Below are 143,249 nucleotides of genomic sequence, written 5' to 3'. Positions count from 1 at the left end.
AAACCCAAGCCCAAGTCAGCCCAAACCCAACTTAAGTTAACCTAGGTATATAAGAAAAGGTTGCAAGAGAATTACTGTTTTCTTTTCTAAGTCTTGTGGCCGCCGTGACCCTTTCCTCATTAAACCAAAGATTTCAGTTTTTGATCTTGAGTTTTCACTACCAGAAAACCGGAGAAAAGCAACGGAATTACCGACGGAATATTTCCGTCGGTAATTTATACCGACGGAAATAATTCCGTCTCAAAAACCGTCGGTATATACCGACGGCCATACTCCGTCGGTAACACCGTCGGTATATACCGACGGAATATGTCCGTCGGTATATACCGACGGTGTTACCGACGGAGTATGCAGTTCGTCTGGAAATACGCAACAACATGGTGACGTCAGGTGATTTTACCGACGGGCATTACCGAGGGATTCAAACTGAGATGACGTGGCTCTTTCACCGACGGCATCACCGACGGAATCACCGACGAAATACGTCCGTCGGAAAAAACCGTTATATACCCCCATCCGCCGACACTCTCTTCCTCTGTTTCTCCTTCTTCTTCTTTCTCATCCCACCTCTCCCCTCCCAAACTGCAGCCAAACACCCATCCCAAACTCTCCATTATTCTCAACACGAGCACTCAAGTTTCTTATATCTTGTACGTGGTCACAATATCCGTTTCTTGTAGATTTTATCATTTTTTTGTAAGTAAATCTATCCTTTTTAGTTTTAATATTTAATTGTGAATTTTATTGTTTTAGTATATGTATTTTGTTAACGTTTGTACTTGTTTAATTGTTATTTGTCAAAGAAACTTGTAGTATGAATGTATAATTTTGTAGTTGTTATAGTTTGTTTTAGATTTTGTCAAATTATATTTGTTTGTAAATTGTTGAAATTTTGTTTGAATTACACCGAATTAAATGTGTCGTTGTGATGAAATAAATAATTAATAGCTTATTTAAGTGTCTTGTTTAATTGTTATCAATTATATTTCGAAGTTGTGATTAATTCTGTAAATTTATATATGTATAAATTTGTATGTATGAACGTTGATAGTTGATAGTTGATAATTGATAATTGATAATTGATAATGAATATTTAACATAAGTGTTGTTTTAGTTTGTTGGATAATTAATGTCGGGGAAAACCAATATTTTTGTTATGTTTTATAGAGGTTCAATAGAAGTCATGGATGATCGTTCATGGATGTATCGGGACTCACCTCAAGGATTGCGGAGGATGGATTATTGTAACGGTGTCCAGGGTTTTATTAATTTCGCAACATCTATTCCGAGGAATTTTACTGATGGCGGTATTAGGTGTCCGTGCAGGAAGTGTAAAAATTTAAAGTTTCTGCATCAAGATGTTGTAACGATGCATCTTCTAACCAAAGGGTTCATGGAAGATTACATGTGTTGGTATGCTCACGGAGAACTATTTGTTCCTGATGAGAGCATGGAAGAACAGGTGGTTGGGTCAACTTCTAGTGCTAGTAACATGCATGAAGTTGAAAATGAGAACAGTAATCCTTACAGGAATATGGTTATGGATGCAATGAGAATGAGTGAAGCTAATGTCAGGGAATGTCCAATCGTAGAAGAAGAACCTAATGCAGATGCAGCAAGGTTTTTTAATCTGTTGAGAGATTCTGACGAACCATTATGGGATGGCTGTACGAACCACAGTAAATTATCAGCCGTAGCACAGGTGTTCACCATCAAGTCAGATCACGGGTTGAGTGAGGCCGGTTATGACAAGATTATTGAATGGGCGATAAGCATTTTACCTAAAGGGAACAGGCTGAAAGAGAACTTCTATGCCGCCAAGTCCATGATGAAACCCCTCGGTTTAGGATACCAGAAAATTGATATATGCCCTAACTTCTGCATGTTATACTACCTTGAAAATGCTGAGATGATCGAGTGCATGACATGCGGGCATTCCCGTTACAAACCTAGAACTGGTAGAGGGAAGACTCTCGTGGCATATAAAAAACTTAGATACTTCCCAATCACACCTAGACTGCAGAGGTTATTCATGTCACCAAGGACTGCTGAGCACATGACATGGCACCAATCACACCATGCGGTTGATGCAGTGATGGTTCATCCTTCTGACGGTGAAGCCTGGAAACACTTTAACAGTATGCATCCTCCCTTTTCAGCTGAATCAAGGAACGTGCGTCTTGGGTTGTGTACAGACGGATTCAACCCATTCGGGTCATTTGCTGCTCCTTATTCTTGTTGGCCGGACATACTGACGGTTTATAACTTGCCACCGGGGATGTGTATGAGGCCGGAGTTCATGTTTTTATCTATGGTCATACCAGGTCTGAGCAGTCCGGGGCGGAATATAGATGTTTGTCTTCGTCCGTTGATTGATGAGTTGACGCAGTTGTGGTCCTCTGGAGCTTTGACTTATGACATCTCGATGAAACAAAATTTTGTTATGAGAGCGGCTTTGATGTGGACTATCAATGATTTCCCAGCTTATGGAATGGTTTCTGGTTGGAGCACGCATGGAAAGCTAGCATGTCCATATTGTATGGAGAACAACAAGGCATTCACACTAACAAACGGGGGTAAAGCTTCTTTTTTTGACTGTCACCGTCGTTTCTTGCCACATAACCACAGGTACAGAAAGAACAGAAAGGATTTCTTTGTTGGCAGAGTTGAAAATGATGTTGCACCCCCGCGTCTTTCTGGTGAAGAATTGTTTGATGTTGTGTCAGAGTACGGTGAAATTGTGTTTGGTCTCCAATCAGGTAAGCAGAAGTTTCCTGGTTTTGGTTTGACCCATAATTGGGTGAAGCGAAGTATATTTTGGGAGCTTCCTTATTGGAAGACCAATCTTCTCCGCCATAACCTTGACGTCATGCATATTGAAAAGAACGTGTTTGAGAACATTTTCAACACCGTCATGGATGTGAAGGGGAAGACAAAGGACAACATCAAGGCTAGATTGGATGTAGCGTTGTTCTGTAACCGTAAAAATATGGAGTTGGTTTGTGATGGGTCACGGGTCGCAAAACCAAGAGCAAGCTTCGTGCTAGACAAAAACGCACAACTACTAGTCTATAAATGGCTTAAGAGTCTGCGTTTCCCCGATGGACATGCCTCGAACATATCAAGGTTGGTTAATACGGAGGAATGCAGATTATATGGAATGAAGAGTCATGACTGCCATGTGTTTATGCAAACACTCATCCCATTGGCTTTTCGTGATTTGTTGCCAAAGGGGATATGGGATGCACTAACGGAGATTAGTCATTTCTTCAGAGACATATGCTCCAGCAAGTTGAATGTTGATCACATTGAAAGGCTTGAAAAGAATATCGTCGAGACAATATGCAAACTTGAGATGATATTCCCTCCATCATTTTTTGACTCAATGGAGCATCTACCCGTACATTTACCGTTTGAGGTAAAAGTTGGAGGACCGGTCCAGTACAGATGGATGTATCCATTCGAGAGGTTAGATATTACAGTTGCTATGACATTTATAATTAAATGTTTTTATTTTTATTTTAATGTTTTTAATTGATAATTTTTTATTAATATATATATATATATATATATATATATATATATATGCAGGTACTTGTTCAATCTTAAAAAAAAGGTTAAGAACAAGGCGCATGTTGAGGCGTCAATATGTGAGGCGTATATTGTTGAGGAGATCTCAACATTTATCTCATACTATTTCGAACCTCATTTGAGAACGAGGATAAACCGTGTTCCACGGCATGATGATGGTGGTGAAGTGCATTCAAGTGGGAACTTGTCAATATTCTCCAATCCTGGACGACCCACACCTAAAAATGTCGTGAGGGGAAGATATTTGTCTGAAATAGAGTTCAGACAAGCACACAATTATGTCCTATTTAACTGTGATGAGCTGAGACCTTTTATTAAGTAAGTAGATGTTCGACTTAAACTTTGTCAAGAGTGTACTATTTATGTTTTGTGATACCATACACTCATGTACTTTGGAACAACCTTGCAGGCAACATCGACGATACTTACTGTCCAATAACTCACAGCTGACCGAATCCCAGATCTTTCAATTACAAGATGAACAATTTGCCACATGGTTTAGAACACATGTAAATCCTAGCACAAACTCATTATCTCTTGCAAAGTAATTAATTGTAGTCAATGTTACATAATATCCGTTTATTGATTATTGTTGTATTTAATTTACATGCTAGGTTTATCAAATGGGAGGTAGTGCTGCTATTTCACTGTCTTTACTATGTCTGGGCCCTGAAAGAAAAGTCAAGTGCTATAATGGATATTTTGTCAATGGATATGTCTTTCATACTGAAGAATACGGGCATGGAAGAAAGACATACAATAGCGGTGTTTGTATTAAGGGATCGACTTCTAGTGAGTTTGAAGTTGACTACTACGGTAGATTGGAAGAGGTCATCGAACTGCAATATCATAACGAGCAAAATAGAGTGTTTTTATTCAAATGCTATTGGTATGACACAACTGACAGAGGAATCAGAGTAGATCCTCACTATGGTCTCGTTGAAATCAATTCAAAAGCTAGACACCGCAACGTAAACGACGTCTTTGTTTTCGCAAAGCAATGCCAACAAGTTTATTACACATACACCCCTTCCTTTAGAAAGGACCGATCAAGAGTTGATTGGTTATCCGTTTTAAAAACAAAACCCAAGGGTCGTGTCGAGGTTGTTCAGGATGAGAACGAAGACACAAGTGTGACAGATGAAGTCTTTCAAGCTAGTGAGTTGGTTGAACCATACCGAGTTGCTCCGTCGATTGACTTAGAAGAAAATTTGAATTTTCGTGTTTTCAACAATAGTCTTGTTGATGTTGATGCAGAGGAATTGAATTATGTTCTGAGCTCTACTAGTGGAAAAAAGAATGTTGTTGAAGAAGATGATAACGAAATTGAAGAGTGCGATGAAGTTGATGATAACAATTCAATAGAGGACGAAGATGAAAATTCCGACTAACTAAACATGTTATAAAACCTTATTTTTATAATGTAATAATTTGAAACATGAAATATTTATTCTTCTTTAAGGGTCAGCCTTTGTTATTGTGTTGTGTGTGCTGTAAGATTGCAATATAAAACCTTAATTCAGGATTTTTTGAGAGGGTTACATAAAAAAATAAGAAAAATTTACCTTTTCACCGACGGATATAACGACGGAATATAACCCGTCGGTATTTCACAGAGAGTTGCAAAAAAATTACGGATTTTGCCACATTCACCGACGGATTACCGACGGCTTTTCCGACTCTAATACCGACGGCATATAACCCGTCGGTATTTCACAGAGAGTTGCAAAAAAATTACGGGATTTTGCCACACTCACCGACGGATTACCGACGGATTTTCCGACGCGACTACCGACGGAATTACCGACGGCATGTCGGACGCATGCCTGACACGTGTCCGTCTGCACGTATACCGACGGAATTACCGACGGTTAATACCGACGGCAATACCGACGGACCACGCATGCATGCCACCTGTCTGTCTGCACTAATTCCGACGGAATTACCGACGGTCAATACCGACGGCATTACTGACGGACCACGCATGCCTGACACGTGTCCGTCTGCACGAATACCGACGGCACGTACCGATGGAACGAAAAAGTTTGGCGGGATTTTCGATTTTTTTGGTGCGCATTTCAATTAATTTCCGACGGAATTACCGACGTAAATTAATTGCACCGACAGCAATTAATTTTCGTCGGTAATTCCGACGGAAATTAAGCTATATATACGCCCCCCCTCCCCGGGCACCTCACTTTCTCCTCTCCTCTCCTCCCTTTCTCCTCTTCTCCCTTGCTCTTCTCCTCTTCTCCCTTTCTCTTCTCATTTATATTAAGCTTTTAGAAGGATTTTATTGTTTTGGTGGTAGTTTTAAAAGGTATGTATTTATTTTTTCTTTATCTTTTTATTTTTTTTATTTTAATTATGATTATTTTTTTTGGTGTTCTTTGTTTTGTATATTGTTTGTAGATAAAATCTTAAATTCAACACATTATTAAGGTAAGCATTTTTTATTCCCAAATTTATTTTGAATTGATATAATGTTTTTTAGTTTTGTGTTTATGTTGTGTGTTGTGTAGTGTTTTTTAGTTTTTTAATTTTATTTGTTAATTTTAGTTTTTTAGTTTTGATATTATTGTTTGTATTGCTATAATTGTTATTGTTGAATTTATGTTAAAAATGTTAGTTTATAAATATAATTGTTATTGTTGGTTTATTTTAAAAATGTTAATTTATATATATAGAATTGCATTTAATTAGTTTATCTTAATTTAGGATATTATTGTTTGTATTGCTATAATTGTTATTGTTGAATTTATGTTAAAAATGTTAGTTTATAAATATAATTGTTATTGTTGGTTTATTTTAAAAATGTTAATTTATATATATAGAATTGCATTTAATTAGTTTATCTTAATTTAGGATATTATTGTTTGTATTGCTATAATTGTTGTCGCACGTGAGCGACGTCGCGGCGATCGTCCACCCACAAATATGTGATGGGGGGGGGATATATCTGGTCAATATGGTGAGACAAGGAGTTCTTTGTCTCTTATCAGTGAAAAATGGTGTGGGAGTCGCCACCTAGTATTTTGGTCACTAGGAACCCTAACTGGTCTCAGAGATTGGGTACGGGGACTGGTTGCGTAAAGGGAAGGTATTAGCACCTCAAATACGCCCTACCTAAGGTAAGCTGCATTGTTTATTTGTCTGATAAAATTCAAGGTCTCGTTGTGTTTCCTAGTTGTTGGTCCGTCTATGGTTCAAGAAAAGTTCTCCTCAATAAGGAGGTCCTTATCTTATCGGGTAAAACCTAACCGTTCTAATGTCTATGTAAAAAAAAACCCATATTTTTAATATCAGGAATACGTTTTACGTATAAATTCGTAATCCCAAATACTAAAAGAGGACAAAAAGATTTTTTAGAATTTTTGAAATATTGGCCTAGTTCTCATGGCTTGAATAAACTGGTTATTAAAGCCAAAATGCATGCTAATACATATATTGTTTTTGAAATTTTCTTTGTTGTGAAAATATGATGTCATAATATTTATATATATATATTGGAGAGACTAGGCCGTATTTTAAAACAAAACCTTTTTTAAATATGTATTTTTTTTTTGTATGTTTTGACGCAAATCGGGTATTTTAATACTGGGTTTGTATTCTTACAGTATAAAAATACAACCAAATATTAATCCACTTTGATAAAACAAATGCAGAAAAATCAACAATATTTTTAAAGATATTTTTAGAAAATTTTTGAAAGCAAAAGACATTTTTTATTTTGAAAATCTTTGATGTTTTGATGAAAACCGGGTATTTTAATATTGGATTTTGTATCTTTAGAGTATAAAAATACCAACCGATATTAATCAAAATACAGTAATAAAATTACAACAAAAACACATATTTTTTTTAAAAAATAATTTTTGCAGAATTTTTGTAATTTTTCACATATATATATAAGTAATACAAAATATAATATAAATAATATATAATATTAAATTCAGGCTGGGCCGGCCCAACCAACTGGGCCGGACTCAGCCCAAAATTGTTGGGCCGATTTCGGCCCAGACTGGGTTGGGCCGATCTCGGCCTGTTTCGGCCCAACAGGCCATCATGCTTCTTCTGTGACGGGATACTGTACACAACAGTGACTGAGATACTGTACACAAATAGTGACGGGGGTACTGTGCACAAATAGTAACCGGGTTACTGTACATAAGCACAGTGACCCGTTAATTAATTAGGTGGCTACTGTGCACCTGCACAGTAACATGTTAATTAATTAGACCTGCATAGTAACCGGGGGAATTAATTAGCCGGTTACTGTGCCCCTGCACAGTAACCAGCTAATTAATTTCTTGCTTGCAGAACGTGCACAGTGCACGTTCTGCATGCAAGAAGATGAACAGGGGAAGAGTTACCTGCGACGATGAGCTTGGGTAGAGGAGCTGACAGTGGTGCTGGTGGTGGTTTTGCTGGTGGTTGCTGACCGAAGGTTGGCTCTTCCTCTTCTCTACTGCTCCTGTGTTATTTCTCCTCTCCTCTCTCTCTCCTGCCTTCTTTCTCCAATTCTTCCTCCGGTTTTTTCTTCGGGTTCTCTCCTCCCTTCCCCTTTTTTTCTTCCTTTCTCTTTGTTTTCGGTTTTCTTTTCTTTGTTTTCGGTTTATTCCTTCCTCTTTTCCCTCTCTCTTGTTTGTTCTCTCTCCTCTCTTTCTCCTCTGTTCGCCCCTGTTTTGTCTTCTCCTTCTGTTGCTGATGGTGTTTTCTGCTGTCAACAATGTTCTTCCTTCTCTGCAACGTCTTCGTGGAGGTGCTGGTGGCAGGGCATGACTGCGGCTGCTCCTCCTCCTGGTGTTGTTGCTGCTGCTGGGATGGAGGAGAAAATGAGGTCGGTCTGGGGCTCCGTTGACAGAGAAGGCTGTTTCGGGTGCAGGGAAGAAATGGCCGAGAGAGGGGAATGGCCAGGAGGGGGACTGTTTTTGGGTGCTCTCTCTCTTTCTCGTTCCAAAAACACGCCTCCCCTTTTAGTTTTCCAGCCCCCTCCCGTTCAACAAAACTCTCCTCGTTTTAAACTTCTTCCTCTCTCCGTTTCAAAAAGTTTTTTCCCCCCCTCTCTCTGCTGTGTTGGGTGCTATTTATAGAGCAAGTGGGTGTGGCTTTTGCTGTTGCGCATGGGAGCGGGTCTCGCGGCGGCTGGTCGGCCATTGGGTGCTACTGTCGAGGTTCGGCTCCAACGGCATGGAGCGCGGCGGGTAGAGGAACAGTGTCAAAACGACACTGTTCAAATTCTTTTTTATTATTATTATTATTATTATTATTATATTTTTTTTTATTTGTGGGGACCCAAAAATGGGTTACAACAGATGCCCCCTCTTTATAATTCTTACGGAGCAGCATGGGTTTTGCGTAGTAAGTTTTATAAAGATAAACAAAACTGAACTTCCGAAACTGATATTGTCGAAGCTTGATCTATCTGGAACTGTCTTTACAGCAGCTCGCCTTCAACCCGAAAAAAATGATCAAAACTTAGTCCTCTTGAGATCCCAATCCGGCGATCCCCTGACCTCTAACTTGGATTAGATTAACCTGGCATTCCATCCGAGATCCATTCTGGCGATCTCTTTTAACTAAAAATCCATATTTGTAGTTGGGCCAAACTGAAATCCCATCTGACGATTTCCCTTAGCTAATATCGATGTTACGGTTGGGCTAACCTGAGATCCCTTCCGGCGATCCCCTTTAACCAGAACCATTATTCTGTGTGTGGTTGGGCTAACCTGAGATCCCATCTGGCGATCCCCTTTAACCAGAACCAAAATCCTGTGTGTGGTTGGGCTAACCTGAGATCCCATCTGGCCATCCCCTTTAACCAGAACCATTATTTTGTGTGTGGTTGGGCTAACCTGAGATCCCATCTGGCGATTCCTTTACCCAACCTAAATACAAAAACACGTATGTGGTCTCATTATGACGGGTGACCTGCCCAAATGGGAAAAGGAAAGAGTGGTCTCATTATTATGGGTGACCTACCCAGGGGGAAGAATGTGAAGTGCGGTCTCATTATAATGGGTGACCTACCCAGGTGGAAGATAGAAAAAATGTGAAGTGGTCGCGTTATAATGGGTGACCTACCCAGGTGGAAGATAGAAAAAATGTGAAGTGGTCTCATTGTTATGGGTGACCTACCCAGGAAAAATGATGGTCTCATTGTATGGGTGACCTACCCAAGGGGAAGAATTCTTAGTAAACTCCATGCTTTTCTAAGAAATAGTTTCAATACGAGGTCCCTTCCAGCGACCTTCCTTGATGAATGTCGAAGTACGAGATCCTTTCTGGTGATCTCAAATAACTTGGAATCCCATCGGGCAATTCCTTTTACCAAAGCTAAAACATGAAGTTCCTTCTGACGACCTTCATCGAAATACAAGATCCCTTCTGGCGATCTCCTTTATCCAAACAACTTGGAATCCCATCTGGCGATTCCTTTTATACAAAAGCTGAAATTTAAGGTCCCTTCTGGCGACCTTCATCGAAATACGAGATCCCTTCTGGCGATCTCAACAACTTGGAATCCCATTTGGCGATTCCTTTTTACCGAATGCTATCGATGTCGTCCTTCCTGCTGGCATGGTTTGAAAACCATTATCTTCTCTTCTTGTTGTTCTAGAATCAACTCAATGATTCTTTCTTCGTCCATAATCTTGTTGGAATGCGCTAAGATCTCCTTCTGTAACGATCCAAAAAAACATACATGCAATGATTTATGATTAGATGCAATGCATGCATTCGTACCTGGTTTTGAAACATAGGCCCCATCCTCTTCTTCTAGTTCATGAGACTCCCTCTTAACATGAACTTTACTTTTGAAGTCGTATGCTGGATTCATCTCTCGTGTTGCCTATCATATTCTTGGAGAAGAAGTCTTTGACTTTCTCCAAGTAGTCCTTTTTCTCAAAATGTATGACTTGTATCTGCCTCTTTGTCATGCTTTTGTCAAATGCTTTAGCTTGGTTTTCAAATCTATGGGCTTCCAACCAATTTTAAACACGTAAAACTTTTCAAAAAACAACTCGTTTTGCCCCCAGTGTAGGGGTGTGATCCTAGTCTGGGCTTTTATAGAGAAGAAATTCATTCCGGCTCAAATGGGACCACCAACGATATACTCTTTAGAGAGTGAAGGGATAATGAAGTTTTCTCATTTTAAAATGCACATTGTTAGGATGGATAATCTATGTTTTTATCTTGAAAGGAATTTATAGGTGATTTATCAATTCATTATGCTATCAGAGGTAAGGTCAATTTTAAAAAGAACTCCACGCTTTTTTTCTAAAAGTGGTCTCAATGTCGGGTGACCTGCCCGTTTTGAATCTCAAAAGAAATCATCTTACCTCAAGGAATGAAGCAGTGCTGGTTCACAACTCATCTTCGCAGTTCTTTTGACCTGAGATTCGGTATCTCAGCGGTTCCCAAAAACTTGGAACTATTTTGGCTTTCGCCACACCTTTCCTGTCAGGTTAATGTTTATGACAATATAATATGCATGTTTTTGTTGCCTATTTGGGAAACATAGGTCCCCTTTTTCGTTGTAGCCTTCTTGTGAACGAATAACAGCCACCACCTTATAAACATAGGCTCTCTTGTTACATTGCTAGGAGTACTGCCTTTCGAGTCGTTTGTTTGAATCATGTTCACCAAGAGACAGATTTTGCATAAGAAGATGGGTCAATGCCTAATGCTTGACAAGTTTGTTACCTTTCATCCACAAACTCTCTAGCCAAAGATAAACAGGCAAAGCCGCGATTCTCAATCTTCCCTAGAAAGGCATCGGTTTTAGCTAGGCTTCGGCGCTAGCGAATGCTGTCCCCTCCCACTTTTTATGCATGGATTCTAATAATCCGATCATGCGCAACAAATTTGTCCATTTGCTCATTCGTCTTGGTCATCTTTTCTATGAGCAACATATTGGTTTTGTTCAAAGCAGCATTGCTAGCGTCTATTTGATCCTTGTATTTTTCCATTGCTGCTAGCTTATTGTCCAAATACTTCATCTTTTCGCGCTCCTTGTCAAGTTTTATCCTCATAACTTTTATCTCATTCTTAACCGCTAACTTTGCTTCAATAGCCTTAAACCTTTCCTTTTACTCTCTTCCTTTACAATCTCCATCAAATGGTCTTCCTAATCCTATCCATCCGTTCGAATTGAACTTGTGCAGATTTTTCTTGGGTATATTTTATGCTACTTTGGCAATCTTTAAAGTCAATCTCCATTGCTTCAAGTTCAAAGCAACTTTGCATCCAATCCAAACTCATCCCTCCTAGCTCCTTCTCACTTCTTTCCTAGCAATCTTCTCTTCACCTAGCTTTAACTCAAGCTTTGTTATCCTCGCATCAATAGATTGTATTTGCTCATCCTTTCTGCTTTTGCTTAATTCTATCCGAAACTTTTCCACTAGTCTTCCTTATTGACCATTTTCCTCTTAATAGGCTCCTCTATAGTTTGGGGAGATTTGGCTTCTATTAGCTGAAGCAGCTAAGTCTCTCCATCTTGCATATCTTTCACTTGCACTTGGATCCTTTAAACCTCCTATCTAAACCAAAACCAGATGCTTCCAATCTTGTTTGATGATCTCCACAACTTCTTGTGCAATGGGATCTTCGAACAAACCAAAGAATTGAGCAATTCCTATAGTCCTTGGAACAAATTGCATGCCCCCAAGTTGCCTTACCATAAGGGTAGGAGCATAACTTACATAACTTGTGATCCTTACCAAAAGCACCCAGCGTCTTTGCCCACAACTCACCAAGACATCCACTATAGTGACCCACGGAGCTCTCCACTGAAATCACTATTAGGCAAAACTTTCTACTTTGTCAACCCAAACCTGGTTGCCTAGATCTTCCCATTCTTTTCTTCTACCAACTTCAGGGGTCTTTGGGTGAACCACGAAAAATTATTAAAGATAGGCCTTTTTGTTTCGATGTGGCTAACCATCTAGATATACAACAACTGCATGCAGCATCTCATTGCTCCTTTTCTGGTCTTCCTACAATGGTTAAGTGTCACGATAGTTTCAACTAAATTAAAAAACCACTGGATTGATTTGTGTATTCTCATACTCTACATAAGCAACAGCGGCCTCCAAACTCACTACATTCATCTGGCCTAGGAACAACACAAGGCCAAATATACTCTATTTCTGATCCTGACCTTTTTCTAGTTCAATTTCTAACATCCTCCACTTCAGACCGGTACCATTCTTTTTCCAAAAACTTTTCCAAGTTGGCAATTCTGAGCAATTTTGACAGTTCGGGGGTGATCTTGTCAAATCTCAAAGGAAAATAAATCCTATACAAATTGTTTGGAAACTCAGTCAACATCCTATATTGGGACATAGGTTTATGCTTCCAAAAGAAAAACACCGGTAGTCTGGATCCCAAAAATGAACTAAGGCTCGCACAGTTCTGCTTAAACTTCTACCCTTGCGATTTCTACCAAACGTCTATATTTCCTAAAAAACACATCCTCATCCACATTCTGAAAGTGAGTCATTAACTTGGTCACCTCATTCATAATGCAATTCAGGTTCTTGATTGGTGACAACTTCTTAGCATCGCTTCTAAGGCAGTCTCCTTCAGTCAATTGTGACATTTCAGAATTTTTTCGTATTCTATGATGGAAAATTTAGCAATGGTGGCCATTTCATTCACAAGTCCTGGGAAAAATACCTTTAGGTTTAGACTTGTTTTGATGCAAAAGAGATTATGGAGCATACAACCTAAATGTAGGTTCTAGTTCCTTTATGTGAGACATAGGATAGATTTACTACTTGGTCTCTAAAAGGGGTCTCTTGCTGTCCCAGTGATTGCCCTCGTGGAGGCAATATGGGGGCTTGTAGGTAATGAGATGGCACATGTACCAACTATTACCAGTCTAAGCACTCAGCGAAGAGTTGGGGTTTACACAAACTTAAACCTTGACTAACAGTCGTAAGGTAAGCTGCTAGTCCCCCACTTAACTTAAAGTTTGTGTGTGCTCTCAATAATCAAAGTATGTGATGCATGAGACAGTTCTATATAATGCATGAACAATGTGTAAAAATATTTAAAGCATATACGCATGAGACAGTTCTATATTTAACAATAAACACACGAAAACAAAAACAAATCAGACAAAAACAAAGCTTAGTCCACAAGGTCCCCAGTGGAGTCGCCATTCTGTCGCACGTGAGCGATGTCGCGGCGATCGTCCACCCACAAATGTGTGATGGGGGGGGATATATCTGGTCAATATGGTGAGACAAGGAGTTCTTTGTCTCTTATCAGTGAAAAATGGTGTGGGAGTCGCCACCTAGTATTTTGGTCACTAGGAACCCTAACTGGTCTCAGAGATTGGGTACGGGGACTGGTTGCGTAAAGGGAAGGTATTAGCACCCCAAATACGCCCTACCTAAGGTAAGCTGCATTGTTTATTTGTCTGATAAAATTCAAGGTCTCGTTGTGTTTCCTAGTTGTTGGTCCGTCTATGGTTCAAGAAAAGTTCTCCTTAATAAGGAGGTCCTTATCTTATCGGGTAAAACCTAACCGTTCTAATGTCTATGTAAAAAAAAACCCATATTTTTAATATCAGGAATACGTTTTACGTATAAATTCGTAATCCCAAATACTAAAAGAGGACAAAAAGATTTTTTAGAATTTTTGAAATATTGGCCTAGTTCTCATGGCTTGAATAAACTGGTTATTAAAGCCAAAATGCATGCTAATACATATATTGTTTTTGAAATTTTCTTTGTTGTGAAAATATGATGTCATAATATTTATATATATATATTGGAGAGACTAGGCCGTATTTTAAAACAAAACCTTTTTTAAATATGTATTTTTTTTTGTATGTTTTGACGCAAATCGGGTATTTTAATACTGGGTTTGTATTCTTACAGTATAAAAATACAACCAAATATTAATCCACTTTGATAAAACAAATGCAGAAAAATCAACAATATTTTTAAAGATATTTTTAGAAAATTTTTGAAAGCAAAAGACATTTTTTATTTTGAAAATCTTTGATGTTTTGATGAAAACCGGGTATTTTAATATTGGATTTTGTATCTTTAGAATATAAAAATACCAACCGATATTAATCAAAATACAGTAATAAAATTACAACAAAACACATATTTTTTTAAAAAAATAATTTTTGCAGAATTTTTGTAATTTTTCACATATATATATAAGTAATACAAAATATAATATAAATAATATATAATATTAAATTCAGGCTGGGCCGGCCCAACCAACTGGGCCGGACTCAGCCCAAAATTGTTGGGCCGATTTCGGCCCAACAGGCCATCATGCTTCTTACGGGATACTGTACACAACAGTGACTGAGATACTGTACACAAATAGTGACGGGGGTACTGTGCACAAATAGTAACCGGGTTACTGTACATAAGCACAGTGACCCGTTAATTAATTAGGTGGCTACTGTGCACCTGCACAGTAACATGTTAATTAATTAGACCTGCATAGTAACCGGGGGAATTAATTAGCCGGTTACTGTGCCCCTGCACAGTAACCAGCTAATTAATTTCTTGCTTGCAGAACGTGCACAGTGCACGTTCTGCATGCAAGAAGATGAACAGGGGAAGAGTTACCTGCGACGATGAGCTTGGGTAGAGGAGCTGACAGTGGTGCTGGTGGTGGTTTTGCTGGTGGTTGCTGACCGAAGGTTGGCTCTTCCTCTTCTCTACTGCTCCTGTGTTATTTCTCCTCTCCTCTCTCTCTCCTGCCTTCTTTCTCCAATTCTTCCTCCGGTTTTTTCTTCGGGTTCTCTCCTCCCTTCCCCCTTTTTTCTTCCTTTCTCTTTGTTTTCGGTTTTCTTTTCTTTGTTTTCGGTTTATTCCTTCCTCTTTTCCCTCTCTCTTGTTTGTTCTCTCTCCTCTCTTTCTCCTCTGTTCGCCCCTGTTTTGTCTTCTCCTTCTGTTGCTGATGGTGTTTTCTGCTGTCAACAATGTTCTTCCTTCTCTGCAACGTCTTCGTGGAGGTGCTGGTGGCAGGGCATGACTGCGGCTGCTCCTCCTCCTGGTGTTGTTGCTGCTGCTGGGATGGAGGAGAAAATGAGGTCGGTCTGGGGCTCCGTTGACAGAGAAGGCTGTTTCGGGTGCAGGGAAGAAATGGCCGAGAGAGGGGAATGGCCAGGAGGGGGACTGTTTTTGGGTGCTCTCTCTCTTTCTCGTTCCAAAAACACGCCTCCCCTTTTAGTTTTCCAGCCCCCTCCCGTTCAACAAAACTCTCCTCGTTTTAAACTTCTTCCTCTCTCCGTTTCAAAAAGTTTTTTTCCCCCCTCTCTCTGCTGTGTTGGGTGCTATTTATAGAGCAAGTGGGTGTGGCTTTTGCTGTTGCGCATGGGAGCGGGTCTCGCGGCGGCTGGTCGGCCATTGGGTGCTACTGTCGAGGTTCGGCTCCAACGGCATGGAGCGCGGCGGGTAGAGGAACAGTGTCAAAACGACACTGTTCAAATTCTTTTTTTTTTTAATTATTATTATTATTATTATTATTATATATTTTTTTTATTTGTGGGGACCCAAAAATGGGTTACAACAATTGTTATTGTTGAATTTATGTTAAAAATGTTAGTTTATAAATATAATTGTTATTGTTGGTTTATTTTAAAAATGTTAATTTATATATATAGAATTGCATTTAATTAGTTTATCTTAATTTAGGATATTATTGTTTGTATTGCTATAAATTTTATTGTTGAATTTATGTTAAAAATGTTAGTTTATAAATATAATTGTTATTGTTGGTTTATTTTAAAAATGTTAATTTATATATATAGAATTGCATTTAATTAGTTTATCTTAATTTAGGATATTATTGTTTGTATTGCTATAATTGTTATTGTTGAATTTATGTTAAAAATGTTAGTTTATATCCGTAAATTTGAATGGAAGACTTTAATCTAATGTTTGTCACTCTAAGTACCAATTTAACAATGAATGTTCATAGTTGTAATTATATATGATGTTATTGAATAAAATGTTGTGTTGATGATGATGAGTTGGGTTGAGATCCAGGATGATTGGATCGGGATGTGAAATAAAATTAGAAGTGTAATATGATTTTGTCGACAACTTGGGACCCCCCAGTACAGGGGAGGCTCTGTCGAATTTTTTTTTAAATAATCGAAGTTAATTATGTAATTATTCGTATACATTTGTGTAGATGCGTAGAATGAAATCGACAGCACGTCGTCAGAAGACGGTTGCAGCTAGTTCTTCTAGCAGCGAGGAGGACGTATCCTTAGGTGCTGATCACGGCGAGGAATCTACGCCAACTTGTGATGCTGCCTCTTCTAGCGCGGTTTCACAGCGCAGAAGCGGTGTGCCTTCACAGCGGGGTCAATTCACCCGCAAGTACCAAGCACAATGGAAGGATGACCTCTCAATGTAAGTTTGTTTAGGTTTTGGTTTTTTTTTTATATACTTATAACATAATTTATGAACAACTAATTAATATTAATTACTACTTTTATTTAATTTCAGGTTCACAAACATTGAGGCTGCAAGGACTATAACATTGGCGTTTAAATCGTCGATGGAGATTCCATTGTTTCAATGGAGCCAGGTTTCCAAACATCCTGAGTGGAAACCTAATATCGATGCATGGTTTAAGCGATTTCAGGTCGGTGTTAATTTTTAATTTACAGCTTATTTTTAATAAATGATTTTTATAATTTTATATCTTGTACTATTTTTATTTTATATGAATTATTTATATACACAGAACAAATTTGAGTGGGATAGGGCGGACAACAATGTTGTGAGGAGGGTATGGGAGAATCACGCGGCAACTAGGTAACATCGAAAATAATATTTATTTTTGTTTTATAATTTTATGTTTTAAATTCTAATTTGTTACTATGGAAGTAGGTTGCGTGATTTTTGGTATGACACCCAAAAAAAATCAAAAAGACATGCGAGGGATAACGGTCTTGAAGGATGGAATGAGGTGGCGGTTTGGCAGGAATTCAAACCGCCATTCATCTCGGGGGAAATATGGACGGCATATATTGAGCACGTGACCTCAGAGCGGTTCTCACGGCGCTCACATTCTGGCGCCGACAACCGGAACCGGCAAATTCATGGTTCGGTGACGATGCACACTGGCGGATCCGTCCCATTCAGCGCACATGCAAAGCGGATGGTAAGAGTAATTTTATTGAAATATATCGTTAATTAATTTGTCGTTCCTTATAATATATTTAACTTTCAACCTATTTTTTATATTACAGGCTGCGTCTCTTGGACGTGAACCGAGTCCAATGGAGCTGTTTCTAGAGACGCATGTGCGGAGTCAAGACCGCCAAAAGGGGGTGCAGCAGTTCGTGGACAACCGTGCTCAGCACTTCGTGGTATGTTTGTTCATTCATTTTATTTTGTAAGTTATTATTTTCTTGAATTGCATCTTGAATGAATTGCATTTGATGATTTTTTTACCGATGAAATTTTCAGGAGACCTATAATAGCCGGTTGAGGGAGAGATATGGGGACAATCCGTCGACCCATCCAGATTTCGATCCAGATTTGTGGATGGAGGCGGGATCGTCTGGTGGACCCGATAAAAACAGGGTCTACGGGCTCTCCAACACTACGGCTGACAACTTGCGTTCGACTCGTAGTGTCTCAACTGTTGGAAGCTCTCCATCAGTATCGAACACCCAGTCTGAGGAGTTCATTGCGTTGAAACAACAATATCAACAACTCTCGACGAATTATGATGAGCTCCGTCAAATAGTCATGGAGATGAGATCAAAGATGGGTGACGATACTTGTGCAGCATCTTTTTGGCCGTATGGTCCCGGGAACAACCAGCCTCCTCCTCCTCCTCCGCCTCCTCCTCCAGCTCCGCCGCTATTCTAGTTTAATTTTGTTTTTTAAACACATTAAAATTTGTAATGAATATTATTACTTTTACATTTTTAATGTTTAATGCATTTTTATTTGTTTATCAAGGTTTTTTTACAATTAATCAATTATTTTTTTTAATATTTTAAATACGTTCCGACGGATATATCGGCATTTAACAGAGAGTTGCAAAAAAATTACGTGATTTTGCCACATTCACCGACGGATTGCCGACGGATACTATCCGTCGGTGATTTTATACCGATGGCATTACCGACGGATAGTATCCGTCGGTAATTCACAGAGAGTTGCAACAAAAATTACAAGCCATGCCATCATTACCGACGGGTTTTCCGTCGGTAATGCCGTCGGTAATTATCCTTGACATTACCGATGGCTATAGTCCGTCGGTAATGTTCCCGCGGGAAACTTTTTTTGGCGCGCGCGTATCCGTCGGTGTTTCCGTCGGTGGGTGTTTTTTTTTATTTGCGACATAATTAGCGACGGAAATGGGATTTACCGACGACTGTTATACCGACGAACGTGATCCGTCGGTTACTCCGTCGGTATTATTTTTACCGACGGAGTGCATTGATGTCACCGACGGAATTAGTCCGTCGGCAAAACTGTATAATGTTGTAGTGTTTGGGTTTAAGAAAAGTGGAAGTAGCAAGTAAGTGATTCTCTCTCATGTTACTTTTAATTATGATTTGTTTATGGAAAGATTAGAGAGAGAGAGAGAGAGAGAGAGAGAGATTAGGGTTTATAAGGATTAGAAGTTTATGTTGTTAAGATTGATTTATGATTATTAAGGGTTTAATGTTAGGTGATTAATTAGTATGTTGTTAAAAATAAAGATTTGTGAGTTGATTTGTTTAAATTAATTTTTATGGGTTAAGAAATTCATTTTTACCTTGCTGTAAAATCTGGACAGAATGGTCTTGAGGTTGAAGATGACCAAATTTTATTTTGGTCCTTGATTTGTGAAAGTTTCAGTTTAGTCCCTAAACTTTGAAAAAATTACAATTTGACCCCTAAATGTATTTTGAGATTCTGGACAGTGTTATTATGAGGTTAAGGATGATGAATCTCATTTTGATAATGGATTTGGAATATTTTCAGTTTGGTCCCTAAATTTTGGGAATTTACATTTTAGTCCCTAAACTTTATAAAAATTACAGTTCGGTCCCTGGTTTGTTCTAGACAGAATTAAGGATGGTTTATGGGTGAAATTTCAGTATGGTTATGTATTTACAGTTTGGTCCAGTTTTGGTAAAATTACGTTTTGGTCCCTGTTTTGGATAATTGTCGTTTTAGTCCCTAAACCTAGGAGACTAAACCTAGTTTTCTTTTATGCATTGGAATCTTTTATTTGTGTTGCTTTGAGTTGCTTTTGAGTATATTTCATATATTTATTGTAGGTTCTCCTAACGATCCTTAATAGGTTTTTCGGGTCTTTCATCTGATATTCCTTTTAATCTATATTCTTTCGGGTGAGTGGGATAATCTTTAATATGCATATATTATAAATAAATATGTATGTTGATTATACAATGAGTACTAGTTAATTTCTTGAATACTTATATATGTTGCTTTATTTTCCGAGTACTCATTTATTCTTGAATTTGCACTCGCAATCTGTCAAACTAAATTCTATTTGATATGATATACGTTTCTTTGATGATTCTGTAATATCTATTATGCCTTGATATGGGACTTGTCAGTAACTCCATGCTAACGGAGAGTAGTTAGCCTATGTGCACATAGTATTCTGTATGCCTAGCTGGTGAGAGAGGCATCAGCCTGTGGCGACTGATCATCCCACAGTGGTCACCTTCGGGTGTCATCTGGTCACCTTCGGGTGTCATCTGATCTCTGACATGTATTCCACTACGTTATGATAATATGTTTAGTATGTATATGTATATGTATATCAAGATAAATCATCTTGCAAACTATTAATATTATAAATATCTAAAATGTATATTAAATATTATTCCCTCACTGAGTTGGTTGAACTCACCCTTCATTCTTAATATTATTTCAGGTTCTTAGTTTCTGATAGCAGTTGGACTTTGTAGAGTGTTCCTGCTTCTTCAATTTTGGTCGGTATGCCTTGCTTGTTTTGCGAGGCTTTCCTTTTAGTTTTGATTTGATGTCTTAGATGCTCCACTATTACCTTGTTTTAATTAAGTTTGGATTTTGACAATATAATAAGTATTATGGATTATTGTTTTTGTTTTAATTACTGATGAGGAGTTTTAAACTATCTTTTGGTTTCATCACTTTTGAATAATATAATATTTCTGAAGATTATGAAATGCTGTGTATTTTTGAATAAATTGTTCTTTTGATATGTTTGTTTTGAGGCTTAGCGTAGGTGGGGTGTCCTTTCGACACCGCTCTTGCATTGCCGGTCATGGACCCGGGATTCGGGTCGTGACAGAAAATAGGGAGGATGGTTATGCCAGCATGCCCGCCAACTACTGGCACATTAACCTCTGCAACAGGAAGACGCAATAGAAAACTCAGGCATACATTTCCTTAGAAGGTGTACAGAAACATGAAAGCAACCTAAAGCAAGAAAATAGATATACCAGCCACGGGAACTTTAACCTTCCCAGCATAGAAAGTTTTAGCTCTGACTACATCAAGCGTTGTCACACCAAACAGCTTCCTCTCGTCAAATGTCCCTGCGTTCTTGAAAACTTCAGCAGCTATCGGGACAGTAGAATTCACTGGATTGCTTATCATATTAACCAGAGCCTAATCCCATCAATGAAATCGAAATTATCAACAATCAACATATCCATCAAGGCAGAGGAAATAAGAGAACGAATTCTCATTTCTTGAACAAGTATATCCCAGAAAAAGAGCTCACATTAGGGCAGTATTTTGCGATGGCTGTGCATAAAGATTTGACAATTCCTGCATTGATTTTGAAGAGATCATCACGAGTCATTCCGGGTTTTCTTGGAACTCCTGCTGGAATAATCACAACATCTGATCCGTCCAATGCTTCCACTAGCTGTTCTTCCCCAGCATACCCCGCAACCTGACAAAACAACAACAAGCCACCCCGCAAGCCAAAAGCAAAAATGAAAGGAAGGCAAAAGAAAATAAACCATTGAGCAATGTAACTGAGTTGATTCACTTCACAGATGTTTTCTATGTTGCTCGGACTCGGGATACATATCCGACATAGGTGCGTGTCCGACATGCATACTTATGTTGGACTCGGCTATTCTCTTAAGAACCTCTTTCATTTTTCCATGTAATTTGATTGTTTTCCATTCCTATGTTCAAGTGTCTAGTGTGGGACCCGGCTACTGTAAGGCAAAATGAAGGGTCGAAGCAACATAGGATTTTTTAATTTCCAAAGAAACAAAAGAAATGACAAATAAAAATGGAAGGAAACCTTGAATCTAATACTTTGCATTTGTTTTCCCTCGTTGTGCAACATGAAGACTTGAAACAGGCCCATTAGTTGAATTTGGCCATTAAACTCGATGATACATAAGCAAATAGCTAGCAAGAGTTATGGACCTGAGCACGAGAATTGATGTGGCTAACATCAGCAGCAACTCCAGGAGTGTTGGCTATGTCATAGAGGGAGAGAGATGAGATTAGTGGGTTTAACTTCAAAAGCAAAGCCAACGGCTGCCCTATGCCACCTGCTGCACCAAGTATTGCCACTTTGCGTTCTGGCCTAGACTCTGTTGATGAGTATGATCGGCCAACAAGGTGCCTGGATGTGCATGGCCTTAACGCTGCCCGAGAAGATCTTAACACTGCAGCCTTCATTTTGCAAAAAGAGAAGGAATGGAACAGGAAGAGAGTGGTAGAAGAGAAGACTAGTTCACAGTGAGGAATCTCTAAAAGCAAAAGTTTTTAATTTTGTGGTTTTGGTTGGAGAGGTCGCTGCCACTCTGTATGCTTTAGAGCATGAGCTTGAGCACGTCAGCTAATGCAAGCATTTCCCCTCACGCCCGCGAATAAAGTTCGTGCCAGCTTTTGATATTATCTCCACGGGTGCAACCAATTTTCCAAATTTTGTTTAAATAAAAACAAGTTACCAAATCTTTGGAGTCTGCTTCCGGATGGGTAATAAGAAAATGGCCAAGAAACTAAAAAGAATAGCGGAATAGGGTGGCGAACTCAATTCAAATACCAAGCATCATGGTCCAAGGTCTTAACAAGCTGCACACGAATTGTCTGAAAGTCCATTAAATCCAAAGTGAAAAATACAATCACTACAGGATGGAGCACCATCGTGGGATGAATTGGCACTACAATAACCTCCTCCCCATAAACGGCAACACTGTTTCATCACCAAATATTATAATCTTCTTTGTAAAATGCAGTTGTATCCACCTCATTAATTCATTTGTATTTCCTCCCAATGGCTCTAGAAAAATCAAAACCTTTCTATATAGAACCAAACTAATAATGTTCTTAGCATTACGAGGCACAAAGAAGGCAGAAAAGGGGTGGAGGAGAGAGATCCTATGCCGAAGGATGCACGCTTCTGTCTCATCTCTTATTTTCTTGCTACAAGGCATGCATGTTCTTATTTCTAACAACGAAGTTATGATAAGCAATTGAGCTACCGAATTTTTATGTCAACGTACCTAAAAAGTGTCACTTGGAGCTCTCAAAACATCAGGGAGCTGAGTACATCAGCATATAATCCTTGTGTATCTATCTCCAATGTTGAGGGGGCTGTATCGGAACTTATGGTCTTGAGAAAGATGAGTTAGTAATTAATTGATGGAACAGAATCTGGAGAGGTTCTATGAGCTCTGTAAATAGACCAGAACATAAAAACTGAATTGCAGAAGTTAATCATAAACTGAGTTCAACTCTATATTGCACTTTGCCATACATATATAAACAACCTCATCGACAAGACAACTAAATTATTTCACATCACATATCCAACTCCTTTCTATAATTGATAGAGTGCTATAGAGTTTAAACTTCATTATGGATGGGTTAGAATTGGAAGCTGAAAGCAGTGACAGGACTAGTAACAATTTCACACAAAGAAAGGAATCCCATCTTTCCTCTTATTTCTAGTTATAATGTAGAAAGTGATGTCTAGGCTCGCAGAAATGCTATAGCATTAGCTCGATTACTGGGGGTTTGGAGGTCTGCCGGTTGCGGCTGAAACTCGAGGTGCCCACTCCAGCAGCTCTTTGCTAGTGTCATCCTTGTGCACGAAAATCTCAATGAAACAGAGAGAATCTTTTTGTTCTCCTGTTGCTGTCGCTATTGCTGCTGTCAATTCATCCTCCGTGCGCACCTGTATTTCACAGCATAATCCATCAGCTTATCTTGAAGAAATCAATCTCAGTCATTACTTGCGAATTCGCTTCATAAATTTGTCTTTTAGTTTGTTGAATGTATATATTGCCACCCTGTTCTATGAGGTTTGCAATTCAAAGAAGTTTATGGTATAGGATCACTTGTTCTTTCTTGTGGTTATAGAGCTATAACTCAAGGAGTCGATAGAAATTACTCAATGCTGCAGTTGAGAAACGATGGGACTATGGGAACAGCCGAAGGGAAAATTTTGCTAAAAGCACATTAAAAATAAGTGAAGGGGAACAGTCTGAATTTGGAGCAGAAGTAAAAATGATTTGAGGGGAAAAACGAATATCTCAAATCTATTTATGCTAACCTTTGCTGTCCAGCATTTGCCTTCACCATTGTGGATGGCATTAACAAGGCCAGTGTAGTCCCAGTTCTTGATCACATTGTAAGGACCATCATGAATCTGTGCTTCAATCGTATAACCTCCATTGTTGATGAGGAATATGATAGTCCTTTGCCCACATCGGATCATAGTTGAAATATCCTGAGCTGTTACCTGAGTAAGGAGAAAACTGTTAACCATATGGTACAACTTACAAATTTTGCATTCATCAAAATGAACCAGCAAATTAGCATAGAGAAGTTATAAACATGACTAGACCACGATCAGGATTTGAAACATTTTCTTTAGGTATTGCTATGGGTTGTAGCAATAAATAACAAACTGTAACCTATTTCAATTTCCCTGACGCTATCTTTATAACCGCAGTGACAACGTCTTCTATACCCATAATTGAATACTGGTTTACAAGAGACAGAAGTTTTGGCACTCAAACAGAGTAGAATTTTTTTCTTTTTCTTCCCTTTTGTACGTATATCCTTAACGCCACATGATGGTGAAGAGTTTCCAATCATTGCAGATGAGATACTGAAGTGTAATTCAAATGGCATCACTCACCTGGAAACTCCCATCACCTATACAGGCAATCACACGCTTATCTCTAGCTGCCTGAGCATAACCAAGAGATGCACCAACTGACCAGCCAATTGATCCATACTGCATCTGAAATTCATACCTGCACAAAATTGTTAATGAACAGTTACCAACCTGTTTAAACTTAAATCATATAGGAGCTTAAATTGCTCTTATTAAAGACTCCAACTTACCCACAGTTCTCAGGGAGGCAGAGTTTCTGACAATTAAACCATGAGTCTCCGGTTTCAGCAATTACAGCAGAATCCCCCCCTAACATGCTCTGTTGAATGTTCAATTTTGTTACAATAATTAAGTAGGAATAAACAAGAATGCCGATCCTAAGTATTTACTGTTCAGAATCTTCAATCAAAACTCATTTAAGAGACCTAGCAATCCATGTTATCATGGTGACTAACGCCATTCGATTACATTGATGGAGAAATGACAGTGGATGCGCAAATGACCTATACAAGTAATTTTTCCCCCCTCCTGAAATGAAAAGGGACATAAAGGAAAGAAGCCAGGACAAACATGCAAGATACACATTTAGACTTTTAATATTCACAAGAAGCATATCTGTTAATAAACAAAGGAATTGTTTAGGCCTCTGACATAATCCAGTTAGAAATATTGCATCACATCATTCTTTTTTAGCCTTACCTGAATGTGCTTGAACAGTACATTGACCCTAAGAGGCTCATCTTTCTCACGCATCAAAGGCATGCCAGGAGGGAAAAAGATGCGTCTGTAATTTTCCAAAGCTGTGCTGTTTTTCTTCAGTTTTTTGGCCAAAGCACCTAAGAAGTCAGCCATAAAAACCCATCCAAGCGAAGGGCCATTGCCAATAGTCACACGATTAGGCTGCACTATGATTGATTTCTCCTTCTTGATCAGCAAAGAATATCCAACAGAGCTAAAATCATTGAAGATGGGACCAACAAAAACATAGGCATCAGCAGACTCTACTATCTCCGCACAGAAGCAGGTGCTGGCAGCACCCCAATATGTCCCTATGAAGTGAGGGTGGTGCTCTGGCACTAGCCCTTTCCCAGAAGGCATGACAGCTAAGGGATATCCACTGGCATCTGCTAATTCTATAAAGGCCTTCTGCCCCTTTGCTACTCTAAGCTTGGGTCCGCCAATAATGACAGGCTTCACAGCTTTATTCAGAAATTCGGCAGTTGCTTCAACAGCTGCTTCTAATCCTAAATAGTTGCTAACCCTGCATGAAAAGCAAAGTATAGCTGCTTCAATATCTCTATAACAAGTATTTCATACAAGTAACGATTTTTAAACAAGTCTAAACACAATCTCTTGAGCTATAATTTGTCCTTTTCTATCAACAAAACTGGCCACCAAGCCTAATTACTACAACATACAAAATCTAATAATGTGTCAGTTCTTTCTTTCTTTTTTCCCTTTTCCTATTTTTCCACTTCGAGAGAAACGAACTTCACCGATCATATTTAACGCTATAATTAACAACTAACCAAAAACTTCTCCTCTAAAACACATTGTATCTGCTTAACTCTGCTTCAATTCTACCCCTAAACAAAATCCATTTGTTAACTTCATTTCACTTTCGTATGTCAGCATATTATAGCAGCCCAGGGTGTTGTTCATGTTCTTGTACAACCTTATTCCTTTCCTTTTTTTTCTAAGAGGAAAAAAAAAAAACTTTGTTTACTTTTTTCTGCAAGCATTTTATGGACAATTTCTTCTATCTGCTCATGATCGTCAGAGCTATCTATATATTAGTTCATTCCAATCACCATTATTCACATTGCTTTTAATGTATCATTATCTTACTTACAAATTGACAAAGTATCAAAAAGTCATAAATATTAAACCTATGATTGAGCTCCCCTTTCAATTAAACTAATCAAATTGCATAATGGTCATGAAAAACAAACAAATTATATACTCCCTATTCTAAACAAGGAGACTAGAAAAATGAGAGAAAAGACTTACTTAGGTGCCAGAAAGAATGGCACAGGTTCCCTAGAGAAAGTTGGATGAGGGATTCCGGACAAATTACAGCTTATACTAATATAAGCTGGTTTACTTTCCTTCAGAGCAGTAGAAATTGCCGTGTCAATCTGCTCATGTGCATCGTCCAAGTTGTTCACCACTGCCTGTCACACGTTACCACCATCATTACCCCATTATGACATAACACACACAACATATACTGAAGTTCCTTGTGCATCAAAATCATTACATGAAACCATAGTTATCAGACTCGATCCGGAGTTGACCCGGCTAAGTAGATAGATCCTGGGTTACATGGGTTAACTCGGAAAAATTTAAAAAAAAGTATTTAAAATTTTAAAATTTGATATGAAAAAAATTAAGAAATAATTAATGTGAATATAGGCTATACATGTTATAAATAATAAAGTTTAAAAGATTATTTCAAAAGGTTTTGTATTTCACATTGAAAAAAATACTATTTTAGTATGTTATTTTTTTAAGTTGAAGTATTTAAACCAAAAAAGTTTTTTATTCCATATTGAAAAAATAATTTTTTTCTTGTGAATATAAAATATATATACTAAAGGGCTTCAAATCACATATTTAAAAAATAAAATATTCTTCTAGTATTTATATAGGAAACTTTAAAAATGATTAATAACCAACTAAAAAATATAAAAAAAAAGAAGCCTCTAGCTAAGAGAGAAAACACATTTGAAAAAAAAAATCGAGTCTCAACCAAGTTTTGTTAGGTCATCCAGATCATGGGTCAACCCAGAAGGTCAACCGGGTTTCGCTGGGTTTTTACTTATCCCGGTCTTTTGCCTTACCCGGAGCGGTTTGGGTTGACCCGCCGAGCCGGTTCGGGTTTAATAACTTAAAACATAAAAATGATCCATGATTTTCCTCAAATACATTTTTCTAACACAAATCAATGAGTAATATTATGGACGAACAGAATTGCTTCACGTGAAAATAACTTTGCATAAATAGCATTGATTTATTATTAACTTACTTGAACGCAAGTGACCGTCTGAAAGCACCTGAGCTCCTGTGTAAAATCAGGCAACCCAATAGTGTGATGCAGAATCCTGCTCGTTCCATAATCATTGGAATTGGGCCCACCAACAATACAGATAATAGGCAAATTCTCACTATAAGCACCAGCAATCGCATTAAGCACACTAAGCCCACCTACAGTAAAAGTCACCACACATGCCCCGACACCTTTGGCACGTGCATACCCATCAGCAGCATAGCCAGCGTTCAGCTCGTTACAGCAGCCGATCAAGTTCAGCTCTGGTTCATCTATCAAATGGTCTAAAAGTGTCAAGTTGAAGTCTCCAGGAACAGAGAACACATAATTCACGCCGATCTCTACTAGCCGCCGAGCTAAATGATGCCCCAAAGTTCCACTGAAGGTATGGCCAGGAACAGGAGCTGGAGCTAGAGCTGAGCTGGGGTGTGCCATTGAGCCAAGTTGGTTTGCAGATTAATTCCACGATAAAACTAAAGTAATGCAAAAATATGAAATGAGGGTTTGAAGCTTTAAGAGGGTAACGAAAGAGTTGATAGTGTTTGGTTGGTTTTGAAGGGTTGTGTGTGTGATTATATAGGTTTTGACAGGTGGGGTTAGTGTAAAAATGAAGTGCTGGTTCTTCTGGTCGTGGTTTTGAAAGCTACGGGCAAATGGCAAGGCCAAGATGAGGAGGAGAAAGCTTGAGAGGAAAGTAAGACATATACTAGCATTTGATCTGGGTTTTAGAATCCGTAATTCTTGTTTTTGCCGCTAGTTTTAGAATCAGAGATGGTGATTGTTGACTACTGGTGTCTCGTTTTTAACTCGTGCGTTTTGGATTTCCACTTGGATTCGATTGGATTGGATGTCACCAGCTTTAAAAACGTGTGGATTGGCGTAGATTTCGAGCGGTAAAAATTGTTTTTAGGCATGAATTTTATGGATGTTTTTCAGTGTGGTTAAAATATTATTTGTTTAAAATTTAAAATATTTTTGTTTAAAATTAATTATTTTTTATATTTATAAATTATTTTGATTTGTTGATATAAAAATAAATTTTTAAAAAACATTATTTTAATATATTTATAAATAAAAAAATATTTTAAAATATAATATTCATCCCACTTTACAAAAAAAAATATTCTTATATTTATCAGTTATACCTGTAATTAATTGGCAATTAGCATCGCTATTGCAGGACATGCCTTCAATTTGTTTTTCTAGAATTTGACTAAAAAGCATAGTTTTAAAACCCTGCCCGACCTAGTGGGTCGATCCGGGACCCGGCCGACCCGGGGTTGAAACCGAATCAGGTTTAAGAAAAAATAAAGGAAGTCAAAACTCAGGATGACCCAGCTGACCCGGTAAGATCCGGTCAAAAATCCAGTTGCAACTTGTTGACTTTTGTTTTTTTTTATTAAAACGACGTCGTTTTGATTTAAAAAAATCAGAATTGACTCAGGTGACCCGGTCAAAACCCAGAACTCGAGCCTTGGCTGGGTTTAAAAACTTTTAAAAGAATCTCATTGGAGACAAGTAGCCCCATCAAATGAAATAAAATATACACATTCATTTATAACTGTTGAACACGTAAAATAAAATAAATATAAATATATATATATATATATATATATATATATATATATATATAAAAATTGAAGTAAAAAAAATTAAAATATTTAAACATATTTTTTCATCTTATAAACAAAAATGATCTTAATCATCAAACTAACACCATTTTATTGACATTTCTTTTAAACAAGCTGGTTTTTCTTGTTCATCTGGATGCATAATAATTTTGAAGCAGCAAAATTGAAAATAGAGTGGAAATGTTTTGATGGGAGGGGGGATTCTTGCAGAGTCAGAATTGGCGGTGGCTTATTTAATTTGTTGTGACTTGATGACATCCAGAGAGTACTAGTTCATTAACACACGTTTGCCACACCTCGATCAAAAGTTTATTTTTTTTTTAATGTAAAAAGAAATATGCAAATGTTGTCTACATAGATTCGACATCAAATAAATTTATAGAGCCAAAATCTTTTTTTTTTTTTCATCAAAACTTGCTTTTGTAATTCATATAATTTTCTTTTACCCAAAAAATATATTATTTTATAAAAAGCATGGTTTATTCAACAAAAAACTAATATAAATTTGAAAGATAATATTTTAAATAATTGTAATGATTTGAAATAAATTTAATAGAATATTCCTGAATAAAAAAGAAAAGAAAATCTACATAACAAGCAATATTGTTAAAATCACGATGATTTTTTGAGTCAAATATACTTATTGTTGTTACTCATTTTTGGACCCCATGTAACGGAGATGGTGTATACCTCTTTTGAACCAAATATAGGAGATTAATTCATGATTGTTGAGGATTTGACAAAAGCAAAGAAGAAAGAAATGTTTTTTGAACCCTATTTGAGCTGTTTTTTGCCCTCTTTATCCTCCCCCTTTGCTGCCAAAGTCGTCAGGTTTCTTAGACTGATTAGGAGTCTTCATAATGCTAAATTTGTTTCTTTTTTATTTGGTCTTTAAGGTTGGATAAATCCCTCAAAATATGCACTACAAAAAAAACTGATACTGCTGCTGTCGTAATTTTTTGTTCCAACTTAGGCTCTGATTCTGACTTGGTTTCGTACAATATCCGACCATCCTAGCTATATTTTTTTCATTCATGACATGTTGAAAAATTGACCTCCACCTTTATTGGGTCCTGTGCCTCACTATTCTTATGGCAGACTCTCAGTCAGATTGGGATGCTCGGGATTATCAGATCAAGAAATCCTTTTGACCAACCAGGTTGTGGCCAGGTTCTGTTCTTCAAAATGAATTTATCTCACTTTGAACCCTTCATGAAAGTTGTAGACCTGTACGTGTAAATGAATTTAGGATTTTGAATATCCTGATTTCGATATCAGAAGCTCAAGATATTCTCATGTGAATATCTAATGAGAAAGCAGAGAATTCTACCGCGAGAAGGATTCTGACCCGGGTTTTGCAATAAAGACCCTGTTTCCATCATAATTTTGGTGGTCGTTGTTCTTAGGTCACACTCTCAGTCATATCGGGGTGCTCGGCATTGTTAGTTTCTAAATTAGATCAAGAGACCCTTTTTAACCAACCAGATTGCTGCCAGATTCTGTTCTTTAAAATGATTTTTCCTCACTTTGAATCCTTCATCAAAGTTGTAGTCCTAGACGCGTACATGAATTTTGACTTTTGATTCACTTGATTTTGATATCTGAAGCTCAAGATATTCCTATTTGAATATCTAACATGAAAGTAGAGAATTCTGACACGAGAAGCATTATGACCCGAGTTTTGCACTAAAGACTCTACTTCCATCACAATTTTGTTGGTCGTTGTTCTTAGTTCATATTCTCAATCATATCAGGATGCTCGGCATTGTCAGTTTCTGAATTAGATCAGGAAACCCTTTTTTGACCAACCAGATTGCTGACAGATTCTGTTCTTTAAAACGATTTTTTCTCACTTCAAATCCTTCATCAAATTTGTAGTCCTGAACGCTTAGATGAATTTGGGCTTTTGAATCCCTTGATTTCGATATCAAAAGCTCAAGATATTCCCGTTTGAATATCTAGTGTGAAAGCAGAGAATCCTATTGTGAGAAGGGTTCCAACCTGAGTTTGTTTGTAATTTTGTTCTTCAAAATGATTTTTATCTCACTTTGGATCCTTCATGAAAGTTGTAGTCCTGTACGTGTAGATGAATTTAGGTTTTTGAATCGCCAGATTTCGATATTAGAAGCTCCAGATATTTCCATTTGAATATCTAGTTTGAAAGCAGGGAATCCTGTCGTGAGAAGAATTTTTGCCCGAGTTTGCAGGGACACAATTGCAAGATGCTTAAAGTTTGAAGACCAATTACAGGCCAATTTGAAGGGCTTTTTTTGGACCAAGGACTAAATGGAAAAGGTGCTAAAATAAGGGAGTTGATTGAACATAAATTAGAAGAAATTTTGCCTGATGAAGAAGTTGAAGAACGGGGATTAGATCAGAAAAGCAAAATAAAGGAGTTTATCACGTTTTGCTTTCATTTTTAAACAAGACGACGCCGTACTACCCTTTGTTTTGACACAAACCGCACAGCCCCTTCATGAAAATATAATTAACATAACACTATCCATTTGCATTGTGAGAACAGTGCCTCCCCGCTTGCAATTCTTTCCTTTCCTCTGCACAGCTATCCCGGTTAATTTCTTTCCCTTTATCTGTAATTTCCTACTGGTTTCCATGTTTCTCTCGCTTGATTGGAGAGCTGCAGACCATGTTTTTTTTTTTTTTTTTGCTTTAGTTCAAAGGAAACAACTAATGCCTCATGGTCCCAGCTATGGAAGGAATAAAAAGGAGTCGCACCATCCTCTAATTAGTTAAATATAATATTTATCCTAGTTTGCGAAAAGAACTATTCTTATATTTATTAGTTATAACCGTAATTAATTGGCAATTAGCATCGCTATTGCAGGGCATGCCTTCATTTTGTTTTTCTAGACTTTGACTAAAAAATATAGTTTTAAAACCCAGCCCGACCCGGTGGGTCGATCCAGGACCCGACAGACCCGAGGTTGAAACTGGACCGGGTTGAAGAAAAAATAGAGGAAGTCAAAACCTGGGGTGACTCGGCTGACCCGATCAAAAATCCAGTTATAACCCATTAACTTTTGATTTTTTTTAACTAAAACGACGTCGTTTTGATTTTTTTAAAAAAATCAGAATTAACCCGGGCGACCCGGTGACCCGGTCAAAACCCAGAACCGGATCTTGAGCCGGGTCAACCACAGGTCGGGTTTAAAAACTTTAAAAAGAATCTCATTGGAGACAAGTACTAGCCACCAGCTGAATTCTCTCTTTTCTCAAGGACCAGAGATTTTATTTTATTTTGTTCTGCAACAGCCCCATAAAATGAAATTAAATATACACATTCATTTATAACTGTTGAACACGTAAAATAATATATATAAAAAATTTGAAGTAAAAAAAATTAAAATATTTAAACATATTTTTTCATCTCATAAACAAAAATGATCGTAATCATCAAACTAACACCATTTTATTGACATTTCTTTTAAACAAGCTGGTTTTTCTTGTTCATCTGGATGCATAATAATTTTGAAGCAGCAAAATTGAAAATAGAGTGGAAATGTTTTGATGGGAGGGGGGATTCTTGCAGAGTCAGAATTGGCGGTGGCTTATTTAATTTGTTGTGACTTGATGACATCCAGAGAGTACTAGTTCATTAAAAGTGTGTTTGGCAGTGTGGTAGCGGTTGCTTTTCAAATAGTTTTTCGTGCCGAAATACATGCCATTGATGTTTTTTTATTTTTAAAAAATCATTTTTGACATCAGCACATCAAAACGATCCAAAAAGTACAAACCGCACTCAATTTTAGCAAAAAAAAAATATTAAATTTAATAAAACGCAGTTACAAACACAATGTCAAACGGTCTCTAACACATGTTTGCCACACCTCGATCAAAAGTTTTTTTTTCTTAATGTAAAAAGAAATATGCAAATGTTGTCTACATAGATTCGACATCAAATAAATTTATAGAGCCAAAATCTTTTTTTTTTTTTCATCAAAACTTGCTTTTGTAATTCATATAATTTTCTTTTACCCAAAAAATATATTATTTTATAAAAAGCATGGTTTATTCAACAAAAAACTAATATAAATTTGAAAGATAATATTTTAAATAATTGTAATGATTTGAAATAAATTTAATAGAATATTCCTGAATAAAAAAGAAAAGAAAATCTACATAACAAGCAATATTATTAAAATCACGATGATTTTTTGAGTCAAATATACTTATTATAAAAAGTCATCTTAAAAACTAAAAAACCAATAAAATCAAATTAAAATTATTCTAACTCGTTTAAATCATGGTCAAATTAATAAATTCACAATTTTTGATAAATATAAATATTAAACTAGGACTACCACAGCCTCTCCACTAATTCTCTTGACACTCCCTCACAATCCAGCTAACCCGATCATTTATCTTCTCATCACCGATGATCTAGACATTGTGCTTGTTTAGGAGTGTAGTAGATATTACGTTTCGAATTTATTTTGTTTAGAAATATATTAAAATAAAAAAAAATATTTTTTTAAAATTTATTTTTAATATCTGTACATCAAAACAATTTAAAAATACAAAAAAATTAATTCAAAACAAAACAAATTTAAAATAATGAAATGACGGTTTAACTGTAATGCTAAACATGCACCTCATCTTCATCTCCCACGACACCATAATCACTAACACCGGTGACAGAGTAACTCGAGAACCACAAGTTGTCATCTCCTCCACAAAGACATATAGAGATTGAGTATAGGTCTTAAAGGAAAGGAGAAAAGTTGGTATACTCTTCGACTCAGGAAATGACGAGTATAGGTCATATGTGTGTGTGTGTACGAGTTTTTGGAAACGCAATTTAGAATTATTGCAAGGAACACTAAAATTCAACCGGAAATAATAATTGGAAACGCTAGTATACGAGTTTTTCATTTAGTTTTGTTTTCTTTTATTTTTCTATTCTATATTATTATGATTTTCTAGTTATTTGGTTTTAATTTTTTGATATAAAGAGTTATGATTAGTGAAGACATAGTTGAATAAAAAATTAAATATTTTGGTTGTTTTTTTATAATTATAGTACTTTTAGTGAATATTAATATTTTGACAGGTAAGAAACCTCATTATACCTCGCTCTTGTATACATCATCATATCTCATTAAGAAAAAATCTAAACTCCATTAGTCTTTTATTATTGGGCTAGACTCATTGCATCGTGAATCACTACAATGTAATGACATTTTTTTTTCTTTTCTACAAGGTAAAATGGTTTTTTACAGAAAATTTATCTAGTATTACGAAATTAATTGAAGATATAATAGTGTATTAACTTTTTTTGCATGGTTAAATGATATAAATGCTCTTAAAAAGTAAACAAAGCCTTTTGCTTCATTTCTTTTTTCATAATAAAATTACTTTATTGTCCTTCAAGTAAAAAATAAATAAAGGAGTCAAGGGGTATTTTCATATTTTCCTCGTGGTTCTTTTTGTTATAATCTATTTGAATTAAGGGAAAATAAATCTTTTAACGTATAAAAAAATAAAAAAATAAAAGAAAATGTGGTTGTGGCACATGCTATAAGTGGACATGGCCTGCACCTTTCAGGCAACAAGTGTGGTGTCTTGCGACGACCAAAAAGAACCAACTGTTGTGTCGTTCGAAGAGTCTAGTGGCGACGAAGCTAATGGAGTAGCGTGAGTTTTATAGGTGTTTTTTTGCTTTCCATTATACAGGGTATCTTGACCTTATATCTCACGTGTTCGTTAAGTTAACCTGGATTAATTTAGATTATCATCGTTTGGATTTTTTTTTATATTAAAAAATTTTAACTCAACCTGCAGTGTAGCGTGAGAAAAAAATAATATAGTGTTAACTAAAGAATGCATGAATAGTTTACCATTATCTAGCCTATTGTCCAACTCCACACCCCATGCCCCATGCCCTCTCTATAAATTTATAGAGTGTTTGAAAGTGTGGTAAATATTATTTTTTAAAGTAATTTTTATTTGAAAACGCATTAAAATAATTTTTTTTATTTTATTTTTTAAAAATTATTTTTGAACACATTAAAACCATTAAAAAATTAAAAAAAATAAATTTTAACAAAAGTAGATTCAACATCACTACCAAACATGACTTAGCTGCAATGTTGAACTCCTTTTTGTGTTTCTCTTCCCATTTTTGGCGAGTACAGAGGGGTGGTCTGACTGGTTCTCGCTTGGTTTGTCGATAAAAGCATGCACTGACCTCATCTCCATAACGCAAATTAATTCCAAAGTCCTGCTTGATTGGCATCATGGGGTCAATGAAAAGTTGGAGTACGTAGACTTTAATGGGAGCCAGCTCAGGTTGCCTGCTGCTGTCTTGGACCAATTAGTGATCGATTTGACTGGGACATAAAGTTAATGACGAATTATTTACCTGTTCTATTTTCTTTGCAGTTGCCGGCCCACGTGGACATAGGAAAAGAAATATTAATCCAATCAAATCATCATTATTAATTCATTAATTTTTTATTAGAATAATATTGTTTTTATTTTTTATAAAAAATATCTTTTAAAGTTCACCCGTAACCCGGATCGGATCTTATTTTATATCAAACTTTAAAACTATGGTTTATGATTTCTGAAATATGTATTGTATGTGTAAATTTATAGAATCACTGTCATGATTAACATTAGAGTATGCATGCAGCTCTATGGAAGAGGTGAATGAAAATAAAAGACTCTGAAAGATTGTGCCCCGAAAATATCATAAAATATGAAGAACAACTGCTCAATGAACAGTAGTAGGAGAAGCAACAAACTGACTAACAAAATGAATAACATATATAATATCTGAATGAGTAATAGTGAGATATACAAAACTCTCAATAATAGTATGATATAAAGTAACCTCAATGGAAGTATCTATAATCTTATTATCAGTAATTTTAGTCTGCTCAAGAATATCTATAACATATTTTGACTAAGAAAGAAGGTAACCTTTGGCTGAGTAAACTACGTCAGTACCCATAAAATATCAAAGATAACTCAAATCCTCTATTTCAAACTATTTAACCAACTTTTTTTTCAAAACTGAAATATCATCAATGTCATCACCAGTAATAATCATGTCATTAACATATAAAGAAAAAATGATACGACTTGCATCAGTACATTCAATTCAAGAGAAGAGATAACAACGGAAAATTTCTCAAACCAAGCACAAGGTGCTTGTTTGAGACCATATAACGCTTTCTTGAACTTACAAACATACTCAAAGTCACGTGAAACACTAAGAGGGGGTGCCATATAAACTTTTTCTTGAAGATTTCCATTCAAGAAGACATTTTTAACATCAAGAGAGATATGCCACTAACAAACTGAAGCTATAGTAATAAGAGTGTGAATAGTATTTATTTTTGCAATAGGGGCAAATGTCTCCTTATAATCCATACCATATTGTTGAGAGTATTCTTTTGCAACCAACCTTGCTTTGTATCGCTTAATAGATTCATCAGAATTAGTCTTGATCTTATACACTTAATGACAATCAACAACACTCTTACTACGAGGTAGAGGAACCAAAACCCAAGTTTCTATCTTATACAAAGTAGAAAGTTCCTCATCCATAGCTTGCTATCAAATAGAATTAAAAATTGCCTCTTTTTATGAATGTTTTTTATGATAAAACTACAAAGACAAAAGAAGAATTTAATGTTTTGATTTGCTCACGGTTAAGGATTATGAACTTACATGTAAGTCGTATTTCTAATATCCGATGAAAAGATAAAATTTTAAAACTTCTTTAACATATCAAAACCACGAAGCAGCTTACCTTAGTTAGGGTGCACTAGGGGTGCTAATACCTTTCCTAGTCACAACCAGTCTCTTACCCGTGAATCTCTAAAAAGACCAATACACTCAAGTTTCCTAGTAACTGTAATGTTTTGAATTAAAAGATATGAAAAGGCAACAAAGCCCTTGGAGGCTTAAAGAGTAAGTATAATTAAATGAGGGGTATAGTAGTAATTGAATAATAGTTGATAAATATAAATAGGAAGTTAAAAGGAAAAGGAAAGAGGGATCTGAAATTTTAAGAGAGCAAACCGGCAGGAGAGAAAGGGGAAAGAAGAAGAAGAAGAGAAAAGAGGGAAATTAGAAGGGAAATAGAAAGAGTTGAAGAAAATAAATTTAAAGGTAAGATTTAGGTTTATAAATGTATAAATGTGTTCTTTGAACTTTAAATTTTGGTTTTGATGAATGTTAGGGTTTTGAAAATTTATGTTTTGGGTTTAATTGATGAATTAATTTGAATGTTATGGGGTTGATTGTTGTGGGTAATTGATTATTTAGTTGATTATGGAAGATTGTGATGATTTTGAGTTATGAATTGTGTAAATGGTGAATTTGAGTTAGAAATATAGAAAGAACGGTAGGTTTTCTGTTGAAATTCTGGGTTGGAGGTTGAAGATGACAAAATTTCGGTTTGGTCCCTCAATTTGTGAAAATTACAGTTTAGTCCCCAAACTTTGAAAAATTACATATTGGTCCCTGGAGCATATTTCGAGATTCTGAACAGAATAAAAGATGAATTATGGGCAGAATTCCTGTATAGTTATGAAATTTTAACACTTTCAATTTGGTCCTCCAATTTGGCAAAAAATACAATTTGACCCTAAAAATTTGGAAAAATTCCAGAATGGTCGCTGGAGCATAATGAGATATTCTAGATGGAATTGAGGATTAATTATGGTCAGAATTTCAGTATAGTCATGGATTTATGATATTTTTAGTTTGGTCCTTCAATTTGACAAAAGTTACAATTTGACCCTTAAAAATATGATAAATTCAGATTGGTCCCTAGCTGTAATATTAGCTTTTACAGATTGGTTTGATGAACACTTGAGGGTTATTTAGTGAATTATTACCAATTTTATGATTTGTTTTATTATGAATTAGATTTCGGGGAAAAACCGTTTAATTTTGGGTTTTTAGAAAAATAACTAGTTTAGTCTAAAAACATATAGGGATATGGAATATACCATTAGATAAGTGTATTAAATAGGTTATATGTTCTTTTGAGTCATTCTTGAATATATCTTATTTGTATTCAGATAATCTTGATATTCTACCGGCGGGACATCAGTAGGATTTTCTTCGGTATCTGCTTTTGACTTCTGTTTGCTTTCGAGTCAAGTGAGTGGATAATTTTCCATATACATGAGAAATATTATAAATATTTGATTTGTTAATATGAATTGGATCATGCTTCTTGATAATATATATGTTGATTATTATCCTTGTTATGATAAAGCATGATCAATTGTTGAATCTGAATTCTTGATATGAACCAGTATATATTTTGAATTGATTTCTGAATTGATAGCTCCTCATTTGATTGATGTCATGAGTTGAGGCTTGAGATATGAATATGTCTGTTTGAATATGATTATGAACCTATGATATGTCAGTCATAATACCCATGCTAACAGAGTAGTGTTAGTCTTTGTGCACATCGTATCTGAACCCTAGTTGGTCGGGGGAGTCACCAACCTGTGTGGACTGATCATCCCACAGTACGGAGCCTCATGCTCATTGCATTTTGATTTTCTGATGAGTTTTACCATATGATATTCTTGTTATGGCCTATTTGAGAAACCTTCCTATAAGAACATAGAGCCATAATTGTATATATATTTCTCATTGTTGTATTACCTCGTGTGTGTATATTGAACATTATCTACTCACTGAGTTGTTGAACTCACCCTCTCATTATTTATCCTTTTCAGGCTTATAGCTTGATAGCAGGTCATTTTTGTTGGACCTTCAGAACCTGCTCTTATGGTTGTAATTTGTACCTTTTCCTTTATGTCTAGTTAGTGCTTCAAAACTTTGAATTTATATGAACTCTTGTATTAAAAGAATTAAATTATATTATGAAGTTAGTTTGTTGTTACTGCTGCGTTGAACTCTGATTGACTTATCTGAAGGATAAGTTTGTATATAAGTTTGGATTCGCATAGGTATGGAACCTTGGAGGGGAACCTTGCCTATGTGTCAGTCATGGATTTAGGAATCGGGTCATGACAGTAACCCCTCAATGAAATAATAGGTGGTGACTCCCAAATCAATCAAGCAAACGAATGAAAAATTGCCATCGAACACCGCACAAGCATGTGCGACAGAGAAGACGAAACATGATGTGGACGAGAATGCCATAAATAAAAATTAGAAGAGGAAGGACTCAAATGAAAAGAAAACAAGTCAATACTAGTAGTAGCAACAACAACAATAACTAATATTTTTAACTCATCCAAAATATATAGTTCATTCTCTATACAACTTGTCCCAATCAGCTTCTGAGATTGTAGATATTGTACACAATAAAAAGAAGAGGAAAAAATGAGTAAATAATCACTAGAATCACATAATTGACCAACAAAAGCAAGATTTAATCTGTGTTTTGGAATAAGATAAACATTAAGGGGACACAAGTGAGGTGCGACAACAAAATCAACATCTGCTAAGGGCATGAAAGTGTCATCAATAGTCATAACAAGGATAGATGATGAAGGGGACACAGAAGTAAAAGATAAAAAAATCTAGAGACATGATGTGAAGCACAAGAATCTAATACATATTCAGAATGTGACATGCCTGAGGAGATATGAGGCAATTAACCTATAGAACAAGAAGTTAACATTATTTGTGGCTGTAAGTAGAGAAACTTTTGAAATTGTTCAGCTAGAGTACTAGGATCGGTGATAAAGCCTTATGAAACTACTACTACAGTATTGTGGTGTGGTGTGGTGGTTAACAACCTTGAGGTGGTCTATGAGCATTAGATTGTGACAGGCTGCTAGCATGATTCTGCTATCTCAATTTGGGACACTAAGCTTTCTAATGACCTTTTTGCTTATAGAAACTACAGTCGTTGAAGGCAACCCTTGTGTAAGGCTTATTCTGATGATTAGAGAATGACTTAGATGATACTGTTAGTACAAAAGAATTCGAAGCAGAAATAATTCCTTTTTCAAAATAAGATTGGAGATGTATTTCTTTAACCAATAACTCACTGACAATAGAGTCAACAAAAGACAGTGGAAAATAATGCAAAATTGAACCTCTAAATTCTTTAAAATCACTGTGAAATGATGTTAAAAATTGTATCAATCGTTGATACTCTCTACAATCAATATAGGCACACATGTCTTTGATTTTATCGATTCTATAAGAGTCAATATCTATCATAACATAATAAAACTCATGAATACTTATATTCTTATAGTGAAGAGCTCGTATGTTATTCTCTAATTGATACTGCTTCGCAAAATTTAATTGCATGAATAACCTTTGCAGATGATCTCAAACCTCTTTTACTGTCTCATACTTTGTCAACTGTGTACTTATGAAATGCTTGATAGAATTGTTAATCCAAGTAACAATCTTTGCATTGTTTGCTTCCAATGCATATCTCAAAACAGCATGTCTCTCATCAATATTTCTAGGTATCACATAAGTTCCACTAACATATCCCCACATCTTTTTTCCCTTAATGAAATTTCTCATTACATAACTCCAATACGAATAGTTCTTTCCATCCAACCTCATACTTATAGACTGAAGCGAATCATCTTTTTCAGTAGTCATAATCAACAAACAAAGAAAACCAGAACGCAAAAGAAGCGAAAAACAAAATACTAGATTGCAGAAACTGAATAAATATCACAAAAACTGAAAAAATATCTATCAAAATTGCATAAACAAAATGCAAATATCAAATTGCAAAAACTAAAAGGAAGATGAAATACCAAACTGCTGAAACTAAAGGGAAGATGAGATACTAGATTTGCAAAAACTGAACAAATATCACTCTAAAAAATTAGATTTGTGAAAGCTGTGTGTGAGATTGAACCGATGGAATGAAGCAAATATCACTCTAAAAAATTAATTTAGTCCTCCAGCTTTCAATTGCTTTCACTTGAACCTCTAATTAACCCTAAACTTCTGTTTTAATGCAATTAAGCCCCTGATGAACTTCAATTGGAACCCCGAAGTTACGCGCCTATTGCGATATGTTCCTTGGTCTTGTATTTGTTCAATTGAACCCCTAATTAACCATTAAACTTTCAATTTCTTCAATTTCACCCCCGGTTTTTGTCAATTAAGCCTCTAAATTTTGGCGCCTTTTGCAGATTGGTCCTTGGCTATGAATTTCTTCAATTTAGCCCCTAATTGATCCCAAAACTTCAATTTTCTTGCAATTTGGCCCCTAATTTCAATCAACTAACTTGGTAAAAATTAAATTTGGTCTCTTAAAGTTCCATTCTTCTCAATTAAGTTCAAATTAGGCTCCCAAACTTAATTTTTCACCAATTAAGCCCCAAATAAAATTAATTTGACCCATTTAAAGTATAATTAAGTCCTTACACTTAATTAAATCCTTCAATTGGACCCAAATTAATTCTTAAACATAATTAAAATTCAATTTTGGCCCATGATTAAATCAAATTGGCCTATTAAAAATTTAATTATGTTCTTCAAGTTAATTTTTATGCAAATTCATCCAATCATCATTTAATTTAACCTTGAATTTGTATTTTTTTCTCCATTTTTGGGCATAATGGGGTACAATTAGGCCTTGAATTTCCTTCAAAATTGCAGCTTGATTCCTCGGTCTGCTTTCTCCACGTTGCCAGCCTTTATTATTATTATTATTGTTTTTGTTTTGAAAAAGAAATTGATTTTTGGGGAATAACCCAGAATTGGGTTATGACAGATGATATGATATATTTACCAATGAATATACCGACAAACAAATAAAAAAAACTAACAAAATTGCATACAATATTTTTTGTCGGTTATATGACAAACTTTCTGAGGGAAATACCGATGGAATGAAGCAAATAATATTTTTTTTAGCGCGCTTTGTCCGTTTGTGAATTCATTGATAAATTCATTACCGACAGACTCATTTACAGACCAGAAATTGCAGACAAGAGTTTGTTAAATGGATTGGTTCCATTCATAAACCCGTTATTAAAATACGTACCAGTGGACTATGAGTTAGATATCAACAACAATTTTCATGGGTAAAATGATAAAATCTAATAGTGAATATTTCTATACATTAGCATTTTGGGATGCCCCAAACCGAAAAACACAACAAATGTGCTGGCCTCTTGGTATCTACAAAATGTTTAAAGATTCAATTCCTAATATTTGTATCAAGATATTAATAACCAACAAGTATGTCGACTTCTAAAAAAAACTTGTAAATACACAATTAGCTAGCTTTTTTTCTTTTAGATAAGTGAAGAAACTTTATTACTAGCATAACATTGGCAAATCAAAGCAAGGTGAAGAATGGGTACAAATGCCAAAAAGCTTGGGAAATGAAAAAATGGCAAGAGCAAGTAAACTAAACCAGCGAAGGACACATAAATAATTACCATGCCTCAAACCATGGATTAATTAAGTAGCTATGCCTTCAAACTAATAGAAGGATAAACGATTACTCATTCATCAGACGATTAGGTCAAGCCACCTCTCCTAAGTACTCCTCCCCCCATCAAACTTTGTTGCTGCAGGTTCACCGATTTTGCACTTACCATCTTTGGGGTCATATTTGCATGGAGCCCTAGGAGCAGTTATGTAAGAACATGATAACAAAATAATGGTAACAAGGAGCATTATTGTCAAGTATCGAGTCTTTTTCCTTGAGACCCCATTTTTGACACGAAAGAAACCTGAGATTCTTAGGGAATCAAATGTATGTGTAGAGAGCGAGCTAGTCTGCGAGATGGGTGATTGTAGAGATGGAGAGGGTTAGCTAGCTCATAGATGAGACACAATATGTTGAATTGGAAAAGTATTCAGCATTTAAATTCATTTCAAAAACTTTTCCAATATGTTGAATTGGAAAACTATAGTTTCCTCGAAATTGTTTCTTATTATTTTCTTCTAAGCAGTTGTGACTTGTGACATAGGTTGAAATTAACATTAAACGGGAGTAATGTGGATCATGTCCAGGTTGTTTAAGTAGTCACATAAATAAAATTTCTATGATATTTGTGTTTGTAATCTTCTGGCGTGGCCCTTCAGAAACAAACAGTCAAAACCTGTTTAAGTGCCTGTTTTGTTCAAGCAACTTGTACTGTAAATAAATGTTATGCAAAATCTAAGCACTCTCAACTTTTACCTAATCTTTTTTTTTCTGTGGTATGATGGGATTGAAGATTACACAATATTGCCCTAATCTAATATATATATTTATCTATTAATGCACAAATAAACATTGAAATAAGCTCTTCAGTTGATTTTATAAACTGCAAATTTGAGGTCTTGGGCTCTTCGCAGCCGAGAAAAAGTCATTCATGGCTGAGGTAAATATAATTTCTTCTTCTTTTGATTTTTTGATGAATGAAAGATTATATTCGTCGGAAAGCAAAAGAACAGGGGGCTCATGACCTGCAAGTGGTTGATGTAAAATAAGTGCTGGAAATTCGATACATGAAGGATACGGTCACAGAGTCGTTCTTCCAGCGACCTAGAAAAATATTTCCAAATCCAAAATACCTGAGAAACTATCATACATATAAGACATCAAAACAGTACAAAAGACTGAGTAAAAATTGACAAAAGATAATTAAAAGACTGATTGGATTGAAAATTAAAAAAGCATGGCGAAAATAAGAAGGTGGAAAAATACTTTTGAAATAATAAAAAAGCAATTAATGGGAGAGAGGTTTGATTTATTCGTTGTGGAATTTATAAATCCTTTCTCATGCAATTAATTCAAGAGTCGGTCTTGACTTGGAAAATGAATGATAATACGTATACAACATGAACACGCGTGTCTTGACTTTGAAAATGAATGGTTATAGGTATTACCTTGTGAGCACGCAAAACTGTGACTATTTCGTCCATTTGCTGAGTCCAAGGAATTAAAATAACAAACAAGTTAATGATCGGATCGCTAGTGTCGCACATGAAACATGTTGCGACGGGCGTTCTCGTAGTATGTAGAAATCAAAAAAAAATAAAAAGGATAAGAAATTATTGTTTTTTAATAATGAAAAGAAAAAAATAAGAGTAATCATTTAGTATTTTGATCATCAGAAACTTTAATTAATCTTGAAGATCAAGTACAGGAACGGGTTACATCAAGGAAAGTATTAGGACCTCAAATATATCTTACCTAAAATAAGTTGTATTATTTAATTGTCTGATATAACTAGAGTATTGTCGTGTTTTCTAATAGTTGAATTGTTTAAGATTTAAAAAAAGTTATTCTCGGTAAGGAGATCCTTATTTTATCGGATAAAATCTAACTGTTCTAATATCGACAAAAAGAAGAACTAACTCTTAGTTAATATTAGAAATACATCTTACGTATAAGTAAGTAATCCCAAATATTAAAAGAAAATAAAATAATTTTTTTTGATATTTTTAAAATATTGGCCTAATTCTCATGGCTTTAATAAATTGGTTATTAAAGCTCAAAATGCATATTAATACATATTTTTTGAATTTTTGTTTTGGTATGAAAATACGATATGAAATTTTTTATATTTTTGAGAGACTTTATCAAATACGATATGAAAACAAGATATTTCTATTTTTTTTGTAATATTTCAGAGAAAACCAAGTATTTTAATACCGAATTTGTATCGTTACAGTATAAAAATATGAACCAATATTAATCAAAATTGATATAAAAATGCGAGAAAATCACAAATTATTTTAAAGAATTTTTGGAATTTTTTGTTTTTGTTTTCAATTCATATATAATATTATATTATATAAAATAATTATATTATAATATATTGGGATGGGCTCAGCCCAATTATATGGGTAGAGCCCATCCTGTCTGGGATGAGATCGGCCTAAAATAAATTAGGCCAAAGTTGGCCAAAACAAGTTGGGCCAACACTAGCCTAAAATAACGGTTGGGTCGATGTCGGCCCTACAAAACTTCTTTTCTATTTATAGGACTGGGCCTAACCCAACCCAACCATTTTAGTCTGGATCGGAACTGGTCCGGCCTAGTAAACAGTGAAGAGATTCTCCAATGTTATGCAAGTGAATAGTAGAGAGAGAATTATAATTCACTCTCCATTGTTCAATTGCAGAATAGTGGAGGGTGACTGAAGGAGAAGAAGAAAAATGAGAAGGAGGAAAGGTTGACCTAGCGATGGCTTCACGGTGGTGATAATGTTGGCGACAGGGAAAGCAGGCAACGGTGGGGAGAAAAAATGGTGGTTGCTGCTGTGGTTTTTTCTTCTCTGTATAGGGGCATGAAATTCCTCTCTTTCTTTTTTTGTCCTTTATTTGTTCTTTTTTTTTTATTCTCTTTCGTTTTCTTCTCTCGTTCTTGTCTCTCCTGTTCTTTCTTTTTTTTCTATGTTTTTTTGTTTTTGTTTCTCTCCTTTTTCCTTCCTCTGTTCTCCCCTGTTTCTTTTTGTTTCTCTTCTGTTTTTTGCTCTCTTCCCTCCCTTTTTCATCTCTTTATCTCTCTGTTTTTGTCTCTCGTCCCTGGTATTTATAAGAGGGAAAGAGAGGAGAGAGAGTTATTACCCCTGTCCAGTCATGGCGCAGGGGTAGGGTGGTTAGGGCAGTCTGTGCAGCCATCCTAGAGTCGACCGCAGGGCTTGTCCCCTCTGCCTCGTTCATCATGGTTGTTGTAACCCAATTTTGGATCCACCAAGATTTTCTCAAATGTTATTTTATTTCTATTATTATTTATAAAAATCCAAAAAAATTAAGAAAAAGGAAAATTCAAAAATATATTTTTCTCGAGTCAACCGCATCTTTCCATAAAAACCGATTCCACCGGGTCAATACAGGTCAAACCATGTCGGCCAAGTAAAAAATGAGTTTTCGGGTCAAAACCGTCATTTTCGGTCAAAACCGAGTCCACCGAGTCAATACGGGTCAAACCATGTCGACCAGGGTAAAAAATGAGTTTCAAGCCGTTTCGGGTCAAAACCGAGTTTACCAGGTCAATACGGGTCAAACCATGTCGACCAGGGTAAAAATGAGTTTCAGGTCATTTTGGGTCAAAACTGTTATTTTCGGTCATTAAAATTGATTTTTAGCGGTTGAGACGGGCTTTTTTTAATACTGATTTGAGTTTTTAATTTTACCTATATAAATATTTATTATTATATATAATAAAAACAAAATGAATAATACAGAATTGTCATATTAGGCGGGGCAGTTACACTGATTGTAGGCGGAGCAGTTGTATCAATACCATTTTTCTTTAAAGCAGATCCGTGTTGTCCCCTGTAATTGGCTATAAATAGCCAGTGATAGTTCGCCAGAAAAGAGGAGGGGGAGAAGAAGAAAAGAAAAGAGAAAGAAAGAGGAGAGAAGAATAGAGAGAAGAAATCCTATATCACTATTTATGTTTTTTTACTATTTCTTCATGCGAGTAAGATATTGATTTTGATTAAAAACAATCTGAAAAATACCAAAAATATCCTAACCGTTAGATTTAATAGTGTTTAGATCTGAACCGTTGATTTAATAGAATACAATAGGGCTTACCACACTAGATTAAAACCCAAACACATCTCAGCCCTTGACATAATCTAAGCTTTGATCCCGTTGCGCCACGTCACCCGGTGTACCGAGATTTCGGTGCACCGCGTTACACCCGATCAAACCTCCGTTCATCCGGACCGTCAGATCAACCTGCAGATCGGGCCAATCACAGCCGCACGATCTTTCCATCAGAGATCCAACGGATCACAGGCCTCAGCTGCACCGGTGTACCGTTTCAGCGTTCTCACCGTAGCGTAACCCAGAGCATCTCTCTCCTCTCGCCGGCGACTCCCTCTCTCTCCTCCGATCTCCCATATCCGGCCATCGCAAGCTTCCAAACCACCACAGAAAGGTCGCTATCCTCATATAAAGCAAAACCCCGGCTGGTTTCAGCGTGTTATCCGCCCCATTTGGCCGGAAAAGGGCCGCGATCGTCGGCTGCCACCGAAGCTTCAAGTCGTCGATTCTCGCTCATCAGCCATCAACGACCGTCAAGACCACCACCATAAGAATCCTCGACATCAGATCTACCAGGATCGACCATCGGTTGGCCAGAAATCTCGCCGGGAAATCTCCCCGCCGCCAACAGTAGCCGCGCGTGTGCCACACGCGCCGCCAGTGGCATTTTAGTAATTTTCAGAGAAATTCGAGGGTATTTCAGTATTTTACCTATACAGTGGCACTCAAGTAACTTTTTGGGTTTCTACTGATATTTTTGATATTTGTTTATATATAAATGCTTGTAAATTTTCTTGCATGTTGTAAAAAATACAAAAACCAAAGTCGACACGTCTCTTTTTTTAAAAAAAAGGACCGATGTCAAAAATGTAAATACCAAATATGGATTATGTCCATTATTTCTTTTGGTAACCCAGACGTAACTCTCCTTTTTAGGGACAAACGTCAATATTTTAGATGAGTCTCCTAATTTTTAGGGACTGATGTCATTTTTAACGTGTCTCCTATTTTTAGGGACCGACGTTAACCATTTGAAAAAAAACAAATTACCAATAAACCCAAAATATAATGGATTATATCCATTATATTCTTTTGGTAACTCAGACGAGTCTCCTAATTTTTAGGGACTAATGTCATTTTTAACGTGTCTCCTATTTTTAGGGACCGACGTTAATCATTAAAAAAATTTACAAATAAGCCCAAAATATAATCGCATTTGAATCAAATAAAAAACACACAAGTAAGGGTAACCTTTCTTTTGAAAGGATGTTTTAAGGGTGGTGTCTACCTTCCCTTAATCATAACTAACCCCGTACCCGAATCTCTGGGACCAGTGTCTAATTTGGGATTTCTAGTTCCCTCAAATTACTAGATGGCGACTCCAATAAAATCTTTGTTTCCCCCAATTGAGAAAAAAAACCCTTTTTGTTAAATAAACAAAAAAGCGGGAGCCGCCGCCCGACGTCGTGTATCGACAATGGTGGTAGGCCATAAGGGGGTGTAGGTGGTGTCGTGGTTTTTAGGAAAAGGGAAGGGAGAGAGTGAGAGATAGACGCTGCAAAGGAATGGAAGAAAAACCTTCTTCCCCTGTCTTTATGCGTTAGAGGAAGAAGAAGATACACAGTGCCGTTCAAAATGACACCATTTTAGGCTTCGTTTTTTTATGTTTGAATAATGAATGAAATGGGGTCGTTTCATTTAAATTAAAATAGCGCCAAAACATGTCAATTTTCAAATCAGTCCTTAATTTTTTATTCAATCAAGTCCTCAATTGCAATTTTGATTTTAAGAATCAATTCAATTTCATCCCTACCAAATTCAAATGTCAGCCCTGATGTTGGATGCCTTTTTTTATTTTAGTCCTTGGTTTTGAATTTATGCATTTTGATCCTAAATTGATCAACAAACTTTCAATTTCTTCAATTTAGCCTCTGATTTGACCAAATGAACTCCTAAAGATTATAATTTAACTCTAAGACTTTAATGTTTTTTTCAATTAAAGTCAAAATTAACTTAAAAATGAATTCTTCTTGCAATCAAACCCTTTACAAACTCAATTAATCTTTCAACAAAATCTAATTGAGTCCTTAAACATCTGATTTTGGACTTTTCTTCATCAAATTAAATTTTCTTTGTCAATAGAGCCTTCACCAGTCAAAAATATATTGTAAAATTTTAATCTTTGTATTTTTGAACTTCCTCAACCAATCTTTAGCCATTTTCTAGGCGCCTTTGTGTCTTCTTCTCATTGCTATCTATTTTTTTTGTTTTCTTCTAATAATTTTTTTTTATTTTTTTTCTCTTTTTTATGTGGGAACCAAAAAATGAATAATAACAAGTAGTTTGTAATGTATATAGATAAATGCTAGAGTAAAGTGGAATTATGGTATCTATTATGTTATGATTTATTTTCTATTTTGTTATCAAGAATGATTGATAGGTTAGGGTGCGGGGCAATGCCTCCACGATACGGTAAATGAGTATTAATAAAAAATTTATAATATCTCTTAGGCGGTTAGACTCTTAGGTGGTTAGACTCTTGAGCGGTTTAGGATATACTATAAATATACATTATGTAATCCTATTTGACATATAGTGAAAATAAAAGTTCATCACTCATGTAGATATAAACACCTTATCAAACCACATTAAATCTTGTTTTCTTTCTAGTTTTTCTCCTTTTACAATATTCATCAATAATTGCTGCAGGTTTTTCACAACAGATGTCATGTTTAAAGTATAAGAATGTGTGAAGGAAAATACCAGTGAACTACTACTAGTGAACTTTACAAGAACAAAAGGTTTAATATTTGATATAGATCTTTTTTTAGCTTGCATACACCATAAATTAGAATTTGATACTCACGAGTCAAAGACATTATACTTAGAGAATATGTTTTATATATAAAGCTATATTCAAAGTATCTATGATTTTGGAATGGAAGAGTTCAGTTTCTAACACTTAAATTGAGAGCAAGTTTATTTTTATAAGTGGAGAGGATTAAAGTAGGGCACTATATTCATTATCCTTAGCATAATTTGTTTCATTTGTTTCATTGTTAAGATTTTTTAGATTTTGAGAAGTTTCGAATGAGACCAATGGGTAGTCTAATAAAAATAGGTATAACTTATCATCCAACTATTGGGTTGAACTGAAATTTTTTCAAAACATTCTAAAGGCCTTGTTCCTTAAATGATTAGTAAGACAACTTCATTTGAATTCATGAAATTGCTAAATTCAGTCTAAAAGTTACTGCTTAAGGTTGTTTTTATTTTTCTTATTGTTTTTGGATTATTCTCACTATTTAGGTTAGGATTTAAAATTTAATTAGGATTTTACTAATAAGCATAAATAATTTTTTTTGTATTGAAACTTTCTTGTAGGCTATTTTTTAGGGAAGAATTTATTATATAAAGACTTTTATAAATATATTAAATTTTTCTCCGCAACCTTTTGTAAGAGTTGTAACATTAAGTTGTGAGACCCCTAGTTTCTTTCTCTGCGATTTAAAACTGTGAAATTTTAGGGTTTGAGGATCCTTAACATTATACACTATGTCAATTGGTATTAGAGCAGTCTACGGGAGGACTCAAGTAGTAAAATGCTTTTTTTTATATAATATTCCACAAGAATAAATTCATGAATTATGGATAATCAATTATCTATACTATAAAATTATTAATATTTGTTAAATAATCATTTCAATCTAAAAATGTAAAAATAGTTTTATATTAATTCTTTAGCTAACTTCTTCAAGTAAAAATTTACATATCTTATGGATATATATATTTTATATTTAATTTTTAATTTAATTAGAGAGAATAAGGGCTATCACTATCTTGCTAATAATTTTTAATCTAATTAAAAAAAAACAAGAGTGATACAAAATCTGATTTGACCCAAAATGTAAAATCCATATATTTTTTTAATTCCAATGATAAAATAGTTCAATCTATCTCGTGGACGTCTCTCGTAAGACGCCATATCTTTGAAAGGTATGAGGAAAAAAAACATTTTTTTCGTTTAATTTCCTCTCCTACTACTCCTATTTTTATGCAGAAGCATTCTGGGATGCCCAAAACCGAAATACACAGCAAATTAATGTGCTGACCTCTGGGTTTGTACTCAATGTTTAAAGATTCAAATCCTAATATATGTATGACGATATTAATAATTACAATATTTTTTTAATTGTCTTGAGTTCTTTATTTCCTTGACTTCTTCCTTTTACCAATTAAGAGAAATCAACAACATCTAGCAAACAATCAATATTGGTCAATAAATGAATTTTTTCAATCTCTTGAAAGGGAATGAATATATATACTCCTTTCATGCATTGGAGTCTGTCGACTTCTCAAAAAAATAAAAGTATAAATACACAATTAGCTAGCTTTTTTTTTTTCTTTTAGATAAGTGAAGAAACTTTATTAATTAATAGCATAACATTGGCAAATCAAAGCAAGGTGAAGAATTAATGGGTACAAATGCCAAAAAGCATGGGAAAAGAAAACATGGCAATAGCTAGGAAGTAACCTAAACCAGCGAAGGAGGACACATAAATAATTACCATGGATAATTAAGTAGCCATGCCTTCCTTCTTGGCTAATACAAGGATAAACGATTACTCATTCATCATACGACTGGAGCTGCAGCTGGTTCACCGTATTTGCACTTACCATCTTTGGGGTCATATGTGCATGGAGTTGATGGCCTCGCTATCACAGTAAGGTTAGAGCATGATAGCAAAATAATGGTAACAATTAGGAGTATTATTGTCAAGTATCGAGCCTTTCCTTGAGACCCCATTCTTGACACGAAAGAAAGCTGAGACTCTTAGGGAATCAAATGTATGTCTTGGTACGTATGTGTAGAGAGCGAGATAGTCTGCGAGACGGAGAGGGTATGCTAGCTGATATAGGAGACACAATGTGTGGAATTGGAAAAAGTATACGTACAGCATTTAATTTGACTTAAGAGTTTCTTATTATTTTCTTCAATAGAGTTATGATGACTTGTGGCATAGGTTTGAAATCAACATTCAATGGGAGTAATTGTGATCTTGTCTAGCTAGGCTGTTTAAGTAGTCAAGTAAATCATATTTATATGATATTTTTATTTTTAATCTTCTGGCTTGGACCTGGCCCTTCAGGAACAAACAGTTCAGAAAACTGGAGGAGATGAAACATATAATAAGTATAGCATATTAATTCGTCGGTCGATTGTCATAATTCAAACCTGTTATATCTTGGAATTTTTTCAGGCATTCATGACTACTCGATATGTAAGATGTTGTGAGCTATATTGATAGTATTACGTAAAATATAATTTTTTAAATACTAAAGAGAAAATGTAATTGTGATCGAATCCTAGGATGTTTGGTGTAATTCTCTGTAAAATAAATTATACAAAATGCACGAACATCTCTGATTCTGGTTTGATGATTTTAATAATTACAGTATTTTTTTAATTTTCTTGAGTTCTTTATTTCCTTGACTTCTTCTTCCTTTTACTAATTAAGAAAAATCAACAACATCTGGTCAACGAATGAATTTTAGAATGGGTTTATTGTATGCTTACAACAATAAAAATATCATGAGTGAACATTAAGACTATTTAAACTATTTTGAACAATAAAGGTTCAAAGGAACACGAGTCAATTTCAGAATGGGCTAGGTTGATGTTGGCGGCTAGCTAGGGTTTTAGGAATGAAGAAGATGGGATGATTTTTTCATTATTATTATTATTATTATTATTATTACAGGTTCCCTCTCTCTTTTCATTTTTTGTAGCAACTACGTGCAGTCGAAAGTCACTGGTAATTACATTAATTACCAGTTATAACTGATTTTGATAGATATAATTAACAGCATTTAGAGTAAAATGTCATTGCAAATACATAATTGTATTATAATGACATTTCAAACATTTACATTCATAATTAATTATTCATTTGTACATGCATTTATTTAACTTTAAAGGCACGTAGTTATATTAATTCTATAAGTAATTATGATAGGATTCTGTTGGTAGTGGATCTAAATAAAAGCATTTCTCTCAAGTGCTATTAATTAAATCTTAATAACATTTGAAACAAAAAGACTTAATTTATATCCGATATCAGTCAATATATACTACAATAAAACCCATCAAATCAAACTTTATTGTGAACAAAATTAAACCCGTTTCTTTTAGCAAAGTCTAATTCAAAAAAGTTTGGTTCTTTTTCCCCTCATTTATACTCTAACAAGATAAAAAAAAAATATCACTAAGATAGTGTGTGATTACTATTATATAACAGAAGAGATAAAAACAATGAGAACATAAACGCTTTTTATTGAAAAGATCAAACAATTATCATAATACCAAGTTTTAGCTCGGTAAGAGAATTGTCCATGGGGATTTGATTTCATTGACTTCATTGGATCACGGTCTCCCTTGGCCACGTGTACGCACGGCAGAGGCTAACCTCTTTTGGAGATTGAGTTAGACCATCTGTGTTCTGTCTTCGCAGCTGCTTCGGCTAATAGCAAAGAAGTGAAAGGACGTCCGATGGAGCTGATGAAAGAAATGGATTTTATTTTCAATAGGCCTTAGGGTTTCTGCGTTTGGACTTTGGTGATTTCTCATGGGCCTCCATTGACTAAGTTTGGGCTCTTCTCCAATTAGACCAATGGTTTGAATAACTGAATCCTAGCAATAGCAGGCCTTGGGCCTTGGCCGCCATAATTTGTTGCACCAAGCATGTCCCCTCATTATATCATCATCTTTTCTATTAATATTTTAAAAGAAAATTTTATTTTTATTTGGTATTAAATAAGTTATTCATATCTGAATTTATACAGTTATAAAAAAAATATAACAATTTTTTTTTTCATATTTGATCTCAAAATGATATAATATAGGGGTGAGCAAAAAAACGGAAAAACCAATTAAACCGAAAAAACTAGAAAACAATAACCGAAAAATCCGAACCGTGAAAAAAAACTGATTAAACCGATTAGAATTCGATTTGATTTCGGCTTTATAAGCCTGAAATCAAAAAAACCAAATCAAACCAAACACAAACTGAAAAAAAACCGAGCCAAACTGAAAAACCGAGTCAAACCGAACCAAACCGGAACTGGTCGGTTTGAACTGGTTTTTGTTCTAAAAAACCGAACCAAATCCAGTCGATTTGAACCGATTTTGGTTTTTTTTTTAAATCAGTTTGGTTTTTTTTTATAAAAACCGAACCAAACCGAAAATGATCACCCGTAATAGTATGAAAAGCAATCCATTAAACTAACTTATTATTATATTAAGTTAGTGTGTCTTTGAAAGTTTAAGATAACGTTTTAAAATACACTTGAGGATAAATATGTAATGCAATATATTATGTCCTTGTCATGGATTGAATTGCTCCATCTTCTCTATGTAGTGTGTGTATTTATAATTGTGTGTGTAATTCATTCACATGAATTCTATAAAAAGGTTAGAAAATCGTATTGCGTTTTGCATTAATCACAAATTTTAAAAGTAATTAATTAGTTAATATTTACATGAATTCTATTGAAATCTTAGATTAAAAAAAACAACAATTTATTTATTTTTCTTAAATCTATTTTTCTAAACTACAACTAGGATGGAATGAAGGAAGCTAACTCAAGCATAACTTCAACTTGTCATCACCCTCAACACCCAAAAAATCTGAACAAAATAAAAATCTTTTGTCACAGCTTTCTGAGAACCTATGAGCTAGGCTGTGATTAGATCCCAATGGGGCACTGATTTGATTTGAGATAAGAAGGAGCTCTACTCTTGTTAATTATTAATGTACTCTTCTAGACATCCTTGTCAATGTCATGCCGGTCATTGTCTTGCTCCTTAATTTCCTTCCTGGCGTGTGAAAGCCAACTAACTGTCTTTAAATCATTGGTTGAAACTTGGAAGAAATTTCTTCTGCAGAGGTGGAAATTGCTAATTAAGGACAGGCACTTAAATCCATTCCGTCTATAATTCATCAAAAATCTAATCCATGTATATGTATATCATCACTGTGCTTTGCTTTCCATATCTCACCATTGAAGACTGTACTAACTACTAAGCATTGCAAAAAGACTTTTTTTTTTTTTTTGGGTAGTGGTTGGTATTTATTGAAAAAATTTTATTTTTTTTTATTGTTTTAAATTAATAGTTTTTTAATATTTTCAGATTATTTGGATGTTCTGATATTAAAAATAATTTTTTAAAAATAAAAAAAATATTATTTTAATATGTTTTTAAAATAAAAAACACATAATTTTTATTTACGAATAAGAACTGATGTAGGAAGAATAAATAAAAAATTGAATGGCGTGTATTATATACAATTTCACTTTCAACTCCCACATAATTTTCTACAATAAGTTTGCGTTGTGAATTGTCCATTGACAAACATGAGATCATGCGTGTGTGTGTTGAAGTATGAGATCTTTTTGGATGAGTTTTCACACACAGTGACCGGATTTTCCATGATCCTTCACTATTTTTTTATTTCTCTACATATATATATTTATTTCAAGCCAACCGAGGTGGGGGCATGTCCACTTCCATATTCAATAAATTAAAGGATATTTTGATGCTCCCAACAAGATTCCTCTTTGTCTTGTACAAGACAAAGAGGAATCTTTTCATGAGGACAATTGCTTGAATTGAATCTTCAACCACGTGAGAGAAGCTTAAGACCACTTTATCATATTTATTTTTCAGCCACACAGTGTTCTTCAACTTGTTTATGAAGAGTAAACTTATGATCCACAAGAATTGGCAGTCCAATTGCTTTTCTTTTTATCTTGAAGCATTTCTCTAATTAACAAATGCTTTTTAATTAATATTGTTTATTAAATTGCGTCTGATCAAATCTTGAACAAATTAATCATATTTCTATCAATATATTTAAGAAGAATCTCCACTAATTGGATGGTGATTGATTAAAATAATCTTCTTTCACTTTCTTAAATATTAGCACCGAATAATATATATATTTTTAATATATATATATGAAATCGATACAAAGAGTGTATCGATTTCAAGATCCAATAAATAAAGATCAAATCAATAATTAATTTCTTCTTCTCTTTATAATATTCTTCCACGCACGTTACATCCAAGTCAATCTCCTTATTTATTTTATCATTTTTTTTTCCACAACAGCCTGGACAATTAATTAATGGACCTACACAAATGTTTTATTTTCCAAATATCAAACGAAGACTCGAATTTATTCAGCAACTAACTAGCGCTGATCACTCCTATTCGATCTTTAACTTGAAACTAATTTCCTTCTCTTAATTATTAGATGAGTTTAAGTTGGATATTAAAACCTTTGATTTGTTAATATTTTTCTTCAAATACAAAAATATCTTATATATTATTCAAAACTAATTTTATTTTTTTATAAACAATATTAAAGATACATCCCCCATCTGATCAATATGATATATTTATCTTAAAATTTGAACTCGAAGAAATTAATAAATGATGCATATGATGAGTATAATTATAAGGGTTGGATTTGCCAATATTGTGCAAGAATTCTAGCAAATTTTGGGAAATAGTTTAATTAATCAAATTTTAGATTTGCTCTAAAATTTAAAATTTTTTTAAAACATTAAAAATTTATATAATTATTAAATTTAAAATTTATAAAATTAATCAAAATATACACAATTCTAATATTTATATTAATAAAAAAAATCCTAGCTAGCAGATATTATTGAAATTAAAAGTTGGGCACAGCCACGAGTTTTTGTCAGCTTCGATGAACTTGGCCGTATATAGCAAGCCCCTCAATTTGCATTCTGTAGGCTGTGAAGTCTGGATTGCCGGCGGGACCATCTCATCTTCTTTCCCGCATCCACATGCTCTTTTATCTCATTCAAAATCTGTGGATGTAACAAGTCAAAAGATACATTTTATTAAGATCATGTTTAGCCTACCCTTGGACTGTTCAACTCTCTCTCTCTCTCTCTCTCTACATTTTATTAGATTTGGAAGGCATGAATATGAATTTGCGGGAGTAATTAATGGAGATGTATAATGTAGATGATGATATAACGTAAGATTTTTTTTTTCCATATAATCCTAAGATTATACTTTCTATATTAAGAAAGAAATAAACTTTTTTGATAATTTACTTTGTTATTTAGTAATATTATCAATATTTTTTCTTGGTACCAATTAAAACATAGTTTTTAGCTAAATATGAAAGAAACCAAGAAAAAAAAAATGTTTGAAGGGTTTACGTTTCACTTTTAGCCTTTTATTTTACATGAAGCCGACAAAAAACTCCTTTAATAACTAGCCGTTTTCTTAAGTTATTAACGAAATTCAAGAGAAAAATTAGGGGTGCGGATGGAAAACATCACCTCTTCAAATTTCAAAATGGTTCCCAAGTTTGATAATTATTTCATATGAATCTTTAAATTATTTGTTATGAAATAATCCCTTTTAGTTAAAAATTATATGTTTGATAAAAAAAAGCTGTAATTATTGTGCATTTATTTTTATTGTATAAAAAAATTTATATTTCAGTATATTTTTCGACTCTTTACATATATTTTTTAGATTCAAAAATCATTTCAAACCTTTGAATTAAGTATGTATAGTTATAAAATTTGGTAAAATTGATCTAACTCAAGATTTATGTCAATAGGCATTAATTAAAATAACAGCTTTTCAAAATACTTTTTTTTAATTTATATATATATATATATATATATATATATATATATATATATATATAATTTTTTTTTAAAGTAAAACCAGGTACGCTTCAGATTTTTAACCAAGTCAAGAAGACTCGAGCCGGAACAAGTTTAAATAACCTGCTTTGACAAGTTGACTTCCTACCCACCGTGAACGCTGCAACCAGAGTGAAACAAGTTATGTCAACTTAATTGTCATAACTCTTTCTCACAGTCATCATTCCTACCCACCATTGCTTTCAAACTTGTTAAGCAACGCGTCTATATATCTTCCTTCACGCCTTTGATGTGCAGAGCAATAATCACCACCACCTTATTTAACACTCTCCCAACTTTCTTAGCCTCCATAAAGAATCTTCTTTTTTCAAGAACAGAAAATGGACCGTAATGGAAGAGATGACATCAAGGTCGAGAATGGTTATGATTTGGAGGATGATTATGACCACAGAAAGAAGGACAAGAAAGAGGAACAAGAAGAAGAGTTGTCAGTGGAAAGAATATTTGAGAACCAAGAAGTGCCATCATGGAGGAATCAGCTGACACTGAGGGCCTTTGTGGTGAGCTTCGTGTTGAGCATTTTGTTCAGCGTCATAGTAATGAAGCTCAATCTTACAACTGGTATCATACCTTCCCTCAATGTCTCTGCTGGCCTTCTGGGCTTCTTTTTTATCAAGACCTGGACAAAGTTTCTTGAAAAGTCTGGCCTTTTGAAGCAACCCTTTACGAGGCAAGAAAACACTGTTATCCAGACTTGTGTGGTTGCATCCTCTGGCATTGCCTTTAGTGGTATACTTTCTGTACTTCTTACTGCCATTAATTTTCATTTAATCTCTCTTACTTTTTGGGTTGAGAAGATATGCAGGCTTCTTTGATCAAGATATTAAAATTTCTGTGCATTTGGTTTTGTCTCTGTTCTTAAAGGTTGGAAACTTACAGTAGTTACTAAAACTCAAAGTCAAGATTTGCTTCTTCTTATTGCTATATTACATGATAAGGCAACCCTTTTTTTATGACTATCAGTTCTGCTATTGCTTCAGCCACTTGTGAAATTTTACTAAACTAATCAACACTTGAACTTGCTGTTTGAGACGTGAACAAATATACTTGAGTAAAAAAGTTTAATTAAATGGTCTGTAATTTTTCTTTACTAGCTTTTCCCTGTCTCATGGAGTGTGATAATGGTGGCGTTTTATTTTTCTTTTCAATTCATATGAGCTGGATATGGATGATTCGCTAACTTCAAAGTTATACAAGTCTTGTAAGAATATTCTGATTAGCGGAAAAAGAAGTCTTCCCCATTAGCGAGAAAAGAATATATGAATAATTAATTTGTTTGTACTGTTAATCTAGCTTTCATCATGTAAAATTAATTTGAATACACTACATTTCCAGCTTTTCATCCAAGTGGTCTCGAAACTGAAATTGTTGTAACGAAAGAAATAATTTGTGATTATGCTCAAGATGAAATTAAGCTTGTTGATTTTTTGTACTAATAGTTTCCATTCTATAATTTGTTTCTTGTTTCCTTACAATAGGAGGCTTTGGGAGTTATCTGTTTGGAATGAGTGGAACCGTGGCCAAACAATCAACGGAAGATAGTGATGCCTTTAAGAACCCATCTCTGTCATGGATGATTGGCTTTCTGTTTGTTGTTAGCTTTCTTGGACTCTTTTCAGTGGTGCCTCTTCGAAAGGTAGACTTCACAACCTATATCGCCATTCAATTTCGTATAGGAAATAGAAAACTTCTCTCTGAATTTTGCTTTCTTGTTGAATGTATTGATTTTGCCAAAATCAAATCTTCATTGTTACCCTGGTTATTTCCAGGTCATGATTATAGACTTCAAATTGACATATCCAAGTGGCACTGCAACTGCTTATCTCATCAACAGCTTCCACACTCCTGCAGGAGCCAAGCTAGCAAAGTAAGGCATTATCAGACCTCATGCACATATAGTTGGATGATCATTCGGCATGTAAAAGTATCAAACTTTTTTCTTTCTACCGTTTCAGAAAACAAGTGATAGCGTTGGGCAAGTTCTTATCATTCAGCTTCTTGTGGGGTTTCTTTCAGTGGTTCTACACTGCAGGAGATGGTTGTGGATTTGCCGAGTTCCCCTCACTTGGTCTTAAAGCACATGAAAACAAGTAAAAGCATTACTCAATCTTCCAAAATCCTCTCTTCTTGTTGAATGTAGTTCCATTTGTTATGGCATTCTGTTTCAAATTCGTTGTGGTATCTTTGACTAATAATGTTCTTGTTATATGTACAGATTTTTCTTTGATTTCTCAGCAACATATGTTGGAGTTGGAATGATTTGCCCCTACATCATAAACATATCAGTTTTGCTTGGAGGAATTCTTTCCTGGGGTCTCATGTGGCCTCTCATAGATACAAAAAAGGGTGACTGGTATCCAGCAGACCTCAAACCAGGCAGCTTACATGGCCTCCAAGGTTACAAGGTAAGTTTTCTAACAAGATTAAGGTGACAAGAGTGCTATTCTTGAAGCCTTTTCATTCATAACAACTCTTGTGCAATGAACTCAGGTATTTATTGCCATTGCCATGATCTTGGGTGACGGTCTGTACAACTTCTTCAAGGTGCTAAGCCGAACACTCACTGTCTTGTTTTTTCAACTTCAAAGGAAAGATGCAACTGGTGCCCTCCCTATTGCGGACCGTTCCTCTCCCGAGACCTCCAGGATCTCATACAATGATCAACGCCGCACCCAACTCTTTCTCAAAGATCAAATTCCAACATGGTTTGCTGTTGCAGGCTATGTCGCAATTGCTGCTATCTCTACAGCCACGCTACCGCATATATTTCCCGAACTCAAATGGTATTACATATTGGTTATCTACATCTTTGCCCCAGCCCTTGCATTCTGTAATGCTTATGGCTGTGGCCTCACTGACTGGTCCCTAGCTTCCACCTATGGGAAGCTTGCAATTTTTGTAATTGGGGCATGGGCTGGTGCCTCTCATGGTGGAGTTCTTGCAGGACTAGCGGCCTGTGGAGTCATGATGAATATTGTCTCCACAGCCTCTGACCTATCTCAAGATTTCAAGACTGGTTATTTGACCCTTTCTTCACCTCGGTCCATGTTTGTGAGCCAACTAATTGGCACTGCAATGGGTTGCATTATTTCACCTTGTGTCTTTTGGCTGTTTTTCAAGGCCTTCAAGGATCTGGGGACTCCTGGAAGTCAATACCCTGCTCCTTATGCTACTGTATATCGAAACATGGCTATATTGGGGGTAGACGGATTCTCGTCTCTACCAAAGAATTGCCTCTATCTTTGTTATGGGTTCTTCGGTGCAGCTATTCTGATAAATTTAATTAAGGATGCTTTGGGTAAGAAATGGGCCAGGTTCATTCCCAATCCAATGGCGATGGCTATACCGTTCTATATTGGCCCATACTTTGCCATCGACATGTGTGTGGGAAGCTTGATTCTATTTATCTGGGAAAAGATTGACAAGGCAAAGGCAGATGCTTTTGGGCCAGCAGTGGCTTCTGGTTTGATTTGCGGGGATGGGATATGGACTTTGCCTAGTGCGATACTTGCTCTAGTAGGAGTAAAACCTCCCATTTGCATGAAGTTTTTGTCAAGGGGAACAAATGCCAAGGTCGATGCGTTCTTAGGGTCATAAAGTTGAAGTTCAGATCAACTTGAATAGAAACTGTGAAGTAAAGCTGAATTGCTTCCTACACTAAGGTTATGAAGTTTACATGTGAAGTTCGACTCAAAAATGCTGTGGATAATCACCTGCTATTCCGTGGAGCCAACAAGGCTACAACTATTTTCTCTGTAATCATTTCTGGAGAAGAAAATCAAATGTCCCCTTACTTATATGTGCTTGTAGTTTTTTTCTTGTCTAGTTTGAAGAAGATAGTAGAACAGATGCATCAAGCAATGTGAAAAGTGAAAATGACAGTACCCTTTGTGAGCTCTTATGATCAGTTGCTATATTTGGTATCAGGTTTGCTCATTTTGCTAGCTATGATCATATCAGGTGGTCCAATGTGGCATTGGAATGGCCTTCTAGTTATTATCAGTCTCACAATAAAACCATGCCAGACTTAGTTATCCAACACGAGAAAAGAAAAAAGATGGAAAAAATATCAGATGCGTCGAGGAAGACGATAAAAGCTTCAGCGAATATGAGACTTGTAACAAATATGTTGAAGGTTTGTCCTAAGAACATGAAAAGAAGCTGAAAAATAGACAAAGCATTTCCGTAGTCTTAATGGCATCTAAGCCCAGAGGGAGCGAACTACATAAAGAGGTTATCATTTGGATCATACGTTCTTCCCCATGCAAATATATTCAAAGTTAATTATCATAGAATCCCTCAACTCTCCATCTTGCTGTGGTTATGATTTGTTTATAACTCATCTTCAATCTCATGCTTTGTAAGGTCCTGCATTGTTTTTTTAGAGATAAGTTTAAATTAAATAACGTTATATTATTTATTGTAAACTCGTATTTTTTTTATTTGCTTATCTTATTTTTACTTAACAAATTTCTCTGCAAGATTGCATGATTTGTGCTATGAATTTAGTAAACAAGTAATTAGAAAAATCATCTCTAATTAATTACGTTGAGAAGGAAAAAACCAACGTTTATACAATAATTAATTGGACATTCTTTAAATCTTCCACGCACGTTACATAGATTTTTTATTTTCCCACAATCTTTGGACAATAGACCTACATAGATTTTTTATTTTCCTTTTATTTTGTTTTAATTTTTTGGAAATTGACTATTGACTTCTCGCCTTCTACATTAGAAAGAGAAGCTTTTGGCATTGGATTCAGTGGCAATTTGGTAACTTGCTTAAAACATTCCTTTTTAAAAGTTTGTTTTATTTTATTTAAAATTAATTAACTCAAACACATGTGAAAGGTTACTTTGTTGTTTTAAAGGTTTTTGGGAGTTTAGTAATAATTATTTTTTAAATTATTTTTAATTTAAAAACTATTAAAATAGTGTTTTTAAATTGTTTTAAATTCAACTATATTCTAGTCTAGCTTCTTTAAGTAATTTAATATCATTTTCTTTATTTCTTATATCATTTTTTTCCCACAAACTTTGGACAATGGACATTCACAGATCTTTTATTTTCCCTTTATTTTTTTTTTAATTTTTTGGAAATTGACTATTGACTTCTCGTCTTCCACAAATTAGAAATAGAAGCTTTTGGCATTGGATTCAGTGGCCATTTGGTAACTTGCTTAAAACATTCCTTTTTAAAATTAATTTTTTTTATTTTCAAATTGTTTTGAAAATAATTATTAATTTTAATTCAAAAAAATATTAAAAACATATTTTTAGATTATTTTAAAAATAATTTCTATTATATTTCTAGTCTAATTCTTTAAAAGTACCTACAGATTACATATATAAAAATTACAAACTTAACTAAAACACATTTCATTTAGAGTCATTTTGTTATTTTAAAGAGTGTTTAAAAATATAATAATAATTATTTTTTAAAATAATTTTCGATAAAAAATATTAAAATAATATATTTTTTATATTTTAAAATTTATTTTTAATATTAATATATTAAAATAATTCAAAAAATTAAAAAAAAATTAATTTAAAATTAAAAAAAATAACCTAAAAAAACAGACAGGTTAAACTCACTACAACAACCCGTTTTAACTTTTAACTCCTCATATTCATCGTCTTCAATTCGCTTGTGATGCGTTGAGCAATAATCACAACCACTTATTAAACACACTCCCAACTCTCTTCGTCTCCATAAAGAATCATTCTTTTAAGAAAATAAAATGGAACGTAATGAAAGAGACGACGCCAAGGTAGAGAATGATCATGATTTGGAGGATGATCATGATCACAGAAAGAAGGACAAGAAAGAGGAACAAGAAGAAGAGTTGTCAGTGGAAAGAATATTTGAGAACCAAGATGTGCCATCATGGAGGAATCAGCTGACACTGAGGGCCCTTGTGGTGAGCTTCGTGTTGAGCATTTTGTTCTGCGTCATAGTAATGAAGCTCAATCTTACAACTGGTATCATACCTTCCCTCAATGTCTCTGCTGGCCTTCTGGGCTTCTTTTTTATCAAGACCTGGACAAAGTTTCTTGAAAAGTCTGGACTTTTCAAGCAACCCTTTACGAGGCAAGAGAACACTGTAATACAGACTTGCGTGGTTGCCTCCTCTGGCATTGCCTTTAGTGGTATACTTTCTGTACTGTTTACTTCCATTAATTTTCATTTCATCTCTCTTAATTATTTTGAAATTCAATTTTCTTTCTCTTTTCTTTCGAATTTTAGGAGATATCTAGGTTTCTTTGATCAAGATATTAATATTTCTGTGCATTTGGTTTTGTTTCTGTTCTTAAAGGTTGCAAACTTACAGTAGTTACTAAAATTCAATGTCAAGATTTCCATCTTCTAATTGCTAGATTACATGATAAGGCAACCATTTTTCTCTCTCTGGATCCCTTTTATCTCAGATGTGAGTAGATTTGCATGATCCTTGAAGACAAAGAATCTCTTACTGCCTAAAGTCTTTGAGAGACAAATCAAAATTGAGGCTTTATGACTACCACTTGTGAAGTTTTACTAAACTAATCAACACTTGAACTTACCATTAGAGACATGAACACATCTATCTCTGTCTCCTGGAGTGTGATAATGTTAGGGGTGCAGCTGGTATGTCACTTGACAGATACTTTTTTGACAATTCAATTCATATGCTCTGGATATGGATGACTTGCTAAGTTCAGATTTATATCAGGAAGTCTTATAACAATATTCTGATTTGTGGAAAAAGAAGTCTTCTCCATCAGTAAAAGAAAGGAAAATGTGAATAATATCTGTTTCTAGAATGCTAGTTGTGAGCTTGAGTTATTAATCAAACCTTTTCTTTAACTGTGAATCATTAACATAATGTCAAGATGAATACATTATATTTCTAACTTATCCAAATAGTCAAGAAAAGCCTGAATACTTGCCAAACTTGTTTCGAAACTGAATTAATTATTGTAATGAAACGGCTAATTTGTGATTATGCTTATGATACTATTAAACTTGTTGATTTTTGTACTAATGGTTTCCATTCTATAATTTTTTCCTTGTTTCCTTATAATAGGAGGCTTTGGGAGTTATCTGTTTGGAATGAGTGAAACCGTGGCCAAACAATTAACTGAAGATAGTGATGCCTTTAAAAATCCATCTCTGTCTTGGATGATTGGCTTTTTGTTTGTTGTTAGCTTTCTTGGACTCTTTTCGGTGGTGCCTCTTCGAAAGGTAGACTTTACAACCTGCATCAGCATTCAATTTCTTTATATGATTATAGGAAATATAAAACTTTTCTCTGCATTTTACATTTTTGCCTAGTGTATTGATTTTGCCAAAATCTAATCCTCATTCTTACCCTGGTTATTTCCAGGTCATGATTATAGACTTCAAATTGACATATCCAAGTGGCACTGCAACTGCGCATCTCATCAACAGCTTCCACACTCCTGCAGGAGCCAAGCTAGCAAAGTAAGGCATTATCAGACCTCATGCATTTATATGGATGATCATTTGACATGTAAGGGTATCGAACTTTGTTATTCTACTGTTACAGGAAACAAGTGAGAGTGTTGGGCAAGTTCTTCTCATTCAGCTTCTTGTGGGGTTTCTTTCAATGGTTCTACACTGCAGGAGATGGTTGTGGATTCGCTGAGTTCCCCTCACTTGGTCTTAAAGCACATGAAAACAAGTAAAAACATTACTCAATCTTCCAAAATCCTCTCTTCTTGTTGAATGTAGTTCCATTTGTTATGGCATTCTGTTTCAAATTCGTTGGGGTATCTTTGACTAATAATGTTCTTGTTACATGTACAGATTTTTCTTTGATTTCTCAGCAACATATGTTGGAGTTGGAATGATTTGCCCATATATCATAAACATATCAGTATTGCTTGGAGGAATTCTTTCCTGGGGTCTGATGTGGCCTCTCATAGATACAAAAAAGGGTGACTGGTATCCAGCAGACCTCAAACCAGGCAGCTTACATGGCCTCCAAGGTTACAAGGTAAGTTTTCTAACAAGGTTAAGGTGACAAGAATGCCCATTACATGATTTTTAACATTTTCTTGAAGCCTTTTCTTTCATACCAACGCTTATGCATTGAACACAGGTATTTATTGCCACTGCCTTGATCTTGGGTGACGGTCTGTACAACTTCTTCAAGGTTCTAAGCCGAACACTCGCTGCATTGTTTTTTCAACTTCGTGGGAGAGATGCAACTGGTGCTCTGCCTGTTGCTGACCGTTCCTCTCCCGAGACATCCAGGATCTCCTATGATGAGCAACGTCGCACCCACCTCTTTCTCAAAGATCAAATTCCAACATGGTTTGCTGTTGCAGGTTATGTCACAATTGCTTCCATTTCTACAACCACCGTTCCGCATATATTTCCTGAACTAAAATGGTATTACATATTGGTTATCTACATCTTTGCTCCAGCCCTTGCATTCTGTAATGCTTATGGTTGTGGACTCACTGATTGGTCCCTTGCTTCTACCTATGGGACGCTTGCAATTTTTGTAATTGGGGCATGGGCTGGTGCCTCTCATGGTGGAGTTCTTGCAGGACTAGCGGCCTGTGGAGTCATGATGAATATTGTCTCCACAGCCTCTGACCTATCTCAAGATTTCAAGACTGGTTATTTGACCCTTTCTTCACCACGGTCAATGTTTGTGAGCCAACTAATTGGCACTGCAATGGGTTGCATGATTTCCCCGTGTGTATTTTGGCTTTTTTTTAAGGCCTTCAAGGATCTGGGGACTCCTGGAAGTCAATACCCTGCTCCTTATGCTACTGTATTTCGAAACATGGCTATATTGGGGGTAGAAGGATTCTCATCTCTACCAAAGAATTGTCTCTATCTTTGTTATTGGTTCTTCGCTGCAGCTATTCTGATAAATTTGATCAAGGATGTGTTGGGTAAGAAACGGGCTAGGTTCATTCCCAATCCAATGGCCATGGCTATACCTTTCTATATTGGCACATACTTTGCCATCGACATGTGTGTGGGAAGCTTGATTCTATTTATCTGGGGAAATATTGACAAAGCAAAGGCAGATGCTTTTGGGCCAGCAGTGGCTTCTGGTTTGATTTGTGGGGATGGGATATGGACTTTGCCTAGTTCGATACTTGCTCTAGCTGGAGTAAAACCTCCCATTTGCATGAAGTTTTTGTCAAGGAGAACAAATGCTAAGGTCGATGCGTTCTTAGGGTCATAAATTTGAAGTTCAGATGAACTTCAATAGAATCTGTGAGTTAGAGCTGAATTGCTTCCCAGACTAAGGTTATGAAGTTTACATGTGAAGCTCGACTCAAAAATGCTGTGGATATATAATCAATCACCTGCTATTTGTGGAGGCAACAACTATTTTCTCTATAATCATTTCTGGAGAAGAAAATCAAATGTCCATTTACTTATTTATGCATGTTAGTCAATCCTTGGAAATATGCTTGTAGTTTTTTTCTTGTCTAGTTTGAAGAAGATAGTGGAACAGATGCATCAAACAATGTGCAAACGGAAAATCACAGTACCCTTTGTGAACTTTAAACATAATATCAAAAGTGAATGTGCAAACATTACAGGTTGCAGGCATGTTGATTTCGAACATAATGCAATTATATTTGTTGGTTTCTTCTTCCTTATTCGTATACGACCTTCCAGAATCACACCCAAGACCGCTGTTGTTATTCTGGGTTGCTGCTTTCCTGCCTTCAATTCCTCAGCTGTTGTTTTGCTGTTTGATGTTATCACAACTTTTGCACCAGTACGTAATATCTTTGGATTTTACTCAAACTGGTAAGGTTATGATCAGTTGCTATATTTGGTATCAGGTTAGCTCATTTTGCTGGCTATGATATCATTGGCAAATCAAAGATATTAATAACCAACATGTATGTCGACTTCCTAATATTTGTATCTACAAAACGTTTAAAGATTCAATTCTTAATATTTGTATCAAGATATTAATAACCAACAAGTATGTCGACTTCTAAAAAAAACTTGCAAATACACAATTAGCTAGCTTTTTTTTTTCTTTTAGATAAGTGAAGAAACTTTATTAATAGTATAACGTTGGCAAATGAAAGCAAGGTGAAGAATTAAAGGGTACAAATGCCAAAAAGCTTGGGAAAAGAAAACATGGCAATAGCTAGGAAGTAACCTAAACCAGCGAAGGAGGACACATAAATAGTTACCATGGAAGAATTCTTTCCTGGGGTCTGATGTGGCCTCTCATAGATACAAAAAAGGGTGATTGGTATTCAGCAGACCTCAAACCTAGCAGCCTGCATGGCCTCCAAGGTTACAAGTTAAGTTTTCTAACAAGGTTAAGGTAACAAGAGTGCTATTCTTGAAGCCTTTCCATTCATAACAACTCTTATGCAATGAACTCAGGTATTTATTGCCATTGCCATGATCTTGGGTGACGGTCTGTACAACTTCTTCAAGGTGCTAAGCCGAACACTCACTGTCTTGTTTTTTCAACTTCAAAGGAAAGATGCAACTGGTGCCCTCCCTATTGCGCACCGTTCCTCTCCCGAGCCCTCCAGGATCTCATACAATGATCAACGCCGCACCCAACTCTTTCTCAAAGATCAAATTCCAACATGGTTTGCTGTTGCAGGCTATGTCGCAATCGCTGCTATCTCTACAGCCACGCTAGTGCGCTACCGCATATATTTCCCGAACTCAAATGGTATTATATATCGGTTATCTACATCTTTGCCCCAGCCCTTGCATTCTGTAATGCTTATGGCTGTGGCCTCACTGACTGGTCCCTAGCTTCCACCTATGGGAAGCTCTCAAGTTTTGTAATTGGGGCATGGGCTGGTGCCTCTCATGGTGGAGTTCTTGCAGGACTATAGCGGCCTGTGGAGTGATAATGAATATTGTCTCCACAGCCTCTGACCTATCTCAAGATTTCAAGACTGGTTATTTGACCCTTTCTTCACCTCGGTCCATGTTTGTGAGCCAACTAATTGGCACTGCAATGGGTTGCATTATTTCACCTTGTGTCTTTTGGCTGTTTTTCAAGGCCTTCAAGGATCTGGGGACTCCTGGAAGTCAATACCCTGCTCCTTATGCTACTGTATATCGAAACATGGCTATATTGGGGGTAGACGGATTCTCGTCTCTACCAAAGAATTGCCTCTATCTTTGTTATGGGTTCTTCGGTGCAGCTATTCTGATAAATTTAATTAAGGATGCATTGGGTAAGAAATGGGCCAGGTTCATTCCCAATCCAATGGCGATGGCTATACCGTTCTATATTGGCCCATACTTTGCCATCGACATGTGTGTGGGAAGCTTGATTCTATTTATCTGGGAAAAGATTTACAAGGCAAAGGCAGATGCTTTTGGGCCAGCAGTGGCTTCTGGTTTGATTTGCGGGGATGGGATATGGACTTTGCCTAGTGCGATACTTGCTCTAGTAGGAGTAAAACCTCCCATTTGCATGAAGTTTTTGTCAAGGGGAACAAATGCCAAGGTCGATGCGTTCTTAGGGTCATAAAGTTGAAGTTCAGATCAACTTGAATAGAAACTGTGAAGTAAAGCTGAATTGCTTCCTAGACTAAGGTTATGAAGTTTACATGTGAAGCTCGACTCAAAAATGCTGTGGATATATAATCAATCACCTACTATTTCGTGGAGCCAACAACTATTTCCTCTGTAATATTTTCTGGAGAAGAAAATCAAATGTCCCCTTACTTATATATGCTGTGTTATTATCAGTCTCACAATAAAACCATGCCAGACTTTGTTATCCAACACGAGAAAAAAAGAAAGATGGAAAAAATATCAGATGCGTCAAGGAAGACGATAAAAGCTTCAGCGAATATGAGACTTAATGGCATCTAAGTTTGTCCTAAGAATATGAAAAGAAGCTGAAAAATAGACAAGCATTTCCGTAGTCTTAATAGCATCTAAGCCCAGAGTGAGTGAAGTACATAAAGAGGTTATCATTTGGATCATACGTTCTTCCCCATGCAAATATATATTCATAGTTAATTATCATAGAATCCTCAACTCTCCATCTTCAATCTTATGCTTTGTAAGGCAAGATCCTGTGTTGTTTTTTAAGAGATAAGTTTAAATTAAATAACTTTATATTATTTATTGTAAACTCGTATTTTTTTTTATTTGCTTATCTTATTTTTACTTAACAAATTTCTCTGCAAGATTGCATGATTTGTGTTATGAATTTAGTAAACAAGTAATTAGAAAAATCATCTCTGATTAATTACGTTGAGAAGTAAAAAACCAACGTATATATAATTAATTGGACATTGTTTAAATCTTCCACGCACGTTACATCCTAGTCAATTTCTATATTTCTTATACCATTGTTTTCCACGAACTTTGGACAATGGACATACACAGATTTTTTATTTTCCTTTTTTTTTTTTTTTGGAAATGAGCCAATTGACTATTGACTTCTCGTCTTCTACAAATTAGAAATAGAAGCTTTTGGCATGGGATTTAGTGACCATTTGGTAACATGATTAAAACATTCCTTTTTATTAAAAAAAAAACAACAACTAAGGGATAGCTTATTAGAGACAAGTTTTGGGTTTACTCTTCAATAATCATGAATTTGAATTCTTTTACGATCATTAAAGATTTATATAGTTGTTAATTTTAATATTTATAAAATTAATTGAGGTATACACAAGCTGACTCGGACACCCACATTAATAAAAAAATTATTTTAAAAAAATTAATTTTTTTATTTTTAAATTATTTTAAAAACAATTTATATCACATTTCTAATCTAGCTCTTCTAAGTACCTACATACCCCCACACAATATATATATATATATATATATATATATATATATATATATAAAGATTATAGGCTCAACTCAAACACATGTGATTTAGGATCACTTTGTTGTTTTAAACTTTTAAAAAATATAGCATTAATTATTTTTTAAAATATTTTTTATTTTAAAAAATATTTAAATTATATTTTTATATCATTTTAAAAACAATTTCTACTATATTTTTAGTATACCTCTTCAAAGTACCACATATATATATATATATATATATATATATATATATATATATATATATATAAATATTACAATCTCAATTCAAACAAATATTATTTAGGATCACTTTGCTATTCTAGAGGGTCTTTAAAAATATAGTAGTTATTATTTTTAAAAGTAAGTTTTTTTAAGAAAATATTAAAATAATATATTTTTTATTTTTAAAAATTTATTTTTAATATTAGCATATTAAAATAATTAAAAAAATTAATTTAAAACTAAAAACAATTAATTAAAAAAAACAGACAGGTTAAAACTCACGACAACAACCCGTTTTAACTCCTCCTCATGTTCATCGTCTTCAATTCGCCTGTGATGTGTTGAGCAATAATCACAACCACTTATTAAACACGCTCCCAACTTTCTTCGTCTCCATAAAGAATCATTCTTTTAAGAAAATAAAATGGAATGTAATGAAAGAGACGACACCAAGGTAGAGAATGGTTATAATTTGGAGGATGATCATGGTTATAGAAAGAAGGACAAGAAAGAGGAACAAGAAGAAGAGTTGTAAGTGGAAAGAATATTTGAGAACCAAGAAGTGCCATCATGGAGGAATCAGCTGACACTGAGGGCCTTTATGGTGAGCTTCGTGTTGAGCATTTTGTTCTGCGTCATAGTAATGAAGCTCAACCTTACAACTGGTATCATACCTGTTGGAATATTGCCAATTATGTGGCTGCCATTGTCCATGTGAGAGTCAAAGAGGGTTGCTGGTGCAGCATTTGCAGCCCCGTGACATTGTCAAAGAAGGAGGCTACAATGGTGGGTTGTTGGTGGCAGCCAACAACCATTGTCTAATGTCAAAGTTTGGTAAGTTTGGCAGCCATCATTGTTGACAAAGGAGCAAGAGGAGATGTCATTGAAGCCTATAAAATAGACACCAAGAGTGCACCATAAAGAGAGAGAGCAAGAACAAAAGAGAGAAGAAGAGAGAAAGAAAGAGAAGGGCTGCCACCAGCAGCTCTGCTGCCCTATGTAGCAATGAGAGATGGGAGTTGAGTAGATGTGATCCTCCTCCGTGTGTTGTATTCTTCCTCTATCTCTAATAATATTGATCTCTCCCGTGGATGTAGGCGATTTGCCGAACCACGTTAAATATTGTGTCAGTGTACTTAGCCTCCTTTGAGCAATGATCATGAACACCACCGTTCCGCAAGGGGGAGCAGAAATCCCCAACAATTGATATCAGAGCCACCACTAGTGGTTTCTCCCATCAACAAATTGGTATCAGAGCTTATGGTTTAAAGTGGTGTTTGATTTTTGCTCAAAAATAAAAGTTGTCAAAATTATGTTTTGACCATACCACTGTGTAGAGGAGAAAGAGACGAAGCCATTGGTGAAAATGGCTCAAAATTCTGAAGTGGGACATGCCCGCACGCGCCAGCACGTGCCGGAGAGGAGGCTGCCACGCGCACCAACGCGCCACACGCGAGCCACGCGTCCTCTTCGCTCGAATGGCAGACCCGACCCGAATCAGACCGCCCCATGACAACGGGCGAAGACACCTTGAAGAAGGTGTGAAGGCCATGATATGAGCCCAATATCGGACCGCCTTATGACAACAGGCGAAGACACCATAGAGAAGGTGTATGGGCCACGATATGAGCCCAGTTTAGAATGCCCTAGAGCCAATGTGATGGTTGGATATGAGTGAACAGGTGTCTAGCCAATGAAGTGGCTATGATGAGTATGGATACAAATGCAGGATTGACTTTCATTGCCCTTAGGCTAAAGATCAATGAGCTAGATAATATTTGCCTTGGACAATAAGTGGATGACTTGTGGAGCATTAAGACGCGATTGCTAGGAATGAGCAGAGGACATGCGCAGGTTTCGAGAACAAGTTGACTCAAGGTAGTGAGCTCGGTAATGGCATTGTAATACTCAGAGTATGAAGACAGATATGGATCAACCTTTAATGGGCTGTCACCATGGTTAAAGGTGGAGAGCTACCTGGACTCTTAGAACTAAGAGCGAGAGACTCACGGAGATGTAAGGCGTGGTTCCTAGAGTGGAACAGAGGGCAAACGCAACTCCGGGATGAGTAGACTCTTGAAAGAGTGGTGAGCTCATGATCACATTGAAATACTCAAATAATGACTGTCGCACTCGGAAATAGATATTTCCATTTGAGGGGGTGTTGTAAGCCTTGATGTGAGGCTTGATAAATCATTCCTGATTGAGCATGGTTGATACGCTCGAAGGGGAATGTTATCCCAGAGACAAGCGTTAACACTCTTCAGATGTGATGTGACAGACCATCTGATTGTAGTGATCTTTTTGTGTGAGAAAAGGTGTGCTTTGGTGACTCTGGTGATTGAAAGGTTTGGCAAGTACATGTAAACTTGGCCAAAGATGTTCTCAGAATGGTAAGCTTGGAAGAGCTGCAGGAAAGAGTGTGCTGAAGAAGCAAGAGGACAAATTGCCCACATAAATGGCAAAGAGGGTGATTGTTGGAATATTGCCAATTATGTGGCTGTCATTGTCCATGTGAGAGTCAAAGAGGGTTGCTGGTGCAGCATTTGCAGCCCCTTGACATTGTCAAAGAAGGAGGCTACAATGGTGGGTTGTTGGTGGCAGCCAACAACCATTGTCTAATGTCAAAGTTTGGTAAGTTTGACAGCCACCATTGCTGACAAAGGAGCAAAAGGAGCTGTCATTGAAGCCTATAAATAGACACCAAGAGTGCACCACAAAGAGAGAGAGCAAGAACAAAAGATAGAAGAAGAGAGAAAGAAAGAGAAGGGCTGCCACCAGCAGCTCTGCTGCCCTATGTAGCAATGAGAGATGGGAGTTGAGTGGATGTGATCCTCCTCCGTGTGTTGTATTCTTTCTCTATCTCTAATAATATCGATCTCTCCCGTGGATGTAGGCGATTTGCCGAACCATGTTAAATATTATGTCAGTGTGCTTAGCCTCCTTTGAGTAATAATCATGAACACCACCGTTCCACAGGGGGAGCAGAATCCCCAACAACAGATATCAGAGCCACCACTAGTGGTTTCTCCCACCAACAATACCTTCCCTCAATGTCTCTGCTGGCCTTCTGGGCTTCTTTTTTATCAAGACCTGGACAAAGTTTCTTGAAAAGTCTGGACTTTTCAAGCAACCCTTTACGAGGCAAGAGAACACTGTAATACAGACTTGCGTGGTTTCCTCCTCTGGCATTGCCTTTAGTGGTATACTTTCTGTACTGTTTACTGCCATTAATTTTCATTTCATCTCTCTTAATTATTTTGAAATTCAATTTTTTTTTTCTCTTTTCTTTCGAAGTTGAGGAGATATCTAGGTTTCTTTGATCAAGATATTAATATTTCTGTGCATTTGGTTTTGTTTCTGTTCTTAAAGGTTGCAAACTTACAATAGTTACTAAAATTCAATGTCAAGATTTCCATCTTCTAATTGCTAGATTACATTGCTCTCTCTGGATCCGTTTGATCTCAGATGCGAGTAGATTTGCATGATCCTTGAAGACAAAGAATCTCTTACTGCCTAAAGTCTTTGAGAGACAAATCAAAATTGAGGCTTTATGACTACCACATGTGAAGTTTTACTAAACTAATCAACACTTGAACTTACCATTAGAGACATGAACAAATCTATCTCTTTCTCCTGGAGTGTGATAATGTTAGGGGTGCAGCTGGTATGTCACTTGACAGATACTTTTTTGACAATTCAATTCATATGCTCTGGATATGGATGACTTGCTAAGTTCAGATTTATATCAGGAAGTCTTATAACAATATTCTGATTTGTGGAAAAAGAAGTCTTCTCCATCAGTAAAAGAAAGGAAAATGTGAATAATATCTGTTTCTAGAATGCTAGTTGTGAGCTTGCGTTATTAATCAAACCTCTTCTCTAACTGTGAATCATTAACATAATGTCAAGATGAATACATTATATTTCTAACTTATCCAAATAGTCAAGAAAAGTCTGATTACTTGCCAAACTTGTTTCGAAACTGAATTAATTATTGTAATGAAACGGCTAATTTGTGATTATGCTTATGATGCTATTAAACTTGTTGATTTTTGTGCTAATGGTTTCCATTCTATAATTTTTTCCTTGTTTCCTTATAATAGGAGGCTTTGGGAGTTATCTGTTTGGAATAAGTGAAACCGTGGCCAAACAATTAACTGAAGATAGTGATGCCTTTAAAAATCCATCTCTGTCTTGGATGATTGGCTTTTTGTTTGTTTTTAGCTTTCTTGGACTCTTTTCGGTGGTGCCTCTTCGAAAGGTAGACTTTACAACCTATATCAGCATTCAATTTCAAGACTGGTTATTTGACCCTTTCTTGACCTCGGTCCATGTTTGTGAGCCAACTAATTGGCACTGCAATGGGTTGCATGATTTCCCCGTGTGTATTTTGGCCTTTTTTTAAGGCCTTCAAGGATCTGGGGACTCCTGGAAGTCAATACCCTGCTCCTTGTGCTACTGTATTTCGAAACATGGCTATATTGGGGGTAGAAGGATTCTCATCTCTACCAAAGAATTGCCTCTATCTTTGTTATTGGTTCTTCGGTGCAGCTATTCTGATAAATTTGATCAAGGATGCCATGGGTAAGAAACGGGCTAGTTTCATTCCCAATCCAATGGCAATGGCTATACCTTTCTAGATTGGCTCATACTTTGCCATCGACATGTGTGTGGGAAGCTTGATTCTATTTATCTGGGAAAAGATTGACAACGCAAAGGCAGATGCTTTTGGGCCAGCAGTGGCTTCTGGTTTGATTTGTGGGGATGGGATATGGACTTTGCCTAGTTCGATACTTGCTCTAGCCGGAGTAAAACCTCCCATTTGCATGAAGTTTTTGTCAAGGGGAACAAATGCTAAGGTCGATGCGTTTTTAGGGTCATAAATTTGAAGTTCAGATCAACTTCAATAGAAACTGTGAGTTAGATCTGAATTGCTTCCTAGACTAAGGTTATGAAGTTTACATATGAAGTTCGACTCAAAAATGCTGTAGATAATCACCTGCTATTTTGTGGAGTGAACAACTATTTTCTCTATAATCATATCTGGAGAAGAAAATCAAATGTCCATTTACTTGTATATGCTTTTTAGTCAATCCTTGGAAATATGCTTGTAGTTTTTTTCTTGTCTAGTTTGAAGAAGATAGTGGAACAGATGCATCAAACAATGTGCAAACGGAAAATATCAAAAGTGAATGTGCAAATATTACAGGTTGCAGGCATGTTGCTTTTGAACATATTGCAATTATATTTGTTGATTTCTTCTTCCTTATTCGTATACGACCTTCCAGAACCACACCCAAGACCGCTGTTGTCATTCTGGGTTGCTGCTTTCCTGCCTTCAATTCCTCAGCTGTTGTTTTGCTGTTTGATGTTATCACAACTTTTGCACCAGATGTATTATCTTTGGATTTTACTCAATCTGGTAAGGTTATGATCAGTTGCTATATTTGGTATCAGGTTTGGTCATTTGTATATAAACTATATTTGCTATACATATAAAGATTCAATTCCTAATATTTGTATCAAGATATTAATAACCAATTAGCTAGCTGTTTTTTTCTTCTTTGAGATAAGTGAAGAAACTTTATTAATAGCATAACATTGGCAAATCAAAGTAAGGTAATTTTTTTATTTAATTTACACGTCTTTTCTTTTCTAGATTGGATTTTTTAGTTTTTAATTTCTTCAATTAGATCTTTAATTTTCCTTCAAACTTTATTATTTAATGTAATTAAATTCCTGATTTGACCAAATTAACTCTTACAAATTACAATTTAATCCCTAAACTTTAATTTCTTTCAATTAAAGCCTAAATTGTCTTTAAAATTATTTTTTCTTACAATTAAGCCCTCCATAAATTCAATTAAACCTTCAACAAAATCTAATTGAGTCCTTAAACATCCAATTTTAAATTTCTCTTCCTCAAATTGAATTTTCTTTACCAATAGGGTCTTCATCATTTGAAAATATATGGTAAATTTTAATCTTTTTTTTTTTTTTATCTTTCTCAACCAATCTTTGGCTATTTTCAGGGCGTTTCAATATACTTTTCCCACTTATATATATTTTTTTGGTTTTCTTATAATAATTTTTAAATTTTTTGTATTTCATCTTTTTTTTCTTTTTCTTTTTGTGTGGGAACCCAAAAAAATAGGTAAAAACAAAGATATTAATAAACCAACCATCCATTGAAGTATGTCCACTTCTCAAAAAAATAAAAGTAAAAAACCCTTATAAATACACAATTAGCTAGCTTTTTGTCTTTTAGATAAATGAAGAAACTTTATTAATAGCATAACATTGGCAAATCAAAGCAAGGTGAAGAATTAATGGGTACAAATGCCAAAAAGCATGGGAAAAGAAAACATGGCAATAGCTAGGAAGTAACCTAAACCAGCGAAGGACACATAAATAATTACCATGGATAAATTAAGTAGCTATGCCTTCAAACTAATAGAAGGATAAACGATTACTCATTCATCATACGATTAGGTCAAACCACCTCTCCTAACTCCTCACCCCATCAAACTTTGTTCCTGCAGCTGGTTCACCGATGTGGCACTCACTAGGATGCTTGGGGTCATATTTGCATGGAGCCAAAGGAGCTGTTAGGTTAGAGCATGATAACAAAATAATGGTAACAAGGAGTATTATTATCAAGTATCGAGTCTTTCCTTGCGACCCCATTTTTGACACGAAAGAAACCTGAGATTTTTAGGGAATCAGATGTATGTCGTGGTATATATGTGTTGAGAGCGAGCTAGTCTGCGAGATGGGTGATTGTAGAGATGGAGAGGGGTTATCTAGCTGATATATGAGACACAATATGTTGAATTGGAAAAGTATTCAGCATTTAAATTCATTTCAAAAACTTTTCCAATATGTTGAATTGGAAAACTATACTTTCCTCGAAATTGTTTCTTGTTATTTTCTTCGAAGCAGTTGTGACTTGTGACATAGGTTGAAATTAACATTAAACGGGAGTAATATGGATCATGTCCAGGTTGTTTAAGTAGTCAAATAAATAAAATTTCTATGATATTTGTTTTTTTTTTAATCTTCTGGTGTGGCCCTTCAGAAACAAACAGTCGAAACCTGTTTAAGTGCCTGTTTTGTTCAGGCAACTTGAAATGTAAATAAATGTTATGCAAAAACGAAGCACTCTCAACTTTTACTTGATCTTTTTTTTCTGTGGTATGATGGGATTGAAGATTACACATTAATATTGCCCTACTCTAATATATTTATCTATTAATGCACAAATAAACATTGAAATAAGCTCTTCAGTTGATTTTATAAACTGCAAGTTTGAGGTCTTGGGCTCTTCGCAGCCGAGAAAAAAGTCATTCATGGCTGAGGTAAAAATAATTTCTTCTTCTTTTGTTTTTTTTATGAATGAAAGATCATATTCGTCGGAAAGCAAAATAACAGGCGGCTCATGACCTGCTACGAGCCAAACCCAATAGAAGAAAAACAGGAAACAAGCCATACTATACAAATTAACTGAACTTCCACCAGCAACAAAATTCACTAAAAAAGATTGTTTTGGCGAATTTTCGTCACCAAAATTCACTATTAAAGAGTAATGGTGACGAAAAATAAATTCCTCTTATCTCAAGCCCTTAACATTTACTTCTAACATTATTAAAGAGTAATGTCATAATTTGAAGAAGCCAAACATTAATTTTCCCAATGAGAAAATATTATTGTCTTATTAACTTTAAATATTTCATGCATATGCAAGTGCGTGGTTGATGTAAAATAAGTGCTGGAGATTTGATACATGAAGGATATGGTCACAGAGACGTCGTTCTTCCAGCGACCTAGCTAGAAAAATATTTCCAAAATCCAAAATACCTGAGAAACTATCATACATATAATAAATATAAGACATCAAAACAGTACAAAAGACTGAGTAAAAATTGACAAAAGATAATTAAAAGACTGATTGGATTGAAAATTAAAAAAGCATGGCGAAAATAAGAAGGTGGAAAAATACTTTTGAAATAACAAAAAAGCAATTAAGGGAAGAGAGGTTTGATTTATTCGTTGTGGAATTTATAAATCCTTTCTCATGCAATTAATTCAAGAGTCGGTCTTGACTTGGAAAATGAATGATGATACGTATACTTCATGAACACGCGTGTCTTGACTTTGAAAATGAATGGTTATAGGTATTCCATTGTGAGCACGCAAAACTGTGACTATTTCAACATATGTTCGGCCAACACCAATCTAAAATAGGCCAATGTCGGCCAAAAAAAAGTTGGGCCAACACCAGTTTAAAATAGGAGTTGGGTTGATGTCGGCCCAACAAAACTTCTTTTCTATTTATAGAATTGGGCCGAACCTAACCTCACTATTTTGGTCTGGGCCAAAACTAGTTTGGTCTAGTAAACAATGCAGAGACTCTCCACTATTCTGCAAGTGAATAGTAGATAATTAATTATAATTCACTCTCCACTTGCATAATAGTGGAGGGTGACTTAAGGAGAAGCAGAAAAAGGAGAAGGAGGAGAGGTTGACCTGGTGGTGGCTTCACGGTGGTGCTAACGATGGCGATGAGGAAAGTAGGCGACGGTGGGGAGAAAAAACGATGGTTGCTGCTGCAGTTTTTTCTTCTCTGTACAGGGGCATGAAATTCCTCTCTTTCCTTTTTTTATTCCTTTCTTGTTGTCTCTTTTTTTTTCTTCTCTCGTTCTTGTCTCTCCGGTTCTTTCTTTTTTATTCTATGTTTTTGTTTTGTTTTTGTTTCTCTCCTTTTTCCTTCCTTTGTTCTCCCATATTTCTTTTTGTTTCTCTTATGTTTTTGGCTCTCTTCCCTCCCCTTTTCATCTGTTTATCTCTTTGTTTTTGTCTCTCGTCCCTTGATATTTATAAGGGGACAGGGAGCAGAGAGAGCTACTATCCATGTCCAGTCATGGCGCAAGGGTAGGGTGGCTGGGCGGTCTCTATGTATCCATCATAGAGCCGCCCATATGGCTTTTCTCCTCTGCCTCTTTCATCATAGTGGTAGGTCATGAGGGGGATGTGGGTGGTGTCGTGGTTTTTGGGCAAGGGGAGGGGGAGAGAGGGAGAGATAGACGCTGCAAAGGAATGGAATAAAAACCTTCTTCCCCTGCCTTCGTGCGTTAGGGGAAGAAGAAGATAAACAGTGCCGTTCAAAACGACACCGTTTTAGTTTTTTTTATATATATATGAAAGTGAATGAAACGGCGTTGTTTTTTACAAAACACATCATTTTATTTAAATTAAAATAGCGCCAAAACATGTCAATTTTCAAATCAATCCTTAATTTTCTTATTCAATCAAGTCGTCAATTGCAATTTTGATTTTAAGAATCAATTCAATTCCATCCCTGTCAAATTCAAATACCAACCTTGATGTTGGATGCCTTTTTCACTTTAGTCCTTGGTTTTGAATTTGTGCATTTTGACCTTTAATTGATCAACAAACTTTCAATTTCTTCAATTTAGCCCTCGATTCGGTCAATTACAACCCCTATATTCACGGGCCTTTTCCAGTTGGGTCTCTGGTTTTGGATTTCTTCAATCAAGTTCTTAATTGCCCATCAAACTTCAATATTTATGCAATTAAGCCCTTGATTTGACCAAATTAACTCTTAAAAATTATAATTTAACCCCCAAACTTTATTTTTTTTCCTAATTAAAGTCAAAATTGACTTAAAATGAATTTTTCTTGCAATCAAACCCTTCACAAAATCAATTAATCTTCTAACCAAATCTAATTGAGTCCTTAAACATTTGATTTTGGACTTTTCTTCATCAAATTGAATTTTTTTTGTCAATAGAGCCTTCACCGATCAAAAATATACTGTCAAATTTTAATCTTTGTATTTTTGAACTTCCTCAACCAATTTTTAGCCATTTTCTAGGTGTCCTTATGTCTTCTTCTCCCTGCTATCTATTGTTTAGTTTTCTTCTGATAATTTTTTTATTTTTCTCTTTTTTTGTGTGAGGACACAAAAATAGATAATAACAAGTAGTTTGTAGTTCGTATAGACAAATGCTAGAGTAAAGTGGAATGATGGTATCTATCATGTTATGATTTATTTTCTATTTTGTTATCAAGAATGATTGATAGATTGGGGTGTGAGGCAATGCCTCCACGATACTGTAAATGAGTATTATTAAAAAATTATAATATCTCTTAGACGGTTAGACCCTTGAGAGGTTTAGGGTGTACTATAAATACACAATAATTCTATTCGACATATAGTGAAAAATAAAATATCATTGCTCATGGGGATACATACACATTGCCGAATCACATTAAATCTTGTGTTCTTTCTAGTTTTTCTCCTTTTACAATATTCATCAATAATTGCTGCAGATTTTTCACAACAGAGATCATGTTTAAAGTATAAGAATGTGTGAAGGAACTACCAGTGAACTACTACTAGTGAACTTTACAAGAACAAAAGGTGTAATATTTGATATGAATCCTTCTTTAGCTTTCATACACCATAAATTGGAATTTGAAACTCACGAGTCAAAGACATTATACTTAGAGAATATGCACTATAAAGCTATATTCAAAGTATCTATGTTTTTGGAATGGAAGAGTTCAGTTTCTAATACTTAAATCGAGAGCGAGTTTTTTTAATAAGTGGAGAAGAATAAAGTAGGGCATTATATTCATTATCCTTAGCATAATTTGTTTTATTTCTTTATATTTTTTCATTGTTAAGATTTTTTAGATTTTGAGGAGTTTCAAATGAGTCCAATGGGTAGTATAATGAAAATAGGTATAACTTATCATCCGACTATTGGGTTGAGCTGAAATTTTAACAAAACATTCTAAAAGCCTTGTTCCTTAAATGATTAGTACGACAACTTCATTTGAGTTCATGAATATGCTTAATTCAGTCTAAAAGTTATTGCTTAAGATTGTATTTATTTTCCTTGTTGTTTTTGGATTATTCTCCCTATTTAGATTAGGATTTAAAATTTAATTAGGATTTTACTAATAAGCATATATAATGTTTTTTGTATTTAAACTTCCTTGTAGGCTATTTTTAACGGAAGAATTTACGATATAAAGACTTTTATATTGTGAGACCTCTAGTTTCTTTCTCTGCAATTTAAGACTATGAAATTTTAGGGTATGAGGATCCTTAACACTATACACCATGTCAATTGATATTAGAGCAACCTATGTTAATAGGGAGGAGTGAGGACTCAAGTAGTAAAATTCTTTTTTTTTTAATATTCCATAAGAATAAATTCATGAATTATGGATAATCAATTATCCATGCTATAAAATTATTAATATTTGTTAAATAACTATTTCAATCTAAAAATCTAAAAATAGTTTAATATTAATTCTTTAGCACATTTCTTCAAGTAAAAATTTACATATCCTATGGATATATATCTTATATTTAATTTTTAATTTAATTAGAAAGAATAAGAGCTATTAGTATCTTGCTAATAATTTTTAATCTAATTAAAAAGAACAAGAGTGATAAAATTTGAAATTCTAATCACTAGGATTAAAAACTTAATTTGAATATGAAATTAGTTTTTATTTCCTTAAATGAGGAACGAAATTAGTCACCATGAATTTCCCTACGAGGGAGATGAGTTTCGTCTTTAAATCCAACAAAAAGTACAAATTTGTCCCTGGGATAAATTTTCTTGTTATGCACGTCTAATCTTAGATGACTAATTCAATATCTTATGTCATCTAGATATTTAAGCTCTTGATATTTAACTGATGTGGGATATATGAAATTTTAAAATATAATTTTTATTATTTTTTAATATGTAAAATGTTGATCTCTTAATTAAATCCAAGGCAGACTTTAAGATACAGAACCTGTATAAAACGCAAATTAGTCATAATCCAAATAAGATGGAGATGATTTGTCGTTGTGGGATCTATTGAAATCCTTCCTCGTATAACTAATTAATTGAAGAGTTGATCTTGACTTGGAAAATGAATGATGATAGGTTTACTTCATGAGCATGCGCGTCTTGACTTGGAAAATGAATGGTTAATAGGTATTGACAATTACGTCCATTTGCTGAGCCCATGAAATCAAAGTAACGAACAAGTAAAATGCTTCTCAAAGAAAAAAGAAAAAGAAAAGGGAAAATAAATAATCAGATCAAAACCTTCTACATTGATTCAAATGCTCTTTGTGTTTTCTCTGCATTTATTTAGATTTAAGAGGGGGTTGCTGTAAAAGTTATCTCAAAAAAAAAAAAAAAAAAATTGGATTAAAATTTGAAAAGCATAGCAGAAAGGCGAAGGTAGGAAAAGGCGAAGGTAGGTAGGAAAAGGAGAGCTGGGGGTCCGTGGTCAGAGACGAAGTTAATGACTATATATATATATATAATTTTAATAGTTTTAAATTTATAAAAATTTAACTGAAAATTTTTAAAAAATAAATTCAACACTTGACTAGTTAAGATATATCTTTTAAGATTAATTTTTTTTTTAATTTTTTCACTTGAGCTATAACTTTTAATTAATTTTTTTTTATAAATTTTTAAGACATGATTAATTGAATTATATCCTAAAGTTAGTATTTTCTTTTCATTTATTATGTACTTTTCATTTTTTAATCCAGCTACACTATCATGTTAATTTTTATTTTTTAATTTTCAGGTTCCCTCTCTCCTTTCATTTTTTTTGGTTTTAATTTTTTAATTATTTTCAGGTCCCCCCCTGTCTTGTTATGGGGTCCCTTATTTATGCCCTTTTGATTTTTTTTCCATTGAAATGTCCCTCAACACTTAATTCCACATCAATCACTCGCGGATGCATGCAATATTCAAAGCTGACAAGACACCATTAATTGTCTTAATTAATTTCTCTACTCTGTTATGGGGTCCATCGACTGTGATGATCTCAGTAATGTTTCTTACCCTTATCAAGGAAAAAAAATGTAAAGCTAGCTGTGTATATTTAATGAGTATTTGAAATTGTGTTTTAGTAATATTTTTAAAAAAATTTAATTTTTTTTATTTTTATTTTACTTTAAATAAATATTTTTTAATATTTTTAAATTATTTTGATGTGTTAATATAAAAAATAATTTTTAAAAAATAAAAAAATATTATTTTAATATATTTTAAAATAAAAAATATTTTAAAAGATAACAGTAAAAATAAACTTTTAAAGAAGGATAAAGAACTTCAATGGGATTAGAAGAACAAATGTAGTACGTACATCTGTTTACTGTATTATTTATTTTTCTATTTATACCATTAATTATTTACCTTAGACATTCCGAAATTATTAAAACATAGAGCTGATAAAATTTAAAAAAAAAATACAAAATAACGAAAATAAATAAGAAACCAAGACAAAATAAATGTTTGAAGGGTTTACGTTTCACTTTTAACTGCTTATCCAAGGTATAACTCTTTTTATATTTATAACATTTACAAAAACATTAAAAAAATTGAGGTGATTTATTTTTTTTTAACTCGGGGTATCCGGACCAGCTTACGCGCACCACAATTAATTCTCGGGCCTACTGAATATCCTGCAAGCCCAGTAAACATGTAAGGCACGCCAAAGTGATAAACGTGTATAATAAAGTTTGAACCCTGGTGTAAAGAAAGAGAATAAATCCTTTTCATCACTTGACCATAACCTGAAATGCACGATTCAGTTTTTTTTGCTAATATTATTTTTAGTATTAATTTGATATTGAGTCATTTAAAGTATTATTATACCTTTTTTATTCATTACAGATGGGCACAGATTTAACTTGTGATGTATTTAGAAGCTCTCTTTCTAAATGAATATTTTACATAAAGCCGACAAAAAAACTCCTTTAATAACCAGCTGTTTTGATCCCTTGACAGTTCTCTTGTAATTTTAGAACTTCTTAATTTGCTTCATTCGTGTTCTTTCTCCATTGCTTCAATCCCCTCGTGAATGATTTGCCATGGCTCAGCAGGGATGGAGGTTAGGTTTATATCCTTTTTTATATTTCTAAATGTATTTATTTTAAGATCAAAATTTATAAAAATATGTCCAAATTAGATATAAGTATACCATTTTCTTAAGTTAATTATTAACGAAATCCAAGAGAAAAATTAGGGGTGCGGATGGAAAACATGACCTTTTCAAATTTCAAAATGGTTCCCAAGTTTGATAATTATTTCATATGAATTTTTAAATTATTTGTTATGAAATAATCCTTTTAATTTAGTTAAAAATTATATTTTTGATAAAAAAAAAAGCTGTAATTATTGTGCATTTATTTTTATTGTATAAACAAATTTATATCTCAGTGTGTTTTTCGACTCTTTACATATATTTTTTAGATTCAAAAATCATTTCAAACCTTTGAATTAAGTATATATAGTTATAAAATTTGGTAAAATTGATCCACCTCAAGATTTATGTCAATAGGCATTAATTAAAATAACATATTTTCAAAATACTTTTTTATTTTTAATTTAAAATATATTATTTTAATTATTTTGTTTAAGTAAAACCAGGTATGCTTCAGAGTTTTAACCAAGTCAAGAAGACTTGAGCCCGGAACACGTTTAAATAAACCAAGGTTGTCAATTTCGTTCCGTTTCGCCTGAAACGGTCAAAACATTCCATATGAATTCAAAAAACGAAACAAAACGGAACAAATTTCATCTCATTTTAAATCTCGGTCCGTTCCGAATTTTTCGGCTAAATTCCGCCTAGAACGTTCCGGTTTCATTCCATATATTCCGTTCCGCTCTTGAAAAGCCATTGAATCAAATTGAACCGTGTTCAATTTAATTAATTAAACCACCCAATTATAAAAAACTCTTTTTCATTACTATTTTCAATAACAATGATATTAATAATAATATTGAAAATTATTATTACTATTTTCGTTAACAATGATATTAATTTTTTAAAATTAGATTTATCACTAATATATATGGTTTATATTCATGTTGTTTTTTTCATGTTTATACTTTGTAGGAATTTGAGCAAAACAAGGGATGCTTTAGATTCCATTAACCTTGATAACATTGACCTAACTTTATATTTAAAATATTTGTGTTAAAACATTTTACTTTCATAATATTTTGATAATTTGTTTAAGTTGAATTATTTTAAGTTAAAGATCTATTTAATCTTGACTATTTAAAAATATTTTAAATTTTAAAATTATATTTGTTTGGCATTATGTTTGTATTGCATAAATTATAATTAATTTATTTTAAATTTAAATTATGTTTGTTAAATATATATATATATATATATATATATATATATATATATAGTACAACTCTGAAAAAATACGTTAAAATATTTTAAACATTTCATTCTAATCGATAAAACAAAATAACTATCGAAACAAAATTGACAACGTTAAATAAACTGCTTTGACAAGTTGACTTCCTACCCAGCGTGAAGGCTGCAACCAGAGTGAAACACGTTATGTCAACTAGGACCACTTAATTGTCACAACTCTTTCTCACAGTCATCATCTCCCATTGCTTTCACACTTCTTAAGCAACGCGTCTATACCTCTTCCTTCACGCCTTTGATGTGTACAGCAATAATCACCACCACCTTATTTAACACTCTCCCAACTTTCTTAGCCTCCATAAAGAATCTTTCTCTTTTCAAGAACACAAAATGGACCGTAATGGAAGAGATGACCTCAAGGTCGAGAATGGTTATGATTTGGAGGATGATCATGATCACAAAAAGAAGGACAAGAAAGAGGAACAAGAAGAAGAGTTGTCAGTGGAAAGAATATTTGAGAATCAAGAAGTGCCATCTTGGAGGAATCAGCTGACACTGAGGGCCTTTGTGGTGAGCTTCGTGTTGAGCATTTTGTTCAGCGTCATAGTAATGAAGCTCAATCTTACAACTGGTATCATACCTTCCCTCAATGTCTCTGCTGGCCTTCTGGGCTTCTTTTTTATCAAGACCTGGACGAAATTTCTTGAAAAGTCTGGCCTTTTGAAGCAGCCCTTTACGAGGCAAGAGAACACTGTTATCCAGACTTGTGTGGTTGCATCCTCTGGCATTGCCTTTAGTGGTATACTTTCTGTACTTCTTACTGCCATTAATTTTCATTTCATCTCTCTTACTTTTTGGGTTGAGGAGATATGGAGGCTTCTTTGATCAAGATATTAAAATTTCTGTGCATTTGGTTTTGTTTCTGTTCCTTACCATGGAATATAGCAATTAGAAGAAGCAAATCTTGAAATTGAGTTTTAGCAAGTACTGTAAGTTTCTCTCTGGATCCCTTTTATCTCAGATTTGAGTAGATTTACATGATCCTTGAAGACAAGAATTCTTTACTGCCTAAAGTCTTTGGGAGACAAATCGAAATTGAGGTTTTATGACTACCAGTTCTGCTATTGCTTCAGCCACTCGTGAAGTTTTACTAAACTAATCAACACAAGAACTTGCTGTTTGAGACATGGACAAATATTCTTTAGTAAAAAAGTTTAATTAAATGGTCTGTAAATTTTCTTTACTGGCCTTTCCCTGTCTCATGGAGTGTGATAATGGTGGTGAGGGCTGCTTTTTATTTTTCTAATGGTCCTCCACGAGGCATAAAGTGTCACTGGCAGATGTCTCTAGACAGATACTTTTTTGAAAATTCAATTCATATGAGCTGGATATGGATGATTTGCTAACTTCAAAGTTTATACAAGTCTTGTAAGAATATTCTGATTAGCGGATAAAGAAGTCTTCCCCGTTGGTAAGAGAAAAGAAAATATGAGTTATTAATTTGTTTCTACTGTTAATCTAGATTTCATCAAGCGGTTAGGTGAAGTATACTTGTATCAAAAGATACGAACGGCTACGGGATATGATATATATTATTTTTTTAATAAAATTTACTATACTGAGCTTGCTCATTTACTGAGAATCATAAGCATGATGTGAAGATGAATACACTCCATTTCCAACTTATCATCCAAGAGCTTTCGAAACTGAAATTGTTGTAACGAAAGAAATAATTTGTGATTAGGCTCAAGATGAAATTAAACTTGTTGATTTTTTGTACTAATAGTTTCTATTCTATAATTTGTTTCTTGTTTCCTTACAATAGGAGGCTTTGGGAGTTATCTGTTTGGAATGAGTGAAACCGTGGCCGAACAATCAACGGAAGATAGTGATACCTTTAAGAACCCATCTCTGTCATGGATGATTGGCTTTCTGTTTGTTGTTAGCTTTCTTGGACTCTTTTCAGTGGTGCCTCTTCGAAAGGTAGACTTCACAACCTACATCGCCATTCAATTTCGTATAGGAAATAGAAAACTTCTCTCTGAATTTTGCTTTCTTGTTGAATGTATTGATTTTGCCAAAATCTAATCTTCATTGTTACCCTGGTTATTTCCAGGTCATGATTATAGACTTCAAATTGACATATCCAAGTGGCACTGCAACTGCTTATCTCATCAACAGCTTCCACACTCCTTCAGGAGCCAAGCTAGCAAAGTAAGGCATTATCAGACCTCATGCACATATAGTTGGATGATCATTCGGCATGTAAAAGTATCAAACTTTTTTTTTTCTACCGTTTCAGAAAACAAGTGAAAGCGTTGGGCAAGTTCTTATCATTCAGCTTCTTGTGGGGTTTCTTTCAGTGGTTCTACACTGCAGGAGATGGTTGTGGATTTGCTGAGTTCCCCTCACTCGGACTTAAAGCATATGAAAACAAGTAAAAGCATTACACAAAACTTCCAAAATCCTCTCATCCTATTGAATGTAGTTCAATTTATTATGGCATTGTGTTTCAAATTTGTTGTGGTATCCTTGACTAATAATGTTATTGTTATATGTACAGATTTTTCTTTGATTTCTCAGCAACATATGTTGGAGTTGGAATGATTTGCCCCTACATCATAAACATATCAGTATTGCTTGGAGGAATTCTTTCCTGGGGTCTCATGTGGCCTCTCATAGATACAAAAAAGGGTGATTGGTATTCAGCAGACCTAAAACCTAACAGCCTACATGGCCTCCAAGGTTACAAGGTAAGTTTTCCAACAAGGTTAAGGTGACAAGAGTGCTATTCTTGAAGCCTTTTCATTCATAACAACTCTTATGCAATGAACTCAGGTATTTATTGCCATTGCCCTGATCTTGGGTGACGGTCTGTACAACTTCTTCAAGGTGCTAAGCCGAACACTCACTGCCTTGTTTTTTCAACTTCAAAGGAGCGATGCAACTGGTGTCCTCCCTATTGCGGACCGTTCCTCTCCCGAGACATCCAGGATCTCATACAATGATCAACGCCGCACCCAACTCTTTCTCAAAGATCAAATTCCAACATGGTTTGCTGTTGCAGGCTATGTCGCAATTGCTGCTATCTCTACAGCCACGCTACCGCATATATTTCCCGAACTCAAATGGTATTACATATTGGTTATCTACGTCTTTGCCCCAGCCCTTGCATTCTGTAATGCTTATGGCTGTGGCCTCACTGACTGGTCCCTTGCTTCCACCTATGGGAAGCTCGCAATTTTTGTAATTGGAGCATGGGCTGGTGCCTCTCATGGTGGAGTTCTTGCAGGACTAGCGGCCTGTGGAGTCATGATGAATATCGTCTCCACAGCCTCCGACCTCTCTCAAGATTTCAAGACTGGTTATCTAACCCTTTCTTCACCACGGTCCATGTTTGTGAGCCAACTAATTGGCACTGCAATGGGTTGCGTTATTTCACCTTGTGTCTTTTGGCTGTTTTTCAAGGCCTTCAAGGATCTTGGGACTCCTGGAAGTCAATACCCTGCTCCTAATGCTACTGTATTTCGAAACATGGCTATATTGGGGGTAGACGGATTCTCGTCTCTACCAAAGAATTGCCTCTATCTTTGCTATGGGTTCTTCAGTGCAGCTATTCTCATAAATTTAATGAAGGATGCATTGGGTAAGAAATGGGCTAGGTTCATTCCCAATCCAATGGCGATGGCTATACCTTTCTATATTGGCTCATACTTTGCCATCGACATGTGTGTGGGAAGCTTGATTCTATTTATCTGGGAAAAGATTGACAAGGCAAAGGCAGATGCTTTTGGGCCAGCAGTGGCTTCTGGTTTGATTTGCGGGGATGGGATATGGACTTTGCCTAGTGCGATACTTGCTCTAGTAGGAGTAAAACCTCCCATTTGTATGAAGTTTTTGTCAAGGGGAACAAATGCTAAGGTCGATGCGTTCTTAGGGTCATAAAGTCGAAGTTGAAAATCAATCACCTGCTCTTTCGTGGAGCCAACAACTATTTTCTCTATAATCATTTCTGGAGAAGAAAATCAAATGTCCATTCACTTATATATGCATGTAGTTTTTTTTCTTGTCTAGTTTGAAGAAGATAGTAGAACAGATGCATCAAGCAATGTGAAAAGTGAAAATCACAGTACCCTTTGTGAGCTGTTATGATCAGTTGCTATATTTGGTATCAGGTTTGCTCATTTTGCTAGCTATGATCATATCAGGTGGTCCAATGTGGCATTGGAATGGCCTTCTAGTTGTTATCAGTCTCACAATAAAACCATGCCAGACTTAGTTATCCAACACGAGAAAAGAAAAAAGATGGAAAAAATATCAGATGCGTCGAGGAAGACGATAAAAGCTGTATGTAACAAATATGTCGGAAGTGTAATGATCATCTTTTTTTTTTTTTTAATTTTTGGAAATTGACTATTGACTTCTCGTCTTCTACATTCAGTGGCCATTCGGTAACTTACTTAAAACATTCCTTTTTAGAAGTTTATTTTTTTATTTGAAATTAAACTTTTTTATTTTCAACCAAAAAATAAAAAATAATATAGGCACACACACACCAACTCATACACATGTCATTAAAATCTTATTTTAAAGGTGTCTAAAAATATAATATTAATTATTTTTCAAAATACACTTCATTCAAAAAAAATATTAAAATAATATATTTTTTATATTTTAAAATTTATTTTTAATTTTAACATTTCAAAACAATTCAAAAATATTAAATGAAATTAATTTAAAATTAAAAAAAATTAAATCTTAAAAAAAAAAAAAAAAAAAAAACCAGACAGATTAAAATTTAAAACTCACCACAGCAACCCGTTTTAACTCCTTCTCATATTCATCGTCTTCAATTCGCCTGTGATGTGTTGAGCAATAATCACAACCACTTATTTAAGAAAATAAAATGGAACGTAATGAAAGAGACGATACCAAGGTAGAGAATGGTTATAATTTGGAGGATGATCATGGTCACAGAAAGAAGGACAAGAAAGAGGAACAAGAAGAAGAGTTGTAAGTGGAAAGAATATTTGAGATCCAAGAAGTGCCATCATGGAGGAATCAGCTGACACTGAGGGCCTTTGTGCTGAGCTTCGTGCTGAGCGTTTTGTTCTGCGTCATAGTAATGAAGCTCAATCTTACAACTGGTATCATACCTTCCCTCAATGTCTCTGCTGGCCTTCTGGGCTTCTTTTTTATCAAGACCTGGAAAAGTTTCTTGAAAAGTCTGGCCTTGTGAAGCAACCCTTTACGAGGCAAGAGAACACTGTAATACAGACTTGCGTGGTTGCCTCCTCTGGCATTGCCTTTAGTGGTATACTTTCCGTACTGTTTACTGCCATTAATTTTCATTTCATCTCTCTTAATTATTTTGAAATTCAATTTTTTTTTCTGTTTTCTTTCGAAGTTGAGGAGATATCTAGGTTTCTTTTATCAAGATATTAATATTTCTGTGCATTTGGTTTTGTTTCTGTTCTTAAAGGTTGCAAACTTACAGTAGTTACTAAAATTCAATGTCAAGATTTCCATCTTCTAATTGCTAGATTACATGATAAGGCAACCATTTTTCTCTCTCTGGATCCCTTTTATCTCAGATGTGAGTAGATTTGCATGATCCTTGAAGACAAAGAATCTCTTACTGCCTAAAGTCTTTGAGAGACAAATCAAAATTGAGGCTTTATGACTACCACTTGTGAAGTTTTGCTAAACTAATCAACACTTGAACTTACCATTAGAGACATGAACAAATCTATCTCTGTCTCCTGGAGTGTGATAATGTTAGGGGTGCAGCTGGTATGTCACTTGACAGATACTTTTTTGACAATTCAATTCATATGCGCTGGATATGGATGACTTACTAAGTTCAGATTTATGTCAGGAAGTCTTATAACAATATTCTGATTTGTGGAAAAAGAAGTCTTCTCCATTAGTAAAAGAAAGGAAAATGTGAATAATATCTGTTTCTAGAATGCTAGTTGTGAGCTTGAGTTATTAATCAAACCTTTTCTTTAACTGTGAATCATTAACATAATGTCAAGATGAATAAATACATTATATTTCTAACTTATCCAAATAGTCAAGAAAAGCCTGAATACTTGCCAAACTTGTTTCGAAACTGAATTAATTATTGTAATGAAACGGTTAATTTGTGATTATGCGTATGATGATATTAAACTTGTTGATTTTTGTACTAATGGTTTCCATTCTATAATTTTTTCCTTGTTTCCTTATAATAGGAGGCTTTGGGAGTTATCTGTTTGGAATGAGTGAAACCGTGGCCAAACAATTAACTGAAGATGGTGATGCCTTTAAAAATCCATCTCTGTCTTGGATGATTGGCTTCTTGTTTGTTGTTAGCTTTCTTGGGCTCTTTTCGGCGGTGCCTCTTTGAAAGGTAGACTTTACAACCTACATCGCCATTCAATTTCGTATAGGAAATAGAGAACTTCTCTCTGCATTTTACATTTTTGCCGAATGTATAGATTTTCCAAAAATTAATCCTCATTGTTTCCCTTGTTATTTCCAGGTCATGATTATAGACTTCAAATTGACATATCCAAGTGGCACTGCAACTGCTCATCTCATCAACAGCTTCCACACTCCTGCAGGAGCCAAGCTAGCAAAGTAAGGCATTATCAGACCTCATGCACTTATAGTTGGATGATCATTTGACATGTAAGAGTATTGAACTTTGTTATTCTACTGCTACAGGAAACAAGTGAGAGTGTTGGGCAAGTTCTTCTCATTCAGCTTCTTGTGGGGTTTCTTTCAATGGTTCTACACTGCAGGAGATGGTTGTGGATTAGCTGAGTTCCCCTCACTTGGTCTTAAAGCACATGAAAAAAGTAAAAGCATTTCTCAACCTTCCAAAATCCTCTCTTCTTGTTGAATGTAGTTCCATTTATTATGGCATTCTGTTTCAAATTCGTTGTGGTATCTTTGACTAATAATGTTCTTGTTACATGTACAGATTTTTCTTTGATTTCTCAGCAACATATGTTGGAGTTGGAATGATTTGCCCCTACATCATAAACATATCAGTTTTTCTAGGAGGAATTCTTTCCTGGGGTCTCATGTGGCCTCTCATAGATACAAAAAGGGGTGACTGGTATCCAGCAGACCTCAAACCAGGCAGCTTACATGGTCTCCAAGGTTACAAGGTAAGTTTTCTAACAAGGTTAAGGTGACAAGAATGCCAATTACATGATTTTTAACATTTTCTTGAAGCCTTTTCTTTCATACCAATGCTTATGCACTGAACACAGGTATTTATTGCCACTGCCTTGATCTTGGGTGACGGTCTATACAACTTCAAGGTTCTAAGCAGAACACTCGCTGCATTGTTTTTTCAACTTCGTGGGAGAGATGCAACTGGTGCTCTGCCTATTGCTGACCGTTCCTCTCCCAAGACATCTAGGATCTCCTATGATGAGCAACGTCGCACCCAACTCTTTCTCATAGATCAAATTCCAACATGGTTTGCTGTTGCAGGCTATGTCGCAATTGCTGCCATCTCCACAGCCACCGTTCCGCGTATATTTCCCGAACTAAAATGGTATTACATATTGGTTATCTACATCTTTGCCCCAGCCCTTGCATTCAGTAATGCTTATGGCTGTGGCCTCACTGATTGGTCCCTTGCTTACTCCTATGGGACGCTTGCAATTTTTGCAATTGGAGCATGGGCTGGTGCCTCTCATGGTGGAGTTCTTGCAGGACTAGCAGCCTGTGGAGTCATGATGAATATCGTCTCCACAGCCTCCGACCTCTCTCAAGATTTCAAGACTGGTTATCTAACCCTTTCTTCCCCACGGTCCATGTTTGTGAGCCAACTAATTGGCACTGCAATGGGTTGCATTATTTCACCTTGTGTCTTTTGGCTGTTTTTCAAGGCTTTCAAGGATCTTGGGACTCCTGGATGTCAATACCCTGCTCCTTATGCTACTGTATTTCGAAACATGGCAATATTGGGGGTAGAAGGATTCTCGTCTCTGCCATAGAATTGCCTCTATCTTTGTTATGGGTTCTTCGGTGCTGCTATTCTGATAAATTTGATCAAGGATGTGTTGGGTAAGAAATGGGCCAGGTTCATTCCCAATCCAATGGCAATGGCTATACCTTTCTATGTTGGCTCATACTTTGCCATCGACGCGTGTGTGGGAAGCTTGATTCTATTTGTCTGGGAAAAGATTGACAAGGCAAAGGCTGATGCTTTTGGGCCAGCAGTGGCTTCTGGTTTGATTTGCGGGGATGGAATATGGACTTTGCCTAGTTCGATACTTGCTCTGGCAGGAATAAAACCTCCCATTTGCATGAAGTTTTTGTCAAGGGGAACAAATACTAAGATCGATGCTTTCTTAGGGTCATAAAGTACAATTACAATTACTAAAAACACAAAAAATCTGTCGAATTCATTGTAGCTCTCTTCATAGAGCATTGTTTGTTCCCTAGAACAATGCTCTATCTTTATTTTCGATTCTTCATTTTTTTTTTTTTGGGTTTTCATTTGGTTTTGTTTTCTATTTATTCTTTTGATGTTGTGTTTATTAGAAATTAATATTTGTAATTTGTTTCTCTTTATTTTTTACAAAACTATCATGGTGTCTACCTCAACAAAGATGGGTGATTCTGGATTTTGTGAAAATATAATTGATTTCATTTTTTGTAGGAGATTGAAAGTAAAGGGATGAAAATTCAAGAAAAAAAAGCAGCTATATTATTAAAAAAAAAAAAATTGATCCCTCCGCTCTTATGTTTAGTTTTTCCATTGGATTTAAAAAAATAGATGATTAAATATTTTAATTTAAAATTTTATTTTATTCTCATTTGAGAAAGAAAAGATAAAATGATAAAGAAAAAAAAAGTTATTAGTTAACATTATTCACTATTCCTGTTTGTGAGTGTGATTACGGTTATTTTTTAAAGTAATTTTTAATTAAAAAAATATCAAATTAATATATTTTTTTATTTTTAAAAAATTATTTTTAATATCGGCATATAAAATGATCTAAAAATATTAAAAATATATTAATTTGAAGTAAAAAAAATTAAAAAAATATTAATTTCTTTCAAAAATATTTTTAAAACATATTTTTACAGAGTTCTTGCATGCTGCCGAATTGGCATAACTTCCTTCAAACCTTTCAAATATTTGTTATCATCATCATCAAGCTCTGTTTCAGGAGACTCTTCTTTCACATATTTTGTCCCACCACTTTTGTCAACTACATGCTCCTGCCCCTCCTTTAAAATCACATTCAATTCCTTGTCCCCGAAACAAAAATCAATTACAAGAAACAATTACCAAAGATATGTATAACCAAAAACAAAAAATGACAGATACATAAATAAAAAGGACCTCAAACAGTTCCTTAAGAAAATCAAGTTTCAATTCCTCCGGGTTCTCTTCTTTCGTTCCAATCCACCATGCCTCAGAAAATACAATCTGATTTTATCACCAAATGAATAAATATCAGTGCTTGTATCGCAACTCACCCCCTTAAAATACATAGCAAGAGAGACAAAAACAACAATTGTTCCAACAATTTGCTAACTCGACGAAGGTCCTAGATCATTAACAAATTACTAATCACACTAGCAAGAAAATGAGTAATGTAAGCACACAAACATTTAATTAGCCAAGTAAAAACAAGAAAGAAAGAAACCATGTGATCAAAATAATCCTCACACATAACATTCTTTCCACTCCTAGAGAATTGCAATGTCAGCTATCTGTTTTTTGGATACACAACAGTCCCAAGCAGCTTCATCCGTCCCTGTAATATAAAAACACAAACGATATGTCATTCATTCACAAACCTCTTTTCACCATGACCATCAAAACCCAAAAACACAACGACACACAAATCAAAAGCAAAAAAGAAACAAAACCCAGAAATGTTAAGTCAAAACCTGACGAAAATCGAGGTAAAGAACAGGGCTTTTAGAGGACAAGTCTTTGAGCTCGCCAATCTTGCCACCACCATTGACAGGAGCAAGAAGACCAGGAAATGAAGGCAAGTACCTGTTTTTTCTTTGAGATTTCCTAATATATCCTTACCATGATGTTTAACAAAAAAAATTGATGGGTTCAATGAATATGGAGCCACTGACTTGTGTGTCTGATACTATGTTGTTGGTTATTGCAAGCTTTTTCAGTCTTTTTCTCTCTAACACATCCGGGTTTTCCCTGTTAGAATTGCTGGCTTCTGTTTTCTTGGATTTCACCATTTTTTTAAAAAAGTTCTTTGATGATGATGTTATCTGGATTTCTCACGAAAGGGTTTTTTTTTTCTTGCATTTTGGAGGCGGGAAGCTGCAATTTTTTGCTCCTTTTTCCTCTGTAAATGCAACAGCAAGCTGGAGATTGAGTGATTTCGTTCTAGGCTAAGGTAGGATTGGCCATTAAACTCTGGCTTGAAATTGGCCCAGAGCTTGAGGTTTGCTAAAACAAGGGCTTCTCTTTAGATATGGACTCATGAATAAATATTTTTGATTCAATACTTTTAAAAAAGGGATGGATTCTATCATCTTTATTTTAATTGTCTTAATTATTTTGGATCAAGTGGTCACACATATTGTTAATAAGAATGATAATCTCACTCGAATTCCATAAATTTTAATCAATTCTAACTCGAATATATAAGATTTTTTTCTAATCACTTAATAGAATATTAATATTGTTAAAGTCGTCTCGAAATTTAATCCAAACTATGAAAAAATAACTATTGATTTTTATCACTAATATATATATATATATATATATATATATATATGCGCGTGTGGATATCAATATTATCTCACTCTATTACAAAAAATAAAATAAGTATAAGCTCAATACAGAAGTTTAGCTTATTTATTAATAGGAAGAGTTTGGATTTAAAAAGGGAAAATTAAACACCAAGAAAAGCCCAAGCCTTGGTGTATCAATAATATTTCTCAAGAAAATAAGGCTGTAGAATTCACCTTGTTATGATCCGTAAATAAGTTTGTCGATATAACTTCGTGTAAAATTACAATTCTTTTATCAAGTTTAATTAACTTAGCAAGAAATCAAACTCAACATTGATTCACAAATTTTTTTTTTTATTGTAGCATTTAAGACAATGAAGTTGTTTTTTACCAAAAAAAAATAAAGTAAAATTGATATAACCACTTACATAATGATTGAGTTTGTCAAAAAAAAAAAAACCCTAGATTAGAATTTAAGGCAAGATAAAATTTAAAGTTCTCAAACTCTAAAATTCTTTGATATTTTTATTAACTTTAAATAATAGTTTTGATCTCCATAAAATAAATTAGACATTCTTATTTATATTAATCCAAAAATCTTTATAAAAAATGATTCCTAATTAAAACTTTCTTAACTTATAAAATCAATCTAGCATTAGGATTTCTAAATATTAAAATATTAATTAAATTAAAAATTCTAATCTAAGTAGAAAATACATAATTAAAATCCAAAATTAACAAGGAAAATAATTAAAACAGAAAAATAGTAACTTTAGGTTTTATATCAAATGCTTTTGGGGTTTTTTTGCAAACTTCTTTTTAAACTTGACCTTGTCAATCTAATTTATAAACTCTTGGGTAATTGTTCTACGTCAATCTTTCTCATTTGAGAAAAACTCATCATCGAGTTATTTGTTAAAAATTAAACTCTTTCATTTCTGGAAAACAAATACTTCAAATATAATATTGTAGCTAACTTATTCATGAAATAGCATGTTTTTGACTTGTAAAAGGTTTTTGCACATAATGACATTCAATCATGTAGATTGATTTTTGTTTCTTGAATTATGATTGTTTATCTTGATTTGACAATGTTCCATATATAGCTTCCATCAAGTTCATCTTCATCAACACCCTTTACATAGATAAGTGGTTGTCTAGATGGAATTTTAGAAATATATATAAGGTAAGGTCAGCCTCGAGGTAAGTCTCCAAACATGTTCCTCTCCTCTTTTACAATTCCTGTTTATGCCTCTCATCAACCAAAAAGATATTATTCATCATATGAATACTCATGGTCATATTGACCACGAAGTTTTGAACAAACTAGTTCAATAACAGGTTGGTCATGGATGTCATCCCCAGCTTGTGTTTCTCTTTTTCCTCAGTTGTGTTGTGTCCAACCTTAATGTCTCAAGCTTGGTTATAAGGTCATCAACTCTAGTATTGATGTCGCCAAACCTAGTTTGTATTTGCCCTTCCGAAGCTGAAATCACTAATGAATGGTGGTTTAACTAATTCCAAACTGCTTGCATCCTTTAATCACCATCATGGAGATGGTTGCCACCAACTGCTCCATGATTATCTTCATGGTTCGCTATCGAACCGAATATTGACCCGCTCTGATACCATCTGATATAGATTATAATGAAGATAAAATTAGGGTTCTCAAGCCTTAAAGTTATAGACCAAACTGTAGAGAAATTTAAAGAACATTTCTGGTATTTTTATTAACTCTAAATAATAGTTTTGATCTCTATAAAATAAACTAGACATCCCTATTTATATTAGTTCTAAAATTATTTGTATAAAATGATTCATAATTAAAAAAAATTAACTAATATAATCCATCTAGTTTTAGGGCTTGGCTTCTAAACACTAAAATTCTAATTAAATTAAAAAAAATTTAATTAAATAAAAAACAAATAATTAAGATACAAAATTATTACCTCGTATGATACAGCAAACTTTGTTGTCCACTTTACTAAGGTGGTTCCCACCCTCCATTTCATTGGTGTTTATGTTGTCCTTTCCCTTGAGGACCTCAACAGGGAGGTTGATGCATACATCGCCACTGTTTAAGGGGTTTGTTAGGTTTAGTCTTCCCTTTCTATTCACTTTCTCATCGCTATAGCACCCTATATTGCAGGCAAAACTGATACATACATCGTCACTGTTTCTGCCACCTTTCCTTCCATCAAATTCCATCATCTACCCCCTGTTACCCCAGTTTCCACCACTGTAACCCACCATGAAGAACTCACTTTAGAGATCCTTCGCCTTAGCAACCACTATGTTCATCAACAACTCCTCAACATATCGAAAATTAAGGTACAAAACTCATGGCCTTATTATGGACTTCATTTGCACTTCTGGTCTTTGTGTAGCAGCTGAACTTGACATCCCTAGTTACTTTTTCATTACATCTTCTGCTTGCTTTCTTGCCTTTTTTCTCTACTTCCCTACGTACCCTTCATCAAGCTTATACAGAGTTTCAGACACATGAAAGAATTTCTTGATATTCCTAGCTTGCCACCAATCCTTGCCACTGATGTGTCAAAGCCTTTTCTTGACCGAGAGACAACAAGGCCTGTATACTTTCTTGATGTTGCCTCTCAATTCCCTCAAGTAGCAAGGATTATGATCAATACATTTGAATTGCTAGAGTCCAAAGCTGTTAAGGCAATATCAGAAGCACTCCGTGTGCCTCATAATCGCACACCACCAATTTCTTGCATCGGTCCATTGACTATAGTTGATGCCAAAAGGGGTGGTAGCGGCAAGACCAGTCTTGATGATGATGTGCCTGAGTGTTTAACTTGGCTAGACTCCCAACCAAACCAAAGTGTTGTGTTTCTTTGTTTTGGTAGCTTGGGGCTGTTCACTATGGAGCAGTTAAGGGAAATAGCTATTGGATTGGAAAAAAGTGGCCAAAGTGGGTGGTGCGCAATCCATGCAGCTACTAATAATCACAGGACAGGCAGACCCTGATTTGCATTCTTTGCTTCCTGAAGGCTTCTTGGAACATACTAAAGAGAGGGGACTAGCTAGCAGTGAAGTTATGAGCACCACAAGTGGAAATCTTGAATCACAGTTCGGCCGGTGGATTTGTGACACATTGTGGGTGGAGTTCTATACCTGAAGCAGTGTGTGCCAATGGTGACTTGGCCATCGTATGCAGGACAAAGGCTGAACAGGGAATTGTTAGCGGGGGAAATGAAGCTTGCTCTGTCAATGAATGATTACGAATCAATTATTTGTTATTTGTTTTTTAAAAGCTTTTTTAAAAAGATTTAAAATTAAAATTATTTTTTAAAAAATTATTTTTATATATTATATTAAAAATAAAAAATATTATTTTAATATATTTTTAAACCAAAAAAATATTTTAAAAATAAAAAATCACCGAACTCCTAACCCCCAACCACCCTGTAATGAATTTTGGAAGTACCGATGAGGTGGTGGAGTAAAAAGCTAGAATGGTGATGGATTCCGAGGAAGGTAGAATGATCAGAGGGAGCAATTGCTACGAAAGGTGGAGCCATGGCATCATGAAAAAAGAGCCAAGTCAGCTGGCTTTCTGACAATTCAGGCATTAAGATGCTATTGTCAAGTGCTAGAACTTGTTGTGATGTCAAAATCATTATTTATTATTTATTATTTTACTTATTTTTTACGTGAAGTGAATATTCGTTAACTATATAAATTTAGAAGCACTTAGTTGATAAAATTATGAACGTATAAAGACTCAAAAATTTTAAAATATTAAGCACAGCTTGACATATCAACATGTCATGTATCCATTTTAATGGTCGCAATAGTACATACATTATTAATAAAATCTAACAAGAGCATTTAATTAAAAGAACTTTGGAAATTCAAACGTTAAAATAGTAAAAATAAAAATAAAAAATATTGAAAACTTCAAACACTAAGTCAAGGTGGTTAGGTTTCTTGCTCCCATGAACACTCTACCATTACCACCAGCAGTATCATCACTCCACAGACCATTTTCACTTCCAAAACTTTGAATATGTTCCTCAGCAAGCCAAGAGGGGTAGCCCGCAATGAGCACAAGAAACCCTTAAATAATGTAACTGAGTTGACTATTATGGACGCACAAGCATTTATATCATTAAACTTTCCTATCTTCCTCAACAACCTAGCTAATATGGTAGCCCACCACCACCTCGGTCTCATAGGAAGAGAGCTCGAGTTATTAAATGAACTCAAATCAATATTTTTTATTTAAACTATTTAATTTAATTTTTTAAAAAAAAATATTATTGTTAACTTAATATTTATATGAGTTTAATTAGACCAATTGAATCATAAATATTCAAATAGATTTAATTAAATTATTATAAAAAAAATTAAATTAAAAATTAACTCGAAACAAGTTTTAAATTTTTAATTTTTTCTTAGTGAAGTTCTTAAGATATAGCAAATTAATAGTTGATTGAATTTCAGTTTTGGCTAATCATATCAATAATTAAGAAAATTTCCTTTTAACTATTTGGCATACCTGATTGAACTCTCATGAAGAATCCTACCGTGGTAAACATTCTTGTTTTATTCATGAAGCAATAAAGCTAAGCAAAACAGCACCATAACATGTGATGGTATTACAAGCAAAACCAGAAAACCAATACAGCAACTAGATGGTCATGACAGCCGATATATTATATCAGTTCTAAGTAAATTTTATTTTCCATGCTTCCATGATTCAATGAGCATGGAAAAGGCTGTATAAGAAGAACCACCTTCATCCGTTGCAGCCTTGGCTGCATTCTTCATAGCAATAGCTCTCTCCCTAATCAGTTCACCTTCCTCAGACTCCATCAATCCTCTAACCTTCGTCTCCACCTCACCTGCGCTCACAAATCCATCTTCAGACTCATTCATTGACAAAGCAAGCTTCATTTCCTCCACTAACACCACCCTATTCAGCCTTTGCTCTGCATACAATGGCCAAGCCACCATTGGCACACCAGCACACACTGCCTCAAGTGTAGAATTCCACCCACAATGAGTCACAAATCCACCTATTGAACTGTGATTCAAAATTTTTACTTGAGGTGCCCATAACTTCACCACTAGTCCCCTCTCTTTGGTGCGTTCCAAGAAACCATCAGGAAACAAAGAATCCAAATCAGGATCTCTCTGTGCTTTGATGGCTACACTAAGATCATTGGTAGGTGGATTACGAACCACCCACAAGAACCTTTGGCCACTTTTTTCCAACCCAATAGCTATCTCCCTTAATTGCTCCTTGGTTAACAGCCCCAGGCTACCAAAACAAAGAAACACAACACTTTGGCTTGGTTGGGAATCAAGCCAAGTTATACACTCATCAGGCACAGCATCATCAGAACTACTCTTGCTACCACCTCCTGCTCTTTGCCCTTCAGCTAGAATCAATGGACCGACACAGAAAAGTGGCGGTGTGCGATTATTAGGCACACAGAGTCCATCTGATATTGTCTTGATAACTTTGGACTCCAAAAGTTCAAAAGTGTTTATGATAATTCCTTTGGCTTCTGGTGTTTGAATGGCAAAATCAAGAAAGTTTATGTAGGCGTCATCTTCACGATCAAGAAATGGCTTGACCATGTCAGTGCCATGGATTGGTGGCAAACCTGGAATATCATGGAACTCTTTTATATCTCTGAAACTTTTGGTAGTCTTTCGATGAAGGGTAGGGAGATAAAGATAAGAAGCAAGAAATGAAGCACAAGAAGTGATGTAAATATAAGCAGGGATGTTGAGTTCTTCTGTAGCCAAAGAGAGAGCAGAAGTGGCAAGGAAGTCTATAATAATTCCACAAATGGTATAGTTTTTGGAGATGGAGAGGAGTTGTTCATGCACAAAAGGTTTACTCAAACGGAGGGCCTCAAAAATGAAGGTTTCGTGGTGGGTTGCGGAGGTGGTAGACAGGGTGACAGTGGGAAGATGGTGGAATTTGATGGAAGGAAAGGTGCCAGAGATGGAGGATACGTAAGTATTCATTTTGCCAGCACTGTATGGTTCTGTGGGCATGAGTATGTGAATGGAGAGGGAGGGTTGGTGGGTGAGCAAGTGTTTGCCTAGCTCCACCAAAGATATCAAGTGCCCGATTGTTGGTGATGGGTAGAGAACTACTGCCTCGTCCATGGCTGTCTAGCTCAGCTCCCTGCCGTGTTTCCTCTGTGTTTCTCTGTAGACTTTTATAGACAAGGAGGGGACAGGGTGGGACTAGACTAAGCTAGGACTTGAATGGATTACTATTTTTTTATTTGTTTTTCTTTCATAATTATTGAAGCTAAACACATCTCCTACCAAGCTTGCCTTAATTTCAATCTTGAAATTAACGTTCATTGACATAGAAATTATTGTGTTCATATTTTAAATTATAGAATAAGATAATATTATACCACAGAAAATTTATAAATATAAATAAAAACACTGATAAAAAAAAATTATTAGTATATTACGATAATATTTACTAACAGAATTTTTTATCCTTTTATTTATTGATAAAAACAGATAGAAAACTTTTGTTGGTATATACCAAGGGAATGACGAAGAATATTACAATAGGATTCAAAAAGAAAAATCATACGATGACGTGATATTTTTACCGATAGCATAACCGACGGAGTTATTAACAAAATAATTTGGTCGGTAATACCATCAGTGATATTTAATTTATAATTTGACGATCAACCATTCTCTCCCCCTCCCTTATTTTTTTTCATTTATTCTTCTTTCTTATGCATTTTTTTTTTTTGGAACAAACACCCCCTCCCCAAATCTCAACATAATTCAACCTCTCACAACAAATCTGGCCATGCAACACAGTTTATCAGTATCCATGTTCTTATTCAAATTTTATTAAGAATTCTCCATTTTAAGTAAATAAATATACTCTTTTTTATTTGAACTCAATTTTAAAATGTTGGTTTTTTTTTACATATTTTTTATAGTATATTTATTTTGTTTGGGTGTTTACTTATTTTATAGTTTTTTCTCATATAAATTTGTTGTATGGATTTATGATTTGAACATGTTAAGGTTTGTTTTAGATTTTGTAAAAATATATTTGTTTGTAAATGACTTATTTAATGGGTCCGTTTTATATTTTGTTAATTTTACTGCCGAGTTAAATGTTTGGTAAATATGTAGAAATTTAAATTTATGTAGATAATTGATAACTAATTAAGAGTACTATTAAAATAGATTGAATAAATTTGAGCTAAATCAATATTTTTACAAATTATTTAGTTAACATAGTTAATTAATACATGTTGTCATCATTATTTTATATAGGTTTTATATAAATAATAGATGATCGTTCATGAATGTATAGAAATTCACCCCAAGGGTTGTGGAAGGTGAATTATTGTAATGAGGTTCAGGATTTTATTAATTATACATGATCTAATCCGAGAAATATTAATGAAGAGGGTATTAGATGTCCATGCAAGAGGTGTAAAAATAAAAGTTTCTCGATCCAAATATTGTAATGATGTATTTTTTACAGAAAAGGATTCATGAAAAAATACATGTGTTGGTATGCACACAAAGAACCATATGTTCTTCATGATATCATGGTAGAAAGGATGATTGAGTCAACTTTTAGTTTTAGCAACGTGTATAGAGTTGTGGATGATAATAGCAATCCTTATAGGAATATGGTTATGAATGCAATAAGAATGAATCAGATTCATGTCAATCAATGTCCAATCGTATATGAAAAATCTAATGTAGACGCGACTAGGTTTTTTTTTGACAAACCAATATGGGATTGTTGCACAAATCACAGTAAATTATTGGTTGTTGCATAAGTGTTCAACATCAAGTCAAATCATGGGTTGAGCGAAGCCGATTATGACAAAATTGTCAAATGGACACGAGAAGCATTTTACCTAAAGGGAAAAGGGTGAAAGAGAACTTCTACAATGCTAAGTCCATGAAGAAATCCCCTTGGTCTAGGGTACTAGAAAATTGACATATATCCAAACTTGTGCAAGTTTTACTATCTTGAAAATGTAGAGTTGACCAAGTGTAGAACATGTTTGTATTTTCGTTATAAACTCGTAATTGACATAGAAAGGTCTCTTGTTGCACACAGAAAACTTAAGATGCTTCTCAATTACACTTAGACTACATAGGTTGTTCATGTTACTAAAAACTGTTGAGCACATGACATGATACCAATCACATGATGCGATGGATGGAGTGATAGTGTACTCTTTTGATGGTAAAGCCTAAAACCACTTTAACACCGTGCATCTTTAATTTTTATCCTTGTTTTTTTGATTTTTTCTTTTATTTAAAGTTGTTTTTCTTTTCAATTTCACTTTTCAATCAAAAAATTATTTTTATTTTTAAAGTCAATTTTGAACTTCATTTTTTTTATTGTTTTTTTGGAGTACTTATGCTAAATTGATTTTTCTTTTTAATTTTAATTTTCAATCAAATATAAAATTTATTTTCTATTATGATTTTGATCTTTATTTTTTTTAATTGTTATTTTTTAAAATCCTTTTGGATAATTGAAATTATTTTTTCAATTTTATTTTTAATACTTGATTGATTAAGAATTTATATTTATATTTTTTTCAAATATAATATTTTGGATCTAATTATTCAGATCAACACGGATTTTTAATCAACTCAGACAAAATTAATTCATTCCCTGATTTTTTATTCAATCCAAACTGTTCCAGGTTTAATTGTGCTAGTTTTTATTAGAAGTGCATTTGTATGCGTTTGAGGTTTGCTTAGATCACCATTGTTTTTAAAGGTTCTACCGATTAGAAATTGAAATCATAATTTTCATATCATGTTGTTATAAAAACTTTTTTCATGTCCTTTCAATCCTAAACCACTCTAGCTATTTAATCCTTTAATTGTTTCTTTAACCAAAAATAATTAAAATTGATGCAAATATGACAATTAATTGGCAGACGACCTCTCGTGGTGTTCGAACAACCCTATAGAAGCAGCCCTTGCTTTCACCATTGATGACGATGATAACCCTATCAAAGTTGTACTGCCGGAATTAATTATGATTGATTCCGTGGATATTGAACAAGTTTTTAATTTAAAAAGGTTGATAGCAAATATACAAGGCATTGATCGCAAAGTCTCATTGAAAAGTGTGATCTTTGCCCAAGTTAGAATTAATTATGATTGATTCCGTGGATATTGAACAAGTTTTTAATTTAAAAAGTTTGACAGCCAATATATATATATATATATATATATATATATATATATATATATATATATATATATATATATATATATAGATTATAAGGCATTGATCGCAAAGTCTCATTGAAAAGTTGGACCATGAGAATTTCGTATACTAATCAATTAAATATTGTGTGTTTTTTATTTCATTTTGTATGATTTACATGAGAAATTCGCTCAATCATTGTATTAAAAATAAAAAAACATCATCAAAAAATAAAAAACAAACAAACAAACCTAGAAAAATCTCATAAACTTGATCTAGTCTCTAAAAGTCGCAGTCCGTAAAATCTCGGATCCAGATTCAACTAAGAAACTTAATCATCATTCAATTTAATTTTGAATGATAAAATCAGTAAAAAATATTATTAAAAAACTTGCAAAGGTAAAAACGAGCAAAGAAAAAAATCAAGATAAAATTTGATAGAGAAAAACCCAAGAAAAATGAAATTTAAAAAAAAATTAAAAATGAACCCAAAAAAATAAATAGCAATTAAAAGAATGAGAACTAAATTTAAAATATAAAAAAATCATAGGGGTGTTAAATTGAAAAAAAATATAATTTCATAGATTATTCATATATTAAAAAATGATAGGTAGTGAAATTGAAACAAATAGTAGGCAAACCTCAAAAAATAACAGAACAAAACAAAAAAAGAAATTAAGATAAAAAAAATCACCAAAAAAAAGAAAAAAAAAATAAGTAAACCCGGACGAACCTTTTAAACTTGATCTAGTCTCTAAAACTCACAACTCGTGAATTATTGGACCCAGGTTAAATCAAAAGGCTTAATTCTCAACAAATTTAATTTTGAAGGATGAAATTGGTGAAAATTATAAATAAAAAAAAACATGCAAAAGCCAACAAATAGCAACAAAAAGAATGATGATAAAATTTAATAGAAAAAAACCTAAGAATGATGAAATTAAAAAAATAAACTATTTTAAAAATAATGCCAAACAAAATAAGTAGCAATTAAAAGAATAAGGACCAAATTTAAAAAATTTAAAAAATCATAGGGAATGAAATTGAAAAATATTTTTTAATTTGATATATTATTTATATATTTAAAAATGGTAGGGGTGAAATTGAAAAATATTTTTAATTTGAAAGATTATTTATAAATTAAAAAATAGTAGGGGTAAAATTGAAAATAATTTATAATCTTATACCTTATTCTAAAATAAAAAAAAATAGTAATCAAAAGCATCATGACCAAATGTGAAGAAAAAAACAATTGAAGGGGTTGTTCTGAAATTTTGCAGGAGCTAACGCAAAATTTGAGGAGGAGAAAGAAGAAGAAAAAAAGAAACGATCGTTGGTGTCAAACTAGCAGTATGATACACGACTCATCATTATGTAGAGGATTCCGAGATCTTCCAAACACCGCCCCGAAAGATGGAGTTTGGTGGCTGGACAGCTCCACATGTGCTACTTGAACTACATGGGGCCATCAGCATGCTAAAGTGTGCCAGTAAGTTTTTTTAAAATAATATTAAATATATTATTATTACAATGTTACTCCTATGCAACCTCTGAATCTATAATAAAACTAATATAAAATGATCAAAAAGCTTATATGAGAGAGTTGTATTGTTTGTTTTTAATGGCACCAAAATAATTGCATTATTTTAAAAAGATAAATGGACAAAAACACCCATGATTCAAAAGCATTAGAATTGTTTATTCTAAGGCTAAATTGTAATTGCACTATTTATTAATGACAAATATAACCCCCATGCAATATGTTAACGACAATTGTACCATGGGGGAAAGACAATCTTTTTCCCGAAACTTAGTTCATTGCTTTTTAAAAAAAAAACAAATTAGTAATTATACTATTAGAATGAAATGGAAAATAAGTCTCGGCTAGTAACTTCTCCTCCGGGTATGGTTGTTTCTTAATTTGAGGTTTGCTTGGATGAAGATTAATTGTCCATGTTTTTAAGGATTTGACCGACAATTTTCATTATAAAAACTTTTTTCATGTCTTTCTTTCAAATTTAAACCATGCTTACCATCCTAGCTATTTAATCCTTTGATTGTTTTTTTTTAAAACCAAGAATAATTAAAATTGATACAAGTATTAGGATTATGATTGAGTTTGGGGGTGAAATTCTTTTTAAAATAGGTTGGTGGATACAAACATAATGATTCATGAGAATAACAATTCCATGTCTGATGGTAGTGTTATTTTCTTACAAAATACATCATCGATACATTAATTTCTTTCGAGAAGTTGCACAGACAAAAGATAAGGTTGCACAATCCCACCCAAGGATCCAAGGTAGAACAGGACAAGGAGACAAGCAGGCTCAAGTCATTTTTCATGCTTCCATGACTCAAGAAGCTTGGACAAAGCAACATGAGAAGAACCACCTTCACTTAGTGCAGCCTTGGCTTCATTCTTCATAGCAAGAGCTCTTTCCCTAATCATTTTACCTTCCTTGGACTCCATTAATCCTCTAACCTTCTTCTCCACCTCATCAGCACTCACAAATCCATCTTCAGACTCGTTCATTGACAAAGCAAGCTTCATTTCCTCCACTAACACTACCCTATTCAGCCTTTGCTCTGCATACAATGGCCAAGCCACCATTGGTAAACCAGCATAGACTGCTTCAAGTGTAGAATTCCACCCACAATGAGTCACAAATCCACCTACTGAACTGTGATTCACAATTGCCACTTGTGGTGCCCATGACTTCACCACATATCCCCTCTCCTTAGTTCGTTCCAAGAAACCTTCAGGCAGCAAAGAATCCAAATCAGGGTCTCCCTGTTCTTTGATGGCTACCTTTAGATTATGAGAAGGTGGGTTCCGAACCACCCACAAGAACCGCTGACCACTGTTTTCCAACCCAGTAGCTATTTCCCATAACTGTTCCTTGGTGAATAGCCCCAAGCTACCAAAACAAAGAAACACAACACTTTGGCTTGGTTGGGAATCAAGCCAAGATAAACACTCGTGCACATCTTCGGGGCTACTCTTGCCGCTACCACCTCTTTTGTCATCAGCTACAATCAATGGACCAATGCAAGAAATTGGCGGTGTGCGATTATTAGGCACACAGAGCCCATCTGATATCGCCTTAACAACCCTGGACTCCAGCAATTCAAATGTGTTGATCATAATTCCTGATGCTTGAGGGAACTGAGTGGCAAAATCAAGAAAGTGTTGATAAGCCTGATTGTCCCGGTCAAGAAAAGGGTTTGGCAAATCACTAGCAAGAAGTGGTGGCAAGCCAGGAATATCAAGGTAGTGATCTTTCATATCTTTGAAACTTTTGGAGGTTTTTTGGTGAAGGGTAGGGAGGTAAAGGAAAAAGGCGAGAAAACAAGCACCAGAAGTGAGGAAAAAGTAACTAGGGATGTCAAGTTCAGTGGCCACAGATAGACCCGAGGTGCAAAAGAAGTCCATAACAAGGCCATGAATTTTATACCTTTTGGATATGTTGAGGAGCTCTTCATGAACATGTGGTTTGCTAAGGCGAAGGACCTCCAAAGTGAGTTCTTCATGGTGGGTTATATTGGTGGAAACTGGTGTAACAATGGGGAGATGATGGAAATCGATGGAAGGAACATTGGCGGAAACAGTAGCCATGTATTTATCAGCCTTGCCTGCAACATAGGGTGATGCAGCAATGAGAATATGAATGGAGAGAGATGGTCTACGAGTGAGTAAAAGTTTTCCTAGCTCCACCATAGAAACCAAGTGGCCAATAGGTGGTGAAGGGTACAGAACTAGCGCTTCCTCCATTGCTCTCCTTGAGAGATTAAACAGTAACAAGCGCTACAAAATCTTGGGATGGGATGAGAAGTGAGTGGACAACATATTTGTAATGTGAGAAAACAATAATTTAAAAGGTGATAAGATTAGGTTTTGAATTGTTGAACATGCAATTAAGCCTCCCTATCTTCCTTACAATCAAATTCTTTTTCAATTCTTTAGTGGGATCTCTCACATCTCAATCGTTCAGCCATTATTGTGACAAGTCATGATTGAAACGTGCTACAATGCATGTTTTTGTCACGACTACGTTTGTATGAAACATACAAGCAAATGGTAATCGGTGTATGTGCCTGTAATTGTGGAAGTCTACAACATTGACGAAGCTTCGTGTTGGATTTAATTAATGAATCCCTATTAATTAATTGATGCAATGCTTCGTTTGTTGCTGTCACTTGTGAGAAATAAGTTATTATTGATGCGACAATTTCCCGTATTAAATATATAGATTTAAATTCAGGTAGATCAATCATTCAGTATTTTGATTCCCATTGTTCTAATTGTTATATACATACGTAGTATTATACTCGAAGTTATTAAACATGTGTTTCGGTACAAGGCTATCCATGGCTTCAAGATTTATTTTTTAAAAGAAAAAAAACTAAAACAATATTATTTTGAATTTCTTTTAAAAAAAGAAAATTAAATCTTGATCAAACTAACCATGTGTTAGCCAAGTCAAATCCAATCTAATTTATTTTAAAACTAAACCCAGGCTAAATCCTGAATTGACAAAACACCAGTTAACTAACATGTCTAGCTGGAACAGGTTTAACAACCCTAGTTGTAATGATGTATGAAAACACAATTTGGGTCGAAATTCTCCTGTAATTATGGGAAGAGAAGTCGCAAAATATTGAACTCCATGACATAAATTGTCAAACTTTGTTTGTGATTCAATTCAGATCCCATATGATGGCAGCAATTATGTCAGAAGTTAGGTGAATGAAGAAAGCATGCTTAATTACCAAGCAATGCCGTGCATCACTACTCTTTCTCGTATGATTGCTGTTGTCGATTTTGACAGGATAAACATGACATGGCTATCCTTTTTTCTTCTTTTCTCTTTAGTTATAAAGGACGGAGAAAATAGAAGCTAAGTATCCCATCCTTCAAGAAAAACTGATGGGAAATCTAAGATAAAAGGATAAAAATACCACTCGAGCTCTCAACAGCGTAATGACAGCTCAACTAAGCTATTCCCTTTGCCAGTTCTGGTGCCCATTATTCTTCTGTTAGAGACCCTTCGGTACTGGAAATTAAAGATTTCTCGCATCATCTTGAAGGTAATCGATATGATGAGTGGTTGACTGATCATGGCAGCTCTTGCTCCGTTGGAATTCATTTTCGGTTTGGAAGATCTCTATATCATGATTTCGTAACGGTAGTTGTTTAGTTGACTTGTAAGTCGATTTACTTGGTCAAAACTCTTTGATTTTTTTAAATAATATTATTTTAATTTTTTTAAAACAGGATTGAGTTTAGTAAATATATTTTTTTCCTTCCTTGTGCTTTAGTCGCAATTAAAATTATTTAAAAAAAAAAAAAACAGGTCCTTTCCCTTAAAGAAAACACCAGTTAAACAAATTTAGCATTTTCATTCATGGATTAATTGAATTTCTTTCAAGGTGTTCTAATTGATTGATTTTGTCGCGTTGCTGACTTTTGTCTTGACATCAGTTTAGTGGATTCCAGCCTCTAAATATATAAAATAAAAAATTATAATCATCACAATCTTCGTTTCAAGATTCTTGGCTGGCTATGATTTGTTTGAATTAATTATTGAAGTGGGCCCCTGACAAAGGACAACATGATCACACTAACTCCACAGACAAAACGACGTAAACAAGCCACATGCATGGACCTGACCGCCCTCAATGCAGCCTTGGCTGCATTTTTCACAGCAAGAGTTCGCTACCAAACCAACTTACCTTTCTCTGACTCCATCTACCCTAGGTTTGTTTGGTAGTGTGGTTGTTGTTGCTTTTCAAATAGCTTTTCATATTAAAATACATGCTAATGATTTTTTTTATTTTTTAAAAATCATTTTTGACATCAGCACATCAAAATGATTTGAAAACACTAAAAACATATTAATTTGAAGTTAATAAAAAAATAAAAAATTTTCAAATTTTGTTAAAAGCGCTTTTAAAACGCAGAAACAAACAGGCCGTATCGCTCCTCGAACCTCGGCTAAACTTACAAACCCGTCATCCACTTCGTTTATTGGCAAAGCAAGTTTCATTTCTTCCGATTCAACAATAAGGTTGCTGGGTACAGAAGTGATGAGCATGTGAATAGATAGGGAAGGTTTCTGTGTACAGAAGTGATGAGCATGTGAATTTACTGGGTGCAGAAGTGATGAGCATGTGAATATATAGGGAAGGTTGCTGGGTCAACAACAGTTTGCCTAGCTCCACCATAGATATCAACCGGCCAATCGGAGAAGCGTGGCCTCTTGTATGGCTCCTTGTGGCCTTTCCTATGGCGGTATATTTTAACAGGAAAAAAAGAGAGGCTAGAAGCAGCATCTTGGCATGGAATAGGGACAGATATGTGCTGTTCCACCAAGATTTTCAATGATTTGTTTACATATTAAATAATTGATATCAGGTCTTTCACCTTGGTTTCTCATACTCGGCAAAGACAATAGAAAAGTAGCAAACAACCATTGAAACCAAACCTAAAACTAAAACTCCTAAATCTAGACAAAATTAAGGCTAGAGTAAATTAGAAATCTAAGCCCTAAACAGTAGTCAGCACTAACGTCAGATTCCATGGTTGTTTGTAGCCACAAGATATCTTCTACATTTTCACCACAAAGGAAGCCAATAGAATGTATTTATCTTTCCTTGACAAGTAGTTACCAGGACCATCAGTAGAAAAACAGGGGCAGGGAGCGGGAAAGGAAGGGAGGACCACAAAATTTCAGACTTCAGAGTCCCATCATGAAAACAAACTTCTGTTTCTATGACTTGCAATGTGTCCATGTCTTTCCTTTAAAAAAATTTCATGAAAACGTCCAAGCTTTTGTTAAATCAACTTTAAACTGATTAAGATTAGTTTGGATTCACAGCAATTTTATATTCAACAAACTCGGAGCCCATAATGTCCTACCACATCAGACAATGAAGTTCTATCTAGATCACAACAAAGCATCTTTCACTAAAAACAGATAGATTCTCAGATTATATTAAGAATATCCCTGCTCCCCAAGTTTTTCACCACTGATTTTGACACAGAAATCAGTGCCTTAATAATGGAAATCAACACCAAACTGTATGCCTAAGTTCACCAATTAGAATGAAAGAGCATCACAATTCTATAACATTCTTGAGATCATACTGTCACAAAGTATCCACGGAAAGTAGGCAGTTCCGCTGAACTTTTGCAGAACCAAATCTCCAGTTCCACTTGGGTCTTGGTTTGAAGAGTAGACTGCAATACGAAAACCCTCACTTATTTCTTATTCAGTATAAACAAGAATCAAAATCATGCACCTTGCAGAGGATAACAAGATAACAGTTTACTACCTGAGGGACTATGAAATGCTTCTTACATATTGATCAAGAGAAGTGTTGAACAACTCACACCTATAGAAAGTAAAAACAAATTCATTTAGTTAAAAACAATCATCCAGCTAATACTATTAGAAGAAAAACTAATCAAATTCAGTACAAGAATTGTCAACGGAGGATAGAAGAAAACACATGAATACATGTATGCATGTGTGTATATACATGTGTGGATTACTTTGGAGTTACACAGGGCCGGACATTAACTATTAGTAATTTAAAAATAAAAAAAATAACTGTGCTTTTATGCAGAGATGCGACTGAATCTGTCAATCATCTACCATTGAGCTTTGCATTGTGCACTAGCAGTTCAGAATTGGTGAATGGGGAGCTATGAGATCCTCCAAGGTTCATAAAAGGTAAAGCTGAATGCATAGGGCGTAGAGTTATTGCTTTTGTGTACACGAAACAAAGTACAGGTTATATCCCATTAACACTTTTTTGGGTTGGAACAGAACATGAGTACACGAAGAAGAATTTTTCAGCATACCTCTTTTAAGGATACACAGAAAAGGAATATTTTTTTTATTTCATGACAATCTTTTGTCAGTGAGGATAAATTCAGCTACACTGATTGTTCATCTACAGGTAGTGTTACACTGCATGCAGCTTTGTTACAAAGTAGGGTTTTGCATTACCTGATAGGGGCTCCAGGAGTGTAGATTGGATTCTTGACTACATATTCAACATACAAGTTATAAATGTACTTTAAGGATTCCCGTAGATCACCAGTTTTGGGATGAGTAATCAGGATAATCTGCACAAACCTAATGCTGATTAAAAAGAATAACAATTGAACAAAATACAAGAACTTGGAGCTGCTACGGAATTAGATCTTGCATAATCAAACTGCTTTCGAGAATGAGGCCATTAAGCTGCAATGGTAAAATGGGACGTCCAAGAACTACATTCCTCAACCAATCAGACAGCCAACTGAACTATGTGGATTTTATTCATAGTACTTTTTGAAAGCTTTAATTAGAACTGGAATTCAAGAAGAATTAAGAGTTTCTCATCAAACATGACACTTGTACAAGTCTGCTATTCATGGCATTGTTTGAAAAGTTAATTGCAACTGGATATTAATCAGAATTAAGAGTTACTGATCAAACGTAACAGTAATAAAATCCAGCTATGAGAAAAACAAGTCAATGCAAGTTCTGAGAGGTAAATCAAAATCATTTAAGCACATCCCAATTTCTTATAAATATGTAAACCAGTTTGTAACTGATTTATGGGCAAGTTCTATCATATCTCAAACAAAATTATAAGCTTCTAAAGTTGTACAAATTAAATGAAGCATTTCCACAACAGCATCCGCCATACTGGAAACCATATCACATCACTTTGGCAACATTGCAATGTTTAAGGGACAAAATACATATCAGGTATCCAATCAAACTGAAAGAAGAGATTGAGCCTTAGATAAAATCAAGAATAACTTGAGTTTTACAGTGGCATCATGAGTGACATGAGAACTTCTCTACCATAATTGATTTCTCGTTCCATTATCCACTTAGCAAGACTTCCAATTACAATATTTAGCAGGAAACCCCGCTAATGGACTCACTTTTCACCAAAACCTCTTCCCAAAAACTGAAATTGCATGATCTCAAACTAACAATCAAGCACTCAACAAAAATGTAAAGCAAATGAATGCTTAAAATAATTGAAATTCACACACATGAAAACATATAAAGTACAAAAATCTGACCTTTATCCCAGAAGGAGTTTCCATGAAGCTAAGCTTGTATGTATTTGTACGAAAACTGTGAAACGAACAACCTTGTCCTGGTAATTGAGGCACCCCAAGGTTTCCTTTATCCATACTGCTCACCCAACAAAGAATTAAAAAGTAATAATAATGATAAAATCAACACAATCTCAAATGCTACAAATAAGTCCCTAAAATATCACTCTCAACTATCTAAGTTGAATCAAAATTAAGCAATTAATCCCTTCTGCACTTCACAACCACTCACTAAAATCACATTCAATAACCATTTTATGATCCAAAAAAATGAATCTTTACTCAAAATCACAACTACTGAGCATCAAAAGGAGCATGCAAATGTTACATATCCTCATGATTAACAATCACAGTCCTCAAACATTCTCTAAGATCATCCTTAATTACAAGCAATGGACTCTAAAAAATAATCTTTACACAAGTCACAGCTCCCAATGCTAAAAAGAACATTCAAACATTACATACACTAAAAATCAACAGCCCCATTTCACAATCATGCACTAAGATCATATCCTCCATGAATCTCAAAATTGAATCTTTACTCAAAATTTCCCCTTATCCAGTATCAGAAAGAGCATCTCAAATGTTACTTATCCTAAAGAACAACAACCCATTTCACAACCATGAACCAAAATCACATTCATTCACCATTCATGGTTCTCAAAACTGAATACTCGCTAAAATACCACAACCATTCAAATTATATATATATATATATATATATAAAAGAGAGCACATAAATATTGCAATACCATTCTATGATTTTAAAAAATCAACACAATCTCAAATGCTACAAATAAATAACATCCCTATAATATCACTCATAACTAATCAGCAACTGAATCCAAAATCGAATCTTTACTTAGAATCACAACCACTCAGTATCAAAAGAAGCATCCAGATATTACATATCCTAATGATGAACCATCCCAATTCTCAACCAGTCACAAAGATCACATTAAATCAGCATTCCATGATTCTCAAAATTGAATTTAATGCAAAATCACAACCAGCCAAGTAACATAAGAAGAGAGCATCCCAGATGTTACATCCCCTAAAGAAGAACAAACCACTTCGCAACCATGCACTAAAATCACATTCAATCACCACCCCATGATTCTAAAAATCGAAACCTTACTCGAAATTAAAGCTACTCAGTAACAAAGATAAATAAATAAAACCTTGAGGGACCATATTTAGTTACCATTCTAAGTTCCCAAAATTTGAACCTTTAATCAAAATTCAGCAATCCCAGTAACAAAGCAGCAAGAAAAGTTACACAACATTAGAGAAATGAGGAAAAAAACCTTGTGGGATCCATCTTGGCAGTCAAGGATTTGAGAGAGAAGAGCAAACCAAACATGAGCTTGTGGTCTTGCTGAGCATTAAGAGTGTGAAGTGGGCGATTCCATTCTCTATAAAGCAAACAAACGCCGTTCCTGTTAAAGACATACATCATGTGTGCATTGTTCCCTGATGCAGTTGGTGCTGGTGGTGATGGACTTATGTCTGACCCTCCAAAAAACTGCATCTTGTTGGGATTTCAACGATGAATCTCACTGACCCTGATCGAAGCACTGAAGTTTAAGATACCGAGAGACAACAATTACCAGAGAAATTTGTAGATCGTTGAGGTTGCCTGGAGAAGAAACAGGGTGCGAGTGGAAGGGTGGAGGAAGAAAGCTTTCTAGTTTTTTGGGCTTTGGAGATTTGGGAGCTTCAAACGACCTGTCGTGGACGCCTTTATTTTATTTTATTTTAAGTCCATCCTATTTGGAAAGGAAAATGTTGTGTATTGTTCAATTAGTTAATTTAATATATTTTTTTTTTCAATAATATGATGATAAACTCTATCAAGATCTCATGTAATGCTGTTTTTCATTATTTTCAAAGTAAGGTAAGTTTTTAATTTTTATTAATAAAAATAAAAAATTTAATTTTTCTAGGTTTCATAGTTAGTGATATCTATATGTAACGAAATGCACTTCAATATTTGGATTTTAAAATAAAAATAGATTATATCAATCAAGATTGAAGGTTTGATTAAGATTATAGTTCCACAAGCATCTCTTAGATTGATATACTCATTTTAAAATGATTTGCTTGTTTAAGTTTTTTAAAAAAGCATAAATCTATTGTTTTTCTAAATAAATCAATTTTATGCTTAAGAACGTGTTCTGCGACGGTTGGGTTTTATTAGATAATAGCTACATTAGTTCTCATGTATTTATTTACTGTTTAATAGATGATTGGTTGTGGTCACTCGATTATTTTTATTATTATATACATTATTTGTGTAGCGTCTAATTCTCTATCATTTCAAGATAGCGTACAAAGATTTAATATTTAGGATTTTAAAAATTCGTTATATTCATATTATTTCATAGCTCAAGGGGATTTTTAAAATAATAAATTAAGATGTGGATATATTGGGGATTTTTATATTATATAAGAACACAGTGATAAATACAAGAATCTATTAAAGACACGACCGAGTATATAAAAAATAGATTTGAGTTATTTAACCATCATCCCTGACGGTCATTTTCAAAACACACACACACACACACACCACTTTGCCAGACGAGTGAAAGCAGTCAAGTTCTTAGACATTGTACAGACGCGGCAGTTTTCTGCAATGACACCACCCTATCACCCAACAACACAACCGTCAACCTATTCTTTTTAGCTCAGAATTTTTAAGCAAGGAAAAAAAACAACAACCACAATCATCATTCAGGGAACAAAATCTAACTGTTATGTTCTTTACAGCGCATTCCCCATTACCAAAACACAAGCTCAGTACTCCCATTTCCTCATCTCCATCCCATCAGGAGGGCTTCCTTCCACCTTCTTCGTACCCACTTCTTTCCAGTTTGTCGACAGCACCGTGCCGTTGGACTCCACCTTTTGTTGTTAAACAGAAAGCACAGCAAATATTAGGCTGCTTGTTCCATCACTCTTGAATGATTGCATAACACTTCATAAACAATTATAGTGTGTTCAAAGGCCTTACAAAAGATTTTTTCATGGCTCTTCTTGTGTCTTCATCAGCATCTTGATAAATTTCTCGGAAAAATTTGTTCAAAGCTGCATCCCCATCTAGCTTCTCTTCTTTCTCCTGATATCCATAAATTATATCTCACGCTTCAATTCTCTACATCTTTTGTAAAGCATGAACACAAAACACGAGTACAGAATCAGTAAATGTTACTTACCTCCTTCTTTACTTGAGCTTCAATCTTGTCCCAATCAACTCGTTTTGGTTTTGATGAGGAATAGGTAGGCTTTTGAACAATTTCTGCACCGTACATCATGAAAAGCAAATTTATCATAGAGAGATGTAAAGCAATGTTAGCAAGGACAATGCAGCATGCACAAATTCAAGCTACTAGCAGTAGGCTTAAGGGATCCCTGATCCCACCAACATACAATTCTAGCGCGCACAGTTCCAAAACAACCCCTGAACCCTGAGAAATGCATCTCATCTTACAAGGCATATTCCTGGAACAATTCATTGATTCTCTTGAAGTTATTTACACAAGTGAATTTCAAGATCAATTACAAGGATTTCACCTATACTTGGTATAGAAAATTTAATAAACTAAGCAATGAACGAAGCTAGCTGAGAAAATGGAATAGATTAAAACTCACAATTCATAACAAATTATCCTTGATAATGCAAGATGAAAACATGCACGATACAATGCCTTGAAAACAACAAATAACAAGAGGAAGAGGGTTAAAGAAAACATTTTACAAGAATGGATTCCACAATCAGTTCAACCTCCAGTCCATATTAGTAAATAGTTGTATTTTAATCGTATTTAACATGATGATGATACATTAATGTATTGCTAGCGACATACCAGAGGATACAGCAATCCTTTGTACTACTGCTGTCTCCTTGTTGTATTCAAGAGATGCCCAGTGCAGACCTGGTTCAGCTTTTGCAAGTCGAAATTCAACTTTGGTGGACAAGATGTTATACTTGCACTTGTCGGGTATTATCTGTTTGCATAAAATTTGCCTCCACAATGAGTACCCAAAAAAAAGAAGTAGAAGAAGGTTGCCCCTATGGTATTACAGGGGAAAAGACTCAGAATGAAAGTAGTACTAGACGCTAATTATTTTAGATAACCCTCCATTCCTCTCAAGTCAAACAAGCAAATGCTAAACGATCTAAAAATTATAGCCTGCTCAAACAAGCGAAAGATTCCAAAACGTGAATCTCAATTAATACCTTCCCAAATAAGCGAGGTTGAAAATGATACCCATCTTCACCAGGAACCTCAATCCTAACACTTAGCTGCAAAGCAATCAGCATGCTTTAAAAGTTATAAATTCAGCTCCTTGTATCCAGGAAAATGAACAAAGAAATAGAGTTCTGATTGAAGTGCATACAATCTGTTCACCAAAATCAACACTAATCCAACTGGCTTGTACGCCCTTTGCAAATATACTCACAACCACCTCTTCTGGCTTTTGGTAGAATTCATGCCTGTACAACATAGAAGATCAATTGCATAATTCATTTGAGAAAAAAAAAATTAAATTACTAGTATTCATTAAAATGAGAAACAATACTAAGAAGTTTTAAGATAAAAGCAATCCTTCACCAGCATTGCCAAATTTAATGTCACCGGAACAAATTTTGAAAGTCATAAACCATGGGATTGAAGGTGCCTGCAAAAGAAACACAAGCACAAATTTGTGCTAACCTGTACTTTGGCTTGGAAGGTATTACCATTGGAGCCTGACTAGAAGTGTCTTCTGGCTCGACATCTTCTATGGAAACAGTGTTAACTGGGGCATCTGCTGCATGATTTTTCGACCCACCAGTTTCCTCTGAAAGGACATAAAAATCTGATGAGATCATGAAAAAGCGACAATGTTTCTAAAAACACAACAATACTGTCCTAAACAATTTTGTTTCAATTAATAAAATATGAATAAATGAACCAAGTACTCACACTGATACTGGAAAAGGAGAACTACATACCTGCGATGCACTCGTCACATTCCTTGATCAAGTTAGTGAATCTAGACTCTCCCGGTGCCAAAGACGCGCCTACTTCCAATGCTGCCTTAGCAGTCTGATATTCCTCAAGTTTCATACATGCAATACTGCAACAGAGAGAGTGCCAACGGAAAATCAGTCAGAAAATCCAGCAAGCAGAACCAGACCATCCATGAGAAGAAAGGTAAAAATGCACCACCTAAAACACATGAAGTGAAACCAAGGGCCCCAGGTTTAAATACAGGTCAACAAACTTGAACATAACGGAGCTGTGGATCTACAATGAAAACCTATGCAGCCTTTTAAAGAAGTTTTCCTGTAAAAAGCATTGCTTCCAATATTTTGTTCACCCTATCAGAACCTAAAATATGTAGTAAAAATTCCAATCTACCTGCTTGTCAAGTGAATTTTATAATTTTTCACCCCACATGTTACCCAATGAAGAATGCGAGCAAGCACACTAATCTCCAGAAAACAAAAGGAAAAAATAAAAAACAATACCTAATGATAGTCCCAGAAAGCAAAACACTAGCAGATAAAAAGGAGTAACATAATCACCATCCTCAAGTTCTAACTTCCTCCAAAGGGATTGCAAGCGCAAAAGTTTTACATTGCACTAACAATGATCACTTTGACTCGTAACCATCTTCTAAAAGCAAAACTGACATTCTATAGATAAAAGGGAGTGAAGATCAAAATAATACAGGAGAGAGGAAAACATCACATGGTTATAGGAAAACTGAACAGCCGAAACAGGAAAGAAATCTGATGCTGGTACATTGAAAATCAAACTGACAAAGAACCATGAAGCAATGAAGTAATGCTAAAATATGATCCATGATTCATTTGTTGAGCTCATTTACCAAAATAGAGGTATAAATAGCATTCCATTTAATATTTGGATACACAAACCCAATCTCAAACATATAGTTCTTTGTCTCATCCCAAAGTCACAATAATCAGTTGCAGCACTAGTTATGACTAGACATGGGGCCACTGCAATAAGGTTTCCCTGGTGATGCCAAAGAGACTATCAGGTGAATGCCAGGTTTTGTGGATAGTAATGATTATGATGGTAAAACGCGCATGAGATTATCTTTATAGCTATGGTGAAAATGATAATGTCTTCGAGCCATCACATATACCAAAACATCTCCCCCCTTTATCAAAAAATAACTTTAATAATCAAACAGAAATCGATGCAGAATCATCCATTCACGTTTGCAATCTCGCTTTTATTACTACAAGAACACAACTTTTCTTTAGAATTATCATGAACCCACATTTCAAATACAAGAACACACCAATCACACAGCCAAACCACTACAAACTCCACTTACAATCCCATTAATACCCTAAACACACATTCATCAACTCAAAAACCGTTTAAAAAAAAAAGGCAAACTTACCCTTTCCGCAAGTAAGCTTTAGCCAAGGAGGCATCCAACGCAATTGCTCTGCTAGCATCCGCAACAGCCTCTACAAACAAAAACTCAGTCTCTCATTAATAAAATCACAAAATCAAACAAATCTGCATAAAATTCACAATTATAACCTAATTAAAAAAATATTAATCTTCTAAAATCAGCTCTTCTTTTACAAAAAAATAAAGATAAAAAAAAGATTAAAAAGAATCAGATTTCTGTCGCAATTAATAACTAATTACGATAAAAAAAAATTAAAAGTAAAACAGAGAGCAAAACTGAGATAGAGCGAGAAATAGCTGAATAACTAAAAAGAAGAGAGAAATTGTCCAGTTAGTGCTACGGTTAGGTTACCGGTGAAATTGTTGAGTTTGATATTGGCTTGCGCGCGGTCGGCGAAGAGGTCAGGATTGGTAGGGTTAAGCGCGATGGCTTGCGTGTAGAGATCTACGGCTAGCTCGAAGTGGTCATCGATGAATGCTTCTTTCGCTTTCCTCTCCAGATCCGCCATTGATTCTTTTCAACAACCAAGAAATACAGAAGCCGGAGACGGGGACGGAATGGAAGGATCTAGAACGCAGAAAGAGAGAGAGGGGATGAACAGGAGAGAATATGATTGACTTGAGCTACTGCTGCTGCTCCTAAAGTCTGCTCACCACACTTTTTCTTTATATTCTTGTGGACTATACTATATTATTGATATTGATATTGATATAATTATTATTAGAATACCAAATATACCCCTAAACTATCGCAAACAATAGTTATAAAATCCGATTTCAAGTACAAAAAAAATATAATATAATATAAATATGAATTTGTATATATTTTTTGTTGATATTAATAAAGTTAGAATTAGTTTATGTAATAATTTGCATGTTTGTATATGTTGTATTTTTTTTACTCATATGTTCTGTTTGCCTTCTAACAAGAGAGAATGTAAAAAAATCTTTTAATTAAAAAAAAACACTTAATTACTAGATAAATACAAATGAATCAGTAAAAAAATAAATTAAGTTTGTCATGGACTGGCCTGCCGTATAAATGCCGAAAAATTTCAACTATAAAATCTTTAAAATCAAAATCAGAGTTGCACTCGAGATAAAAAAAAAATATTAATCAAATCAAAGATAATAAATATTATTTAAATAAAAATATTAAAATATTAAATAAATACTATTACTCCTTAATAATTATTATCTTTTCCGTATAGCGTAATTTTTTCATTAAATATTAGATGGTGGTCCAATTGTAAAGGTAAAATTTTCCTGGGATTTTTTATTAATACCACTTTGATAAAATCCAAACCGATCTTTAAGGTTAAACAAGAATTTAGTTTAGATTTAAGAAGAAATACAGGAGGGAATTGATTTGGGTGAGCTGTTAAAAACTCGGGTTGCTCAATGATTGAATAAGATAAAACTTGGTTGGATATATTTTAATTTTTTTAAAAAAAATTAAAATAATATTCCTTTGATTTTTTTATAAATAAAAATGAATTAACCTTTTTAATTCATAGCAATTTATAAAAATATGTTTGGTTCTGGTACTTTAAAATATATTAAAATAATATTTTTTTTATTTTTTAAAAATTATTTTTAATATCATCGTATCAAAATAATTTAAAATATAAAAAAATAATAAAAATAAAATTTAAATTTTAATACTGGATACGGAAAGTTACATCTCTGGACGTCAATGGCAGCAAATGTAGTAGATCCACCATCAGTTCTGATAATCAGCTGATGGAATCAGAAACAGAAAGGGACCTGACATCCTTGTGATGATTCTGTAGATATCAGTAGGCAATAATTGCCGATGACTTCAGGCTTTATATTCAGTCCCTCCATGAAAAACGAAAAAAAGAGAGGCCAATTTAGCTTACAAGAGTAGAACTAGTTCAGGGAGAAAGAAAGGATGCAGAAAGAGAAAACTTCACCTGCTTTTAGGGCTCTTCTCAACTTGTTAAATAAACAAATATCTTCCAAAATATAAAATATCAAAATAATTATAGAGACAAAACAGAAATATTAAATTGCATAAACTGAAAAAAAATTAAAATACCAAATTTTACACAAACAAAAAACAAAATATCACTCTAAAAGAAATTTTCAGGGCTCTGCAATTACGGTAAAAAAAATTCTTCTTTAACCATCTGTTCATCTGGAGGAACAGTCTTGGCAGAGATGGACTGCACGTTGCTAGCTGTTGATGATTCACTCCATAAGAACACTTTAATAACTTGAAGTAGAGTCCCTGTGTCAGTTGAAAGCAAGAATATATTCTTCTTCAGCTCCCATCCATCATCATCAATAAAATGCAAGGTCCTGCACAATTAAAATCACCAGCAGCCAAGAATTTCCATATGGTAAAGTTAAAGTAACTAGTAGCAGACGATCAACATCCAATATGAAATGGACCCATTTTCCATCTGGGCCAGAGCCAGCAACAGCACGTTGTTGCCTAGATTAGATTACGAATCATTTGCACCTTGAAACATTAGCTGATCATGACCAGCCTGATGGAGAACATTATTTAAGATTCAACCACAGAAAACTCACGAAGATACAGATCAACTACTTGATTATTTCGAATGCAGAAATTGTGTTTTCGTAGTTTTTTTTTAACAAACAATTATTTATCACTTCAAAAAGAAAAAGGCATAGTTATATATATATAACACTTAAAAAAACCCTATAAATTAATAAAAAAATCAATTTGCTTCTCGAATGATATTCATATATTAATTTAAAATAATTTTAGAAATTATCCCAATCAAGTCCTCACTTGATTTTTCTAGATCAAGAAATATAGTTCTTGTATTAATTATAATTTAGTCTTTAATTTTTAATGTATATTTTAATCAAATTATACTTAATTAAATCATTCAGGTTTAATTCCTAACTAATAGTTCTTAATGTGTGTAACTCATTAGGTTTCTAATATGTTGACTCAAATATAAATTATAATTCTATTTAAATAGAATTAAATAATTTAATTTATTATTAATTAAACAATTGATTAATTTATATTTGAATATCAAGTACATCACCTAACAACACGTCATGATCCTCTAAATATTTAAAAAGTCATTAATAAATTAACTTTAATTTTCAATGACCAGTTTCTCGGTGTAATTAATATTTTTTCATTAATAATATTTCAATTTAACATTAAAGCATGAAATATATATGTCATGTTAAATCATGTTTATTCTCTATATAATGGTCATTGATAGTTTGAATAAGATTTGAAACTCTTTTCAAATCTCATTCTATCCTGACCAAGAATTTCTCGATCAATACTATTTATGAATTGATTGAACATTTTTTCTAATTCACCTAGGATAATGAATCATCTTTTAAGCACTCAAATAACTTTATATAGTTTATATTATATTTAATGTCTTCTATTTTATTACCTCAATTAAAATAACATGTAACAAATTTAAAGCATAACAGTATCTATATAAGATGACTTAGTGATCTCAAGTCTAAGGATTACTTGCACAACCATCATGCAAGCATTTCCATAGACACGAGTGATCACTTCATATGAAATTCTCTTACAAGTTAGTTCGATGCAATGTCTTATAACAAACACCTCCATATTAGTTTTAGATAACATCAACTTATAAGAACAATCGCTTCCTTTTATAAAACAAATAACATAATATATACCAGTTTTTATGGCTATAATTTTCTTTGTAAAATATTTTTATCCCATGAACTTTATTTTTATCCTAGATTTATTAATCTTATATTATATGAATATTAAAGATAAATCAAGTTTTTATTAATAATAAAAATATATTTATATAAATATAATAATATCATGTAAAACCAACCGAAAAACTACGCAACATATTAAACTAACAGTCCTGATGCCATGGAGTTGACAACAAACATTATTCATTGACCTAGTTGGTCATAGAAGACCAAACTGATGTAGTATTTATATACAATATACTATACATGAATTAAAAGAGACACCACAGGTACTTCCTCGGATGTCCATGGCAGCAACAGCAGATTCGCCATCAGTAACGATAACAGTTGGTGAAATCAGAAATGGGAAGGGACTTCACCTTCTAGTGATGATACTACAGATACGATCCATTCCTGCAAAAAGAAAAAAACAGTCCTTAATTAAACATATGCTTCTCATCATTAAATGACTGTAATTTAAATAAATATTAATATAGTATAACCTAGACAAGGCCACAGCACTGCTACTGAGATCAAGTCTGGACTTGAGAAAAGATTGGTGCTCCTCTGAATTAATTGGAGCTGCTTGATTGTGATCCGACGAATGTGGATGAGGGAGGAGATTTGGATGATGATGATGAAGAGGAGTTTGATTCCATTCCATCTCCAGCACACCATCCTCACTCCGGGTGAGTCTAGAGTTATTGGAAAATTAATATAAAAATAAAATAAAATTAGCAGGTACAATTGAAAAAAATGCAAGTTAACAAACAATATCAACTATATGATTCAAGGGGGTGAGAGGGGAGGGGGTGAGCCATAATGGCACATATTGGAATCACAAGAATTCTCACATATGAAATAAACAAACAGGAACATACCTGCAATTTATAGACTATTGATACTCTCTACGAAAATGATATCAAGGTAAACGTGCTGCTAGCTTTAGACCTTTCAGATTTTAACTAGTGGAAGCATAACTTTCAAATTTCATTGCTTTTTTTTATTTTATTTTTTCAACTTCTGCAGACACAAAAGTTTGCCAATGATGTGCAGCTGAATAGGAGCACAAGGGAAAACTTGACCGGAAACAAAAGATGGAACGTGGATAGCAGCTTCATCAGATTACGTCTCAAACAATAATATCCTCCCGATCTTTGGCCATTAAAAGAAATGGGAAAAGAAGAAATAAGCATGCATCAACAAAAGAAGATTATAATTCTTTGATTTTATATTTCTCTTCCCTTGGGTGCTGTTAAAACGAGAGAGAAAAAGAGAAACTTTTGAATAGTAATATAGACACTGGAATATCTCCTAGAAAAAGAAATTAAAATTACCACTTCTAGCTTGAAAAATGGTTCAATGAGTAATCTGAATTCTCATAACAGTGGGAAGCATTTAAAATTACCACTTCTCACAGGAATTGGATATTCCAAAACAACTCAAAGGAAATTGCTTAGGAGTTTTAGTTTTCTTTTTCCATAGATCCTCCAAAACACCATTTCTATGGAAAATTTTATCCATTTCAGCTTACAACAGAATGAACTAGATAGGGGGCAAAAGGAACCAGAGATAAAAGTGGCATACAGTGGAGACTATAAGGATCCCAACAAGATATTTATGAAAATAAGAATTTACCTCCTCTTAGGGCTTTCCAGCCAGTCCTGTCCACATACTAAAGCCTCCACAATCTCAGGGTTCAGGCCACTGATGGCTGGATTCATTTTCATGATTTCATCAATAAAGTTTGACTTCGATAAAATAGCTGATAATGGAATTGCTAAGAAATCACGAGCCATTTTCACTAGTGTTGGAAATTTTAGAGCATTGGCACGCCACCAAACTAATATGTCAGCATCCATACCCAAACTAACCGAGGGTTCTTGTAAATATTGGTCGAGTTCAGACTTTTGGGAGTCTCCCATATTGGAATCATATTTACGTTTTTGCCACTGTTTAAATCCACATAACTTATCACCAGAGTTAGGATTATATGAAGAACAACTCATATCAGCAGTGGTCGGAGCAGATGACTCCAGAGAGTTGGAGCCACTTGCATATTTACTGTACACACGTTTAAGATCATGACGAAATCTCCACAAGTGTAACTCAGCGTCACTGTTGTAGATTTGCTCGTACCCATACTCCACCAAATCATATTTATAGCGAGGGTCAAGAACTGCTAATATTCCAAAAGTCAAACTATTTTCACTCCAGTACTCATCAAATTTCACCTTCACTCTATTTGCCATCGACTTGATATACATATGTTCACTCTTTTCCCATTTGTGCAAATTCTTATAAATTTGACAAATATTCTCAAAATATACATCTAAGCTTGTTGAAAAATTGGATATGGACTTGTGGAACACTTTCAAGCACTCACACATGACAGTTGCCATTTCCCATTCCTCTGTGGACAGTTTCACTGTATAGTCATCATCAACCTGCTCCAGGTGAGTAAAGACATCCCGTAATTCCAGTGCACGTTCAAGCATGAGAAAAGTGGTTTCCCATCTTGTAGGAACATCTTGAGAAATCATAGTGCTATCTTGTACTTTCAATCGATTAATTACTTCACAGAAGTTCTGTCTCTGAATGGGTGTTGCATTGAAGTATTCAATAGATTGCCTTATCTTATAAAGAACTCTCCTTATCTCACCAAATCCGTCTTGAACAAGAAGGCTAAGAACTTGTGCATGGCAAGATGTATAGAACAAATCTCCACTGTGAGGCAAGACTTCATCAGAAAGCTTACTTTTTAGTTCTCCAACCATCTGTTCATTTGGAGGAATAAGTTTTGTGGAGATGAATTGCACATTCTTATCAATGTTCCACTCTCGAAGCACAATTCTAATAACTTCATACAGATTCCCTGCGTAACAATTGTAAGCTAGATTCTTGAAAGCAAGAATCTTCTTCTTCAGCTCCCATCCATCATCAATAAAATGAAGGGTCAAGCAACAGTATGTCACCTTTCTGTCTTCATATGACTGCAAATCAATAGTCAAACTAAAGAGGCGAGATAGATTATCCAAAGATTTGCTAAGTTTTTCTTTCTCTTCTTTGTAAACACCAAGAACATCAACCTCAACAGTGTCTTGTGAATAGAATTCAAACATTGGCTGCAAATTGCTGACAAAAATCTCAAAAAACTCATGTTCAACTATATTCAAAGGATATCCGTGCTTAATAACCATTCTTGCAATGTCCATACGACTCCTTTCTTGGTTAAACATGCAATTGCTGCCAATCATACTAGACATTAAATTACTTCTATCAACAAATGGTGAAGGCTGCTGTCCTGTGTCTCTCACCCTATCTCTGAAACATTTTTTCATATGTTTATGCAGATTTGAAGTCCCCTTTTTACTTTCTCCAGGATACCTCTTTTTACAAACTCTACATATAGCCCATACTGAACCATTTTCTAGAACTTTATCGAAGGCTGTCCAAACTTCAGATATCCTTCTTCGTTTAGCATTGCCATTGGTTGGTTGGGAACCATTCACCACTGCCAACTGACTGTCAACATCTTGCACAGGTTCAACTGCAGCATTTTGTTCTCCAACTTCCTATAAAGAAATAGCCAAGCAACAGAGCATCTTAGAGGCCCATCAAACTCAATAGAAAATATGTAATGCACAAGATATTCTTGCATTTACAGTCTCATGCATATAGGTACGGTAGGACAAGTTAAGTATTTCCATGTGAAGCATCATACGCCATAATCTGCAGATTTTCAATGGGTAACAAATAGGGTAGAATTAGATGACAACCTAGCTGGCCATACACATTATCCCAGTTTTTCTTACAGTCTTCCTAGATAGAACCAACCTAGATTGTTGTATACTTATTAACCTACCTAGATTGTTGTATACTTATAATTATCTATGGACAATTAAGACCTACTATAAAGTAGCGGATTTAGTAAACATGTCCATTTCATTAGAAATTTAACCCTAACAGCAAGGCAGGGCTTTCATCCCATCTAATATACATAGAGGTATGGGAAACGGACATAAAGAAACAAGATTTGCATATCAAACTCGGACTTCTTAAATCAATAATTGGGGTAAACCTAAGCTGATAAACTAAATTGTACGCACCAAAACATTTTCAACTGCTCATAACAAGTTTAGGAATCACAGAAGATGTATACACGCAGCACATCAATTGGTATGCAGAAATAAATTCAAAGAAAAACTAAGCCCCAAGATCCAAATAAAAGTCTCAATTTGTTCATCAACAGAACAATCCATTCATCAACAAGAAAGAATACTAAACAACAATTCCACAATTAAAAGAAGCACACCTGCTCACAATGCCGCAAAGAGCTCCCAGAAACAGCAACAGGCTGAAAGTTATTCCAATCGGAAAACGAAGCTTCACTTGAATCCTCATGGTTCCTCTCCAGACTCCTTTGATTCAAATTCAAACTGCCAGACAAATGCACTGGCTGGACACTATACCCAGGTGCTCTAACAGTCTTGGAATTCTCACAACATTTCCTCAAAGTAGCTGAAATCCCATCCATCAATGTCTTCTCTTCCAAAGCTTCCAGATTCGCAGGAAGAAAAAACTCCACCACATAATCAACATTACTTCTATAAAACCCCTGCTTTATCATTAACTTTATAGCTAAAGCAGCACGAAGCCCAGAACTCTTAGCATCATCCACAAACGGATAATCAGCTACGTCAAGCAAACAAACATCGGAGACAGAGCAATGGTGCGTCGATTTAAGTGCTTTTCCAGCAACACCTTGACCTTCTTCGAGATGATGCCCTATACACGCCTTTAGAAACCCTTGCATCCCTAAATCATTCACATAACAAGCGCTATTCACAACGTTTAAGGTTCTTTTGTTGTTTTTAAGGGGATTGGAAGAAACCCATGTTAGAGCTATAGGTAAATTATGTGCATAACATGTTTCTTCAAGGATGTCTGCAATTTCAGCTATAACAGCTGACTGATTCATTTTAGTAAGCCAAACCCTGTAAAAAAGACAAGATAAATAAAGGGTTTCTTGAAATTAAGATTTGTGTCAAAATTACTGTAAGAGAGAAGCAGCCGATACTGACCTTGGAGAAATGAAAACCAAATTCTCAGATTCTCAGTGAAAAGAAGAAAGAGATGCAGATGGAAATTTGGTTGCTGGGCAAATAAGTCAACCAGCAAGTTGGCAGATTTGTTATGGGTTGTTGTATTTTTTTTATTTATTTTTTGAAGATTTTTTATTTTTTACAATTAAGTTTTTTTTAATAAATTTAAAAAATATTATTATAATATATTTCTAAAAAAATAATATGAAAAGTAAATACTATTATAATTTTAAATATTATTTTGTTATCACAGTTAAAAAATATTTTTAAAAAATCTTATTTTTAATATTATTTTATTATTTTAACATACCAATGATAAAAATAAATTTTAAATTAAAAATATTTTAAAAAATAATCATCATCAAGATCAATCACAGACACTATATTAATTTATTCGGTAAAAAACAAACAACCTAGCTTAAAGATGGATCAATGGCATGGTTGGTCTGTAAACCATGTATATTAAATCTGAACCGATAATTCTATGTGTTTATTGAAAAATTTATTCATCTAACTTAAGTTAGATTTGATTTCAAACTAGGTTGAGAATTAATTTAGTTAAATTTGATAGATTTGATTGATTTTAATGAGACTTAATCGGATCTGTTTTTTTTAAAAAAATTGTTATTTTTTATAAAAAAACATTGTAATTTCATGTTTTTATTTTTTGTAAAAATCATCATCATTTCATGTTATAAGTTTGTCAACCCTCACTTGTCATATAATATTGTTGAGAAATTAAAAAATATATATTAAAAATAAGAATTAAAATGATTATAGAATAAGTTAAAGATAATGAAAAATCAAAATGATGGAAGAATAAATAATATTTAATGATATTGTAATATATGAAAGCTTAAACGAATATTACTATAAAATTATATAAAAAAATCTAATAAAAAGAATTATAAAAATATTTGTTATTGCTTAATATTGTTTAAAAAAAATGTTATGGGAGTTCTTTGTAATAGAGAGACAAAGGCGGGTGAGGGAAACAATGAGAGGCAAAAAAGTGCTGTGTTAAATGATAGAGAAAAAGAAGCTGGCGTGGTTGAGGAAATCCAAGAAGAAGTGAGTTATGGATGAGGTTGCTGAGTTTGGGTAAATTGTTTTTGTGATTGAGGTTTATAATCTAATTATCCTAATTATATATAAAATTCAATCATAAAAAGTTAGTTTTTTTATTTTATGAGTTCATTTAAAAAAATTAAAAAAAATGGAGATATTTTTATTATTTATTGTAGGTTATAAATTTTATATTTTTTCTACTCTTTATGATATCTTTTTTTCTTTAAAATATACTCTAAAGAATAATTAATAATATGATACTATCACTGTAAATTTTTTTTTTAAAAAAAATTAATTCATAAAATAACCAATAGTATTTCACTATCACCATAAAATTTCCCGAGAAAAATGTATATAATTTATAGTATTATAAAATTGAAATCATGTATTTTTCTTTTTCTTGTCGGGCTAAAGTTTTTAGCTCGATCAGATCATATTAATTTAAGCCAAGCCCACCGAAATAATCTATTATTTTCTCGTGGCCTCTAAGAAGACAAAAGCCCACAAAAGATTTAGAATCCGCCGCAAAAAAACCCTAATTCTAAAAACTCCTACAAAACAATCACAAATCTGTCACAATCACAGTCATAAATCTGCCACAATCACGAGTCACAATCACAAATCTCTCTCTCTCTTTTTTTCCTGAGGGCTGGAAAATAGAAACGAGAATAATATGAGAGAAGTTGACGAGGTAAGAGGATATTTCTGGAAAGAAGAAGCCACTGAGTTGAGGATGGTTAAGGAGGAAATAACTTGTTTGGTAAACTATAAGGACTGAGTTCATAATTCTTTTTCATTTGAGTGTGAAATTAAGCCAGACTAGACTTGTTTTCTCTGTATATATATATATATATTATAAACACTAATGAAGTTAAATCAGAGGATCAGGTCAAGAAAAGGGGATTTTTTGAGAGTGAGCGTTTAGGAAATTGAAATTGAAATGTAATAAAACATTATCCATGCATCTCTTAATTACAATGAGTCATATACAAGAAATATATATTATGCTCACATATCTTGCAGCGTATATAGCTTCTCTTTGTATGTATAAATCACCACCTCCAATACATACGCCGGGACATGTTATTAACGCGCAATATTTCTCCTTCTGTTTTTACTACTTAATTTGATCTCTAAATCTGTTATGAGTGAGTCCCACTTATCATGTAATATTGCTGAGAAATTACAATCCATCAACTTGTAAGGCCGCAAGTTGGTCAAGTTGAAGGGTACGTACCCCTGCGAGTCACAGAGTACCGACTCTTTATCATTTTGCATACATGAGTACTTGACTTGAAGGAGCCACGAATGCAAGGAGAATATTTTGTATATGTATATGATAAGACTGCACCTCTGATCCACTTGCTTCATGAACTACCAATATTACACGTACCCCAAAGCTGATGTAATAGCTTCCACTTCTTTTGCACCCACAGAAACCTTTTCCTTTTTTCTATTTTCTATTTTTATTTTACTAACATCTAAACATATTAGTCAAATTTGGTAGCTCCTTGTACTATTTCAGCTTATTAATTGTTGCTTATAAAAAAAAGTATTTTTAGATGATTTTTTATGGTTTTAATTTTTGTTATTAAAAAATAAAAAAAATATTTTAATAAAAAAAAAAACTTATGGAAAGACACGAATTACCAAAATCCTCTCGGCACATCAATGCCACCTTAAAACCCAAGTTTGAATGTTGGGCATCCAAATTTGCCAAATTTTTTCTCACTTTTTAAACCATCTCTAAGCGTATACAATCATATTCGTGGGTCACTTCACTTCACAAATCATCTCTAAGCGTATCACACGAAATTTCGAGGTTAGGGCAGACTCGATCTACACGCAAACAGTGTAACTAGTGATGGGAATCTTAGCAAAGCACAACTGATCGAAATTTCTATTAAAAAAAAAGGGTACCTTTCGTACATAAATAGCCAACCTCTCTATAAATGCAGGCATCATTTTTCAAACCCATACAGAACATTACCTCTCTATACTAACATTTGCATTGTCACATACAAACCCCTGCCTCCATATAAATAAAAAACATAGCCCACATTTTCTTTTGGTCTGATCTCTTCTAAGCACACAAAAACCTCTTCAATCCTCTTCTAAACACATATATACAAAAATGGTCATGGGCATCATACGAAGGCTCTATGTCTCAGCAATAGCTTTTTTGTCCCAGCTGGTCTCTTCTGATCCGGCTATCAATCCAGAGTTGCATTTACCTGCAGAAACACAACCACCAGCACTCTCTCTTACTGTCAATCAAGAAGCACCACAACCACCAAATTCACAACCTTCTTCTCACGCTACTGATTTGGAGTCACAGTTACCAGCAACATTACCACCAGAACTCTCTCTTGCTTCCATCAACCTCCAAACACCGCCGCCGCAACAACAACATTCCTTTACAACCAACCACCAGCCAACCAATACAGAGAGTGCTGTCAACCAGCGTTTTCCATGGGCAAAGATACTCATAGCCTTCTGTCTTAGTACAGCTATGCAAAATGATCTTACATATGAACAAATTGATCAACACACGAAACCCTTTCTTAAGTTATACTTACGCGCTGTCTGTATCGCACTTACCTTTGTTTCTCTTATTCTTTCACAGCTGATTCACGACAAGTTCCCTCTTGCGTCGAGAATGTTAGAGAAAGTTGGTATCAGCCTGGGTTTCGCATCATTTTTCATCATCCTCGCACTTCCATTAACATGAGCCAACTCAAGTGTGCTCTCTCTAGCTAGGCTACCCACTTCAGACCCTTACTCACTATGCTGTGAGTGATCTGTACTATGGCTTCCAGTACGTGTCGTCTTTTGGAGGATGATGGCACGTTCCATGGAGGACTTCCTGCCTTTGGGTTATATGTTATCTCCCACCTGGTCTCCTTTGTTTCTGTTGTTTTTGTTTCCAATAGACCCCCTGGGTTGTTGATTCCGCCTTGTATATATAGGCTTCATTTTGCTTAACAAAAAGAAAAGAAAAGAAGAAAAGAAGAAGAAAGAAGGGTGTTTTTCATGGTATTAGGATGCAATAGCATTATACGTTGTTATGCATGTCACGTGCTGAACTTGTTCATGATCAATAAGAAATTGTCCTCTGATATTGTTAAAATTTCGAAGTGGGTTTTCCTTCATTATTAAACTCTCCTTTATTGTTGCTTAAAATTCCTCTCTCTGTTTTATTATTATTATTATTATTATTATTATGAAAAGAGGGACACAGCGGCTCTGAAGAATTATATAAAAAACCACTCCAGGGGAAGTCAACCTACAAGTAGCATTCAGAATTATACAACCTAAGGAAGACCACATGAAGTAGCGAAACCTTAGTAAACCTACACGTGTTTGTTTATCCTGCTGATGCAACCGTGGGCCCCGGTTCCTGTACTGTCTCCTCGTTGCAAGTTGCAACCGGCCGTGATCTTCTCTGGCCCGACAATCTCGGCTTTCTGTAGAAAAACCATGCACCTGACTTTGCAAAACAAAGACTTATGAATCCTAATGTGAACAGCCCATTTTTGGAATCTAGAGTATTGGAAGGATGGAGGGAACCGCCACCTTGGTACAGGGTGTCGGCTGCTTAAGGCATTTTTTTTAAGAATCTCTGTGGAGGTTATTTATTAAATTATTTTTTATTTTAAAAAATTAAAATAATATTTTTTTATTTTTCATCTCGTCACATTAAAACAATATAAAAAAATTAATTTAAAATAAAAACAACTCAAATTAAAAACAGTTAAACCTTCAACTCCAAAGAGACAGTAGTTTGAAGTAAGAAGAGGCAGCAGCTGTCAGGGGCTCTCAGTGTCAGTTGTGTGGCGTCTGTAGGTGTTGTGGGCTGTGCAGCAGTTTTTCTTGCAGTCGAGAGAGGGGCTTTCGTAAGGATGGTGACGGTTGGGCTTATATGGGTGTGGTAGGCTAGTTGACAGTTTGGGTGGTGTTTTTGTTTGTTCTTTTTTTTTTTTTTTTTGGAGAGAATGTGGGAACGATCTTGGTTTTTTTTTTTTTAACAGATTCCTTTTCGAGTGTCTATAATTTTTCTCTTCTTCCCCTCAATTATTTGGTTCGCAATTGACCTAAACTTACCCCTTTTTAATTTTATTTTTGTCTTTTCACTTTTAATTTCTCATTATATATTTTTTTCAATTTTTTTTGTATTTTAATATTTAAAAAAACAATATAAATACCAATTCAATGGAAAAAATGAACAATAAATTTAAAATCAACGCATTAGAAATTAAAAGGGTTGAAAGTAATTTTTAAATTTAAATTCTTTTAAAAAGACATTGAAAATGATGTAAATACGTCAAATATTTTTTTTAATTTTTGTTATTTTTCATTATTTAAAAAATCAAAATTAGGTTACGGCCGAACTTAAAATTTACATAGATTTATACTAATTAATTTTATAGTTAATTTTATAGTGAAGAAATTTTAATATGGCTGCCTATATATATATATATATATATATGGGTGCCCATCAAACCTTCCTAAATCTCATGATAGTGCGATTTTGAATGAATGAATTTTAACTGTAAATGTCTGCTTACCGGGCATGAATGGAATCATCATATTTGGTTAGTAATTAAAGTACATATAATCTCATAAATAATATGGTTGGAGAATATTATTGAGCTTCCATTTTGAAGAGAGAATTGAAATGGGATTGTCTTTGTTAGCAAGAAGAGAGCTAGAAGTGGTGAGACGAGTTGACTCAGGTCTGGCGTCAATCAACGCCCCCATGGGACAACGCTCGCGAGGGCAATCACATGCCAAAAGCATCCATGTCTTTCTCTCTAAACAGACAAGAGCAAGCATTACTTTATTGCCACGTGGCCATGAGGATCCCGACATTCAGGCGCAATCAGACCCAGAAATCCTTTTGTCAGGCGATCACTCATCTGCCACGTGGCAAGACTATTTCCTTCTATTGCAACAATTAATTAAGTCAAATTAACTCTATTCCCCTCCTCTTTTGATCATTTTATTTTCTGTGTTGATAATTTTCGTTCCTTTATTGTTCAATCTTGAGACATTTGCTGTTATGCTTTGCTTCAGCCCATAATTTCTAGAAGTGGGTGGTTGCCACTGTCATAGAAGGAGGCAGCCACCAATATCGAAGAATGGAATAGCCATTAATGAAGGAGGTGCAGTAATAGTTGAAAATAAAGAAAAAGAAGAAGCGATACAAGCAATGGCATTTTTAAGTGTTCCATTTTCATATAAATAGGCATGTAACCTGATTATTTAGATGTGTGGAGGGATCAAGAAAATAAAAAGAGTTAGAGAGAGAGCTTGTGAGGGTTGTCATCTTGTGTATGTTAATTTGAAATAATTCTAAATTTAATATTTGTTTGTGTGCATACATCTCTCATAGAGGTGCATCACCAATCGTACGTCCACTCCACCGAATATAAATCACTAACATCTTTCTCCAATTCCCTCGTACACAGTCTTCCCTGGGATATATCATTGTTGCAACTTCATTGAATACAAAGCATAGCATATAGCAACTTCATTGTTTCTCTATGTCTACACAAATGAGGATCCAATAACCTTCTACACACACTGGCATGAGCAGCTAAATAATGAAAATGACAGGAAAGTCTTAAACTGAATAGTCTGATTTGAAGCAAAACCTACAAAGATTAATATGGCTGAGTAGGATACCCTTAATGCGCCTACTATCTCTTCAATTTTTAAGGGAGAGAGCATTTGTCCCACTCCATTTCCCAGAAAGAAAGAAACTCTGGCGAGAGTGAAATTGCTCAAAACATTTAAGAATAAGCAAAGTAGAAAATGGCAAGTTCTAAGCTCCTTACAGTTATCCAACTTGAAAATGAGTCGGAGACTTCTCCGATCTCTTCCTCAGTAACTCGAAAATAAGACTGGAAATGTGTCCAGCAACATTGCTATAAGATTGAAAGTTACATAACTATGAGACTTCATCATAAACCATGTAATTCTTTTGAAAGCATGATTTCTGTGCACCAACGTACCCAGTCATCTTGCGAGACATCCATCTGATATTTCTGAAAATGAGTCGGAGACTTCTCCGATCTCTTCCTCAGTAACTCGAAAATAAGACTGGAAATGTGTCCAGCAACATTGCTATAAGATTGAAAGTTACATAACTATGAGACTTCATCATAAACCATGTAATTCTTTTGAAAGCATGATTTCTGTGCACCAACGTACCCAGTCATCTTGCGAGACATCCATCTGATATTTCTTATTGTTTCCTTTTCTGTAAAAGGAGAAAGCAAGTACTTCCGCACCTCCTAGAACATTTAAGGAACTATGCACTCTTTAGAATATGAATATACATGGATGAAAATCATTGAATTGACTTGGATGACAGGTTGAGAATGAAATGAAGAGATAATTAATGACAGCCATCATTGAATTGACTTGGATTAACAGGTTTCCAAACTGACACAACTGCTGAAGGACGATTGAGAAAGCGTAACATAGTAAAGCCATTGTTTTCAACTATAATGAATCTGGACAAGAGACGGTTTTTCAACTAATTCGACCATCACTGAGTTGAGCGGGACCCAACTTGAGATAGCCGTTCTTGCCCGTGAAAGAACGCCTGATGTCTCTCAAACCGATCAATGCCCTCACTTGCAACCACATTACTAATCTGCCGCCTCAAATGCATCTCTGAGAACAGCTTTATTCCCGGGACAGTATCATATTGCTCTGATGCTCGAAAAACACTGTGGTAGTAACTGGTTGATAAGCAAGTAATTTGTGGAGTTCAAACACTCATTACAGTGATAGTCTCATCCTTACTACTTGTTTTGAGATTGAGCACAGCCTCTACTATCTCAGCTACAGAATTGGCAAACACTTCTTATTGGAAATCGATGCCATACTCTTGAGAAAGTGGAGTGATAAGCTGCTGGCATATGTACTGTTGCAGATGACCATCGTGTTGTGACAGATTTTGTCTGATACTGGTCAACCGGAGTGATTTTGAGCAATAAAAATGATATCCGAATCCAACACCTCCAGTTCCTGCTGCTTAGGATCATGGAGAAGACAACGAAGTGGATTGGTTTTGATCGTCCAATAATTAAGGTTTCAAGCATGTCGTAGTTGGTGGCGGTGGTAGCAAATAAGTGAAGGGGGTTTTCTTTGGCATTGGGGTGGTTTTGCATTTCTATAGAAGGAAGTAATGGAATAGGATTACTGGGATGCAATCCATGGACTCTCCTAGCTAGAGCTTCAGCAAAGCAGCGGACAACTTTTTTTGTTACTTCACTGGTTTCGGCAGCATGCAGACCTTCAATTTCCTCAAAAAGAAAATCTGCAGGTTTGAGATTGCCATCGGAAACTGCCTTGGGCACAACCCATCAATTTGTTGACAAGAGGAGAGTCCATGTCTGTAAGCACCAAATTAAGATCCGGTGGCTCTGTGGATGGATAAACAGAATACATGATGATCTCTTTTACTTTCTTTGTTAGCTTATATAACTCTTTGTGATTCATCAGCCCCTCATTTCCTTGTTTCTTTCTTTATTGATGAATGAATTGCTTTGTTCCTGCGAGCCAATGGCAGGTAGGCCCTCTGTATGCTGTCCTTACTTGCTTGCCACACCACTTCATGCATATATAAATGCAGCTCATCAAAAGATTTAAATCAACTCATACAAACATGGACATTACTAAAAGCATCCAGGAATTTTTTTCTCTCTGTTACATCTTTCTTGATCCTGGGTTGGGGAAGACTTAAGATACCTACTACCCCCACATTCATCAAGCACCCCACCTCGTTATCTTGCCTTCGACCGGGAGTCGGAGCCATATCCACAAGCCCCTCTTACCACTATCCAAACATCCCAAAACCAAGGAAACCAACCTCTGCATTTTGATAACATAGCCTCAGAAATGTTGCAATCATCACTTCATCACATGCACCGCCCATCCATCACATGCACCGCCGCCTTCTCCTGTCATCGACCTTGAATCTCAGTTACCAGAATCTCAGGCACAGCCCTCTGTTACCATTTATAATCAAGAATTATCTCAAACCCAAGAAACGCAACCCTTACATTTCACAGCTGTCGACACAGAGATATTGTTACCAACAGCACAATCACAGGCTCTTCAACCTCATTCTACTATGGAGGTAGAGCTACAATTACCACCTCTAACACCACAAATACCTTCCCCTGCCATCAATCCTCAACAAATCAATATGGTCATTGTTAAGCAGTTCACTCTAGAATGACTCAACATAATCATGGAATTCTGTTTGAAGCAGCAATTCAAAAGGCTCTCCAATACGAAAATCCTCAACATTCCAAACTCTCTGTTCCCTTCTTCTTGCTTTCTTTTGCCATACTACTCACCTTTTGTTCTCTTCTTGTTTCACAATTAATTAAAAATAGGTTTCATGATATATCCAAAGTATTTGAGAAAATTGCAAACTCTCTTGCCACCTTTGCATTTTTCACCACCATCGCATCTCCATTGATCCTGAGCCTCAAGTGAAAGGTTTGTAGTATTGTTCTACCCATTGCATGTCTAATGTTGTCCTGTGCTGGAAAAATCTGCATTGGAGTAGAGCAGGGTTTTAAGATAGTGATCTTTCTGCATGTTGAGAGTGATATTAATGATGTGCAGTCCTTTTCCTCAGGCAAACAGTATAGAAATTGAGGTCTCAGAGAAGATGAAGTACTAGAGTTCTACTACTTCTTCGCTGGCTGAAGCAAATCTGCCTGCTTTCTCTGCCCCACGATTGCTTCAAACCTCAGCTGCACATGATGACTGTCACAACCAGAATTTGTACAAAAGAGGGTAGCTGTCTTGACCTGGATTTGGTCCGATACTAGTTAACCAGAATACTGGTACGGGGGCGCGCTCACACTCTCTTAACAGAATCCCATATTCCCAGCTGCCTTCCATGATGTAAAAGACAACGCAGTGGACTGCTTTCTTTCTACTGATGAGGCCACCGAAGTGGAAGTCGGTGACGAGAAATTGAAAAGGACAACATTGGTATTTCACAATTAAGGAGGGAAGTAATTGAACAGGATTTCGGGGAAGTACTCCATAGGCTCGCCGAGCCAGAGCTTCAGCAAAGCAGCTGACAAATATTTTTGTTACTTTTCTAGTTTCCTTAGCAGCCAGAACTTCCATTTCCTCAAAAAGAAAATCTGTAAGTTTGAGATCACCATCTGCAACTGCCTCAGCACAATCCATCAATCTTTTGACTTACAGGAGAGTCCATTTCTGTAAGCACCAAAACGATTTGTGAAATTCTAGTTTCTTTACGCGCTACAGTAGCTTTCCCTTTCAATCAAGTGTTGATATTATTATAGAGCTGCAGTCTTTATACAAAGCGTTTTTAAGCCAAATCAACAAACCCGCAGCAACAGCGCTTTTGTGGGCATAGCAGTGCTTCCGGCATGCCAAAAATGCTTTCCCAAGGGGGTTGTTAACTGATTACATATGCTTGTTTTAAGTGACATTTTTCTGTCTTAATTTGAATAAACAATACATCAAAAATCGATTGTTGACCCAAAATAAAAATTTCTTATTCTCTTTGATATTTCACGCCTTGAGGAACCCTTGCATCACTAAATCATTCAAATAACAAGCACTATTCACAACGTTTAATGTTCTTTTGTTGTTTTTAAGGGAATTTGAAGAAACCCACGTTAGAGCTAGAGGTAAAATATTAAAGATAATAAAAAATCAAAATGATGGAAGAATAAATAATACTTAATGATATTGTAATAAATGAAAGCTTAAACGAATATTACTTTAAGATTATTTTAAAAAACTCTAATAAAAAGAATTATAAAAACATTTATTATTAATTAATATTGTTAAAAAAAATGTTATGGGAGTTCTTTTGAAGAGAGGGAGAGACAAAAGAAAAGCAGGTGAGGGAAATAGTGAGAGAGGCAAAAAAGAGCTGTGGTAAATGATAGAGAAATAGAAACTGGCATGGTTGAGGCCATGAAGAAGGGAGTCATGGTCGCTCAAATATATGTTTGTTTTTTCAATCGAGGATGAGGTTGCTGAAACTGGATAAATTGTTTTTGTGAATGAGTTTTTTTAAAATGAACTTCTTATGATGTTTTTTTTAAATTGCTGAAACTGGATAAACCTTTTATGATGTTTTTTTCTTTTTTAAATGAACTCCAAAGAATAATTAATAATAGCATGATGCATATAGGTACAGTAGGACAAGTTAAGTATTTCCATGTGAGGCAACATACGCCATAATCTGCAGATTTTCCATGGGTAACAAATAGGGTAGAATTAGATGACAACCTAGCTGCCCATACACATTATCCCAGTTTTTCTTACAGCCTTCCTAGATAGAACCAACCTAGATTGTTGTATACTTATTAACCTACCTAGATTGTTGTATACTTATAATTATCTATGGACAATTAAGACCTAATATAAAGTAGCGGATTTAGTAAACATGTCCATTTCATTAGAAATTTAACCCTAACAGCAAGGCAGGGCTTTCATACCATCTAATATACATAGAGGTATGGGAAACGGACATAAAGAAACAAGATTCGCATATCAAACTCAGACTTCTTAAATCAATAATTGGGGTAAACCTAAGCTGAGAAACTAAATTGTACGCACCAAAACATTTTCAACTGCTCACAACAAGTTTAGTAATCACAGAAGATGTATACACGCAGCACATCAATTGGTATGCAGAAATGTATTCAAAGAAAAACTAAGCCCCATGATCCAAATAAAAGTCTCAATTTGTTCATCAACAGAACAATCCATTCATCAACAAGAAAGAATACTAAACAACAATTGCACAATTAAAAGAGGCACACCTGCTCAGAATGCCGCAAAGAGCTCCCAGAAACAGCAACAGGCTGAAAGTTATTCCAATCGGAAAACGAAACTTCACTTGAATCCTCATGGTTCCTCTCCAGACTCGTTTGATTCAAATTCAAACTGCCAGACAAATGCACTGGCTGGACACTATACCCAGGTGCTCTAACAGTCCTGGAATTCTCACAACATTTCCTCAAAGTAGCTGAAATCCCATCCATCAATGTCTTCTCTTCCAAAGCTTCCAGATTCGCAGGAAGAAAAAACTCCACCACATAATCAACATTACTTCTATAAAACCCCTGCTTTATCATTAACTTTATAGCTAAAGCAGCAATAAGCCCAGAACTCCTAGCATCATCCACAAACGGATAATCAGCTACGTCAAGCAAAAAACATCGGAGACAGAGCAATGGTGCGTAAGTGCTTTTCCAGCAACACCTTGACCTTCTTCGAGATGATGCCGCATACACGCTTTTAGAAACCCTTGCATCCCTAAATCATTCACATAACAAGCACTATTCAAAACGTTTAAGGTTCTTTTGTTGTTTTTAAGGGAATTGGAAGAAACCCATGTTTGAGCTATAGGTAAATTTGTGCATGACATGTTTCTTCAAGGATGCCTGCAATTTCAGTTATTACAGCTGCCTGATTCATTTTAGTAAGCCAAACCCTGTAAAAACGACAAGATAAATAAAGGGTTTCTTGAAATTAGGATTTGTGTCAAAATTACTGTAAGAGAGAAGCAGTGGATACTGACCTTGGAGAAATGAAAACCAAATTCTCAGATTCTCAGTGAAAGGAGGAAAGAGATGCAGATGGAAATTTTGTTGCTGGGAAAATAAGTCAACCAGCAAGTTGTCAGATATCTTATGGGTTGTTGTCTTTTTTTTTTAAGATTTTTTATTTTTTTTTATATTAATATCTTTTAAAAATATATTTTAAAATATAAAAAAATATTATAATATATTTCTAAACAAAAAATATTTTGATAAATATTTTAAATATTATCTGTATGTTTTTTTATTACAATTAAGTTTTTAAAATTTTTTATTTTTTATTTTAATTTAATTTATTTTTATTTTTATTATTTTAATATATCAATATTAAAA

General features: G+C 34.7%; 10 protein-coding genes, 2 long non-coding RNA genes and 3 pseudogenes across 50 annotated transcripts; 6 read left to right on the top strand and 9 right to left on the bottom strand.

The window, feature by feature from the left end:
• Positions 1–3,598: 3,598 nt before the first annotated feature.
• LOC127904485 (uncharacterized) lies at positions 3,599–16,029 on the top strand. The gene is made up of 7 exons (XM_052448348.1): positions 3,599–3,909; positions 4,001–4,100; positions 4,206–4,862; positions 8,367–8,588; positions 8,685–8,765; positions 15,597–15,661; positions 15,915–16,029. The coding sequence occupies exons 3-7, from the start codon at positions 4,215–4,217 to the stop codon at positions 16,027–16,029; spliced, it is 1,131 nt and encodes a 376-aa protein (XP_052304308.1). The 5' UTR covers positions 3,599–3,909; positions 4,001–4,100; positions 4,206–4,214.
• Positions 16,030–17,333: 1,304 nt separating this feature from the next.
• On the top strand, positions 17,334–18,464 carry LOC127904467 (uncharacterized). The gene is made up of 3 exons (XM_052448310.1): positions 17,334–17,748; positions 17,837–17,956; positions 18,057–18,464. The coding sequence occupies exons 1-3, from the start codon at positions 17,701–17,703 to the stop codon at positions 18,462–18,464; spliced, it is 576 nt and encodes a 191-aa protein (XP_052304270.1). The 5' UTR covers positions 17,334–17,700.
• Positions 18,465–19,624: 1,160 nt separating this feature from the next.
• Positions 19,625–22,802, bottom strand: LOC7484617 (malate dehydrogenase, mitochondrial). Its single transcript, XM_052448347.1, has 5 exons — positions 21,996–22,802; positions 21,331–21,504; positions 21,047–21,215; positions 20,850–20,950; positions 19,625–19,648 (listed from the first exon to the last, which is right to left on the bottom strand). Exons 1-5 carry the CDS (start codon positions 22,251–22,253, stop codon positions 19,625–19,627), a joined length of 726 nt encoding a protein of 241 aa, XP_052304307.1. The 5' UTR covers positions 22,254–22,802.
• Positions 22,803–23,290: 488 nt separating this feature from the next.
• Positions 23,291–28,494, bottom strand: LOC18106430 (pyruvate decarboxylase 1). The gene is made up of 7 exons (XM_006372290.3): positions 27,731–28,494; positions 26,713–26,876; positions 25,402–25,963; positions 24,933–25,021; positions 24,724–24,841; positions 24,133–24,321; positions 23,291–23,754 (listed from the first exon to the last, which is right to left on the bottom strand). The coding sequence occupies exons 1-7, from the start codon at positions 28,184–28,186 to the stop codon at positions 23,584–23,586; spliced, it is 1,749 nt and encodes a 582-aa protein (XP_006372352.1). The 5' UTR covers positions 28,187–28,494; the 3' UTR covers positions 23,291–23,583.
• A 29,218-nt stretch (positions 28,495–57,712) lies between these two features.
• Positions 57,713–94,352, top strand: LOC18106432 (probable metal-nicotianamine transporter YSL7). Of its 34 annotated transcripts, XR_008057760.1 has the most exons (9): positions 57,727–58,347; positions 59,097–59,254; positions 59,388–59,485; positions 59,574–59,708; positions 59,834–60,023; positions 60,109–61,147; positions 66,765–66,808; positions 69,101–69,189; positions 75,599–75,913. XR_008057760.1 is itself a non-coding variant. In XM_052448558.1 (8 exons), the coding sequence occupies exons 1-8, from the start codon at positions 57,939–57,941 to the stop codon at positions 89,821–89,823; spliced, it is 2,097 nt and encodes a 698-aa protein (XP_052304518.1). In that variant the 5' UTR covers positions 57,718–57,938; the 3' UTR covers positions 89,824–90,052. The 34 variants fall into 34 exon arrangements, 31 of the variants coding, with proteins under 31 accessions (XP_052304525.1, XP_052304526.1, XP_052304523.1 ...); XR_008057761.1 differs by lacking the exons at positions 60,109–61,147; positions 66,765–66,808 and adding an exon at positions 65,726–66,229 and having other exon boundaries at positions 57,714–58,347; positions 68,522–69,189; XM_052448558.1 differs by lacking the exons at positions 60,109–61,147; positions 66,765–66,808; positions 69,101–69,189; positions 75,599–75,913 and adding exons at positions 65,726–66,229; positions 68,522–68,841; positions 89,541–90,052 and having other exon boundaries at positions 57,718–58,347.
• On the bottom strand, positions 60,464–94,223 carry LOC127904507 (uncharacterized). 3 transcript variants are annotated; one of them, XR_008057764.1, is made up of 4 exons: positions 94,180–94,223; positions 89,321–89,755; positions 68,522–68,621; positions 66,081–66,229 (listed from the first exon to the last, which is right to left on the bottom strand). It is a non-coding gene; the product is annotated as an uncharacterized LOC127904507 (long non-coding RNA). The 3 variants fall into 3 exon arrangements; XR_008057765.1 differs by lacking the exons at positions 66,081–66,229; positions 68,522–68,621 and adding an exon at positions 60,464–60,612 and having other exon boundaries at positions 89,221–89,755; XR_008057763.1 differs by lacking the exons at positions 66,081–66,229; positions 68,522–68,621 and adding an exon at positions 60,565–60,712.
• Positions 90,844–93,370, top strand: LOC112324803 (probable metal-nicotianamine transporter YSL7; annotated as a pseudogene).
• A 767-nt stretch (positions 94,353–95,119) lies between the features above and the next one.
• LOC112324723 (DNA-binding protein RHL1-like) lies at positions 95,120–96,350 on the bottom strand (annotated as a pseudogene).
• Positions 96,351–98,159: 1,809 nt separating this feature from the next.
• Positions 98,160–100,453, top strand: LOC127904484 (UDP-glycosyltransferase 88A1-like; annotated as a pseudogene).
• A 711-nt stretch (positions 100,454–101,164) lies between these two features.
• On the bottom strand, positions 101,165–102,993 carry LOC18097532 (UDP-glycosyltransferase 88A1). Its single transcript, XM_006384036.3, has one exon. The coding sequence runs from the start codon at positions 102,760–102,762 to the stop codon at positions 101,314–101,316; it is 1,449 nt and encodes a 482-aa protein (XP_006384098.2). The 5' UTR covers positions 102,763–102,993; the 3' UTR covers positions 101,165–101,313.
• A 4,955-nt stretch (positions 102,994–107,948) lies between these two features.
• Positions 107,949–109,773, bottom strand: LOC18106436 (UDP-glycosyltransferase 88A1). The gene has a single exon (XM_006372298.3). The coding sequence runs from the start codon at positions 109,608–109,610 to the stop codon at positions 108,171–108,173; it is 1,440 nt and encodes a 479-aa protein (XP_006372360.2). The 5' UTR covers positions 109,611–109,773; the 3' UTR covers positions 107,949–108,170.
• Positions 109,774–110,756: 983 nt separating this feature from the next.
• On the top strand, positions 110,757–112,274 carry LOC127904538 (uncharacterized). The gene is made up of 2 exons (XR_008057822.1): positions 110,757–111,950; positions 112,027–112,274. It is a non-coding gene; the product is annotated as an uncharacterized LOC127904538 (long non-coding RNA).
• Positions 112,275–112,800: 526 nt separating this feature from the next.
• On the bottom strand, positions 112,801–116,702 carry LOC18106437 (uncharacterized). Of its 2 annotated transcripts, XM_024588343.2 has the most exons (6): positions 116,605–116,702; positions 116,273–116,530; positions 114,930–115,044; positions 113,854–113,972; positions 113,174–113,233; positions 112,801–113,078 (listed from the first exon to the last, which is right to left on the bottom strand). In XM_024588343.2, exons 2-5 carry the CDS (start codon positions 116,494–116,496, stop codon positions 113,182–113,184), a joined length of 510 nt encoding a protein of 169 aa, XP_024444111.1. In that variant the 5' UTR covers positions 116,497–116,530; positions 116,605–116,702; the 3' UTR covers positions 112,801–113,078; positions 113,174–113,181. The 2 variants fall into 2 exon arrangements, with proteins under 2 accessions (XP_024444111.1, XP_006372361.1); XM_006372299.3 differs by having other exon boundaries at positions 116,273–116,699.
• Positions 116,703–117,442: 740 nt separating this feature from the next.
• LOC18106438 (protein SGT1 homolog) lies at positions 117,443–122,080 on the bottom strand. The gene is made up of 10 exons (XM_006372300.3): positions 121,764–122,080; positions 121,395–121,464; positions 119,968–120,092; positions 119,687–119,813; positions 119,370–119,466; positions 119,209–119,274; positions 118,835–118,976; positions 118,184–118,266; positions 117,982–118,086; positions 117,443–117,872 (listed from the first exon to the last, which is right to left on the bottom strand). Exons 1-10 carry the CDS (start codon positions 121,918–121,920, stop codon positions 117,765–117,767), a joined length of 1,080 nt encoding a protein of 359 aa, XP_006372362.1. The 5' UTR covers positions 121,921–122,080; the 3' UTR covers positions 117,443–117,764.
• A 3,223-nt stretch (positions 122,081–125,303) lies between these two features.
• On the bottom strand, positions 125,304–142,991 carry LOC18106439 (zinc finger BED domain-containing protein RICESLEEPER 2). 3 transcript variants are annotated; one of them, XM_052448423.1, is made up of 5 exons: positions 142,898–142,991; positions 129,432–130,113; positions 126,755–128,691; positions 125,620–125,811; positions 125,304–125,530 (listed from the first exon to the last, which is right to left on the bottom strand). In XM_052448423.1, exons 2-5 carry the CDS (start codon positions 130,095–130,097, stop codon positions 125,512–125,514), a joined length of 2,814 nt encoding a protein of 937 aa, XP_052304383.1. In that variant the 5' UTR covers positions 130,098–130,113; positions 142,898–142,991; the 3' UTR covers positions 125,304–125,511. The 3 variants fall into 3 exon arrangements, with proteins under 3 accessions (XP_052304383.1, XP_006372364.2, XP_024444166.1); XM_006372302.3 differs by lacking the exon at positions 142,898–142,991 and adding an exon at positions 130,201–130,305; XM_024588398.2 differs by lacking the exons at positions 129,432–130,113; positions 142,898–142,991 and adding an exon at positions 142,137–142,679.
• Between the last annotated feature and the right edge of the window lie 258 nt (positions 142,992–143,249).

This window comes from Populus trichocarpa, chromosome 17, assembly GCF_000002775.5.
Source record: "Populus trichocarpa isolate Nisqually-1 chromosome 17, P.trichocarpa_v4.1, whole genome shotgun sequence".
Taxonomy (NCBI): Eukaryota; Viridiplantae; Streptophyta; class Magnoliopsida; order Malpighiales; family Salicaceae; genus Populus; species Populus trichocarpa.
Note: the sequence above shows the minus strand (reverse complement) of the source record. Positions and strands in the feature narration are given on the sequence as shown.

Bases quoted from the DNA above. Each gene is read 5' to 3' on its own strand.
- LOC127904485 (XM_052448348.1), top strand. From the start codon at position 4,215: ATGGGAGGTAGTGCTGCTATTTCACTGTCTTTACTATGTCTGGGCCCT. The intron at 8,589-8,684 runs GTTCAACAAAAC...TGCTATTTATAG, and splicing joins TAGTTTTCCAGCCCCCTCCC to AGCAAGTGGGTGTGGCTTTT. The intron at 15,662-15,914 runs GTCGGTCTGGGG...TGCTATTTATAG, and splicing joins GGGATGGAGGAGAAAATGAG to AGCAAGTGGGTGTGGCTTTT.
- LOC127904467 (XM_052448310.1), top strand. From the start codon at position 17,701: ATGCACACTGGCGGATCCGTCCCATTCAGCGCACATGCAAAGCGGATG. The intron at 17,749-17,836 runs GTAAGAGTAATT...TTTATATTACAG, and splicing joins GCGCACATGCAAAGCGGATG to GCTGCGTCTCTTGGACGTGA. The intron at 17,957-18,056 runs GTATGTTTGTTC...TGAAATTTTCAG, and splicing joins ACCGTGCTCAGCACTTCGTG to GAGACCTATAATAGCCGGTT.
- LOC7484617 (XM_052448347.1), bottom strand. From the start codon at position 22,253: ATGAAGGCTGCAGTGTTAAGATCTTCTCGGGCAGCGTTAAGGCCATGC. The intron at 21,505-21,995 runs GTCCATAACTCT...TTGTTTTGTCAG, and splicing joins ACATCAATTCTCGTGCTCAG to GTTGCGGGGTATGCTGGGGA. The intron at 19,649-20,849 runs GTGTCGAAAGGA...AATTCTGTCTAG, and splicing joins TGACCGGCAATGCAAGAGCG to AACAAACCAGGGACCGAACT.
- LOC18106430 (XM_006372290.3), bottom strand. From the start codon at position 28,186: ATGGCACACCCCAGCTCAGCTCTAGCTCCAGCTCCTGTTCCTGGCCAT. The intron at 26,877-27,730 runs GTAAGTTAATAA...AACGTGTGACAG, and splicing joins AGACGGTCACTTGCGTTCAA to GCAGTGGTGAACAACTTGGA. The intron at 24,842-24,932 runs GTAAGTTGGAGT...AATTTTGTGCAG, and splicing joins TGCCTCCCTGAGAACTGTGG to GTATGAATTTCAGATGCAGT.
- LOC18106432 (XM_052448540.1), top strand. From the start codon at position 86,269: ATGGACCGTAATGGAAGAGATGACCTCAAGGTCGAGAATGGTTATGAT. The intron at 86,678-87,703 runs GTATACTTTCTG...TCCTTACAATAG, and splicing joins CTCTGGCATTGCCTTTAGTG to GAGGCTTTGGGAGTTATCTG. The intron at 87,862-87,994 runs GTAGACTTCACA...GGTTATTTCCAG, and splicing joins CAGTGGTGCCTCTTCGAAAG to GTCATGATTATAGACTTCAA.
- LOC18097532 (XM_006384036.3), bottom strand. From the start codon at position 102,762: ATGGACGAGGCAGTAGTTCTCTACCCATCACCAACAATCGGGCACTTG.
- LOC18106436 (XM_006372298.3), bottom strand. From the start codon at position 109,610: ATGGAGGAAGCGCTAGTTCTGTACCCTTCACCACCTATTGGCCACTTG.
- LOC18106437 (XM_024588343.2), bottom strand. From the start codon at position 116,496: ATGCAGTTTTTTGGAGGGTCAGACATAAGTCCATCACCACCAGCACCA. The intron at 115,045-116,272 runs GTTTTTTTCCTC...TTGGGTGAGCAG, and splicing joins GCCAAGATGGATCCCACAAG to TATGGATAAAGGAAACCTTG. The intron at 113,234-113,853 runs GTAATGCAAAAC...TACTTTCTATAG, and splicing joins ACTCCTGGAGCCCCTATCAG to GTGTGAGTTGTTCAACACTT.
- LOC18106438 (XM_006372300.3), bottom strand. From the start codon at position 121,920: ATGGCGGATCTGGAGAGGAAAGCGAAAGAAGCATTCATCGATGACCAC. The intron at 119,814-119,967 runs GTATGTAGTTCT...ATGTCCTTTCAG, and splicing joins ATGTGACGAGTGCATCGCAG to AGGAAACTGGTGGGTCGAAA. The intron at 118,267-118,834 runs GTATGTCGCTAG...TGTACGGTGCAG, and splicing joins AAGGATTGCTGTATCCTCTG to AAATTGTTCAAAAGCCTACC.
- LOC18106439 (XM_052448423.1), bottom strand. From the start codon at position 130,097: ATGAATCAGTCAGCTGTTATAGCTGAAATTGCAGACATCCTTGAAGAA. The intron at 128,692-129,431 runs GTGTGCTTCTTT...ATTTCTTTATAG, and splicing joins CTTTGCGGCATTGTGAGCAG to GAAGTTGGAGAACAAAATGC. The intron at 125,812-126,754 runs GTAAATTCTTAT...CAATAACTCTAG, and splicing joins CTGGAAAGCCCTAAGAGGAG to ACTCACCCGGAGTGAGGATG.